At 30.9% G+C, this 144,179-nt stretch overlaps 2 protein-coding genes across 5 annotated transcripts; both read right to left on the bottom strand.

Annotated features, from left to right (window-relative positions):
* Window positions 1-984: 984 nt before the first annotated feature.
* On the bottom strand, window positions 985-81,694 carry LOC107439279 (1-phosphatidylinositol 4,5-bisphosphate phosphodiesterase zeta-1). Of its 4 annotated transcripts, none has more exons than XM_087157892.1 (22): window positions 81,538-81,694; window positions 64,170-64,331; window positions 60,935-60,976; window positions 58,964-59,052; window positions 54,365-54,552; window positions 49,749-49,878; window positions 48,328-48,443; window positions 47,023-47,092; window positions 36,343-36,430; window positions 30,412-30,529; window positions 29,574-29,659; window positions 29,377-29,497; window positions 26,589-26,674; window positions 24,576-24,658; window positions 21,971-22,234; window positions 13,934-14,027; window positions 11,211-11,390; window positions 6,891-7,001; window positions 5,017-5,075; window positions 4,810-4,945; window positions 3,404-3,550; window positions 985-2,185 (listed from the first exon to the last, which is right to left on the bottom strand). In XM_087157892.1, the coding sequence occupies exons 1-22, from the start codon at window positions 81,578-81,580 to the stop codon at window positions 2,082-2,084; spliced, it is 2,517 nt and encodes an 838-aa protein (XP_087014018.1). In that variant the 5' UTR covers window positions 81,581-81,694; the 3' UTR covers window positions 985-2,081. The 4 variants fall into 4 exon arrangements, with proteins under 4 accessions (XP_087014018.1, XP_087014016.1, XP_087014017.1 ...); XM_087157890.1 differs by lacking the exon at window positions 81,538-81,694 and adding an exon at window positions 76,718-76,986; XM_087157891.1 differs by lacking the exon at window positions 81,538-81,694 and adding an exon at window positions 74,047-74,234.
* Window positions 81,695-101,801: 20,107 nt separating this feature from the next.
* On the bottom strand, window positions 101,802-134,608 carry LOC107439283 (uncharacterized). The gene is made up of 17 exons (XM_087157894.1): window positions 134,379-134,608; window positions 129,720-130,001; window positions 127,562-128,334; window positions 123,275-123,394; window positions 121,471-121,656; window positions 120,578-120,655; window positions 119,896-120,009; window positions 118,436-118,513; window positions 116,172-116,228; window positions 115,609-115,710; window positions 113,858-113,914; window positions 112,847-112,999; window positions 110,835-110,880; window positions 109,869-109,975; window positions 108,980-109,055; window positions 107,117-107,195; window positions 101,802-103,886 (listed from the first exon to the last, which is right to left on the bottom strand). Exons 2-17 carry the CDS (start codon window positions 129,997-129,999, stop codon window positions 103,670-103,672), a joined length of 2,523 nt encoding a protein of 840 aa, XP_087014020.1. The 5' UTR covers window positions 130,000-130,001; window positions 134,379-134,608; the 3' UTR covers window positions 101,802-103,669.
* Window positions 134,609-144,179: the final 9,571 nt, after the last annotated feature.

Consider the following 144,179-nt stretch of genomic DNA (forward strand, 5'->3'; position numbering starts at 1 on the left):
CGGTTAGCCTGGTGGCAAGGAGACTCTAACCCATGATCCATCTACCACTGAGGATATTTTTAGTCAGCACTGTGGTTGGTGCAAGCGGGATGTGGAATTCGTATCGACTGGGATTCGAACCCGGTTCGCCACATTGAAGGCGAACGCTCTATCCCCTGATTAATCGCGGCTCACGCTGTCCTCCTTTGATCAGAACATGAATTAAATTGCCGCAGTTTTTTCTGGCCAGTTCTCAAATAATTGGCATTCAGGCTCACTATTCAGTTCGCCAAAGTACAACAACAGAAATTCTTCTCTTGCATTCTTAGTTTTGGCCATGACTCACCCTTACTTGAAATGCACTTATCCTGTTACTATAGCAACCACCATGCGCTCAACGCAGTGATGGTGCGTGTTCCGAGAGACGGACAGTACTGATTTTTCTCACTCTGCCCCTTGCGGAAGTTCTGATTTGTAGTTATCTGTGTGCTTGAAACAGTCTTGTCTCGCATTTAAAAATCAACTTGTTATTTTACTAATTCTGATATTTTACAAATACACGGTTTCATTGCATTTTTAGTAAGTATGCGCTTTCTTAAAGATGCTTTTTGATATTCGTTTTTTTTTTCTCCATCATATCAAATTGTAAAAAAAAAAAAAAATTATTTCTTTACCTCTGTGAAAGATAAAATGGTGTGTTTATGCTATAACGGACACTTGGGTCTATTTCCTATTGGCCTCAGAAATGCCAGAATTGCTACTCTCTTATCGTTACCCAGTGAACACCTATGGCTAAGCCACGGCGGTGGAGTAGCGTCGCCCACGTCAAACAACCACACACACACCACAATCACACAGAAGAACGAAAGAAACATCCATGCCCTGATTGGGATTAGAACCCTCAACCATCGGCTCCGCAGTCAGAAACGCTAACCACTCGGCCACCTGGTCGACCTCATAATGAATATAAATATTTCAATTTAGAAGGTGAATTACAACAAGAAGTATTATTGAAAAGTATTTCTACTTTACTTTTATTTGAAATTGAACTTAAATACACATAGTTTATTAAAAATTTGTTAAATATTAATGTTACAATAAGTTACAATAAATCTTATCTAAATACAAAAATATTTTCTATTATAAATTTTTTAGTTTAATAAATGACACTTTGCATTATTTTCATATAATTTAATAAACTGATAAAACTATACAAAAACTATAATAATTTCACAAAACTCGCATTTACAGGTAGATAAACTTATTCGACCTCTTTCGTCACTGCTTCATTTAAATGTGGTCCCTCAAGGTTCTGATCATCATGCCATAAAGAATTACTTTAGAACAGACAAATAACGTAAATATTTTTGAAAAAAAGATGAAAAGTTTCTCAAGTATGAAGTGGCGTGACTCTAGAAGCATAAACCGGTTGAGGGAGGACATTCTCCCCCCCCCCCGCCTCTTTTCTCACAATAAGTATAGTTTGTCTATGTAAAGAACTCCCCTAGCCATTCGTCTAGAGCAGAGGCGTTGACTATTATGGTTACGAGGTTTAAATATTTCAAGTAAGGGTGTTGCTCCATTATTTAAGACAGGCGCCGGCTCTGGTCGGCATGAGAAGGTCAATCAAGGGAAAAAGAAGCACCATTTCTTGTTTCCATAGCAGCAGACGACTTTAGACTTCGTAGCAAGGGGAGTTCCTTCTATAGACAAACTATATATCAGCAGCGGATATCTTAGTTCAGCATTGTAAATCGCAAAACAGAAAGTAATATTGCACTAAATACAAAAAACATTTAAAAAAAGACTTTTTTTCCCGTTAGAGAATTTTCAAACATTCGATATGAGAACAGTTTAAAGAATGTTTTTTTAAGATTTATTAAATTTTCAGTTGATTATCTTTATTAATTTTTTTTCTTTGCGAAAATGCAAAAGTTTTATAATAAAAAGAAGGTAAGCAGTGATTTTTTTTTTTTTTTTTTACTGGAACAGAAAAATGAACGCTTTCATTTGTAAAATGTTGATAGTTTCCTTTTTGAGCAACTTGGAAATGCATTTTCATTTTTTAGTCACTGAAATCAAGGTTTTCTCAAAATTCCTATTCATGGTTTCGAACGAACTTTTTGCGTCATCTTTATATGAACAAACAAGGTGGATGGTTCCAATCTCTGTCCTCTTGTGTCTTCTAAATGTACGTGTCTGTAACCTGTAATTAAAATTGATTCTATCAACAGGAGCCAGGGCTTAATTTCAAGAGGAAGAAGTGTTCAGCTTGAAAAAATTAATAAATATATTACCCATTAGCAAAATGGGTGTTGTTTTAGGTTTGAAGGCGTGTGCACCTTATTTGGACGTCATCGTACTTTTCAACTGTGTTCAAGAGTAATAGTAAACTGGGCGCATGCGTCGTCATTGCATGCGTTGCTATGGCGACCGCTGCTGTTTGATAATTTTTTTAGAATTCTTTTTTTCACTTTTAATTTTGTTATGCATTAAGTTGGTCAGTTTATTTTTGAGGTATGGGACCAGAGAGATCCCATAAATACTTCTTGAGTTGTGAATAAAAGAGAATTTCATCATTTCAACGATATTTTTGTTTTCATTGTTTTAATTACGAATCTGAAACTCAAACCTTCAGTTCAAACTGGATCGTTTTCGATGCTAATTCAAGTAAATATCACAAATAAAGAGAGTGAAAAAAAAATTTGACAACAACCGTTTTGCCGATGGGTAACCAGTGATCTACTTTCAGCGATTGCAATTTTTAAAAATTGTTTTTTTTTTTTTTCATTTTAAATGTTGCGCATATTCTGAAATTCAGGCATAATCAACATATTTTTTCCTCAATATATAAATTGCTATTTAAGCTAAATAATCACCCTGATGGATTTTATGCAATGAAACACAGTAACAGTTATCCAAATACGCAGCAATGAGATAAATAAACTATAATTAACTCTGAAAAACAGATATAAATTAGGCAAAATAGACTTAACATGTAAAAGTTCGCAGATATTGTTTTTTAAAGTAGATAAAAGTTTGTATATAAAGTCAATATCTTTTAGAACATGTAAAATTTCACTAATAAAAAAGAAGTATTATTATGTGTGAGAATAGCCCTATTTACAGTTTCACGTACAATTTTCAAGTGCAACCGATACTGGTCATACCATGGACTAATTATGGGTCATACGTTAACATCTTCTAGTTGGTGAACCAGATTACCCTTATTGTAATGAACAAACATCTAAGACAGCGTAACAATGACGATAATAACTGGATTTCAATTTAAAATATCTACTCACGGAAAATGGTGCCAAAAACACTAACTGCTGTTTCCTCAAATGTGTCAGAATATTTTGAAAGGTTATGATCTTGAAATTTATGCTGATTTCAAAATTTAAGAGATCTCATATATAGTTACCTTCCACCATGGATGTGCAGGGCAGAGCAAACTGTCCAATGAGGCTGTTGCTTGTCAGGTTTTCATCCTTCACTCGAAAATGGAATATCGCTTCTTCTGGTGCGTTGATGACAAATGTTAAATTTTGATTCCACGTCGGATTGAATCCTAGAAAGAAAAAACTTCCGTTCATCATCTTAATTGAATTCCGATCACTACAGCGATTCTATTTTATTATTAGCGGCTTTCACAGCGAATAGAATGTTTAAATAAGCGTTAATTAGGATAATTCTGTTCGTGATCATTCATCAACTTGATTGAATTCCGATCACAATAGTGACTCCATTATATTATTATCGGCTTTCACAGGGAATAGGATGTTAAAATAAGCGTTAATTAGGGTAATTCTGTAGGTGATCATTCATCAACTTGATTGAATTCCGATCAGTTATAGCGATTCGATTATATTATTAGCGGCTTTCACAGCAAATTAAATGTTGAAATAAGTATTAATTAGGATAATTCTCTTAGTGACCATTCATTGAATATTCGATAATTAAAGTTTCTTTCAATAGTTTCTTTCAAGATAATTAAAGCGGCTTTCACAGCAAATAGAATGTTAAAATAAGCGTTAATTAGGATAATTCTGTTCGTGATCATTCATCATTTTAATTGAATTCCGATCACTATAGCGATTCGATTATATTATTAGCGGCTTTCACAGCGAATTGAATGTTAAAATAAGTATTAATTAGGGTAATTCTCTTAGTGACCATTCATTGAATATCCGATAATTAAAGTTCGTTATCACGATAACTATTCAATTATATTATTATCGGCTTTTACAATGAATAGGATGTTAAAATAAGCTTTAATTAGGGTAATTCCGTTCGTGATAATTCATAATCTCAATTGAATTCCGATCAGTTATACCGATAGCGATTCAATTATATTATTATTGGCTTTCACAGCGAATTGGATGTTAAAATAAGTGTTAATTAGGGTGATTGTGTTTGTGACCATTCATCATCTTAATTGAATTCCGAATAGTTATCACGATAGCTATTCAATTATATTATTATTATCGACTTTTACAGAATAAACGTTAATTAAATAAGCAATAAATAGGGTGCTTCCGTTTGTAGATTCGAACTAAACGAAGTATACTATTTTAAAAAGAAAAAAATTAAAACATTAGAAATGGGCAATTCTTGTGCTTATTAAAAAAAAACTTATTATGTATGGGATTTTGTTTAGGAATATAATTTTTTATCTTACGAAATTATATTTTTTCTGGTTTCCAAAAAGAGCACAAGAATTTTGCAACGATTTAACACGCCCATAAAAAGATTCTAAATTTAATTCTGCAATGAGGATTTCTCTTTGCTTTCTTATTGTTATATACTTGCATGATTCAAGAAACTCACCGTTGTTGCTGATGAACTTAGTTTTGGTCTTTTGCAAATCCAGGGGATGTCCAACAACTTTTATGGAGACATATGGATCCACGACTTCACCGTCAGATGCTTGATTTGGTTTTGGCAAAAATTGTGCACTTATGACCTACGAAGAAAGAAAGATATGTAAGTCTGGCAATGACAGTGGGGTTTGAACTCGTGATTGACGCCTCTTACTTTTATCGTCACGTGTAGCTGTTGCTTTGGATTAGGACTTTTGCTAGGATCGTACTGACCTGTGGAAGAAAAAAATTCTTAATCTATTGAAATATATTTCTTACGATTATGGCAAATATATTTTTTAAATGCAATTTGTGCTGATACTTTTTTTTCTTTAAATCGTAAATTTTAATAGATTTGTACATTTTATAGATTTGTAATTTTAATAGATTTGTAATTTTAATAGATTTGTAACATTTTATATTGCAAGGTTTCCTTTTCTCGATTTTTTAAAAAAAATCTTTTTAAATGGAACAAAAAGAATTTGTTTAAAAATTATTTTTCAATGTTGATTTTAGGTAAAGCTACAAATTTACAAAATTAAAGGGTAATTTAAATGAAACGTGGTCACTTGTGATAATGTGGTCACTTGTAACAGCGCGGTCACTAGCAATACGGTGGATATAGCAGCATTATATAATGCTGATAATAAGAATTGAAAAGGGGGAATGCACATAGTAGCTAAGATCAGAGCTTCAAAACTGTTTCTATGTGAACATTGCCTCTATCATTTTTTATTTATTTTATAACCGTAGAACAGACGACTCAATGTTTTTGGATTTACGACTACTAATGTTCAACTTCGTTGCTTTGCAATTATGAACCCAATCTAGACGGCAAGGAAACTCCTGGACTAAGTATTGGGAGAAAGGTGCCTTCATAAAGGACTTTTTGATGAAACTAACCCGTATTTGCGAGGAGAGGAAAACAACGAGAACCTCCCACTGTTAGCCTGACGAAAAGGGGACTCTAACCCAAGATCCGTCAACCACTGAGGATATCTTATGTCAGCACTGTGGTTGGTGCGAGCCCAGTGCGGAGTTCGTATCGACCAGCCATCGCTGGGATCCGAAACCGGTTCACCTCATTGGAAGGCAAGCACTCTATCCCCTGAGCCACCACGGTTCCGGCTCCATCCGGGGAGGAGCTCCTCAACTGTTTCGGCTCGATGTTTATATTTTCCTCATAAGTTGGGTGAAGCAAGGAAAAAGATTCACCCGATTCTATTACGTAACGAAGTTTGCTTCGTCTATTTATGAGAAAACGGAAATCTCTTCGCTCATTTCAATATCGGTTTTTGTTTACATTCAGAACAAAGAAATAGCTTTTACGAGGAAAATATTTACGTTTTGGCTTTCAGTTTGGTCAACAGTTAACTTATAGTGCGGCTTTGAGGAGAACTCCTCTAGGCTGAAAGTCTAGGGCTGTCTGCTGCTATGGTAGCAAGTGAGAGCACATTTCTAATGGGGGTGAAATGGAGGAAAGAAGGTGTTGATTGGTTTACTCACGACGAACTACGCTAAGATTAAGACAAAACTATTTACTCCACACCCCTGTTCGAAGTGACCTTTCCTCGTAACCATAGTGCCCGCCACGAAATGAGACGAGTGTCTGGAGGAGTTCTCTTGAAAGTCACACTATAGCTACGTCATAAAATGAAAGTTGTCCATTATCGGTTCATCGCTACCCGGTGAATCAGTTAGGCTAACCTTTCTTGTCTTGTTTTAATTCTTCTGTATATGATTTATGTATTTTATATTGTATATTATGTATTATATTCTTTTCCTGGACTTTGGCGAAATCTTTGGGGTACAGACAGAGCAATTTTAGACTTTTATCTTGCTCTGTCGATAGAAAAGGTTTTGCTTTTATGACTTCCGGAGCATGTATTTCTTTCAATTCCTTTCGGATTCACTGCTGCTTAGCGCGTTTTCCCATTGGAAGTATTATTATTCTTAATCGCTTTTAAATTTTTGAATTCTTTACTTAATTAGGCTAACCCTGTCATACAAAAATCGCCGAAGTATACATAAATGCATGTTATAACAAACCATTTTCAATGAGGTATTTTGGTTTTAGGACATATCCGCATCTTCCATTTTGAGCAAATTTCGCTTCGTTTATGTACATTGGCTGATCCCATGTCTGGTAGTTGAGTGCAACTAGAATGAAGAAAGAAAAATGTTCAAATGAAACTATAAGAAAACGTAATGAGCATTAAAAAAATTGTTCCTTTTCGCTATCCAGAATACTTGTAACTTTAAAAATTCTATTTCCTAGGAGTTAAAGATTTTGCCATGAATGGTTGACCATGTAAAGTTAAGCTGCCCTGACTCTAGGTATTAAAATTCGTCGTAAGATGGAACTAACCAGCATTAGCGTTACATGAAGAGGAAAACCATGAAAAAAACCACCCACAGTTATCATGACGGCAAAGAGGCTATAACCCACGATCCGTCTACCACTGAGGATATTTTACGTCAGTACTGTGGTGGTCAGTGTAAGCCGGAAGCGGAATTCATATCACTCAACCATCGCTGGGATTCGAACCCGGTTCAGATCATTGGAAGGTGAATGCTCTATCCCCTGAGTCATCACAGCCCGCTTTTGGATGATTGACCGAGTAAAGCTAAGCGGCGCTGGACCCCCAGCACCGCTTAGCTTTAAAGCTTTAGCTTAGCTTAGCTTAACTTTAGCTTAGAGGTTAAAATTCGTCGTAAGACTTCCGGATTACAACTTCCGACTTATTTTTACGCCTAAGCTTGAAAATATAAACGCACCATCCAATATAATTATACTCGTAGTCTTTACAATATAACACGTTCTTTAAATCTAACTTTCAACAAAACAAACAACTAATGAAATTGGCAGGCTCCGCAAGCTTGCTATGATGCTACCCAAAAAATAACAAACGGTGCTATTTTACACTAATATAGCCAACTAAGAGATAACTTTCAAATCATGGCTAACCTTATACTCTATTTATGCTGTGATATTAATTTTGATATGCTTGTTTTAGGGTCACGACCTGTTAGAATTTATAAATTACAAAAATCCCTTATGAATGATAAAACTACGCTTAAAATTAAACACAAATCACGAAAATAAAACTTCCTAGAATATTAAGCCTGTTCACACATCGTCTCGTACGCGTAACATGAGCGGAGGGATACACCGGTAGTGTTCTGTGGGTTGTCTACGGCAAGAACTCACCTCGCCACAAAGTCGGAGGCCGTCTGCTGCTATGGAAACAAGAATAGCTCATTTCAGGAAGGGTAGCTTCTCTTCAATCTAGGCCTAACACAATAGACCAACAAAAAAAAAGATTCCCATTCTCTCGCCGGCCCGAATCATAACCTGTCCTAAACAATGACCCTACTTGAAATAGTTATACCTTGTTACCATAGCCACAGCCACGCGTCCAGACGAATGGCTAGGGGAGTTCTTACTTTAGACAAACTATAAATTTCTTCCGATTTTAGGAAGCTTGTTATTGTTTACATTCAGTCAACCATCTATTAAGATTATGTTTTTCAATGCTTAAATTATTATTTAAGATTCTTTTAACTGTATAGTTGACAAGGTGCGTAGCCAAATCTTTCAACAAAAAATAAGCACCTTTTAAGTACTTTTCAAGCACTCAAAAATATTTTTAAGCACTATATGCATTAACAAAATACAAAGTAATCTTCAAAGTCTTTACATGATCGTGATAATATAACTAGTCTCTCACAAAGATCTCTTTTCTTAATTATATTAGCCATTATAAAATGATCAAGAGATTTTTTGGTTCAATATCAGAGGGTGGAAAATGAAGCCTGAAATTGAGAATATCTTGCAAAATGTAGCAGAGTTGCACATAAGAGTACACTAATTTCACCAAATCAAGTTCAGTAGATGCACATGCGGACTCTCAAGAATTTCATCAAACATGTAAAATATTTTTATTTTATTTTATAACCGTCGTTGAACAGCCGACCCAATTTCATGGGTTTACGACTACTTACGTTCAACTCCGTAGCCTTGTAATTTTGAACCAATCCAGAAGACAAGGAAACTCCAGGATCAGTACCCCCAGAGGTATTGATTTGTTGTGGGAACATGGAGGACTTTGAGACTCGACAGATTTAACGTGCATCAGTCACCATTTACTACACGGGGAGTCTTCGGTCGGCGAGGATCGAACTCACGATCTCTTGGATATGGGCCCAGCGCCCTACCGACCAGGCTATCCCGGCTAACCTATATGCTAACGATACACCAAAATTGTGGTTGAATGAATTGTGAAAACGTTGAATAGAACAATGTGAAAAGCAGGCTTTTACATAATACATGGCGAAAATCGACATTCCCTTTTCGAAAATCTCATTTTGGAAAAAGGAAAATTAAGCACTTTTTAAAAACACCCAATGAAAAAAGCATCTTTAAGGGCTTTTAAAAAACGATAATCAAAAATAAGCACCTTTAAGCACTTTTTAAAAACGCTGCGCACCATGATTGATTGCAGTAGAGTTGATTTGTTAATCATTGAAATTCCCCCGTTTTAGAAAACTTTTGAAATGACTTATGTGATAACAAGTCCTTGAAGCTTCTGAAACCATTTTATTTCTGTAAGACGTCGAAATGTAGAGGAAAGTGAGGTAAGACCGGTTCTTCCGATCCCTCTACTCTTCTGCTTAGATGTATGGGAATGCATTATGATGCTTCCTCCTTCCAAAATATTTTTGGCAATTAGATGATCTAAACTATATTTTAAAATTTCCAGTATGCTTATTATTAAGCACTATGTTTAGTGCAGTTTTGAATTCCATATAGTTTCCAAGTTTGAAAATTTTTAATCGAGTTGAAAATCAAGACAAAAACGTTCTTCTTAAATCAATAATCCTAAGACACTGAAGCAAAGTAGTAGGATATTATTTGCTAAAAAAAACTTCATTTGCTTCAAAAGTATACAAATTAGAAACAACAGATGACATGTTTATAGAGCTCAAAAAAAAAAGTTCTAAAACCCAGTATTAAGACTTGCCAGAAGTGAATGAGAAAACAATTTCTTCTCCTTGAATAAGAAGAAATTTTTTCTCATTCATGTCTGGCAAGTCCTGAAAATGGGAGCCTGTTTCTGAGCCCTTGAAACATGTCGACAATTCTTTCCAGTTTGAATATTTTTAAAACGAATGAAGTTTTTAATCAACAACGTAATTCTTATTCCTATAATTTTATTTTATTTTATAACCGTCATTGAACAGCCGACTCAATTGTTTTGGGTTTACGACAACTAATGTTCAACTCCGTAGCCTTGTAATTTTGAACCCAATCCAGAAAGTAACGGTGGTTCCAGGATCAAGTATTGGGAGAAAAAAAGGAGGACTTTTTGATGGAACTAACCCGCATTTACGTCACATGGCGAGGGAAACCACGAAAACCTTCTACGGTTAGTCTAATGGCAGAGATACTGTAACCCATGATCCGTCTACCATTGAGGATACTTCACGTCAGCAATGCGGTCGATGTGAGCCGGGTGCGGAATTCGTACCGACCTGCCATCGCCGGGATTCGAACCCGGTTCGCGTCATTGGGAGACGAATGCTCTATAACCTGAGCCCCTACGGCTCTATTCCTATTATTATCTAGATTTATTTATTTATTTTTATAACCGTCGTTGAACAGCCGATCCAATTTTTGGGTTTACGACTACTAATGTTCAAATCCGTAGCCTTGTAATTTTGAACCCAATCCAGAAGACAATGGAACTGCTGGATCAAGTTTCAGGAGAAATTTGCCTTCGTGGAGAACTTTTTGATTTAAACTAAACCCCCTTTGCGTTATATGGAGAGGAAAACAGCGAAAACCACCCATGCTAAGGGGATTGACTCCGGAAGGCTAAGAGACTTTAACCCATGATCCGTCTAAGACTGAGGATATTTCACGTCAGCAATGTGGTCGGTGTGAGCCGGATGCGGAATTCGTACCAACCAGCCATCGCCGGGATTCGAACACGGTTCACCTCATTGGGAGACGAACGCTCTATAGCCACCACGGCTATATAGGAATAATAGGAGGATATTATTAGGATATAGAGCCACCACGGCTATATATAATAATAGGAATAGAGCCACCACGGCTCTATTCCTATTATTATCCTCTCGCTAATAGTAAAAGTGCCTGTTGCCATGGGCAAAATGATAGTTTACTCCTCCTTTAGTTTTTCTGCAACCATTCATAAAAATTCTCATTTAAAATTCTACAACCATAATTTTTTGTGTGGATATTTTACATCATATAAACACAATTTGTTCTTTTTTGGGAATTTATTTGAATATTTTATATGTATATATATAAAAAAATCGAATAAATATTAAAGGTGTGTTTACCTAGCTGACATCCCAAATTCCAGAAAGGAATTGGATCGTAATTTCCCGAATCTGTCCTCGTGCCTTTGGGATAGATTCGTGAAATATTCTTCTTGTTGTAATTCACAAATTGTTGTCCTTCATAATATCCAAGGTTGAGTGCCACGGTTTCTTGGAAGGAAGCCATCTCATTGAACCTCCCTATCAAGTGGAACATTTAATGATGTTAGTTCATGGACAAACTAATATGGAAGAATGGGTTGAGACAATTTATTCTTCACACAATAATTGAGTTTCAAAAAATATATTTTAATTCGTATTATTTATCCTCATGAGCTGAATTAGACAGCATAAAATTTATGCAGCAAAAATTATTCTTTTGTAATTAACATCCTGACGGGATTATATTTATCGACAACTTTCAATAATCAAAAGGTACCTCATGTTCAAGATGGAATCAAGTTAACAAGTCTTATATACTAGTGAATTGGTATTTAATATTTATAGTGGTAGTTACGCCACAATCCTTTATTAAAATTACTTTTTTATAAATGTACAGTGTGCAAAATGGAACACCCTTCACAACTTTTGGCCTAAAGATCGAATTTTCACGTACCAGTAATGAATCTTAAGGCCATAAATATACTAATCAATTAGTGAAAGTGAAACCAGAATCAAAACACGTTTTTTTAAACATATCTTCCGACGGATCTTCAAAATTAGGAGGCCAAAAGTTTGGTCAGAAGCGCCGTCGTAAGTTTGGACACCCAAATTTTAATTTTTCTTTTCGCGTATTTCTCACGAACTTTTTAAGCGAATTGAAAATTCTTTGCATACAATTATGAAATTCGTTTACCAAAAGATAGTTCCATGCAAAAAAAATAATTCTTAATAATTATTTATTATTTTAGCAGTCGAAAAAAATGTTAGATTGTAAGGTGTAAAAATCTTTACATCTTTTTAAAGAATGCAATTTTATCTGGCAATTTAAATGAATTAGGAATTTCTTCAAGATAAAGAAATCGAATTATAAATATAAGACTTGTATAAAATTTTATAAGAAGAGTTTTAATCCCGCTTACTGACCGCAGCCAGTGATGCTTGACTCATTGTGCTATTGGGAACCGTGTGTCTTTTAAGATTGTAGTATATCTACCACTACAAAAATATAATTCCAATTCACTAGTATATAAGTCATGTTAACGCGATTCTATGGTGGGGTACTTTGTCATACATGAAGGTTGACATGGCCTATAGCTTCTCTTTTCACATTGGTGACCTTCGAACGTGATGTGAACACGCCTACCTTGACAGAAACTCCCACTACGATTTGAACACGCCCTCTTCCATGGAATGTCCACATTAAACAGTTGACTTGCTACTTGTGACTGCGACATTATCCTCCTCACGCTGTTGCTTCTCAGTCTCGATCACACCCGACGTGTAATGCAACGTATACTCTCGACTGCTAAACGCAACACAGGAGCGACCATGACCCTGAACTTAATACAGCCCTCACGGTCAGCACTCAAAAAGCACGATGATCCTAATGCAGCTCTCCCGACTTCTCACAAAACAGCAATGAACCAAGTAGTGGTATCCGTACATCGAATTCTATCGCAGATATAATTCTGGTGGGAGAGTGCTGTAGTGTATCTACCACTACAAAAATATAATTCCAATTCACTAGTATATAAGACTTGTTAACTCGGCTCTATGGTGGGGTACTTTGTCATAGATGAAGGTTGACATTGTCGATAACAACTCTCCTCACAAAGATCAATAAATGGAGAGGTTCTTGGATAGAATAGGAGATGCTGGGTATATGTAAAAGATGCGTTTATTGGATGGTATTTTCGGCTAAAGCTCGCTTAACTCCATAGAGTTAACTCTATGCTTAACTCACGCCACAGAACTACACCCCTGCACGGGATTAAAGGGGGTGGGGAATCTTACTCAGTTCTAAAGTGTAAAACGAACAGGGGGACTCATTAACGTACAACATAATACACTACGCTAATGCTCATTACGCAAGTCAAAATTCTTAATGGTCCCGCAAAACATTTTGATGGCTTATGTTGGTTTCAGTGCGATTCCTGATGGTTCCACATCATTTGATGGTTACCATCATCCAACATTTTCGGTTGTGCGTTTATGGTTTTTGATATGCCCACAAACTTCCATTATTTCATGATGGAAAATGGTACTTTAATACTATGATGGTTAGCCATCAAGAGAAGTTTGATTCTCATGGCCCAACCATCCATGATGGTTTAATGGGAATTCTTGTTGGTTCTCAGAAATATACCACCAAAACAATTTTTTTTTATGTTGGATCATCATAAATCAGTCCAAATTCCTACATTGGAGTAATGGTTTTTCATGATGGTTCAAACATTTGATTTCTAAGAAATAATGATGGAGATTTCTGATGGTTCTCCATGAACAAACCATCAAAACAAGTTGATATTCTTATGTTGGACCATCATAAATTATTCCGAATTCCTACATTGGGACGATGGTTACTTATGTTGGTTGCCATCAAAAATATAATGGTTCATGATGGAATTATTGATGGTTACCATCAAGATTATGTTTTTACTTCAATGGAAAACCATCAAAAATTTTGACTTTAAGGTGATTGGACTTGTTTAATTAAAGGAAAAAAACACTTAGCTTTTCTAGTAAGATTCAAATGAAAAGAAACAAAACTAATAGAGGATGGTGTTAAAAAAATTACTTACAGGTTTCGTCACATTCTGCGAAAGAAGTGAACCTCCGAGCGGAGAAATAATTCACCAAATCAGAAAGTTCCGGTGAAATACCTTTTGCATGACTCTAAAAACATTTCAATGGTTATAAAAACAGATTATTATGAGCACAAATTTTTGTACATTGTTTTATTTCGCTCACTCAGAATATGTTCCCAAAGCTTAATGCACAAATGATTGTTAATTAAGCAGCTTATTATTTTTTTTATAGATTTTAAAAGTATCCTTTTATTATTTATTTTTATAACCGTCGTTGAACAGCCGACCCAATTTTGGTTTACGACTACTACTGTTCAAATCAGTAGCCTTGTAATTTTGAACCCAATCCAGAAGACAAGGGAACTCCTGGATCAAGTTTTAGGAGAAATTTGCCTTCGTGGTGGACTTTTTGATTAAATTAACTCGCATTTGCGTTGTATGGAGAGGAAAATAGCGAAAACCACCCACGATAAGGGGATTGACTCCTGGCGGCTAAGAGACTCTAACCTATGATCCGTATAAAACTGAGGATATTTCACTTCAGCACTGTGGTTGGTGCGAGCTGGGTGTGAATTCGAATCGGTCAGTCATCGCTGAGACCAGCAGTCTATCCCCCACTGCTCTATTATTTATTTATTTGTAAAAATTCCGTTTATTTTCTATTGAATTTACACCGTTTTAAAGTATGAATGTCGGTCTATGCTTTTTTGTAGACGCTGTTCGAGCCATGGGCCGGAACTCAATTTCTTTTAAGGAAGAAAAAAGCGTGTTTATTGATTACATTTGAGAACAGAAACAAAAATTATTTATGTTAATAGCTAACAAAGTGTATATTTTGAGTTTAATCTCCAGCTAGGTTAAACATCTTCCCCTCAGTCCCAGAAAAACTCAGAAGATGCGAGAATAAAATACTCTGAAAAATAACACAAGTTAGATGGTTTATTCCGAAACAAGACCATACATCGCGATCTCGACATAGGTTTTTTTATACACTGCTGGACAATTGTTAAGGACGGATCACAAATTGCAATGTAGCATAACATTAAGCGAGACATGAGGCCTAGTAGAATAAAATATAGTTGCCTCACTGTTCAGACATTAGAATAAAGAATATTCATTGTTCTGGAAAGTACAAAAGCTATGAAACATCTGAAAGAAAAAAATTATCATTTGATGCTGCGTACGGAAAAATGGAACAATGCATCTAAATGTCAGCAGGCAACTTGAAGAAAGGTGTCAGTACGGGATATGTCCGCCGTGGAGTGTGATGCAACATTCTACACGTCCTATCATACTTTGCACAACATTATCCAGCAGCTGTTGAGGCAATTTATCCCATTCCTCTGTCAGTGCACGGATGAGGGTGTTCTTGTTTTTCGGAGGATAGTTTCGACCAGCAAGTTGCCTCCCCAAAGCATCCCAAACATTTTCAATGGGGTTTATATCTGGAGAACGTGATGGCCATACGAGGCGTTGAATACTCTCGCTGTCTAGACAATCCTGAGCAGCGAGTGTTCGATGGCATGTTGCGTTGTCGTCCATAAAAACAAATTTATCACCGACAGCACCACGGAAAAGACGAACATGAGGAAGTAGAACTTCATCAATGTATCGTTGGCCCGTCATAGTCCCATTCGCAACCACATGTAGGCGCGTGCGGCCATTGATCATGATACCGGCCCACACTATGACACTGCATGTCGGATATCGGTCCCTTTCCTGGATATTTTCTGGGCGATAATCAGTACCACTCTCGCGCCAGATCAGTTGGCGTCTACAATCCGATGACAGACTGAACCTACTATCATCTTAGAATAGTACGCATGTCCAGTTCTGTTCAGTCCAATTGTGATGCTCACGACGCCATTGCAAACGGGCAGTACGGGGCTGCCTGGTCAATGGGGCACACACAACAGGTCTACGGGCGTATAGTCCTCCCCTCCCCTCAAACGTCTGGCAACAGTTTTTCGGGAGATCTGCTTTCCTGTGGCAGCAAGAAACTGATTTGCCACCTGCTGAGCTGTGGTGCGCCTGTTCCATTTTGCTGATAGGACGATGTATCTGTCTTCTGCAGGCGTCGTACTTCCAACACGACCTCCCCCGTACCGCCTACTACACATTCCAGTAGTTTCAAATGATTTCCACAGCCGTGAAACAACGCTGTGAGCGATGTCGAACTCCCTGGCAACATCTGTTATTTTTCGCCCTTCTTCGATCTCTCCAATAATTCGGCTACGCTTAAAATCATCTAAGTGATATCGGGAAGACATGCCGAAAATTTCAAGGTCGTCAACTAAATCTTTCCTGTAAAACTTTGACTTGAAACAACAACTCTCCATACGCGTCAAAACCTTTAAAGCTCTTATCAGCGCTATCACGTGATGAACAGACGTGGGAAAAAAATTTACATACGCATACCTCTTCTTACTATATCCCGCACTTATTCTAATTTTCAACATTTTGCTTCCTTTCATTTTGTGGTTGCTAGGGATGATAGTGTTATCCGTCCTTAGCAATTGTCCAGCAGTGTATTATCATATTGCGAAGCTAAATTGAAAATTTTCTAAAAGACCATAAATTCTGACACCCCATGATTTAATGAAATTTTTTACTTTTGAAAATTTGCGAGAAGACATAAATTTTAGGCCTATGACAGTTTATTTTTGTAGCGACGCAACTTTATCTTAAAAAGCAAAATATTTAATTTTTTTCCACTCCAATTTTGCATTCCGATTACCAGAAAGAGCCACCTTAAAGATAAAATATCAAAGTAGATGGGAATCTTTCTTGAAATTTTATCTTTAAGGTGGTTCGATACTCTTCACTCCAATTTTGCATTCCGATTACCAGAAAGAGCCACCTTAAAGATAAAATATCAAAGTAGATGGGAATCTTTCTTGAAATTTTATCTTTAAGGTGGTTCGATACTCTTCACTCCAATTTTGCATTCCGATTACCAGAAAGAGCCACCTTAAAGATAAAATATCAAAGTAGATGGGAATCTTTCTTGAAATTTTATCTTTAAGGTGGTTCGATACTCTTCACTCCAATTTTGCATTCCGATTACCAGAAAGAGCCACCTTAAAGATAAAATATCAAAGTAGATGGGAATCTTTCTTGAAATTTTATCTTTAAGGTGGTTCGATACTCTTCACTCCAATTTTGCATTCCGATTACCAGAAAGAGCCACCTTAAAGATAAAATATCAAAGTAGATGGGAATCTTTCTTGAAATTTTATCTTTAAGGTGGTTCGATACTCTTCACTCCAATTTTGCATTCCGATTACCAGAAAGAGCCACCTTAAAGATAAAATATCAAAGTAGATGGGAATCTTTCTTGAAATTTTATCTTTAAGGTGGTTCGATACTCTTCACTCCAATTTTGCATTCCGATTACCAGAAAGAGCCACCTTAAAGATAAAATATCAAAGTAGATGGGAATCTTTCTTGAAATTTTATCTTTAAGGTGGTTCGATACTCTTCACTCCAATTTTGCATTCCGATTACCAGAAAGAGCCACCTTAAAGATAAAATATCAAAGTAGATGGGAATCTTTCTTGAAATTTTATCTTTAAGGTGGTTCGATACTCTTCACTCCAATTTTGCATTCCGATTACCAGAAAGAGCCACCTTAAAGATAAAATATCAAAGTAGATGGGAATCTTTCTTGAAATTTTATCTTTAAGGTGGTTCGATACTCTTCACTCCAATTTTGCATTCCGATTACCAGAAAGAGCCACCTTAAAGATAAAATATCAAAGTAGATGGGAATCTTTCTTGAAATTTTATCTTTAAGGTGGTTCGATACTCTTCACTCCAATTTTGCATTCCGATTACCAGAAAGAGCCACCTTAAAGATAAAATATCAAAGTAGATGGGAATCTTTCTTGAAATTTTATCTTTAAGGTGGTTCGATACTCTTCACTCCAATTTTGCATTCCGATTACCAGAAAGAGCCACCTTAAAGATAAAATATCAAAGTAGATGGGAATCTTTCTTGAAATTTTATCTTTAAGGTGGTTCGATACTCTTCACTCCAATTTTGCATTCCGATTACCAGAAAGAGCCACCTTAAAGATAAAATATCAAAGTAGATGGGAATCTTTCTTGAAATTTTATCTTTAAGGTGGTTCGATACTCTTCACTCCAATTTTGCATTCCGATTACCAGAAAGAGCCACCTTAAAGATAAAATATCAAAGTAGATGGGAATCTTTCTTGAAATTTTATCTTTAAGGTGGTTCGATACTCTTCACTCCAATTTTGCATTCCGATTACCAGAAAGAGCCACCTTAAAGATAAAATATCAAAGTAGATGGGAATCTTTCTTGAAATTTTATCTTTAAGGTGGTTCGATACTCTTCACTCCAATTTTGCATTCCGATTACCAGAAAGAGCCACCTTAAAGATAAAATATCAAAGTAGATGGGAATCTTTCTTGAAATTTTATCTTTAAGGTGGTTCGATACTCTTCACTCCAATTTTGCATTCCGATTACCAGAAAGAGCCACCTTAAAGATAAAATATCAAAGTAGATGGGAATCTTTCTTGAAATTTTATCTTTAAGGTGGTTCGATACTCTTCACTCCAATTTTGCATTCCGATTACCAGAAAGAGCCACCTTAAAGATAAAATATCAAAGTAGATGGGAATCTTTCTTGAAATTTTATCTTTAAGGTGGTTCGATACTCTTCACTCCAATTTTGCATTCCGATTACCAGAAAGAGCCACCTTAAAGATAAAATATCAAAGTAGATGGGAATCTTTCTTGAAATTTTATCTTTAAGGTGGTTCGATACTCTTCACTCCAATTTTGCATTCCGATTACCAGAAAGAGCCACCTTAAAGATAAAATATCAAAGTAGATGGGAATCTTTCTTGAAATTTTATCTTTAAGGTGGTTCGATACTCTTCACTCCAATTTTGCATTCCGATTACCAGAAAGAGCCACCTTAAAGATAAAATATCAAAGTAGATGGGAATCTTTCTTGAAATTTTATCTTTAAGGTGGTTCGATACTCTTCACTCCAATTTTGCATTCCGATTACCAGAAAGAGCCACCTTAAAGATAAAATATCAAAGTAGATGGGAATCTTTCTTGAAATTTTATCTTTAAGGTGGTTCGATACTCTTCACTCCAATTTTGCATTCCGATTACCAGAAAGAGCCACCTTAAAGATAAAATATCAAAGTAGATGGGAATCTTTCTTGAAATTTTATCTTTAAGGTGGTTCGATACTCTTCACTCCAATTTTGCATTCCGATTACCAGAAAGAGCCACCTTAAAGATAAAATATCAAAGTAGATGGGAATCTTTCTTGAAATTTTATCTTTAAGGTGGTTCGATACTCTTCACTCCAATTTTGCATTCCGATTACCAGAAAGAGCCACCTTAAAGATAAAATATCAAAGTAGATGGGAATCTTTCTTGAAATTTTATCTTTAAGGTGGTTCGATACTCTTCACTCCAATTTTGCATTCCGATTACCAGAAAGAGCCACCTTAAAGATAAAATATCAAAGTAGATGGGAATCTTTCTTGAAATTTTATCTTTAAGGTGGTTCGATACTCTTCACTCCAATTTTGCATTCCGATTACCAGAAAGAGCCACCTTAAAGATAAAATATCAAAGTAGATGGGAATCTTTCTTGAAATTTTATCTTTAAGGTGGTTCGATACTCTTCACTCCAATTTTGCATTCCGATTACCAGAAAGAGCCACCTTAAAGATAAAATATCAAAGTAGATGGGAATCTTTCTTGAAATTTTATCTTTAAGGTGGTTCGATACTCTTCACTCCAATTTTGCATTCCGATTACCAGAAAGAGCCACCTTAAAGATAAAATATCAAAGTAGATGGGAATCTTTCTTGAAATTTTATCTTTAAGGTGGTTCGATACTCTTCACTCCAATTTTGCATTCCGATTACCAGAAAGAGCCACCTTAAAGATAAAATATCAAAGTAGATGGGAATCTTTCTTGAAATTTTATCTTTAAGGTGGTTCGATACTCTTCACTCCAATTTTGCATTCCGATTACCAGAAAGAGCCACCTTAAAGATAAAATATCAAAGTAGATGGGAATCTTTCTTGAAATTTTATCTTTAAGGTGGTTCGATACTCTTCACTCCAATTTTGCATTCCGATTACCAGAAAGAGCCACCTTAAAGATAAAATATCAAAGTAGATGGGAATCTTTCTTGAAATTTTATCTTTAAGGTGGTTCGATACTCTTCACTCCAATTTTGCATTCCGATTACCAGAAAGAGCCACCTTAAAGATAAAATATCAAAGTAGATGGGAATCTTTCTTGAAATTTTATCTTTAAGGTGGTTCGATACTCTTCACTCCAATTTTGCATTCCGATTACCAGAAAGAGCCACCTTAAAGATAAAATATCAAAGTAGATGGGAATCTTTCTTGAAATTTTATCTTTAAGGTGGTTCGATACTCTTCACTCCAATTTTGCATTCCGATTACCAGAAAGAGCCACCTTAAAGATAAAATATCAAAGTAGATGGGAATCTTTCTTGAAATTTTATCTTTAAGGTGGTTCGATACTCTTCACTCCAATTTTGCATTCCGATTACCAGAAAGAGCCACCTTAAAGATAAAATATCAAAGTAGATGGGAATCTTTCTTGAAATTTTATCTTTAAGGTGGTTCGATACTCTTCACTCCAATTTTGCATTCCGATTACCAGAAAGAGCCACCTTAAAGATAAAATATCAAAGTAGATGGGAATCTTTCTTGAAATTTTATCTTTAAGGTGGTTCGATACTCTTCACTCCAATTTTGCATTCCGATTACCAGAAAGAGCCACCTTAAAGATAAAATATCAAAGTAGATGGGAAAAGGGCCGTTCACGGCCTCAGCCAACCAGATAAATTTCGATGATGATTTTGTGTTTAAGCAGCATGTCACGAACACAGTGGAAGTCATCTATAATTTCTACAATTGCTTATCTATTTTCAGCATAAAAGCATTTATGGATACGAAATATAATAAGAACGCGAAAGTGACTTTCCGGCTTTTAATCTTAACTGGGGGGGGGGGGGGTGACTGACTGACAGCTTATCGAGGTTGCGACCGAGGTTCGCTACAAGCATAATTTATATGGAATGAATTGTTATACGAAAAAGCTTCCGAGCAACTGGAGAGCTCAAATTTCAACCGGGGCTCTGTACTTGTTGTCCATATTACGAATCAAAATTGTATCCAAAATGTTCAAAGCACAGCTTAGCTCAATTTTGACGTTCATCAACTTTTTAAACACTTTCCAGCATGGAGAAAATAACAGACGCAGAATAATAATACTAATAATAAAACAATATTACAGTTATATTATAATATTATAACCGTCGTTGAACAGCCGACCCAATTTTTGGGGTTCACGACTACTAATGTTCAACTCCGTAGCCATGTAATTTTGAACCCAATCCAGAAGACACGGGAACTCCTGGATCAAGTATTGGGAGAAATTTGCCTTCCTGGAGGACTTTTTTGATGGAACTAACCCGCATTTGCGTTATATGGACAGGAAGACCACGAGAACCTCCCACGGTTAGCCTGACGGCCTGACTCTAACCCATGATCCGTCTACCACTGAGGATATTTCACATCAGCACTGTAGACGGTGCAAGTCGAGTGCGGAATTCATATCGACCAACCATCGTCGGGATCGAACCCCGGTTCACCTCATTGGAAGGCGAACGCTCTATCCCCTGAGCCATCGCGACTCTAATAATAAAACAATGGTAATAATAATAATAAAACAAAAAAATTTAAAAAATAATTTATTTATTTATTTCTGTTACGCCGATATAGAAAAAGGTGACTTAAAAAAGAGTTAACTCAAAAAAAGTAGCATTTAAAATTATTACTTCCTTCGCTAGAGAGTTTTATTTGAAAGGAAATGGCTGCTGATTTATGAAATAGTGAATGTATTTCAGAAAATAAAATCACATTTTCGGTATTTGAGTTTTAATTGTGGCGTATAAGTCGCAAGAATAAATGAATGTAGAATAATTTTACCGGTGCTGCTGCCATGGCAGGAATACCATCCTCAGTATCGAAACCTGGTGCTGCCATGGCTGGAATACCATCCTCAGTATCGAAACCTGGTGCGGCCATGGCAGGAATACCATCCTCAGTATCGAAACCTGGTGCTGCCATGGCAGGAATACCATCCCCAGTATCGAAGCCTGCTGCTGCCAATGCTTCTTCTCTTTCTTCTTCATCTTCAAGCATGTAACCTTCGTCTGAAGAGAACATCAATCCAGCTTCTCTCTTCTTTCCCTGTTTGTGAATAAAGTGTCACTACTATCTCACTATATGACTGTTTGGAAATGTGTATATATATATATATATATATATATATATATATATATATATATATATATATATATATATATATATATATATATATATATATATATATATATATATATATATATATATATATATATATATATATATATATATATATATATATATATATATATATATATATATATATATATATATATATATATATATATATATATATATATATATATATATATATATATATATATATATATATATAGGGGAGAGTCGGGTAGCCCCGCTCTCACTTAAAAAGTAGTGCTTATATTTCTGTATAATATTGAGTAATGATCAATATTTCTGCATGTTTCTATTGTTTTATCATCTAATTAAATAATGCAAAAAGAATAAACCAAAAAAAGAATAGTTTAACTTAAAAAATTAGAAATTTAAAAAATCATGTTTTTCAGCTCTTTTCAAAATGTGTCGGGTAGTCCCGTTCATTTACAAAAATTATGTATTTTGACTGTTTTTTCAGGTGTAAATGAAAATGACCAATGTATTGACAATAGATAAACCGAATCGAAACATTTAATCGAAACATTCAGCCAATTTTTCTTAATTTCATGACTACTGTATTCAACATACTTTCAAAGCTATTGTTTACCATGTTACCAGCTGCATAAATACTTGAAGCTTTGAAAATAATCTTTTTTTGCTTTTTTCGTAACAATTAATGTTCGATGGCCCATTGACTTGAAAAAATATTCTATACATATGAAATTGACAGTGGGCGGGGGTACCCGACACTCCCCTATATATATAGATAAGTATAAATCTTAGCAAAACTTTCATCAGCTCTATTGGAACAAAGATTTACTTACATAATTATTTGGTAGAAATTAAATTTAAAATCAGTTATCAAAAATTTGAAGGATTTTTTTTTTCATTTTTAATACTACCACAAAATAAGCAGAACTGTATGGGACAGTTTTTCAAAAAATTAAAAAAAAATTATTTAAAAAAAACACATTCAAATAGTGAATTAAAAAAAGGTGACGCATGAAAAAAGAATAATGAAATAAAAATAAATATGCTATCGGTATAATAAGCGATTTAAGCGGGTATTCGATCAGGCGGTGGAGGAATCTAGGGTGCGTGGTATCGATACTTGTTAAATACTGATCTACTTTAAAGTGCTTGAATTCGTGAGCAGGTCATTGAGCTATCTGATGCGGGGGAGTCATCACTTCTGCAGAGAATCAAAATTGTCTTCGGATTATCCTCAGAGATGTTTGCCCGACCGTAGCCATTTCACAGCTTTTGTGCAAAACCGTTAATGGAGTACTACCCATGCTTAAATTAAACATATATTTTGTGGAAATTGCTAAAATCAATACGCTTTAAACGTAAATTTTACGTAATATCGACGAAATGATATAACCATTGAGATATTTGGTAAAACAGCCTTGCCATATTTTCCGTAATATTATCCGTAATATTACGTAATATTAACGAAATGGATTTTACCACCTACTCTTTGGTAAGATTAAGTTCGTCTATTTTACGAAAGATTGACGGAAGAATATTTACTATTTAGATTTAGGAAATTGGTAAAATCAATACGTAAATTTAACGTAATATTGACGAAATGATATAACCATTGAGATATTTGGTAAAACAGCTTTGGTATATTTTACTTAATATTAACGGAATGGATTTTACCACCTACTCTTCGATAAGATTGATTTCATATATTTTACAAAAGATTGACGGAAGAATATTTACTATTTAGATTTAGTAAAAATGATTCTGTGTATTGTACGTATTATTGACGAAGTAAATTTACCATTTAAATTTCGGTTCGAATTTATTTACGCAAATTTTCTGTATTTTGGATAACCACTTTTTTTGTGTGCATAATTTGACGTTTCGACTTGCATACATTTTGACGTATTGTCGACGTAAATATGTTAAAAAAGAGACGTGCTCATTCTTACCTCGTAAAATAATCTTGAAAGAAACGAATTTGTTTACATACAATTTTACGTTTTTTGGATAACCATTTTTTGCTATAGTTCGTTGCTTCAGTTTTACGAAAATTTTTACGAATGCTTAGTAAAATTTAACGGTGAAATACGTCTTTTTGACTTAAAATTGTTGGTTCTCTGCTACCTGGGACTACTACCTACATTTTGAATTGGTCACATGATTTCTTTCCCCATTTTAGTCATTTACCTTATGGTCCGATGTTAAACGCCAGTTCGAATCCTTATTGACATCCTCATACGAAGTGATAGAAAATGTAATAATAATTTGATTTCAAAAGTACCTTGATGAATATTTTTCTTGATAATGCTTCCGGGGAAGGCATGTGATCTTCATCTTCCTCAATTGGAGATTTATGCAAATATTCTGAAAATGTCAAGTTTTGGAAATAAATATCTTAAGTCAACAGTTTTTATTCTCTCGCAATAATCTCATTTAATTGAATTGATTTTAATACCATAGTTCATTACACTGTTTGATAATATTCATTTTTTTGAATATTGTTATAAAATGTTACGTATTGAAACGTATTGTTACGTAATGAAATTTCGGAAATGTGTCTATCTGAGTAACTTATTTAATTGATTAAAGTTTAATTGATTAAAGTTAATGCAATGTATGTAGAGAAAAACCATTTCAAATGAGAAATACTGTGGTACATTAATAACCTGTGCAACCACCAAAATTTTGAATGCAACCATGCAAATGGGCATGACTTGTGTCATACAGTGTGTCATTTAGTGGGATGGAGTTCCATACCTGTTGCACACTTGGTCAGTCAATACGAGGATAATTAATGCTGGTTGTGAATGACGCTGAACTTGTCGTCCGATGATGCCTCATACGTGCTCGATTGGTGAAAGATCTGGTGATCCAGCAGATCAAGGCAACATGGCGACATTCAGTATAGCATGTTAGGTTACAACAACAGTATGAGGAAGAGCGTTATCCTTATTGGGAAATATCCCTTGAATATTGCTCATGAATGGCAACTGCTCATGAATTGCAGCTCGAATTTCTGATAAAACAGCAATAGAGTGTGCACAACACGGTGGTCTTCCCACTGAGCAGTGCTGTGTGTCCGCCCAGAACCCGGTCTTCTTAAAACAGTAACTTTTCTCGACCAATGCTGCTAACAATCATGCACAGTGGATACCTTTCTCCCCAGTCTTTCTGAAATATCATGGAAAGACCATCTCGCAGCCCTGTTATACGACCACGTTCAAAGTCAGTGAGCTGTGGTTAATGATCTCTTAGTCTTCTTAAAGGCACTCTAGACTAATAACAACTCCCTTTAACGAAAATTAACGCTTACGAACTGTAAAACAATAATTTAAAGCAACCTTGATTTTCATGTTCAGTATCGCTACTAGCGTCAAACTTACTTATTAAGCGCGAAATTTAAACAGACACATCATCTTTAAGTTGAATAAATAAACCTACCAAATTTAGTATACCAACAATACCTTCTTCGTGTTTTATATATATATATATATATATATATATATATATATATATATATATATATATATATATATATATATATATATATATATATATATATATATATATATATATATATATATATATATATATATATATATATATATATATATATATATATATATATATATATATATATATATATATATATATATATATATATATATATATATATATGTAAATGCCTCGGTTACCATTAATATAGTTCAGCAACGCAATTAAATGATTATGCTTATTCTTTAATAAAAACATGAGTCACACAGACTCTTAAACAATTAAGATCGAACCACACAGGTTCCAGTTTCACACAGAAATATTTAGTTACACAGGTTCGAACCACACACGTTCCAGTTTCACACAGAAACATTTAGTTACACAGGTTCGAACCACACAGGTTCCAAGTTTCACACAGAAACAAACTTCAAATAACTAATAATCTAGTCACTTAGAGTCTTAACCACTAAGGTTATCAGTTTTACTTAGAAACAATATCAACTGATAATTCCAACTGACTCTCTTCATTTACATCGAGAAAGTTCTATACATTTCGTTCAGACGAGCGACATCTGGCGGGATAACATAGAGGCTGTTGTCTCGCTTATTATATATATATATATATATATATATATATATATATATATATATATATATATATATATATATATATATATATATATATATATATATATATATATATATATATATATATATATATATATATATATATATATATATATATATATATTCAAGAAATGAATGATTTTATATATTAAAATGGAATTCTATTAATTACCTCCCAGTATATTTTCGAAATGCTGAGCCATTTTGACTTGATAGGGTAAGCTGCAGTGATTTTCTATGGAAAGGATAACTGGGTACCTACAATTGAATTATTCAAACATCAGAGAAACAATACATGAAAACAACTAACTCTAATTACCCGTTTTCATTGATTCCAAATCAAATCAAAGAAGTTTATTGTGCATAAACATGAAATTATTGTTTCACCAAGTAAATAAAAGTAGTGCCTGTTTCTAAATTTGCACGCCGTATTAGAGCGTATTTAAGCAAAATTCATTTTTAAAAAAAAATTTAAATCTTTAGAAATCTTTCATGTATTCAAATAAAAATTATCACATTTTTTTCAGAAGACTTCGTTTCGATTCAAAATCTTGTTGCTATTCTCTTCGGAAATTTACAATTTGAATTAACTGGTCAATCTTTTAACATAAATGACCCGCCGTTAATGAAGGCTTCAAATGAGCACATGTCAGAACAAGCTGATTTTTTTATAATTTTATTTTATAACCGACGTTGAATAGCTGACACATCTTTGGATTTATGATCAATCTAGTCTTATAATTTTGAACCAGAAGAAAAGGAAACTCCTGAATCATGAGTTGGGGTAAATTAGCCTTCTCGGGGAATTCGAAACTAATCCACATATACTTTATCTGAAGTGGAAAACCACAGAAACTGTCACCCATGAACCACTGCTAGCCTGATTTTAAAGGGGATTCTAATCCATGATCCGTCTAGCTGTCTATCACTAAGGATATTTTACATCAGCATTATGGTCGGTGCGAGCCGGGTGCGGAATTCGTATCGACCAGCCATCACAGGGATTCGAGCCTCATCCGTTTCTCAAGCCATTGCAAATAACTTTATCACTAATTCACACTTCGACCTTCTTCCAACTTCCCAATGATTCGATCTCGCGTAAACTCCTCCAGATGTCGTCTTCTGTGTTGTCTGTTAGCCATATCACTCAGTGACAACAAATTCACTTCGTTTAAATTGGTATACCGAGCAATACCATTCACATAGATATTGTGCGGCTTTGAGGAGAACTACTCCAGATCAAAAGTCTGGGGCTGTCTACTACTATGGTAACAAGCGAGAGCCCATTTCTAATGGGGGTGCAATGGAGGAATAACGGTCTCGAGTGGTTAACTCGCGCTGACCTTTGCCAAGATCAAGACAAAACTATTCACCGCACACCCCTATTTGAAGTGACTATTCCTCGTAACCTTAGTACCCGCCACGACGCGAGACTCATGTCTGAAGGAGTTCTCCTGAAAGCCGCACAATATCTGTGTGAATGGTATTGCACGGTATACCAGTTTAAACGAAGTGAATTTGTTGTCACTGCGTGATATGGCTAACAGACAACACAGAAGACGACATCTGGATGAGTTTAGGCAAGATCGAATCATTAGGAAGTTGGAAGAAAGTCGAAGCGTGAATTACTGATGATGATATTTGTAATGGAAAAAGCTTGAGAAACGGATGCGTGAAGAAAGGTTCGAATCCCAGTGATGGCTGATCGATACGAATTCTGCACCCGGCTCGCACCGACTACAATTCTGATGGAAAATATATTTAGTGATAGACAGATCATGGATTAGAATCCCCTTTAAATTCCGCCTAGCAGTGGTTCAGTGGTAACCGTTTCTGTGGTTTTCCACTTTGCCATAACGTGATAGGTCTTCTTAATGACCTCCGTTGTAACGGAATGTTTTGTTGTTATGCTAGTACGAATAGTTAATATTCTAGAATTGAGGACGAAATGGAAAACATTTTGTCCTTAATTTTTGCATGCCAGAATATATTCCGGAAGATATGGTATAGTCTGGAGAGTAGCAGAAAATTTGAACAATTTCACGTTCTTTTTCGCATTTCGTTGAATACTGGATTATAAAATTCATCAACTAAAGATAATTCTATTAAAAACACATTGTTTATAATTGCATGTTATTCATTTTTAAATAATTTCACAATGAGCGAATTTTTTTTTTAAATGTAAGGTACACAAATTTTTACATTGATTTAAATTTTGTAATTTTAAATGGGAAAGTCTGAATTTTAATCGAAATCAGCCGAATAATTTAGAATCAATAAAGCTTTTTTTTTATAAAAAAAATTTGATTTCTGTCAAAATGTAATTTTTGTCATTTCAAATTACGAAGTTTAAAATGATGTGAAGATTTTTACTCCCATTTTTCCATTATGTCATAGTAAAATAATGATTTCTTTCTGAAAAATATTTTTAGTAAGGAATTAGTTATGAATAAACGAGTTTCATAACTGACTGCGAATTGTATCGATTTAATTAATTTCAGAGACAGGTTAAATAACCACAAGGAACTTAGTAAATAGTAAATTATTGAAGTCATACATTGTCCAGAGTTTAAGTATCAAATTAAGTATCAAAAATATTGTGTTTATTCTGAGTTTTTGTGTTTGATTTAATAACTCAAAATACATACATCGCCTACACTCCTTAATTCTCTCTCGAACCATTAAGATTGTGAGTTAAAAGCTGAAAGGTTATTTTGCAAACTGTAAACTAATTGTTAGTTAAGTTTTAAAAGTCATTATTCCATACTTTTGAATGGACCACACCGAATAAAAAATGTAACATTTACTTAACTGCAAAAATTTCGATCCTCCCTTTAGCGAAAATTTCTTTATGGAACTCATTTATCGACGTTTTTATTCTAAAAGCACACCCACACGGTCACAAAATAGGGAAGAAAGTTACAGTTAATGCCTCAAGTTGCATAAAAAATGGTTCTTACTGCGAAGTTTTGAAGGCATATTTCTTTATAGCTTCCAGAACATCCCTTAAAAATATTCTACTTGTGATTGTATAGCCGTGGAATATAATAGGTTCTTCGTCGGGTCCGTCCCACGTGTCCACTAAGAAAAGAAAAAAAAAGCATGAAACAAAAACTAAATAAACAAAAAAAAACAGATAAGGGGAGATGTTACTTACATTCTAAACATCTACAACCTCTGGTCAAGGCTTGTATGTAACCTTCTATACTGCTGTCCCCAATAAGCTGACCTCCAATCAGATATCTATAGAGAAACAAAATGAATATTCCAAGTTCTATAATAAGTTTTTTATTTCCAATGAGCTGCACAATCGGTCTTGCCGATGAGCAGACCTAGTGCGTTCTCCAGAGGTGGTATCCACTCTTTCAGGACCACCACAATGGGTGAGATACATGTTTATTTGGACGTCTAGTTTCTGCCACACTAGATGGCAGCACCGAGACTCTATTTGGATGCTGCACTAGGAATTTAATTTTGCCGGAAATGCCAAGAGCCAATAAGGCACTCCAGGGATCTTTTACATGCCGCATAATCATACGACATGGCCGCTGAGGATTTTCTACATCCCGAAAACCGGTGTCTGGGCCGGGGATCGAACCCGCAGACTTGGGCTCAGAAGGCCGACGACAAACCAACTGCGCCACACAGCCACAGTTCTATAATAAGTGAACGGCATAAAAAAAGTATTCTTTAAGAAAGAAAAAAGTTTTTCATATTTTGTAAACCGATGTTTGTATAGTTTGTCTACTGTAAGAACTCCCCCAAACACGAAGTCTGAGGTCGTCTGCTGCTCTGGAAACAAGAATAGCGCATTCAGGGAGGGTAGCTTCTCTTCACTAACACAATAGAAGAAAAATATTCCATTTCTCTCGCCGATCTGAGCCAACACTTGTCCTAAACAGTGACCTCCAGACGAATGGCTAGGGGAGTTATTACGCTAGACAAACTATACTGCCAATTGATTTTTCTTTTTCAAGAAGAAGAAGGTGACTTACGTGTTGTGAGAGGATGAAATGTAGTAATGCGTTAAGGGATGAGTCATATCTTGATAAATGACTCGATGTTGTTGATTAAAAACATCTTGAGCATCTGATAACATTAGTCTCTGGAAGCCTGAAACAAATTTTTATATTGTTATTCTATCTTAATATGCGGACAGTTGTTTTACCATTTCGCAAACGATTAAAACAGGGTTCCCTCTCAATTTCAGAAATTTAAAAATAAATTCCTCGATTTTTTCAGGTATGTCAGGTAAATTTTAGTGAAAATCCATACCATATTTTATCTATACCATGCAATTTTGCATCAGAAAACTTTTAATTTATTTGTAATATCAAATATTAGATTTTGTGAAGAAAGTAAGTTTCCCTAATTTATGAAAAAAAAAGAACTCACACTTTCAGGAACATGTTTATTAGCAAGTACAGCAATGTTTCAGCTACTTTTCAACATAGCCACCACCAGAATTGAGACACTTGTCGTATCGTGGAATCAAATTTTGTATCCCTCTGTCGTAGAACTCTGCCGCCTGTGAATGGAACCAACGTGTGACAGACATCTTCAGCTCTTCGTCGTTGCCAAAACGCTCACCGGAGGACAGGAATTTCTTGAGGTACAGGAAAACGGGAAAATCACTGAGAGCAATATCAGGGCTGTAGGGTGGATGATCAAACAACTCCCAGCCAAATTCTGTCAAAACAGCTGCTGTGCGTCATCCCGTATGTGGACAAGTATTGTCATGGAGGAGCACAACACCTGCAGTAAACATTCCACGACTCTTGTTTTGAATGGGAAGTCACAATTTCTGCAGTGTTTCACAGTAACGGTAGACGTCTGTCACACGCTGGTTCCATTCACAGGCTGCAGAGTTCTATGACAGAGGGATACAAAAGTTGATCCCACGATACGACAAGTGACTCAAATCCAGTGGTAGTTATGTTGAAAAACAGCTTAAGCATTGCTGTACTTGTTGCCAGTAAATATAATCCTTAAAGTGTGAGTTCTTTTTTTAAAAAAAATTCGGGAAACTTACTTTCTGGATGAGCCTCGTAGAATGAGAATGGAAACATGGAAAAGTTTCACTAAATAGTGGAATTTTATGAAATAATTTGTAATAGACGTTAAAATTATTTAAATTTGATCTCAATAACAGATTGCTGTTATTGACAATTCTAAGACTGGTTATTTTCTAGGTATGATATAGGAATTTTCCAGGTTTTTTTTGTAAAAAATTGCAACTTTCCCTGACTATTCCCTGCTTTTTATAGTTACAATAAAATTCTCTGACAATTCCAGGTTTTCCCTGTTCTCTCTGACCCGTTAAAAGAACCCAAAGAACATTTTTTTAGATAATTATGTTGATACCATATTTACTACAGAACCTAGATATCACTTAATTTTAGTGTTACGAGCTACATATCAATAATTTACACCGTTATAAGCCTGCAAAAGTCGCTGAATTTATCCCAGTATATTTTTTGGTTCCCCAAACTTACTTTCATATCACTTGACTAAACTTTGCAAGAACAGTCAGGAATGAATTAATGACGTGTTAAAATAAAATATATATCGTTTCTATAGTTATAAATAGACTAAAACACACATCGGAAGTTTGCATTGATAGTATCCTTCTGAATAATAAATGTATTTCTTCAGCGTTAACAATCAAGTTGAAACTGCTCATTTTTTATTCAATAGTTAAAGCCGTCCTACTTTATGGGTGAGAAACTTGGAAACCTACTAAATTTCAAGAGAAGACAAAAGGCCGGGATAGCCTGGTTGGCAGGGCACTGGGCCCATGTCCAAGAGTTCTTATGTTCGATCCCCGCCGGCCGAAGATTCCCCGTGTAGTAAATGGTGAATGAGGCACGTTAAATCTGTGGAGTCGCAAAGTCCTCCATGTTCCCATAACAAATCAATACCTCTGCGGGTACTGATCCAGGAGTTCCTTGTCTTCTGGATTGGGTTCAAAATTACAAGGCTACGGAGTTGAGCATTAGTAGTCGTAAACCCAAAATTGGGTCGGCTGTTCAACGACGGATATAAAATCTCAAGAAAGAGCCGTAACAGCTCAAAGGCATAGAGCGTTCGCCTTCCTATGAGGCGGTTTCAAATCCCAGCGTAAGCTGGTCGACACGAGTTCCGCATCCGGCTTGCACCGACCACAGTGCAGACGTAAAATATCCTCAGTGGTAGACGGATCACAAACTAGAGTCCCCTTGAAGTCAGTTTTACCATGGGCGGTTTTCGAAGTTTTCCTCACCATGTAATGGAATGTGGGTTAGTTTCATCAAAAAGTCCTCTACAACGTCAAATTTCTCCCAATACTTGATCCAGGAGTTCCCTTATCTTCTGGATTGGGTTCAAAATTACAAGGCTACGGAATTGAACAATGGTAGTAGTAAACCCAAAATTGGGTTGACTGTTCAATGACGGTTATAATATAAATTTCAAGAAAACTTCTTTCAAACTAAAGCTCCACCCAGGATTTTCAAAATCTTTTAAACTTACGTGATTTCAAATGAGCAACTGTAGAGTTTGTCTACTATCAGAACTCCCCCATCCACAGAGGCCGTCTGTTGTTATGGAAACAAGAATAGCGCATTTCAGAGAGGGTAGCTTCTCCTCACTCTAGAGCTAACGTATAAATTTTATTCCTTTTCTCTCTCTGACCTGAGCCAAAACCTGTCCTAAACAACGACCTAACACCCCTATAGTTCGTCTAAAGAAAGAACTCCCCTAGCCATTCGTCTGGACTCGTGGCAGTGACTATGGTAACGAGGTACAACTTTTTCAAGTAGAGGTGTGGGATCAATGTTTAGGTCAGGTTTCGGGTTGGTGAGAAAAAGTAAATCTTTTTCTTCAGTCTATTGTGTTAGCTCTAGAGTGAAGAGAAGCTACCCTCCCTGAAATACGCTATTCTTGTTCCCATAGCAGCAGACGGCCTCAGACTTAGTGGCGGGGGGAGTTCTTACCGTAGGCAAACTATACCTGAAATACCTCGATACCATATTCACCGCCTTGTGTCTAGACGAATGGCTAGGGGAGTCCTTACTCTAGACAAACTGTACCGAGGGGCCAAAACGAGACTGAGGAAATAGAAGATGGGGCGTGGATGGGACATATTCCACTTCCTCGTGTCACATGAGGGATGAAGGAAACTAATTAGGCGAAGTGGGTGAAAAATTGCCCTCAGCTAGAGAGTCTGCAAGCGATGGAGGACGCCATACTACGGGATAATCTTTTCATTGCAAAATTCTCTTGCATCTCCGCAAGTAATTTGAAATTCAAAGTATAGAAAAAGAGAGTGCAAGCAAACCTAAAGTAAGTCATAATGTTTCAAATACTGAAAAGAAAGTTTCAAAATATCAAAATGAAAATAAATTATGAGAAAATCTAGGATTACGCATTCTAGGATTAGGATTACTACATTCTACAATTAGATAACAGAGATAACATAGGATTACGCCAGTGTTTCCCAAACTTATGACTTTTGTGTACCCTTTCTAAATTTTTAGTAACGCTGTGCAGACTAATAAAAAAATGAATGTATTTTTTACTATAAAAAAAAATTGCACAAAATTAAAAATCACAACTGGCTGTTGACACCACTAATTATTAACTGTTAACTCTGTAAAAAGTAGCCAAAAGAAAAATACGTAATCGTAAATTTTTATGGCTAGATTTGTTTTTAAATAAAAAAATTTTGAAATTTTCGTTTGTTGCAAGATATTTCGCATAAGAACGCGCACCACACTTTGGGAAACACTGGATTACGTAATGGAGAAGTTCTTTTCCAATAATTTGTTTACATTTTGATATTATGAAGAAGAAAAAAAATCTGCAAATTACACTACATGGCTTACTGTAGATTTGTCTGAACTCACATTTTCTATATTTTAAATTAGATATGGAGTGAAAGAGCATTTGCGATGAAAATTTCTCCCGTGGTATGGAGTCCTCTTAAATGCACCAGACTGGCGTAAAAAGAATCTTAATGACTATAAATGATCAACAACGTTGATCTTTTGTTTCGTTAGTGTTTAGTATCGTTACTTTCTGACCTTCCAGTAACACATCTGTATCGACATACTTTCCTTATTAATAGTTTTCTTATGACAAGTATCGATACTATTATGCCTAGTTTCTAAGAATGTTTCGCAGGAATTTATATGTGAAGTGGTAGCATTTCATTCTTAGATTTATAAGTTTAATTTCAAATGATTTTGACGCCGCAAATAAATTTTATGTATTGATAGTCATACAATTAAGCCCTGGCAAAATGAAAATTTTATGCCTACATTCAATTTACCTGAGTAAATAAGCCTGAAAAAAAAACATGCTGGTATATAAGTAGCCTGAAGTTGCAATAAAAATGAGTAAAAATACTTAGTTGCTTAAAAACAATTAGTAAAAATACTTAGTTGCTTAAAAAAATGAGTAAAAATACTTAGGTGTAGAATAACAGTTACGGAAACTGTGTGTTCATTATTATAAATACTTTAAAGTCCAACTTTAATAAATATTTTTTTTTTAAATTGAAGTTTTCTATCACCAAAAATAAAACAAAATATTCATTAAAATAATTTTTACAGTAATCGTTACTTTTAAAACTCTTTTTCTCTACATGTATTTATTTTATGAGATACCGTAAACCGGGGCGAGTCTACCCATTTTTTCAGTTTGTCAACTTTCAAGTGGTCAAACTTTTGTAAATATTAAAGAAAAAAGGCTTTTAATAGGTGTTTCGAAATCGCTATTTATCCCTCTTTAAAGCTGTGAAATCGATTTTAGAAAATATTAACAGTTACGCTGTTACTGTATATTTTTATAAAACTGCTGACGTATGGGGCGAGTCTACCCATTCTACTAAAATTAATGTTAACATTGTAAATAATCAATTTTTACTATTAAATTGTTATTTTAGTTATTATATAGGATATTTATGAAGTAAAATTCATAACTTTATTATATATTCCATATTTTTATTCATAAAATAACACAAATTGCGTATTTGATCGATTATCACATTTTGATCACAGTTTTGTTTTTATAATCATTAACATTATAAAATAAAAAAAATTTCTGATTATTGTTGATAAAAATAAATTTAAATCAATATAAATTTACAATTAAATAATTAATAAATAATAATAATTAAAGATTATTAACAAAATCGAAATTCAAACATTGGGAATCATGAAAAATCCTTTTTCCATTCTTTTGGGAGGTAATAATAATTTATAAATAATAATTTATTTAACTTGCATTAAATAAAAAAAGTTAATTTTGTTGTATAAAAATTGAAAAAATAGGTAAAATAAACATATTTTATATTTACATTTATATTTAACCTATAAATTTTCTTATTAATGATAAATTTATCAATTCAAAATTAAAATAATATACTCAAATTCATTTAAAATGACTTAATTTTAATATAAACAAAGTTCTAAATTATATTATTATGCTTTACTAAAACTAAATACGAATGGGTAGACTCGCCCCGCGAATTCTGGTTTTTTGTTTACAACAGCAAAACTTACATTCTTTTTGTTTTTTTCCATATAAAATTAATGTAATCTTAGTCTTAGATAAGTTTATCACTTAACCAAAGTGAAAATAGTGATAATAATAATATACTTACGGAGCACCAACTAAAAGTTTGCTGATTTTCAATACAAATCTCTCAAAAGACGTTTGAACAGGTCGGTTAAAAAGGCACCAAATAAATAAAAACGGATCAAACTACTACAGCGCCATCTTCCTTAGAGTCTGAACTAAGTCCTCCGTCGGTAAATTTTTTTTTATTTGCAATTTAAAATAGTGAAAATTAAATAAAACTAAAATGGGTAGACTCGCCCCTGGATGGGTAGACTCGCCCCGGTTTACGGTACTTAAATATAAATTTAATTTTTGAAACGTACCTTCCAAAGAAAGGTATCCAGGGATTTTATTTTCATCCGGTTCATATTCAGATATTAGATCCTCGCATTCTTCAACATTTAAACGCATCTATACAAAAAAAGAAATTTTTTAACTTGTGTATTTACAAGAATAACATAGTTCTACAGATATAAATACTTATATCAGTATCTATTCATAGAAAACAGAGAGTGTCCACTACAGATGGACACGTTCATTATAAGAACTCCGCCCTTTTTTGCTTGCTAATGGGTTCACAAACTAAACAAATATTCAACAGCCCCTTTATTTCAGTTATTATGTACAAAAGTGTAAAAATTGTTACGTATAGATAAAATAAGAAACATTAAAATCTAGGAGATGATCTAAAAACAAAACATCTCCAGTATATTTCCAAATTAAAATTTTAAAAAAATGGAAAGTTATCTGTAGATGGATGACGGAAGAAATTTAGAAAACTTCCGGTGTATCCCTCCGCTCATGTTACGATGTGTGAGCAGGCTTAACATTCTAGGAAGTTTTATTTTTGTGGATTTGTGCTTAATTTTACGCGTAGTTTTACCATTCATAAGAGATTTTTGTAATTTATAAATTCTAACGCGTCGTGAACCTAAAACAAATTTAACAATTTTAATATCACAGCCATAAATAAAGTGAAAGGTTTGCCATGTTTTGAATGCTATCCCTTATTCGGCGCTATATTTGTGTTAAATAGCACCGTTTGTTATATTTTGGGTATCATCATGGCAAGCTTGGGGAGTCTTCCGAATTCATTTGTTGTTTGTTTTGTTGACAGTTGGATTGAAAGAATGCGTTATATTGAAAACATTACAGTTATAATAATACAGAATGGCGCGTTTTTTTCCCTCCAAATTTGGGCATAAAAGTTTGTCGAAAGTATTAAACCGGAAGTCTTACGGCTAATTTTGCACCCCAGTGCCATCTACGCTTAGCTTTACTGAGGCAAGCATCTATAGGTAGTATTTACTATATATGTGGTTCTCATAGCGATTATTCTCGGTGCCTATATCATGAGTCTTTCCAGGAGTCTGGCACCTCCACTTACCAATTAGGCAACTGTTTTTTATCTAATAAACCTCACTGAGAGGTTCACTTCAATATAGTTTGTCTACGGTAAAAACTCCCTCAGCCGCAAAGTCTGAGGCTGTCAGCTGCTATGGAAACAAGAATAGCGCATTTCAGGGAGGGTATAGTTTGTCTAAATTAAGAACTCCTCCAGACATTCGTCTGGACTTGTGGCGGTGACTATGGTAACGAGGTATGACTATTTCGAAAAGGGGTGCGGGGTTTTGGAGTGGTTTTGGGTCGGGTCGGCGAGAGAAAGGGAATCTCTTCGGTCTATTGTGTTAGATCTAGAGTGGAGCTACCCTCCTTAAAATGCGCCTTTCTTGTTTCCATAGCACCACACGGCCTCAGACTTTGTGGGGGGAGGAGTTCTTAGCTTAGACAAACTATAGCTTCTCTTCACTCTAGGTTTAACACAATAGACCAAAGAAAAAGATTTTTCTCGATGACCAGATCCAAAACCTGTCCTAAACAGTGACTCCACACCCCTACTTGAAATAGTTATACCTCGTTACCATAGTCACCGACACGGGTCCAGACGAATGGCTAGGGGAATTCTTACTTTAAACAAACTTTGCAGCACTCGCATAAATTGTAAACAAATCTTCGCGCTCATGGATATTTTTAAAAGTTGCTTCTTACCTGAGTTAGGCAAAGATTTTATCTGCGTTTGAGAAGGGAAAAATTCAAATAACGAGAAAATAATACTTCGTTCTCCACTCGGGAAAGAAAATGTAGAGAAATATGTCGAAATGTATAACGAAATGACTCATGCAATTATTTCAGTTAATTATACAAATATTTCGGTTTAAAAAAATTAACTATTCCTGAAAATTAAATAAAAAGTTGGAGTAATGAGATATTTATATCTTCTTAGAATAATAAATTTCTTTCGAATACCTTAATTAATAAGCTGAGTTGAAAATTTACCTCCTACAACATTTTCAACAATTATTTCAGTTAATTACACAAATATTTCAGTTAAAAAATGAACTATTCCAGTAAATTAAATAAAAACGTGGAGTAATGAGATATTTATATCTTCTCAGAATTGTCAATTTCTTTCGAATACCTTAATTAATAAGCTGAGTTGAAAATTTACCTCCTACAACATTTTCAACAATTATTTCAGTTAATTACACAAATATTTCAGTTAAAAAATGAACTATTCCAGTAAATTAAATAAAAACGTGGAGTAATGAGATATTTATATCTTCTCAGAATTGTCAATTTCTTTCGAATACCTTAATTAATAAGCTGAGTTGAAAATTTACCTCCTACAACATTTTCAACAATTATTTCAGTTAATTACACAAATATTTCAGTTAAAAAATGAACTATTCCAGTAAATTAAATAAAAACGTGGAGTAATGAGATATTTATATCTTCTCAGAATTGTCAATTTCTTTCGAATACCTTAATTAATAAGCTGAGTTGAAAATTTACCTCCTACAACATTTTCAACAATTATTTCAGTTAATTACACAAATATTTCAGTTAAAAAATGAACTATTCCAGTAAATTAAATAAAAACGTGGAGTAATGAGATATTTATATCTTCTCGGAATTGTCAATTTCTTTCGAATACCTTAATTAATAAGCTGAGTTGAAAATTTACCTCCTACAACATTTTCAACAATTATTTCAGTTAATTACACAAATATTTCAGTTAAAAAATGAACTATTCCAGTAAATTAAATAAAAACGTGGAGTAATGAGATATTTATATCTTCTCAGAATTGTCAATTTCTTTCGAATACCTTAATTAATAAGCTGAGTTGAAAATTTACCTCCTACAACATTTTCAACAATTATTTCAGTTAATTACACAAATATTTCAGTTAAAAAATGAACTATTCCAGTAAATTAAATAAAAACGTGGAGTAATGAGATATTTATATCTTCTCAGAATTGTCAATTTCTTTCGAATACCTTAATTAATAAGCTGAGTTGAAAATTTACCTCCTACAACATTTTCAACAATTATTTCAGTTAATTACACAAATATTTCAGTTAAAAAATGAACTATTCCAGTAAATTAAATAAAAACGTGGAGTAATGAGATATTTATATCTTCTCAGAATTGTCAATTTCTTTCGAATACCTTAATTAATAAGCTGAGTTGAAAATTTACCTCCTACAACATTTTCAACAATTATTTCAGTTAATTACACAAATATTTCAGTTAAAAAATGAACTATTCCAGTAAATTAAATAAAAACGTGGAGTAATGAGATATTTATATCTTCTCAGAATTGTCAATTTCTTTCGAATACCTTAATTAATAAGCTGAGTTGAAAATTTACCTCCTACAACATTTTCAACAATTATTTCAGTTAATTACACAAATATTTCAGTTAAAAAATGAACTATTCCAGTAAATTAAATAAAAACGTGGAGTAATGAGATATTTATATCTTCTCAGAATTGTCAATTTCTTTCGAATACCTTAATTAATAAGCTGAGTTGAAAATTTACCTCCTACAACATTTTCAACAATTATTTCAGTTAATTACACAAATATTTCAGTTAAAAAATGAACTATTCCAGTAAATTAAATAAAAACGTGGAGTAATGAGATATTTATATCTTCTCAGAATTGTCAATTTCTTTCGAATACCTTAATTAATAAGCTGAGTTGAAAATTTACCTCCTACAACATTTTCAACAATTATTTCAGTTAATTACACAAATATTTCAGTTAAAAAATGAACTATTCCAGTAAATTAAATAAAAACGTGGAGTAATGAGATATTTATATCTTCTCAGAATTGTCAATTTCTTTCGAATACCTTAATTAATAAGCTGAGTTGAAAATTTACCTCCTACAACATTTTCAACAATTATTTCAGTTAATTACACAAATATTTCAGTTAAAAAATGAACTATTCCAGTAAATTAAATAAAAACGTGGAGTAATGAGATATTTATATCTTCTCAGAATTGTCAATTTCTTTCGAATACCTTAATTAATAAGCTGAGTTGAAAATTTACCTCCTACAACATTTTCAACAATTATTTCAGTTAATTACACAAATATTTCAGTTAAAAAATGAACTATTCCAGTAAATTAAATAAAAACGTGGAGTAATGAGATATTTATATCTTCTCAGAATTGTCAATTTCTTTCGAATACCTTAATTAATAAGCTGAGTTGAAAATTTACCTCCTACAACATTTTCAACAATTATTTCAGTTAATTACACAAATATTTCAGTTAAAAAATGAACTATTCCAGTAAATTAAATAAAAACGTGGAGTAATGAGATATTTATATCTTCTCAGAATTGTCAATTTCTTTCGAATACCTTAATTAATAAGCTGAGTTGAAAATTTACCTCCTACAACATTTTCAACAATTATTTCAGTTAATTACACAAATATTTCAGTTAAAAAATGAACTATTCCAGTAAATTAAATAAAAACGTGGAGTAATGAGATATTTATATCTTCTCAGAATTGTCAATTTCTTTCGAATACCTTAATTAATAAGCTGAGTTGAAAATTTACCTCCTACAACATTTTCAACAATTATTTCAGTTAATTACACAAATATTTCAGTTAAAAAATGAACTATTCCAGTAAATTAAATAAAAACGTGGAGTAATGAGATATTTATATCTTCTCAGAATTGTCAATTTCTTTCGAATACCTTAATTAATAAGCTGAGTTGAAAATTTACCTCCTACAACATTTTCAACAATTATTTCAGTTAATTACACAAATATTTCAGTTAAAAAATGAACTATTCCAGTAAATTAAATAAAAACGTGGAGTAATGAGATATTTATATCTTCTCAGAATTGTCAATTTCTTTCGAATACCTTAATTAATAAGCTGAGTTGAAAATTTACCTCCTACAACATTTTCAACAATTATTTCAGTTAATTACACAAATATTTCAGTTAAAAAATGAACTATTCCAGTAAATTAAATAAAAACGTGGAGTAATGAGATATTTATATCTTCTCAGAATTGTCAATTTCTTTCGAATACCTTAATTAATAAGCTGAGTTGAAAATTTACCTCCTACAACATTTTCAACAATTATTTCAGTTAATTACACAAATATTTCAGTTAAAAAATGAACTATTCCAGTAAATTAAATAAAAACGTGGAGTAATGAGATATTTATATCTTCTCAGAATTGTCAATTTCTTTCGAATACCTTAATTAATAAGCTGAGTTGAAAATTTACCTCCTACAACATTTTCAACAATTATTTCAGTTAATTACACAAATATTTCAGTTAAAAAATGAACTATTCCAGTAAATTAAATAAAAACGTGGAGTAATGAGATATTTATATCTTCTCAGAATTGTCAATTTCTTTCGAATACCTTAATTAATAAGCTGAGTTGAAAATTTACCTCCTACAACATTTTCAACAATTATTTCAGTTAATTACACAAATATTTCAGTTAAAAAATGAACTATTCCAGTAAATTAAATAAAAACGTGGAGTAATGAGATATTTATATCTTCTCAGAATTGTCAATTTCTTTCGAATACCTTAATTAATAAGCTGAGTTGAAAATTTACCTCCTACAACATTTTCAACAATTATTTCAGTTAATTACACAAATATTTCAGTTAAAAAATGAACTATTCCAGTAAATTAAATAAAAACGTGGAGTAATGAGATATTTATATCTTCTCAGAATTGTCAATTTCTTTCGAATACCTTAATTAATAAGCTGAGTTGAAAATTTACCTCCTACAACATTTTCAACAATTATTTCAGTTAATTACACAAATATTTCAGTTAAAAAATGAACTATTCCAGTAAATTAAATAAAAACGTGGAGTAATGAGATATTTATATCTTCTCAGAATTGTCAATTTCTTTCGAATACCTTAATTAATAAGCTGAGTTGAAAATTTACCTCCTACAACATTTTCAACAATTATTTCAGTTAATTACACAAATATTTCAGTTAAAAAATGAACTATTCCAGTAAATTAAATAAAAACGTGGAGTAATGAGATATTTATATCTTCTCAGAATTGTCAATTTCTTTCGAATACCTTAATTAATAAGCTGAGTTGAAAATTTACCTCCTACAACATTTTCAACAATTATTTCAGTTAATTACACAAATATTTCAGTTAAAAAATGAACTATTCCAGTAAATTAAATAAAAACGTGGAGTAATGAGATATTTATATCTTCTCAGAATTGTCAATTTCTTTCGAATACCTTAATTAATAAGCTGAGTTGAAAATACCTCCTACAACATTTTCAACAATTATTTCAGTTAATTACACAAATATTTCGGTTAAAAAAATTAACTATTCCAGTAAATTAAATAAAAACGTGGAGTAATGAGATATTTATATCTTCTCAGAATAATAAATTTCTTTCGAATACCTTAATTAATAAGCTGAGTTGAAAATTTACCTCCTGCAACATTTTCAACAATTATTTCAGTTAATTACACAAATATTTCAGTTAAAAAATGAACTATTCCAGTAAATTAAATAAAAACGTGGAGTAATGAGATATTTATATCTTCTCAGAATTGTCAATTTCTTTCGAATACCTTAATTAATAAGCTGAGTTGAAAATTTACCTCCTACAACATTTTCAACAATTATTTCAGTTAATTACACAAATATTTCGGTTAAAAAAATTAACTATTCCAGTAAATTAAATAAAAACGTGGAGTAATGAGATATTTATATCTTCTCAGAATTGTCAATTTCTTTCGAATACCTTAATTAATAACCTGAGTTAAAAATTTACCTCCTACAACATTTTCAAGTTTTCATATTTTTAGCTTCCCTTTTTTTCTTTTTTTTTAAAGCATAACTTATTTTTTTTAATTAGTTAAAAATAATTCTTTTCATTCCCCCCATTTTTAACAGGTTTTTTGAATTACTTTTACTTTAGAAAAATAAGTATCTCCTTTCAAAATGCTTAACAATATTAACTTATTACATACATTTTATACTGACCAACGTTTGATTAAAAATATTTTCTTCATAAGAAGTCTTTAGAGACATGAGTAAAATTTTCTGTCAAATTGTTCAAATATTTTTCGGAAAAGGTGCGTACTATAATGAAAATAAGGGGTAAAAAGATTTTTAAATAAAGCCATGACATAAAGAAACAAATCTATGACATATTCATTTCCTTTTAGTTAATTTCTTATGAAGATTTTTTTATAACATAAATCATATTTATTAAAACTTAAAACTGTGGGTGATATAAATATTTATTTTAATGTTTCCTAAATTTGTCTTGGAAAATTCCGATATTTTCCTATGCTCTTGCTGCTATTACTGTTATTTTATTATATTATAACAGTCGTTGAACAGCCGGCCCAGTTTAGAGTTTACGGCTCACAATGTTCAACTCCATAGCTTTTTAATTTTGAACCCAATCCAGAAGACAAGGGAACTCCTGGATCAGTACCCCCAGAGGTATGATTTTTTATGGGAACATGGAGGACTTCGTGACTCGACAGATTTAACATGCACCAGTTAACATTGAACATTTCTTCAGCGGCCTGGATTTGAACTCCCGTTCTTACGAACACGAGTTCAACGCACTACCTATCCCGCCCCATTACTGTTATTTTTGTATATCCGAAATTATTAATCTGCTCTTTTTTTGTTTCGTTATTAATTTTGTCGTTTATTTTTCTATTTACTTATTCTTTCATGCTATACTTCATTAGTTTCATAGCTTATAATATATGTTTATTCACAATTTTATAACAACTTTAGCTATTTCTATTCTCGTCTTCAACAATTATTTTTTTATTTATTTTACCATTAACTTTTTTTTAAATTCAATTTATTTACACTACTAAGAAAATGGTGGAAAAGATAATATGAAAATTATTAAATTTATTGTGACTCTAAAATCATGAGGATTTTTTTTTTCTTAGTACAAAAACACATTTAGTAACTTAAGGCAACTTAATTTTACACGATTAATCTATTTTGATAAGAACGGTCCAGAGAAAAACAGGATAAGCAAAAAGGAGGTGTGTGTATTGATTTATGTTCTGCTTCAAAAATGAGACATAAAAAACTTTTCGAAATTTTTTTCTTCAAGTATTCATTAGTTTTTAAGATTTCAAAAGAATTTTTAAGTTGCTGGAATTATATAATAGTCTCATTTGTTACAACTTTTTGTTGTTGTTGTTGTTGTTTGTAATTTGTTTTAAAAGTTCAAACATTTATTATTAGATTGTTATACATTTCGTTTGTCCGAAAGCTGTTTGACCTATTTTTTATTTATTTGTATTACTTTCTGAATTATAATAATAATTTCTTATTTCGTAATAAAAATCTTACTTTTGCTGTGAGAACTGATCGTAACAGTTTTATTACATATATATAAAAGCAAATTTTCTTATACATTATCACTAATAAACAAAAACCTTAAATGCTAATTACTAAAAAGAGCAATCTTTGAGCAATATTACAATAATGGAAAGATTACACTTGCTGATAAATATTTAAAATTAAGGCATTATAATTAAAACACATACGTATTTTGAATAATGACATTAAAAATGCATTAGGAAATTGGAAGAACTTTTAAGCATTAATGACTTTTATTTTTGAAGTTCAAGATTTTATTTCCTTTGACCTTGTACATTTTTTTTTCTTCTTTTCAGTTTCAAGTTACCAGACGATATCGATTTCAACGGCTAATAAAAGTTCTTAAACGTCTAAACGGGAAACATAAAGCCTAATGCTTCCTTATTCACGGCATGATAAATTCTTCTAGTATATTTTACAATTCATTTGATGTCACTTTCATATTTTCTGAAGTAAAACATGGAAAATGACGTTTTTTTTTTTTTTTTTTTTTTTTTTTTTTTTTTTTGTATTTTATAATAATTCTTCCCAGTCACTATCACGAAAGCTGATATTCGACTGTTAAATTTTTGGAATCAGATGAGAAGAAAATTGCCTCAAAATAAAAAAATTCTGATAAACAATGAATGTTTTGAAATAAATTTCAAAAAAGTTACACGCGAAACAATTTATTTTTAAAGCGAGAAATTGATGCTGCTCCGCCGTGACGTCACAGACTGAAATCAGAAGCTCGGAGCGGCACGAGTCTCTCCTTCAAGGGAGTGACCTAGCCCTTCTATTCACTCTTTAGCCCTGCTTCAAATACTGAAAAGAACTTTTCAAAATATCAAAATGAAAATAAATTGTGAAAAGGTTACTTCGGATTACGCAACGAGAAAGTTCTTTTTTTCCAATAATTCGTTTGTATCTCGATGTTTTCAAAAAAAATTTCAGCAATTAAAACTTTATGGCTTACTCTAGGTTTACTTGCACTCATTTTTACTAAATTTTTTAATTAGTTATGGAGGTGAAATAGAATTTGCATTTAAATGTTTCTCCCACGGTATGGCTCCTCTTAAAGCTTACACACACACAAAAAAAAAAAAAAAAAAAGTTATTGCCCATCCCAGCTTTTAAAAATCAAAAATTTCTTAAAACAAAAAGAAAGGAAAAAGGGGAAAAAAGCCACTTGGTTTTACAAAGGTTATTATGAAAATGTCGAAAAAGTATTGCATTTCAATAGAAGGTCACGTCTTATTCTAAATCGTGACATTCACTAAACCTTATTTTAAAACCTTTTGAAATTTTCATGAGGCTTTGAGATTCCGTGAAAGTACGTTCAATAAACACACTATTTATGCGTTAATAAGATTCTCTTCATGAAATTTCGATTAATTTTGAAATTAATTTAAATAGTGATTAAGTCATTAATTCTGCTGGAGATATATTTTATGTTTTAAATCACCAAAATTACTTAAATCACTAAAATTATCACCAAAATCTTTTAAAAATTGTAAGCAAAAAAGCCTCTGAATAATATGATTCACTGAATAAAGTGGTTCACTTCATACATGTTTAAATTAATTAATAACATGGACTTATTGATTCAGACATAAAAACGAAATTTCGATGCTTAAGTTAATTAACAACGTGGACTCATTGATTCAGACATAAAAACGAAATTTCGATGTTTAAGTTAATTAACAGCGTGGACTCATTGATTCAGATGTGAAAATGAAATTTTGATGCTTAAGTTAATTAACAGCGTGGACTCATTGATTCAGATGTGAAAACGAAATTTCGATGTTTAAGTTAATTAACAACGTGGACTCATTGATTCAGACATAAAAACGAAATTTCGATGTTTAAGTTAATTAACAGCGTGGACTCATTGATTCAGATGTGAAAACGAAATTTCGATGTTTAAGTTACTTAACAGCGTGGACTCATTGATTCAGATGTGAAAACGAAATTTCGATGTTTAAGTTAATTAACAGCGTGGACTCATTGATTCAGATGTGAAAACGAAATTTTGATGCTTAAGTTAATTAACAGCGTGGACTCATTGATTCAGACATGAAAACGAAATTTCGATGCTTAACTTAATTAACAGCGTGGACTCATTGATTCAGACATAAAAACGAAATCTGGCTACATTCCGTCTTAGCAATTCTAATAATTTCATTTGATTAAAATGCAACATTTGGCCAACTATAAATGTGCATTGAATGTGTAATATTCACCTTTTAAAAAATAACTACCATTTTGTGAGTTCTTACATTTTGTTCCATCAGCAAGAAAACAAGTAATTCTTCTGGTCCCCATAGAGTCGAATTATTTAATGAATATCTGCAAATAAAGTTTAATTCTTTCTATAATGCATCGATTCAAAATACACAAATTTATTTATCATTTAACTAATTTAATAATAAAGGTTAATAACATTAGATTAATTCCTCACGCTGAATTATTGATCAGTGAAATTTTGGAATTATGTATTGTATTTATTTTTATTTATTTATTTTTTCTTATTTATTTCCTTTAACAAAAGAGGAGATATTAAGCAAGTTAAGTAAAACTTTTTTGAGGCGATGTGTTATTTATTTTGAACCTGCTCCTCGAGTTAATATATATATATATATATATATATATATATATATATATATATATATATATATATATATATATTAACTCGAGGAGCTTTTTTTTCTTAACTCTTTATTTATTATTCAAAATTAAACGCTTTCTCACACTTCATTATTTACATCCTGTCTTTTTATTCTATGTTTGGAATGCAAGAATTAACATTTTAAGTCTTTCCCTTTAATAAGTGTGAGAACTATATTATTCCCTCGACCGATTTAATAGGCCAATTGTATATTGATGGTTGGAGCCTATTGCTATGCCGAGCTTGGCTGTATGATTACAAAAACAGGAGCTGATTATGCATATATCATGGAATCGTTTGGCCCATTTGTCGCCTTTTTACGTTTATGGGTCGAATGCATGATTGTCCGCAATAGAGAGTCATGCTCTCAAGCAATAGTTGCATTGAACTTTTCCTTTTATGTTTTGCGACCCATTTATCCGGATTGTGAACCATCTGATACAGCTAAGTTTTCCCTTTTTTCCATAGGACGTAGCGTATCATAGGAACAAACTTGTGCCATTTTCCCTTAGAAAAAATCTCAAGCACACTGTTTTCGGGCTGCGATTTGAAGTTCTGCCAATTCTCAAAAATGTCTTAATGAAGATTGTTATGATCCATAATTTTTTTTCTTGCTTGCCACTTTGCCAAGCAGGCAGTATTCCTGCGATAATTCTAAAATGTGGGGGGGGTGGGGGGGAGTAAAAAAGCATGATAGCATCCAAATACGATTGATTCTAGATAGTATGCGATTTCACCCCCAGCCAGAAAGTAAAAATGAAGAAGACGAAAGTATAGAACTTAATTTTAAATAAACATTGCTACTATAATAACTTTAAAAATGCTAAAACATTAATTTATATCTAAGTTAGTGTAAAATCATGCTTTATAGGCCCTGATTATTATTTATAATTAAAAATAATAATGAATAACATACTCTCTCATGATTTCTTCTAATTCTGGTCTGTGTACGAGACTTCGATAGAAATGAACGAATTCATCGGGTTCGAGGGCATCTTCACCGTCTATTTTAACCTTGTTGAAATTAGCTGCCTGAAAAAATAAAAATACATTGCTACTAGATGCACATTGTCACTACGCTAGAGTGCGCCATTTTTAATATAATGATCGGATTTTCATCCAATCTTAATGGTTCGAGGAACTCATATACGCTAACTAATTAGTGCACACTATGATTTAAATTACGAGAGTCGCGATGGCTCAGTGCAGTGAACCAGGTGAACCCTCCAATGCAGTGAACCGGGTTCGAATCCCAGCCATGGCTGGTCGATACGAATTCCGCATCCGGCTTGCACCGACCACAGTGCTGACGTGAAATATCCTCAGTGGTAGACGGATCATGGGTTTGAGTCCCCTTGCCGTGAGGCTAACCGTGTGAGGTTCTCGTGGTCTTCCTCGCCATGTAACGCAAATGCGGGTTAGTTCCATCAATAAGCCCTCCACGATGACAAAACTCTCCCAATACTTGATCCAGGAGTTTCCTTGTCTTCCGGATTGGGTTCAAAATTACAAGGATTCGAAGTTGAACATTGGTAGCCGTAAACTGAAAATTCAGTCAGCTGTTCAACAACTGTTATAAAATAAAATAAATTACGAAATCACACACAAAAACGTCCTTTCTCTGAATAAGCATGCCTTTTTTTTACGATGCCTCGGATTTTTTTTACGACGCCTCGGGCTCATATCTTTTTATCAGGAGAGCGGTTGAAAATTTGAACCTCTTAATTGTTCATTAAGAGGTCATTTTATTTTATTTTATAACAGTCGTTGAACAGCAGACCGAATTTTTTGGGTTTACGACTACTAATGTTCAACTCTGTAGCCTTGTAATTTTGAACCCAATCCAGAAGACAAGGGAGCTCCTGGATCAAGTATTGGAAGAAATTTTGCCTTCGGGGAGAGCTTTTTGATGGAACTAACCCGCATTTGCGTTTCATGGAGAAGAAAACCACAAAAATCTCCCACGGTTAGCCTGACGTTAAGGGGACTCTAATCCATGATCCGTCTACCACTGGGGATATTTTTACGTCAGTACTGTGGTCGGTGCAAGCGTGTGGGATTCATATTGACCAGCCATCACTGGGATTCGATTCCAGTTAATCTAACAGTCGGTTAACCTAACGGCAAAGGAACTCTTACCCATAATCCTTCTACCACTGTGGATATTTCCCGTCGGCACTGTGGTCGGTGCAAGCCTGATGCGGAATTCGTATCGACCAGCCAATGCTGGGATTCGAACCCGTTTCACCTCGCCGGAAGGCGTTTCACGTTATTATATTCACGTTATTACAAGTATATTAACGCTTATTAAATGAATTGAATACAGCAGAGACTCACGTTGAATAATTCTCGTACTTCTCGTCTCCTCATAGAGATGTTGAGTTGCTGAAGTAAAGTCAGACACTCCTCGAATGTTAAGCTGCCATTGCCGTTAACATCTGCTTTTCTCACATGTTCTTTTATCCACCTAAACAATTAACATTTTATGCATCTAATCATAAAAAAAAACACATTGTTATACATATACAGAATATATGCTAAAATGGGAACTTGGGATGGTTGTTATTGGATGCCTGCAAGTGACGTAGTGTCGGTATCTCGATCTTTATTAGCTTGTTGAAACGTTGCATTTCTGTGACTAGTGATTTGATGATTTTAACAATCGTAAACCCACAGTAGCAGCGTTGTTATCAGTATCGGATCGGACTACTTTTAAAAGTTCCCGCTACAGAAAATCAAATTTGGGTTACCCGCTATTTTTGGGCTACAAATATATATATATATATATATATATATATATATATATATATATATATATATCCTCCTCAAAAGCTCACACGATTATATCCGCAAAACAGAGTGCTTTCTAATATTGTATCAATATAGCTAAAGCAAAATATATCAATACAATAGTGTGAGAAGCACTCAAAAAATTTTTACAAAAAAATTACACCAAATAAAATAGAACACAATAAGTAAAAATATCACGTAACAACTGAAAATAAAATATAAAGAAAAAACAGAATAAAACATGGATTGAAATCTATAAAGCGAGCAGCGAATTCAAATGAACTTATATATATATATATATATATATATATATATATATATATATATATATATATATATATATATATATATATATATATATATATATATATATATATATATATATATATATATATATATATATATATATATATATATATATATATATATATATATATATTTATATATATATATATATATATATATATATATATATATATATATATATATATATATATATATATACTAGCTGACCCGGCAAACGTTGTTTTGCCATATGAATTATTTCTTATTTCTAGAGTATGAAAATATATCTTATTTATTGTAAGTGTGTGCGTATGTGGTATATGAGTGGAAGAGGCATGGAGCGCTGTGAACGATGACAGAATGTGAAAATAACAATACACCAAATAATAGTTTTTTTTAATTTATTGTAACTTTTTTTTATGAATTATATATACAACGAATTCCGAAAATATTAGTCAACAATATTAATCTTTTAGTGCAATTTAGTGTATAATATTTTTTGTCATTCCATCTTTAGCTAACACAAATAAACCTGATGGTTTGCCCACTCGAGAGCATGCCACGTATGTTCGTGTGAAAAACATGGTGGGCTCAAACCTAAGACAGAAACGGACATTGTTTGGCCTTGTCATTGCAAGGGCCAATGTAATGGGGAACTGAATGCGTTTAAATTGAATTGGCACATCTGTGGGTATAATAGGGATTCGTGGAAGTAATATACTTTCACCCCGGAATTTGTCACTTAAAATAATAACTTCGATAGCGTTGTTCATTAATTTTTTAATGACTAATTGCGCGTCGTTGCACAGCCATGGTGGGTTCAAATTACGAAGCTAAATAACCGGAGATTCAACTTTGAGTACTAAATTATGCGGTGGTATGCCTGGTAAATCCAATTAGTTTAAAACTGTTGAAAAATTTGCAGCTTCAATGTGATCGCGAACTGCATCAACGGATATATATATATGCCACCAAGTTACCTGGCAATAACTGTTGTAGATTCATTTCGTTGACGTTCACGTTTTTTGCTGATGAAATCGCCCTTTCTGCCAGCCACTCATGATGAATGTATTGTGTGTGTACATCGAGAAATATTAGGTTATAATGAGAGCATCTTGTGAATCAATGATTGTGCAGAAATCGTCCGGTAATTTTATGCATCCAGTCTCATCCTTAGCAACTTTTCCACCACAGATATCTAACAATTGTTTTGAGAATGTTTGAGCAGATAGATTTTGAAGCATTTGGACGCGCATATTTACTTTTAGTTGAACTTTTTCAACATTACGTCACAGTGGAGATGATTTCAGACCAGCATTGATCTCATCAGCGTACGTTGAACGCGGAATGACGGGAAGTGTTTGTCTGAAATCACCTGAAGGGAGTAACAGAGAGAGCCGCCAAATAATTTTTCATTCTTTTTTATATCTTTCAATGTCCTGTTCAACGCCTCAAGCGAATGTTTGTGTGCCATAGTGATAGATCCCAGATGATAATTTTACAGTGTTTCAACACTGTGGCCATAGACAATTGCTTTTTTAAGTTGCACACTGCATCTGAATTGTTTTAAATATTTAGTGGCAGCTAAAATACTGAATGAGCTGTTCTGCCTACATCCAATAAAGTTGCCACAATTCCAGATGATGAAATGGCCAACTCGATGCCATTATTTGATCGTATTTCAGCGAGAATTAGCGATATAATAAGTGTTTTGCCAGTTCCACCTGGTGCATCCAAAAAAAAAATCCTCCTTGTCCTGCCGAAACAGCGAGCATAATGCGGTCATAAATGTTCCTTTGTTCCTCATTCATTAGTGAAATATTGCGAGTAACAATCGTTGTCATTTCTATCGTATTGTATTGAAGTTCTCATGTCATTGTTTAATAAATCAGATGCACTTCAATTTGGTGAAGGCATACCGAAATGACTGAGTGGCACGTTGGCAATAATAATGCAAAGATCCTCAATAGCAATCAGTGCTTCATTGTACATAGCATCGCTGAATGCTATCGTTAGATCGTTGCAACGTGTGCGATGTTGATACCGTATATCATCAGTCATCGAATCTTTGTGATTATCCCATAACGTTTCTATACGGACAGGAGGATATGTAGTTAATACTATAGCAAATAGTAGACGAATTTGTTTTGCGGTACAGTCTCAGCAAGCATACATTCCCACTGGTTGTCGTCTTCCAGCAAGCCGAGTGCAAGGCATGCATCTTTATACGATGGATGCTGATGTCCATCGACTTTACGTATATCTTGAATTGACAATTAGCCGGTGACATTGACCAACAACAGTCGACAATAAAAGCACTCAATCTGCCTTGGGTTGACTGTACTCTCCCCAAGGCTTTGATTTGAATAAACCGGGACATGCATCAACCGGTGTGCCTTGATTGCGGGGTGTCCATTTTTTTTGTTTGAGCCCATGTGAAATAGTATGGTACTTCTGAGTAGAGTAATGTCCATGCAAAGGCACCAAAAGCATCCGCACGATTACACAATTCAAAAAAATTCGGCTAGTGCAGTTTTTGGTGGATTTATAGCTCGGTCAATCGCTGTCTCGTTCGTGAAATATACGCTCTGACCGTTTTCAAGATGGACGGCTAAATGACTAACGGTTGGATCATGAATTGGGAATCCAAAGTTACGCCAAACAGCTTCATTGGAGCTGATGGACCGGCCAATTTGGTACAGCGTTATTTCGTCGTTGTTATTCACTGGAAGAGCAGTCACATTAGTATTTTCAACTCGAAATACTGCCATATTATATACTGCCTTTATTCACATGCTTGCAAATATATTTAATGCTCTTCTTTTAAGGGCGAGCATAAGTATTACAGTTTAATATGACTTGTTGCAACGTGCGTGAATGTTACTTTTGATTAATTATGTTTCTATGTCTAGTTTGGAATCGTTTAAATAAAGATATATTTAAAATATACGTTAAATATGTCCAAAAAATGAAAAAAAAAATAGTTATAAACCTATTCTCAGACTTACTGAATATACATATAAAATTTCATCAAAATCGGTCGAGCCGTTTAGGAGGAGTTTAACCACTAAAACTGTGACAAGAGATTTTTATATATATATATATATATATATATATATATATATATATATATATATATATATATATATATATATATATATATATATATATATATATATATATATATATATATATATATATATATATATATATATATATATATATATATATATATATATATATATATATATATATATATATATATATATATTATATATATATATATATATATATATCTTCTTTTTTCCCTGTTAATTTATATGTTCATCGCTCTATTTCTTTTTTTTTTTCTTTTACATTATGCAGAATAAATAGTTAGTCTAACTTCAAAATATTAAATTTAGATAATACTTATAGTTTAACTCAATTATATTACTTGCATTGTTCAACGAAAAAGGACCATCAACACAGAATATAAATATGATTCACTAAAAAAAAAGAAATAAACGTATTTATGTCCTATAAAACTATTGAAATTCTGCGGCAAAAGAAGAAAAAGAGAAGAGAAGAAAAACTATTCGTTATAAATTCAATTTGTAACAACGAGTAATCTTAAAAAGAAAAGATTACTTCGAGTAAAAGAAAAGATTACTTCGTTATCCAATCGTTAGTCATACTTTTTTTTAAATTCGTTTTCGTTTTTTTTTTTTTTTTTTTTTTTTTTTTTTTTTGCTGAAAAAATTGTGATTGGCGGAGTAAAAAAAATGTCACCTTTCTTTCCCTTTTTTTGTTGAAAAAATTGCGATTGGCGGAGTGAAAAAAATGTCACTTTTTTTTGTTGAAAAAATTGTAAATGGCGGAATGAAAAAAAATGTCACCTTTCTTCTTCGTGCTGTGATTCCAGATGTTTACAACAAGCAATGAGTTGCCGCAGGCCTCTAACCCATGCATCTCGAGCATGGGTGTTTGGGGCAATTAAGTCTAAAACCATATGAGATGGACCAATTATTAAGGAAAAACAATTCTCTTCCTTCAGTATTGATAAAAGCTGAGGGTGTAGCCTTGCCTAGAATTAAAAAGAAATCATTTCAGAATAGTAAATACAGTGCCAAAATCGACATCCAAAAAACATTTCTTTTTTTTTATGTATTTCCAATGCCCACCTCTGTTAACATTTCGACAATTCAGACAATTGCAATTGGACAGGGCAGATTTGTTGGCCACTCTTTCAGAGGCACCGTATTGGATGTTCTAACTTTGCTCCCACAGTAAAGACAGATAGTGCAGAGAATGAAAGAACATCCATGTCTTGCCCTGGATTCGAATCCAGAACCTTTCCAATCTTAGGCCAGTTCCTTGACCACTACGTAGTCCGGTCGGCCCAGAAGAAAATTCGAAGTGACAATTTGTTGTGAGCTCAAATTTTTGTAGTTTAGAGGAAATGCATGTTAGTCCAGTAATTATAACAAAAAAAGGTTTCTATTAAAAAAAATTATCATAAAAAATATTTCATTGGCAGAAAACTTAGATATGTCCCCTACTGCAAATTTCTCTGTAATTTTATTTTGAAGGTGAGTTGAGGGGAGAATTGAATTTCATCGAAACAGGAGATATTGTTTTCGACTAATTTGGTCCCACAATGGACTGCTCGTGAAGACGGGGTTCCCAGTAGAACACGGAAGTAAAGCATCACTAGCTATGGTCAGTAAGCTCGTGGGTGACCACTTTGATCAGTCTGCGTAGGGATCGAGGGTCCTTGTTAAACTGTTCGACCGTAAAGTGCTCGACTTAGCGCGGAAGTCTTCGGGATGCCAAAGCAGGGAAGCCATCCCCTCTTCAGATGATCAAAATTGTGATGGCATGCCTCCGGATCATCCTCAGGGATGTTTCCCAGATCGTCGCCAATAGCCCATTGTCAGCTCTAGTGCGACTTAAATAAAGTACCTACTTTCCTATTACTCATTTGTTTTTACCATGAAACCAATTACGAGATGAGCAGACTATAGCTTAGAAGTAATACAGGTTTTATATATAAAAAGTATAAATATGTATTAGTACCTATTTAGGCATCTGACATTGTCATTTAATCAGTGGTGAATTGTTTCCTATGTAGTTTTTTTTAACGATAAATCGAATGAAACTATCCAAGTGTCAATAGAAGTAGTCAAAAATTGTTTGGCTTATAAAAAGTACTTTTATTCTACTTGTATTCACTTTTTGCATTGCTATCTAAAGAGTAACTAAACATGTAAGGTATATTTTTCGATGTAATTTTTCTTGTTGAATTGAATGAAATAAGATTGAAGTAGATAGGATAGGATTTGAAATTATAAGAAATTTTTTCATAAGTACAATTAAAAAATACTAATTTTATAAAAGAAATATTTAAAAAAAAGCTTTACAACTTTTGAAATTTTATTGATTTGATTTGTCAGCAATGAATCTATTAGTTAGTAACTATTTTTATTCCAAAGCAAAACCATTATTTGAATTCTCACTGACTAATTTCAGTGATGGTCATTTGTTTTGTTACAATATCCAGAAGTTCTTGGGTACTGACCGACATTTACTTTTTTTTCCTTGCAAAAATGTATGCCTACTACATACACTTTTGAAAAAAGCCAAAAACTAAACAGACAGCCATAAAATGAATTGCATTCTTAACATTTGACAATGACTATATTTGTGAGCATAATAAATCAATTCACAGCGATATTTTCTTATTCTCTGAAAACCGCTTCTAAAGTTAGTAAATGATGTGGAAAAAAAGACAGATTTTATACTTTGGAAGAAAATAATTAGGAATTATTTCTTTTGTAAGCTTGAAATACGTGTGACACGAACTCAAAAAGAAGGATTTTCAGAATAAAAACGTATTTCTAGGGGAATTTCTGATAGCGACGTCGAACATAGATCAAAGCCACAAACCTAAATGTGAGTCTGCCGTTCAACGACGTAAAATAAAATATGTGTAGGTGCATGAAAAATGTCGACTATTGATTGGACTGTTTAATCGTTAATCATAAGAGACATCTCTATAGGAAAAGTCATTTCCATCTTTTTTTTTTCTTCTATTGTTTATTATTTTTGACACTAACTCAAGCGCGAGAATATAAAATAATGATCTCAAGAGAAAAAGATAATTTTCGATTCAACAGTAGAAAAATAGACATTACTAAAAAGCAAAGAAAAAATTGGGAAAGAAAAAAAAACATTTAATATTGCAATAATTTTTGAACCAAATATATTGAAATATCGAGAAAAAAAAACCTTGCATTAAGCTTACAAATGAAACTGGTCCTTTCAATGCGCCTACAAATGCGAGCAGCCCTCACGGGATCTTTTTTTAACTACAAATTTAGCAGTTAATAATTCCCAAACAAATGATCGAAAGGTAGATGCATTTTTTTTATTCCATCATACCACTTCCGACTGATTTTTACGATTAAGTTTGAAAAATGCACCTTCCAATATTATTATGCTTGTAATGTTTCCAATATAACTCGTTTTCTTTATCTAACTTTCAAAGAAACAGGCAACAAATGAAATCGGTAAACTTCGTAAGCTTGCTATGATGCTATCCGAAAATTAACAAACCGCGCTATTTTACACAAATATAGCCAAATCAAGGATAGCACTCAAAAGATGACTAACCTTACACTTCATTTATGCAGTGATATAAAATTTTGGTAAATTTGTATTGGGTTCACGATCTGCTAGAATTCATAAATTACAAAAAACTCTGATGAATGGTAAAATTTTTACGCGTAAATTTAAACACAAACCACAGTAATGAAGCTTCCTAGAATATTAAACCTGTTCACGCATCACCTCGTAAGCGTAACATAAGCGGAGGGATACACCGGAAGCTTTCTAAATCTCTTCCGGTTTTAGGAAGGTTGTTATTGTTTACATTCAGTCAACCATCCATAGTTCAATAAAAATAAATTTGTATGAAAAAATAATGAAGCAGTCGCAAGCTTTGTAAACTTGTGTAACTTTTTACTCCAACATGTATATAACGGTTATATGTTTGTGGTACACAATGAATTAAGAATGGAAAATTCAAGATGAAATCGAACAAAATGAAAAGAAAAAAATATATAAGGTAGAATAACAAAAAAAAATTATTATGCACATCCCCAAGTAGCAGACTAACAGACGTTTCATCTAAATTCCATCTTTTTAAAGCTAAAATAACATGGAGAATGTAGTGAGAATTCCCCCCTTTCTCTTAAAAATAAGATTAAAGAAAAAATAAATAAATAGTGCTCAATTATAAAATTTAATAACTGAATTCGTGATTTAACTATATGAAGCAGAACAAAAAAATGAGTTGAAATTTTTGAAAAAGAATTTTTGTTAAAGAATATAGGCTGCATTAATTAAGAAGAATGGGTATTTAATGGGCTTGGCTTACTCGAAATAGAATGGAAAGAACTGTTGCTAACGTAAACAAATGTCCCGTTTTGACAACCAATCAGGATCGAGATACCCAAATTATGTCACTAGCAGGTATCCCATTATCCTCTAAGGCACCTCCCCCTAAGTGACAGAGTTAAGACGGATTTAGCCAATTCAGATCTCTTTTCTCTGTACCGCGTCTTCTTAAGAGGACACCATACCGCGAGAGAAACTTTTCCTCGCAAATTCTATTTCACCACCATAACTAATTTAAAATTTAAAGTATAGAAAAAGTGAGTTCATGCAAAACTAGTGAAAACTATGAAATTTCAAATCCTGAAAATAAAATTAGAATGCAAACAAGTGTAGACGTATACTCTCGATAACTCGAAATTCCATGTCTCGAAAATCTGGATATGTCAAAAAAATATTTTTCCCCTTGGCATTACATAACCACATAATGTTTTGAGTTTCTTCTCAAAACCTTGTTATATCGAATATTTTTTCGAAATAGAAAATGAATTTTTTTCGGAAAAATCACATTGTAAGTTTATTGTAAGCCAATTTTTTTCTATTTAATGCATATTTGTTTTTGTCTTACTTTTAACAATTATCACTGCTTGTATTTAGACTTACAGTCAACTATCATTAAATACATTATTAGTAGTAATTATTCTTATGTTTCATGACTCGAACATTTAGAGTACGATTTTAGAACATATTTTTCTACTTTTAGAACATATTTAGCTCTGAACTTGTTATCTCGAAAAGTCGCTATTTTGGATTTTTTAGCATATTCGAGATAGCGAGAGATTACTGTATTTGGAAGAGAACTTCCCTATTGCGTAATCTTGAGTTCATACTTTGCTTGAGTTCAAACTTTTCATACTTTGATTTCGATAGTTTGAAAATTTATTTTCGGTATTTGAAACGCCTCTAGGTCTGTCCGTACTCGGTACTATGAAATTTAAACTATTTATAGAAATGAAAGAGCGATAAAAAGCTTCTTGGAAGTCCTCTAAGAAGGCTATCCCCGAAGTCACCCCTTTTTTTAATGGTTAGAGAAATATTACCTGAAGTTTTCTTCTAAATTTTGCTTCTAGGACATTGAATACATCGGAATGCCAACCTTTTCGAACTTCTTCTAAATTGAATATATCCACTAGAAAATAACAGGATTTTACAATGTACTATAATTTCATATCAAATATCAATTACAATTTTTGATAAGGGAATATTTTAATTGCGAAGCCCTTTTTTTTTTTTTAAATGAAATTCTTTTTCGTTTTCATATGAATTTAAATATGAAATCTTTTTATTGCTACTTTGAAATTTAATGCCAAACGATTTGATTTAAACGATTTGAAAAAGAATTTTCCTTTTTTTTTCTTTTTGGCGTTACTCATTTTTTGGTTCGTAAAATAAATTTCGCAATCTTGCTTGTTCCATTTCTTTGAGAATTAATGTAAATAAAACTGTAAATAAACTGAAGAAAACTTTAGAAGAAAACTGAAGTTTTCTTCTAAATTTTGCTTCTAGGACATTGAATACATCGGAATGCCAACCTTTTCGAACTTCTTCTGAATTGAATATATCCACTAGAAAATAACAGGATTTAACAATGTACTGTAATTTCATATCAAATGTCAATAGCAATTTTTGATCAGAGAATATTTTAATTGAGCCTCTTCTTTTAATAATTTTTGTTTTTTTCTTTCATATAAATTTTAATATGAAATGATTTTATGGCTACTTTGAAACTTAATGCCAAACGATTTGATTTAAATATGCCAACAGTGTGTATGATAAATTTTTGTCTAACATAATCGCGTAAAGGAAGGACTGAGAAAGGAAAAAATAAAAAAATTTTTTAGCCCATTGGCAAAATGGGTGTTATTTTGGGTTTGGTAGCGTGCTCACCTTATTTGGGCGTCATCACACTTTTCAACTGTGTTCAAGAGCAATAGTAAACAGTGCGCATGCGTCGTCATTGCTATGGCGACCGCTGCTGTTTGATAATGTTTTCAGAATTATTTTTTTTTCACTTTTAATTTTGTTATGCATTAAGTTGGTGAGTTTATTTTTGAGATATCCCATAAATACTTCTTGAGTTGTGAATAAAAGAGAATTTCATCATTTCAACGATATTTTTGATTTCATTGTTTTAATTACGAATCAGAAATTCTAACCTACAGCTTTTTTCGCTCTTGGTAAGACGTTCATAAAATTAATTTTGCTCTTATAATCTACTTGAAAATCGTTGTTTTCTTTATTTTCTTAGTTTTAGTTTCGTAGTTTAGACGTTCATAAAATTAATTTCTCTCTAATAATCTAATTTAAAATCGTAGTTTTCTTTATTTTCTTCATTTTAATTTCATAACTTAGTTTCTTAGTTTAGACGTTCATAAAATTTATTTCTCTCGTATAATCTACTTGAAAATCGTAGTTTTCGTTATTTTCTTAGTTTTAGTTTCATAAGTTAGTTTCTTAATTTAGACGTTCATTAAATTAATTTCTCTCGTATAATCTACTTGAAAATCGTAATTTTCTCTATTTACGCAGTTTTAGTTTCATAAGTCAGTTTTTTAGTTTAGACGTTTATAAAGAAATAATGTTCAACTCCGTAGCCTTGTAATTTTGTACCCGATTCAGAAGACAAGGGAACTCCTGGATCTAGTTTTGGGAGAAATTTGCTTTCGTGGCGGACTTTTTTGATGAAACTAACCTGCATTTGCGTTACATGGGGAGGAAGATCACAAGAACTTCCCACGGTTAGCCAGATGATAGAGAGACTCTAACCCATGAACCGTCTACCACTGGGGATATTTCACGTCAACACTGACGTTGGTGCAAGTCGGATGCGGATTCATGACGACCAGCCATGGCTGGGATTCGAATCCGGGTCACCTCATTGGAGGGCGAGAGCTCTATCCCCTGAGCCATTTGCGGCTCTGTAATTCCCCTTTATCGCTAGATAAACAGCCATAATGGTCTGTTTTTAAGAACAAACAAGTAGGTATGATCGATATAATGATAAAACTCACCCGCACTCGTGCTCAGCTGTGAGAAAGATCCGCACTTGCATACTGTATTTGTAAAAAGAAAATTATAGTTAGTTTATGAACTTATCTTAATCACATTATTCTATTTACAAATATCAGGAATTCCTTTTTGAGATTCTATTGAATCCAATGCAATTCATAGGAAGTTCACTAACAGCCTAAAAGTTATAAAATATTTGTATATAAAAAATATGAACTTTTTTTGCACTTACCTGCTTAAAATCTTTCATATATTTTAAGGTTCAATATTTGACTCGAATATTTTTTTTTTCTCTGTGCGTTGGATATATAATGCATAAATAATATGTTACTGCCTAAAATTCATTTACGTGGTCAAGGCTGTCAAAAGCAGTTATTTATAAATGAGGTCATACTTTTTCTTCTATATTTTTGATCCCTTAATTCCCTCTTTGTCAAAAAGTGTTAAACTCGAGGTTATCCCCTTCGTCACCCCCCCCCCCATGTCACTCCACATTGTGTAAACATATATTAACAGTTCCTGAAAACACACGTTACAAATCATTTTTCAAGTTTTATTTTCTAAACTTTTAACTATTTATGTTTTATAACTAATGTGCTATAAAACACATATGGTTAAACTAATATGCGTAACTATATGTGTTTCTGATATAATATAACTAATGTGCGTAACTATATGTATTTGTGAGCCTAACAACAATGATAGATGAAAAGTTTGAAAAGATATTAAAACTAATTACGTACATTGTTTAATCTATAGAATTCAATTTTAATCCAAAGTGAAGTCACACTTCTCACAAAGAATACATTGTCACCTCCCAAACGCGACATCTTAGCGACATTTCATACAATTTTACAGTTTTTTTTTGTGACTCATTCATAAAACTGTAACATAGAATTAGTAAATTATAGTTAATTATTGGGCCCTTTAGTGACCTTTTAAACACAATAAGAGAAGAAGAAAAACCACAAACTACTCTCTTTTCGAAAATTTTCTTTGACGGATGGTTGACCTAGATTGTGTGATTTACAACATACGTGAAAAAAAGGGGATATCACTTTTGAAATATTTCCTCAACTGAATGCAATCGAGGCTTCGGGGGAAATCTTTGCAACACTTCTATTTGGAAACAATGTTTTCCATTCTCAAATGACAAAAATATTACTGATATATATATATAAAGTTTAAATATTGAGAAAATATGGAAAATAATAAAGATTTATGACAAACGAAGGAGAAAAATAATTGAAATAAAATTATCTTTAAAAATATTTTTAAAAGAAATTTATTTATCTTAAAAGAAAAACTTATTGAAAATCCGGAAAACACGATTAAGAAGATAATCTCCTCATCAGCTCACACGATTATATCCGCAAAAAGGAGTGCTTCCTAATATTGTATCAATATAGCTAAAGTAAAATATACCTATACAATAGTGTGAGGAGCACTCAGAAAAATTTTAACGAAAATAGAACACATTAAGTAATAAAACTTATTAATTTTCTTCATTTTTCTCTCTTTTCTTTTTGTCTTTCTATTGTCTATCGTGCTATATATATAATACACACACACACACACACACATATATATATATATATATATTATATATCAATACACTTGATATATATATATATATATCACTTTTTGTCTTTCTATTGTCTATCGTGCTATATATATAATACACACATATATATATATATATATATTATATATCAATACACTTGATATATATATATATATATCAAAGTGTAATTTTTTGTGCATTTTTGTTCTCACTTCAAACATTTTAAAAGTAAATAGATTTTAGTGTCTTTATAAGCATTACTGACTTGTCAGTAAGAATAAGAAATTTCCTTTAGGTTTTAGACATAATGTTTCAGAGTCCCCAGTTGAAATAATTGTTGTTCTTTACATGGTTTGTTTATTTTATTCAAATAAAAAAGACACTCAGGCGTGAAAAAAGCTGGTGATAAGTTTTGATATACTTTCATTCTACTTTCGATGTAAACAAATTTGCAAGAGTCCATCTAATTAGATATAAAAAAAAGTCTAAGGAATTAAGAAACCCTTAAATAAGTTTTTATTGCAGCTTGTCCTGCAACTGTGTGACGAGGTCAGATGAGATCCATTAAACCGTCAGGAAATCAAAAACCAGAAAGGGAAAAGCGTATAAAACACGAGACCCTGAACGCCATGTGTGACTGATGACTATCAGTACTCCTCTTCAACTGTCAACTCCTTCTAAGACGGCAATGCTCTGTTACATTTGAGAACAAACGAAGAGCACAGGGAGGGGACTTCTTTGAAACTCTTAAATAAGTAGTCACGATAAAATATTTTATTGAGTCTCTCTCTTCGTATTCAAATGTTGGCCTTTATTTGTCATTTTTAAATCTCGAACGGACCTCAAAATAAGCGACTCGTCTCTAATTTATTCAGATTCTTTCCAGAATATTGTTAACATATAATCTCACTTAAACTTTTAACTTTCACATATAATCTCACTTAAACTTTTAACTTAAACATATAATCTCACTTTTTTTTTATTTATATAAATGGCCTTTATTTATTATTGTTGGCTTTTGTCATTTTTAAATCTCAAACGGATCTCGACGGCCTTTTATTGTTATTATTGGCCTTTATTTATTATCGTTGGTCTCTATTTGTCACCTCGAACCGACCTTAAAATAAGTGACTTGTCTCTAATTTATGCAGATTCCTTCCAGAATATTTTTAACATATAATCTCACTTTAACTTTTAACTTAAACATATAATCTCACTTAAATTTTTAACTTAAACACATAATCTCACTTAAACTTTTTTTTTTAAATGGCCTTTATTTGGTCTTTATTATTGTTGGCTTTTGTCATTTTTAAATCTCAAACGGATCTCGACGGCCTCTTATTGTTATTATTGGCCTTTATTTATTATCGTTGGTCTTTATTAGTCATCTCGAACCAACCTTAAAATAAGCGACTCGTCTCTAATTTATTCAGATTCTTTCCAGAATATCGTTAACATATAATCTCACTTAGACGGCAAATTTCTTCGGAAAAAAATCACTTTTGGCTCGGATTATTCATTGTGAAATTGGTCTGAATAGCTGCAGGTTTATACTTAATCATTACAAAAATGGGTCCTGTTACATATAAAACTGAATTTCACAATCTGTGTCATTTTTAGCTTTCGTAAAGCAGATTTTTCAAAACAATAATTTTAATAAAATACACACTCACTCGCACTTCTTCTCCAGAATGGCTTCTTGGAAGGAGTGTAGGAGAGTCGCATATTCTGCATGTCCACCCTGTACTTCCTTCTGTACCATTTGTCTGCAGATCGTACTTTGTACATGATGGTCCCTTGAGACATCCCCTTCAGGATCTTGCTCAGGGGCATCACTGAAAGAATATGGATTGTTTGATTCGGAGAAATACCTTCTTTTAAGAAGCTTTCTTCTACTGACGTGGTACACTATCCGGCCAAAAGTATCCGGTTGTTACGATAGTGGAAGCATAGTGTGGAGCAGTGGTTGTTGACTTAACCGGTGAATGTTGACAATCGCATAGCTGCTTCGGTAAATGTCCGAAATATATACTACGTCTAGTTAAGTGCCATTGTCCGGTATGGCCTAAATTAATGTTTTTTTAAGGTTCGTGCCATTGCTTGGTATACGTCTGAATGTATTTGTTACTATAAAAAAATTTCACAGAAGTTAAAAATCCCAACTGGCTGTTGACACCACTAATAATTAACTGTTAATCCTGCAAAAAATAGCCGTAATCGTAAATTTTCTTGCTGTTCGTAAATTTCCGTAACGTAAATTTTCGTTGTTTTTAAATAAAATTTTTTGAAATTTTCGTCTGTTGCGAGATATTTCGCATAGGAAAGCGTATCCCCGCTAAACTGTTCCCGTACTCCTGGGGGTACGCGTACCACACTTTGGTAAACACTGCCCTATATCAATGTTTTTTTAAGGTCAAATGCCACTGCCCAGTATGCATTTAACCGGTACTGATGTTTCTCCTAATCTATCCTCAGAAGATGTTAAAATATGGAATAAATATAATAATATCAACGAATAAATTAATATCAAATCGGATATAACAAATATTTCGGACATTCATCAAAAGCGACTATGTGGTTGTTGACATTCATCGGTGAAAGTCGACATTCTCTTGATTTCGGTCATTCACGGTAGCAAACATATGTAGCATACATATGTTACATATGTTTCGCAACCGATCGAATCACAAATGAATCACAACCATTTTCCATTTTTTTAAATTTATTTTTATATTTTAAAGAGCATTAAAAATGTCAGAAAAGTTAAAACTATTATCATGCAGTCATGAGTCTGCTTGGTAATATGATCCTCATAGTAATCCTCTGATAAAAAATTTAAAAAAAATACTCATCAATGAAAATGAAATCTACGCAATATACACTCTATAACAAAAAAATCGACGCACCAAAAAGAAGTTGTCCGATTGAAACGAAAATTGGTGGATAGGAAGACAATGTACAGAATAGTAAATGATTAAAATTTCAGAACAATTGAATAATTTATTGCAGAGTTACAGTAACAAGTTCAATAAGGTGTTGACCCGCCTCTAGCCTGGATACAAGCTGCCACACGGCGTGGCATGGACCGATAAAGTTCCCGGATGGTCTCTTGCGGTATTTCCTGCCAAATTCGATCCAATTGTCGAACGAGGTCATCAACATTCCGTGCCAGATGCAATCGCCTTCTCATCATATCCCAGACATGCTCGATGGGAGAGAGATCTGGTGATCTGGCAGGCCAAGGAAGAGTTTGACAAGCTTGCAGACAGTTCATAGCAACACGTGCCGTATGTGGTCTGGCATTGTCCTGCTGAAAAACCAGCCCAGGGCGCTACAAAAGGAACGGTAACAAAACAGGTCCTAGGATGACGTCGACGTACCGCTGTGAAGTAAGTGTACCTCTAATGACGACCAAAGGGGTCCGGCTGTCAAAGGAAATGGCACCCCAGACCATAATGCCTTGTTGAGGGCCGGTGTGGCGTGCAATAGTGAAGGCAGGATCCCCCCTCTGCCCTGTGCGTCTCCAAACACGTCTTTGATGATCGTCAGGACACAGTTGGAAGCGGGATTCGTCGCTAAAAACTATACGTCCCCAGTCGGCATCATTCCAGCCTGATCTGTTCAAAACATTCATGCATACGAAATTTCAAAGCAATCGGATGATTGCTTCTTGGTGCGTCGATTTTTTTGTTATAGAGTGTATTATGATATTGATTGAAACATTATTTAGGAAATTTCTTTTTTTTAAACTATCTTTTCCAACAAAATGAATGAACATTTTTATTCATTTACGAAAAATTAGATGCCAGAGCGTTATGAATATGTTACAATGAATGAATTAAATAAAGAGAATGTCGACTTTCACCGGTGAATGTTAACAATCACTTAGTGTCTTTGGTGAATGTTCGAAATATTTGTTATATCTGATTTGATAATAATTTATTCGTTGTACTTATTATATTTATTCGATATTTTAATATAAATAGGATAGATTAGGAGAAACATCAGTGTTCGGAGTACAGGTTAAATGTATACCGAGCATTGGCACTTAACTAGACATAGTATGTATTTCGAACATTTACCAAAGCGACTATGTGATTGTCAGCATTCACTGGTGTATGTCAACAACCACCAATTTCGATCATTCACAGTAAAATATACATAGCTTAGAGTAACAATATGAAATGTTATTTCATATTTTAGATAATTCGTACAAGACAAGCTATCAGAAACTTGCAAAAGATATTCTTAATTTTAAAAAAAATCAATATATACTTACGTATTGAAAATTAACAACATGAAAACGATTAAAAGAAGTTGTATAATCTGCGCATGAAGCTACAAAGAACCCTTAATATGATAAAACTACAAATAGAACCCAAGCAAAGCACTCGGAAAATTAATAAAAAATTAATAGACTTGTTTTTTTTTTTAAAAAAAAAGATATGTTTGAATAAATTAAATAAAGAATTAATTAGCCACGAAAGGATATAAATTTATGGAAAACTCACATTACGTCGAATTATTAGATAAGAAGCATATTATCACTACACATCATAAAACTCATTGATAATTTAAAAAAAAAAAGTGAAATAATTTTTACCGTCATCCGACCCATCCTCTGACATGATATCTCGCAAAATCAATTCCTGAAAAATACGGGTTAAACGGCGAGTAATAAACGTCCTTTTAAAAATATGATTCAATCATAACAGATGTTTGACACTCACGTACTGATGCCAAGTTTCATAAATGAAGGGAATAGAGGACAAAGGGAAAAAGGAAGAAGAAAAAATTGAGATAGTAATGTGAGACAAGTAATTTAAATCATCTTTAACCACAGTTCTGAATGAAAATGTGTTCTTCTGAGCTTTTCCAAGACTTATTAGAAGGGCTGCTAGCTTTAAAAGAACGTTTTCGAAAACAATAAGCAAATAAAATTTGAGAATGCTTTATGGTAAGTTTAAAGAAACACTATTTGAAATCATGAAAATGTTTAAAAGGATATATGTTTGTTCGTAAAGGTCGTAATAAAAATGTTTAAAAGGATATATTTTTGTTCGTATAGGTCGTGATAAAAATGTTTAAAAGGATAAATGTTTGGTCGTATAGGTCGTATTAAAAATGCTTAAAAGGATATATGTTTGTTCGTATGGATCATAATAAAAATGTTTAAAAGGATATATGTTTGTCCGTATGGATCATAATAAAAATTATTAAAAGGATATTTGTTTGTTCGTATAGGTCGTACTAAAAATGTATAAAAGGATATATGTTTGTTCGTATGGATCATAATAAAAATGATTAAAAGGATATATGTTTGTCTGTATGGATCATAATAAAAATGATTAAAACGATATTTGTTTGTTCGTATAGGTCGTATTAAAAATGTTTAAAAAGATGCATGTTTGCTTGTATAGGTCGTAATAAAATTTATTTTAGAATATGAAATATTTGTAAAATCTTTCCTTTCTATGCTTGATTTTTTTTCGACCTTGAGAAATAAGTCACGAACACAACATTTTCCCGAAGAATCACGCGCAATTGCATTATACCAAGATGAGAGTTGATTAAGGAGAAATTCGGATTCATTCAAAATTAATTAGTGCAGACGACATTTTATAATACGAAATCAGATACAAAAACGTCCTTTCTCTGAACAAACATACCTCTTTTTCAATGGATTCGAGTTTCTGACCCACAATATATAGGGGGTAGCCACCGTTTGGGAAATATGGTTCCCATAGTTTGGTCAGAATAGAAGAAACAGTAGAATAGAATTTTAAGGAAGTCGCATATTTAAAATTCGATTTCTCGGGAACTATTTAGCCGATTTCGCACAAGTTTCATATTTTGCCATGATAAATGATATACTTTAAAATGATGTAAAAAATTTTATACCTTACAATTTAAAATGTTTTCGACTGTTATTAAATAAAATAATAAATATATACTGAAATTTATTTTTTTGCATAGCTACCTCTGGATAAACGAATTTCATACGTGTGTGCAATTTTTTTTTTTTAATTCGCTAGAAAAATTCTCTAGATACGGCGAAGTACGCAAAAAATAAAATTAACATTAAGGGGTCCAAACTTTGAATTAAACCTGATCAAACTATGGGGACTATATTTCCCAGAGTGCGACAACCCCCTATATTTCGGAGATCAGAAATTTGGATCCTTCGAAAAAAAGTCGTGTTTATTCAGAGAAAGAACGTTTTTGTGTCTGATTTCGTAACTCAAAATATCGTTTGCGTTAATTAATTAGCATATTTGAGGTCACTCTTACGAACCATTAAAAATGCGTCTTAGAACGTGAAGATCTAATCATTAGATCAAAAGTAATTTAGATAGGTCCTTTTTTTTTGGCCCACTGTACGTAGTTACATGCTTAAATATTCGTCATAATGTTCTACAAGCTTTTGTGCCTTCCGACGGCGAGTAAATTGTTTCTTTTATCTGGCTCAAAAGAGAAACGCTTTGAATGCAGGTGTTTGTTCTTTCGCAATGTTTACCATTACAGGCAATAATAAAACCTCTCTACTAAGCAAACTCGTAGAATCTTTATTATTGTACTCTTGTTTCTCTTTTCTAGCATTTATCATTTAATGATGTCGCGAAATAAGTTTTATATTATTATTATTTTGTGAGTAAGTCTCAGGAAAAGAAAACGAATAGGTGCCATTACAGCCTCGGTATTATTTTTAACGATTATTTTTCGCCTAACAAGGTGTTATTTTAAAGGATACTTTTACTGATACATTAACATAAAAAATATTACGTTATTATTTATTCTGTTCGTTGCCTTAATTTGATTAAGAATACTTTACTATGTCTAGTACTTCAAAAGTAATACTGGAACTTAATCCAGTATTTTTTGGACCTATTTTGGCGGAGCTTTCACATCTTTATTATATCGGAAAAAGAGAAGTGGGCGAGTTCAATTTTAGTAGAGAATTCTTTGGTATCAGTTTACTAGGAATTGAACAGAAGACAAAGCAAAACGAAGAGACCCTTGGATTTTAAAAAAGTTTTATAGAACAAATTCACGTATAGAATCGATTTTCTTGTTATCAATAATTAATGCAAATTATTCTGCCAAAGAGATACTAAAAGTAAAATTGAAGTCAATAAAAATAGTCATGCTTGAGAACTGGTATTCTCAGGTAAACGGAAAAAAAAGTACTGGAAAAACAGCCCGGAAAAATAAATGAATTAATTAAATGTTGTTTCAAAATTAATTAATATTCAAGGATTAGTTTGAAGTTTACGGAAAGGAAATTTCAATGTTTTATACTTTTTAATACGTTTATTTCTTTTTTTCATACGAGGTTTAAATAATTTCTAATACTAATATTTGCTCTTATCGTATTATGATATGATAACCAAATAAAAATAATTTTTTTTAAGCAAGTGATTTTTTTGAAGAAAAAAAAATTTTTTTTATGGAAATTTTCACAATTTTTGTGAGAATTTCATCCATATAGATATATTAAGATGATAAATTAAATATTTTTAACTTATCATAAGATAAACAAACTGAGAGAATATTGATAATTAACACCTAATATATGATATTATACTATTATAGAAGATATATAATTAAAAATATGTATAAAATTTTTAAATTTTCCTTCCTTACACTTCGAATTAATCCTTGTTTATATATTTTTTTTTAAATTATATATTTACATGTGAATAAATGCTTAATGCAAGAAATAAATTTACATAAATTTCTAAGAGAACAACCTATGACCACCATTTTGTGTATAAATTTTACATTGCGATCTGAAAAAGACTTTTTTTCCAGTGATTTTTTTCTTCCAGGATTCATTTTAAAAGTAATATTTTTGTGTTCTGAAAATCATGTTTTACGAAATGAGAATCTAATTGAGATAGATCAAATATAGCTAAAAAATTGCTGTTTAAATAAAATTTTTACATGTATTTTTGTTGTTTGCGGAAATAGGAGAGAGAGATTTTTTAAATTTGGGATGTTTCCATACAGGGACCGTGGAACCGGGGGCAAAGGGGGCCTCCCGTTTTATAAAAGAAGGATACCGACCCTTTTAAGATCAACATTTTTCACTTAATATTTGTGTTATTAAATTTACAATAAAAAAAAAGAGAATTTTTTGCGTCTTAAGAAATTCTTTAAAAAAAATTTGAAGAAGAGACTTTCGAAAAAAATGCATGAATTTCAAACGAATTTTAACATTTCCTTGGTGAAAATTATTACCAGATCATCCCTTATACTCATCCACCCGCAAAAAAGAAAAATGTATGTCCCTTTTGCTGACCGATAAGGAAAGTCTTGGTTTCAAATGTCCCAGCGAACATAATTTTTTAAAAGAAGTGAAACAATATTAAAAATTTTTTTTTTAAAGAACGGTAAATGAGAGATAAATAAATTACAGGTAAACACTTTCTTTCATTAATTTTATTTTAATTTGAAAACAATTCGAACCATGAAGTTAAAATTGAAAGTTCGAATTTTTAATTATGTGTGCTTCAGACACTCGGACTGTTACTAAATAATAATTCGGTCAATTCTCTCACTCTCTCTATACAATATATATATATATATATATATATATATATATATATATATATATATATATATATATATATATATATATACCCCGACTCTTGAGATACTTCTGCTGTCACTGTCCCAATAAACCCTGAAAAGTTAGTTATGAAAAATTACAAAATGTAGTACTCTCAGATAGCGCGATGTGCTCTCAGATGTCCTTGGATTGGTGACATAAAATAAAGAACACATAAAAAAAAATTCTCCCAGATGAATAATAAAAGAGAAACAACATTGAAATGTCATAATGCGTCTTTCTGTTCTGAAAACGCACGTTTTCATCTTTCTAAAACAAATGGGGGGAAAAAAAGAGAAAAACATTGTTTCGTTTCATACAAGTATATTATGTACACAAGGAGGTTAATGTTTAGAACTAAAATATTGCACCTGTTAAGAGTTGGAGACATAAAAATTGCCATTAAAACGTTCAGGTATGAGAACAGTTCTGTGAAACAAGTCTCGTAATTTTAACTGAAATTTGATTAATGAATGAATTTCAGCATTTATATAATTTCTCGTCTAAGTTCAGACATCTTCTTAAGCATCCTAAAAAATGTTTTATACGAATAATGAATGCAACTTGCATGTAGAACACGATTAAATGCACTCATAAGTTTCAGGGCCGTAAACCGACGAGTCTAACAGTGCGAGGATTTAATTCTTATTTCATAAATGATGATTTTCCATTATTGATTTTCCACATTAAATGTTGGTTTATACATTCACTATTCCAATCTCACGATTAACTTTTAGCATCTTATTCTAGCATATAGTATTATAAAATAATCAGAACTCTCGTGGTGTAGCCGAAACCGAACTTCGTTATATCGCGAATGCACTTATATGACATAAATATTAACTCATAGCGACACTTTTTAACAAAACAACGCTTTTTTATAACAATTTTCAAACAAGAGGAGTATAAATTTAAAGTATCCTATAAAAATGAAACTTAAACAGATTATGAAAAACTAGGGCCGCCTTAATAGCATGCAGGGCGCATACTGTTTAAAATCGAACTAAAAAATTACATATACATAAAATAAGGCATTTTTAAAATATGCAATAATTTTAAGAAATTTAAGACGTATTTTGATTACCCCAAAAATTCAATGTATATAAAATAAAGCATTTTTAGACTATGCATAATTTTTTTTTTAAAAAAATGACATGGTAACCAGTTGCAATCCTCGAATAATTAAACTTTGAAAACCATGGAAGGTAATTAAAATAATGAATAATGAATTAAAATAATGAAAAAGAAAATCAAAAGATATTGATTATTTCGTCGAACTGAGCAGTTATTTAAACTTCTTTCAATGCACATCAAGCATAAACAGTTTAAAAGTTGTTGTCCCATAGTGCTATGTAATTGTATAAATTCTTTCGATTATTATTTTATTTAACTAATTCTATAGATTCTAAACAGAGTTGGTGGAGGTCATGCATTTTTAGAGACATTATGACTTAACATAAAACTTGCTCACATTAATTTTATTTAACATAAATATTTTTTCAGGTACGCAATGATATATCAACAGGAAGTGAGATTCGAGTACCCAAAAACGCCATCGCAATATACAGTCCCTGGCCAATATTATTAGACACAATATAAGATTCTATGTAAATTATAATTAGCAAGCTGTCTATACAGCTGTATTGTTTTTACCCGGATGAAACCGGTTTCTCATTTGTTTACGGTCCTGAATCAATTGGTCAACACTGCAATGCAATACTTTAAAAATAAATGCAAACAGGAAGTATATAAGTATGTAAAAATCTTCTGAATAAAAACCCCTTTACATGTATGTTTAAATATAAAAGTATTGCATATAAACTCGTGCAAAATATGTAATTATAAAAAAAACTACAGTGCGTCAAATAATTTGATCTAATAATTATAATATACTGATATAATGCTTGATATAATAAATATTCTATATTTAAATAATATATCGTCAAATTTCTCCTCTCGTCAAATTTATATATATGGTCTAATTTAACCGATTGATGCACTAACGTAAACAAGTGTAAACCGGTTTCAGTCACTTAAAAACAATAAAGCTGTATAGTATCACCAGATAATTAAGATTTTATATAGAATCTTAGAGTGCGTCTAATAAATAGAAAAATAGATTTCGAGGGCCTTTTTAAGTTTCCCTGGTGATAAATCATTCTAATTATAGGTCTGTGTTATGATAATTAATCACCATTTGTAGAAATAAAAACAAAATACACGCTTTATACAATAGAAAAAACATTTTTTTTTAATAAAATATATAAAGCAATGTTGTCTATCCTCAGTTTTTTTTTTTTTAAATACAATTTATAAAAAGTAAGATTCTCGAGGGCCCCCTGAGTGCCAGGGGCCCCTGCCCGGGTGTGCCCTTACGTAAAGACGGTGCTACGAAGGACCATAACTTTCGGACCAAATGGATGAGAATTTAAGAGGATATGTTCTTCATTCAAAGGAAGGGTTCAAAGTGTTTTACACTTATTATGTGATGATATCGAAGGAAATGATGGTTTAAATAATTTCTTTGAAGTTTTTCCTGAATTAAATGACTAAATTTCGGTCCCTATATAGGAAGGAACAGCTCAGTCAGACGTTCTATTGAACATAATGATAACATTGTGTCTATGGATTAGCACACGGGACATTATGAATCGGTCGTTCTAATGGAAGGGTACATAAGTGCGTAGACCGTATAATAGTTTTAACATTTAATTCAAGAAATTAAGTCGAGAATTGATTGTTCCTTTTTTTTTTTATCAAGTTATCTTTTAAGTATGAAACATCGGAGTCTCAGAATCGAAGTATTTTTCTGTGTTGCATAACTTATTAAATGCTTAATACTATAAGGTAATTTTAAAAAAAAGAAAAAGTTCTATTGAGCTGTAAAATACACATGAAAATAACAGTGAGTAAATGTGTTGTTTTATTTGAGAACTTACCTTTCTGACATGCTTCTTCTTCGTCTTTAAACTCATCGCGCTGGGAAAAACAAAAACATCTCATATTGTCAAAAGAGGGAAGAAAAAAAAAATACTAGCGATAAAGATGCGCCAATGTTTACAACATAATTATTCTCTTTCATCTAAATGTAACTTTCCGCCGCTCATTTCTTCCCACTATTGTTGCGGCAACAAGTTTTGCCAAGTGAAACGTCATCAAAAATATGACGTAGCCGGCGCTTCAGGTAGTAATAGTGTGGTCATACACCTTCGTTTCCGAAATACCTTTGTCGTCGTTGATTCAACAGTTTGGAACAGACGTAATAGGATATATTAATGATTTATTTTCAATCATTTCTTAAAAAATTGTTCTTCAAATGGATGTAAATAGAAAAAAAAATATTATTGTAGTTGATTCAACATTTTTAGAATAGACATAAAAATAAATCTTATTGATTTATTTTCAACCATCTTTTTAAAAATCGTTCTTCAAATGAATGTAAATAGAGAAAAATATTATTGTAGTTGATTCAATAGTTTAGAACAGACGTAATAAGAAATCTTATTGATTTATTTTCAATCAACTCTTTAAAAATCGTTCTTCCAATGAATGTGAATAGAAAAAAAATATTATTGTAGTTGATTCAACATTTTAGAATAGACATAATAAAAAATCTTATTGATTTATTTTTAATCATCTCTTAAAAAATCGTTCTTCAAATGAATGTAAATAGAAAAAAATATCATGGTAGTTGATTCAACATTTTCAGAATAGACATAAAAAAAAATCTTATTGATTTATTTTCATTCAACAATTGAAAACTCGTTCTTCAAATGAATGTAAATAGAAAAGAAAAATATCGTAGTAGTTGACTCAGCATTTTTAGAACAGACTTAAAAAGAAATCTTATTGATTTATTTTCAATCATCTCTTAAAAAATCGTTCTTCAAATGAATGTAAATAGAAAAGAAAAATATCATAGCAGTTGATTCAACAGTTTAAAATAGACATAATAAGAAAAAATAATTTATTTTCAATCAACTCTTTAAAAATTATTCTTCAAATGAATGTAAATAGAAAAGAAAAATATCATTGTAGTTTATTCAGCATTTTTAGAATAGACTTAAAAAGAAATCTTATTGATTTATTTTCATTCAACATTTGAAAAATCGTTCTTCAAATGAATGTAAATAGAAAAGAAAATATCATAGTAGTTGATTCAATAGTTTAGAATTGACGTAATAAGAAATCTTAATGATATATTTTCATTCAACACTTGAAAAATCGTTCTTCAAATGAATGTAAATAGGAAAGAAAAATATCATAGTAGTTGATTCAATAGTTTAGAATAGACGTAATAAGAAATCTTAATGATATATTTTCATTCAACACTTGAAAAATCATTCTTCAAATGAATGTGAATAGAAAAAAAAATATTATTGTAGTTGATTCAACATTTTAGAATAGACATAATAAAAAATCTTAATGATTTATTTTCAATCGTCTCTTAAAAAATCGTTCTTCAAATGAATGCAAACAGAAAAGAAAAATATCATAGTAGTTGATTCAACAGTTTAAAATAGACATGATAAGAAATAATGATTTATTTTCAATCAATTCTTTAAAAGTCGTTCTTCAAATAAATGTAAATGGGAAAAAAAACATCAATAATTTAATTTCTTGTTTTTTGGTAGTATTTGAGTTTAAAAATATGTATGACTGAGAAACGAGAGCAAAGGTATTAAATATGTCGTTTTATTGTCGCGTCTTTATCGTTTGTCATTTTATCATGGTTTGCTATTTTAAACTATTCATTAAAAAATGTAGATAAAGCAATTATAAAAATTACATACTTTTTTTCTTTATTATTTCTTTTTTTCTAAATTTAGAATTTTTAGATCACTGTACATATCATAAAAAATATTACACTTTTGGAGAAATAAAATGGTACTAGTTTTAAAATGTCATATGAAACTTCGCATTTACGGTTCTGAAGAGCATTTCAATTTTATTTCTATCAATCTATTTATTTTATTTACTATTATTTATTTTATTATTATTTATTTTATTATTATTTATTTTATTATTATTTATTTTATTATTATTTATTTTATTATTATTTATTTTATTAGTATTTATTTCATTATTATTTATTTTATTATTATTTATTTTATTATTATTTATTTTATTATTATTTATTTCATTTATCAATATATTTTATTTATTTCAATTTTATTTAGAACATTCATTTCAAATATTGAATACCACATCAACATTTGGAGTAGAAAATTACATTATTCACACATTATTTAATAATTTATTGAATTTTTAACGAACGTTTTCATAATTTTATGCACATTTCCCCTTTCTTTGTTGTTTAGAAATTTTTTTTTAAATATTTTGAAAACTTAAATTTTCAAAAAAATTGCAGCAAAAGTCTTGAAAAGAACGATTAAAGTAAAAGATTCAGAAGCATTTAACGGATAGAAACATAATTAATATGTTATTTAGTGAGCTTAATAAATAAATGCATAAGCTAGTCAATTATTTAACGCTTTCCGAATTTTATTGGAATACATTTTTTTTGTAATATACAATAATATTTCATCGAAGATTTTATTTTCATAATTATCAAATTTTAATAATTACGTATGAATAATTAATGCTTACGCTGTCTTTTAATAACGGGAGAACGACGCACCAATCTTCGAGTTATTTTTTGCTTCTTCTGTGCCATGATGATTAAATTAGAAGTATATTAATTGACATTTAACTTAAATGATAAGGATCTTAATCTGGCTATTTAAGATCAAAAAAAATTTTTTTTTTGCATTTTTATCTATTTAAATTTTAAAAAAAAAGAATAAAAAAGAGTTGGAGGAAGTTATCTTGAAGAACACATGACATTCGAAAATAATCTATCTGAAGAAAATTCACCTGCATATGTTTAGAGATCAATTCCTTTTGACATGTTGTTTTGCAGTTGTCATAGTAACATATGCACGCTAAGAGCAAAATGCTATGATAACTATGACTGAACAAAACAATTGGAGTAAAAGAAATATTTATGAATGTAATATTTTACAAGAACAGTAAATGTCAAAATGGAAATAATTCTTTCATTTGCAAATAATTAAAAAATAATGCATTGTGCTGCAAAAAAAAAAAAAAAAAAAAAAATCGCCACCAAACTAAAAAATGGAGCATTTGTGTATCAAAATAAAATTAAGAAATGAAACCGCTATAGATTTTTTTTTCTTGGATATACATATATTTTTTGATATTGCGCTCAGTAAAAATATATTTATAAAAACTAAAAAATAATAATAAAATTTCCCCATTATTGCAGTTATGGAGGCAAGAAGAGCCTGGTTGGTAGGGCGCCATGCCCCGCCAAGGTCGTGAGTTCGATCCCCGTCGACCGAAAACTCCAAGTGTTCAATATGGTGACTGGTGCACGCTAAATCTGTCGGGGTCACAAAGTCTTCCAAGTTCCCATAACAAATCAATACCGCTGGGGCACTGGATAGGAGATTAATCGTGCTTTGGTTCAGGTCAAAATTACGATCTGAGGATGAATGGTGCGCAAATGTGTCATTCCTGTATAACGGGCTGTGACGTATTTGTGTGATGGAAGTCAAATTCTTGGCCATGGATGGCGCCACTGAAAAACAAGAAGAAACGCACACCTCTGCCTTTAAAACAGGCTTGTCAGTACTGACAAGTGGCATAAGATAACAACATCGCAGTTGCTTTCATTTCACGGGATTGGTTTAATCCAGCTCATATGTTGGCGTGAAGCATCGAAGATATGACAAAATTAACGATTTGGCAGCAGTTACAGTTCAAATAAATATGACAAAGGGCGATTGAAAAACTGCTTACCAGTCGCCACCCGATCACAGCTTCTTTTTCTTTTTGCATCTCCTGTTTATTTTATAATTTTTTTCCTCATAAATGTAATGATATTACGAATTTTTTAATTAATCTGAAAATTACTTTATTTCACACTCGTTTCTACATCCTTTTTTTCATTTAAGAAATAAATGTTTAAATGGTTCTCTAAGGAGAAATATTTCGTCGGTTATTCACCAAGCGTTTTTTGGTCTCCATTTTTAATTTGCGAGATGCAATACGCTGTTTCTGAGCATGCGCAGTATCGCTCAAGAGTGGAAAATGAGCCGTGGTGGCTCAGAGTATAGAGCGGTTGCCTAAAGGCGAACCGGGCTCGAATCCCAGCGATGACTGGTCGATACGAATTCCGCATCCGGCTTGCACCGACCATAGTGCTGACTCAAAATATCCTCAGTGGTAGACGAATCATGGGTTAGAGTCCCCTTGCCGTCAAGCTAACCGTGAGAGTTCCTCGTGGTCTTCCTCTCCATGTGACGCAAATGCGAGTCAGTTCCGTCGAAAAGTTCTCCACGAAAGCAAATTTCTCCCAATACTTGATTCAGGAGTTTCCTTGTCTTCTGGAACCCTACCATGAGCTCCATGGAATGAAATTCCATCTGGGAATGACGTCACGTTCCAACGGGAATTATTTTTCCCCACCACGAACACCTTGGAAAGAGTTTCTTGGCTGGAATTGGAATCGGTTACATTCCAACCAGTCTCCGGCACCTGGAATCGTCGTTCCAAGGAGGGAATGATGAATTTTTAAGGACTAAATACGATATTTCGTCGATGAATGTCTTAATTTTTTTCTATTTCATGAGAGAAGATAACAAAATTTCTAAAAGATAAACGTGCCCGAGCCATTTTCAAGACGATAATTAAAAGAGAAATGTTTTGTTTCATTAGTATGTGTGAACGAAAATATACTTTCAGAGTTAACTAAGAAATTACGGCAATCTAAAAATAATTATGCTCTCATTATATAATAATTGTTACTATTTCTATTTTATTATTACGGGATGTATTACTTGGCCAATACCCTTTTTTGAAGTTCCAATCATTTCTTTTTTTAATTTTCTTTCGATGAACTTTTAATTCAACAATATTTAACTTCCTTTCGAACGATAGTTCTTTATACTATACACCAATGGCAGCACATTTAAAAGAATTTTTTACTGGCATGATGTATTATAAAGTAAACAATTTATTTATAATAAGAAATACAAAAAAGTTTCAAAAAATAGTTATGAAATTTGTATTTATTTCTTCTCTTACTCATTTTAAAAATTTTTATTCTCATTCTTCCATTAAAATATATACTATAAAAGCTGCGGAAGTAGTTCCCTGAACTATAATTTTTAAGTATTTCATACGTAAAATGATTTTACAAATCACGGAAAAAATTTTACGCAGATCTAGAAATTAATTTCCTGTGAACATATTTATTTAACTATCAGTAAAAACAGTCACTTTTATAATGTAACAAATAAACCAAAGTAATAAGCAAAGTAGTAAATTTTTAGTCATTCATATTGTTACAATTTTAATTGAAAACTAATGAACTTTTCTGAAATTAAATTAATTTCAAAGAGATCAAGTTAAGCGTTGAGTGTTTTGTCTGATAAAATTTGAATTCTTTCTGGGAATTAGTTTAGATTTAAAAACTAGTATAATTAGTAATCTATCTACTTGCAGTTCTCAGGCACGAAATTTTGAATCTTAATTCATTAAAATATTATCATTATTTTAAGAGTTGTACTTTTTAAAAAATATTTAAAATAAATAATGAAACGTATTAAGGGATATATCAGAAATATTTATTATGAAAAAAGGATTTTATTTTATGAATTATACATGATAAATATGACAGTTTTTAATTAATAAAATTATATGTATAATAAATTGAAGAATATTTCAAAGTATTCGCAGTTCATGTTTTTTTAGTCTAATGAAAACAAAAAACATTATAAAAATAAAACAATAATTAGTCAAAAATATTATCTAAATAGCAGAAGCTCGTTTCGTTTTACTCATGCTAATGCTGCCAAACTCAAAAAGAAAATCTAAAGTAAATTGTGTGATTGGTTAAATTTTAGCCACGCCCTGAGAGCGAGTTATCGTGGAATGTCCGATTCCAAGGGAGTGTTCATGGTACGGTATTGAGCATTCATGGAACCAAACTTTCCCAGTTTCACTTTCCAGCCGGGAATCTTCATTCCATTCCCGGTAGTTCATGGTAGGGCCCCTGGATGGGATCCAAAATTACAAGACTACGGAGTTGAACATTAGTAGTTGTATACCCAAAAAGTTAGGTCGGCTGTTCAACGATGGTTGTAAAAAAGAGTGGAAAATAGGGTTAGCGCTACCGTTATTAACGTAACTCAGAAGCTCTATAATCTCACAGGATTATTTGATATTAAAGATTCATCGCTTTTATTACAAGTCTTGAATTTGAAATAAGTATCAAAAACATAATAGTATAAAGAGAACATTAGGAAAGGATGATGAATAAATATTACAAGTAAATACCTTTAAATTTAGAATAATTTTACAAGTAAACATCTGTTCAATTTTAATTATTTTCTATGACAACTAAATAACGTGGATTATCATCAGAGAAAAACTGGATCGCATCATGTGCTATTCCATGCGAATATATGGACGAGTCACCATTTTCATCTGACGGTATTTTTACGCTACATATATGCAACAATTTATAAAAATATTAATTGACAAAGATGAACGATGTATCAAATATATAAACGTATCTAAACCAAAGAGTTAAAAAATATCTAATGAAAACCCTATGTATACAATGAATGGGTTGCCTATCCAACGCGTGTTGAAATGGTCAAACCTTAGCAGGACTCACAGCGAGTTCTTGCCAATGTTATTCAACAAATTTAGAGATATTCTTAAAATGATATGAGATGGTCTATTTATAGATAGGATATCATTTTAACAATATCTCTAAATATGTAGGTTTGTAAATTGTATAGGCCTAACAATTCATTTTTCTCAAAATGCTTAATGAAAGGATATTCTATAGGCCTAACAATTTATTTTTCTCAGAATGCTTAATGAAAGGATATTCTATAGGCCTAACAATTTATTTTTCTCAAAATGCTTAATGAAAAGATATTTGAAAGAATATTGTATAGGCCTAACAATTCATTTCTCTCAAAATGCTTAATGAAAGGATATTCTATAGGCCTAACAATTTATTTTTCTCAAAATACTTAATGGAAGGATATGTGAAAGGATATTGTATAGGCCTAACAATTCATTTTTCTCAGAATGCTTAATGAAAGGATATTGTATAGGCTTAACGATACATTTTTTCTCAAAATGCTTAATGAAAAGAAATTGTATAGGCCTAACAATTCATTTTCCTTTGAAATGCTTAATGAAAGGATATGTCAATGAAATTTGCTGATTACAAAAACCAAATTCATTGCAATAAATTATTTACTTCCATTTCGCGATACTGATGATGGTAAAATAAAAAATAAAAAATTTATTTCAATTTCGCACTATACAGTTACAGTTATTTGAAAAACTATCTATAAATGGTATGTGAAAAAAAAACATACTTTCCGCAATGGACGAATCTTTTTCATCCATATTTGATTCCATTTCGCTACTTCAGCAGATTTTACAAACACATTCCCGAGTAAATTTTCTCTCGAACAAAAGGTATTCAAACTGATAGAATTGTGAGACTTATCAAAATGCTTTAGAAGATAAGATAAATTAGAAAGCCCGTTTTATAGGATTTTTTTATCATTGATGCCAAATATGGAACAGAAATTTTCGCAGAAATGAACGTGAAATTATTTTAAATAAATGCGTATGGAGTATTACTCAAAGAATCGTAACTAAAAAAAAATTTGATATCGCAAATGTGTCAGTGCTTGGTAAAATTAAATTTCCCTTGTAATCAAGTCGATATTTTTAATAAACGTCATTCATATACATGTTTTACGGGGGAAATGAAAAGAAAGAATTGTGATTTCGAAGAATCTGAAACTGTTTGATGACATTATTTCCGAAGAATGCGGGGCGATATTTAAAACAAGAACCACTGTAACAAACAAATATGTGTTGATCAAAAGCATCTTCTAAAACTTTTATTTTATTTTATTTTATAAACGTCGTTGAACAGCCGACCCAATTTTTTGGGTTTACGACTACTAATGTTCAACTCCGTAGCCTTGTCATTTTTGAACCCAATCCAGAAGTCAATAGTACTCCTGGATCAAGTATTGGGTGAAATTTACCTTCCTGGAGGTATTTTTGAAGGAACTAACCCTCATTTGCGTTACATGGAGAGTAAAACCACGAGAACCTCCCACGGTGAACCAGACGGCAAGAGATTCTAACCCAGTGTTTCCCAACCTTTTTTGTGCAATGCCCCTCCTAAGCCGTTCTAAAATTCTTATGACCCCCCCCCCTCTATGTAGCAGATACATAATTTTTAATATTAAAAAATTGAATTGTTCACTTAAGAAACTTAAATGATAGGTTTTAGGAAGAAATCACTAGGAAATTGTTAACGAAACACAGTAAATAAATTTTCAAAACATGTAATGAAAACTAAAATTCAAATAGTTTTAATAAAGATTTTTCTACAATAATTTAATATTTTAATTTAGTGAGATCCTTGCTACACAGAGATTTTATGTTAGGTTACAATTTGGTTAGCTTCAGTTTCAAGTCTCCCCGTTGTGTTATATCCAGACGATTTCCTTTTTTAGCAATAAATCATTTACACTAAATCCAAATTCAGTTAAATATGAAGATGGAAACGGTAGCAATAGTTTTCTTGCACATTTGGTTAAATTTGAGTATTTGATTTTCTCACAAAGCCCTGCCATCACTCCCTTTATATTAAATAAAGTTTTAACTGACTCATCACTTTGCATTTTTGCGAGTTCCTCTTGATACTGCATATTTGATATATCAGACAAATCCACTAACTTCGTCTGCATCATCCATGTTGGTAAATCAATTTGTTTTAAATCAGAGAATCTTTCTTTTAAATCAGCCGATAGAATTTTCAGATCATCGACAATAACAAGTAGAGCGGTATTATTTACTTCACACTTTTGGTGCCAATGTTGTTAATATATATCAGACATAATTCAATAAGGGTAATGAAACCAAATATCTTCGCTTTTGCATCAACAAGAGTTTTATTTGTTCCTTGAAGTTGCTTATTTAATATATTTAGTTTTTCAAAGATATCGGCTGAAAAACTCACAAATGCTTTATCATCGACTGTTAACTGATACTTCATTTTAGGTTTGGCGCTTAAAAAATCACTAAGAATAACAGTTCCATAAATTTTTTAAAGCAGTTCCCTTTAGAGAGCCATCCTACTTCAGTGTGAAGTAAAAGTCTAACATGGTCTGCATTTTGTTCTTCACAAAATAGCTTGAAGAGAAGCTCACATTTAGCATTAGCTTTAATATCATTGATGCACTTGATTACTGAATGTAGTACATCATTCAGAACAGGCAAGATGTTTCTAGCTACCAAGTTTTCCCTATGATTAACACAATGCACGAGAATCATTTCTGGACTCTCATCTTTCATCAATTTTAAGAGGCCATTTTTCTCAGGAGCACCATCTGCAGCACAAGATGTTATGAATTTATTGGTACATTACTGACATCTATATACTTTTCTAGCTTATTATATATATATCGTTGGAGGTCATGTTGGTTTCTAATCTTTTACAGAACAACATTTCTGCTGCAAAATGTCCTTTATCAATATATCTTACGTAAGTTATCAATACTGCCACACTGTCTATCAAAATTGATTCATCGATTTGCACTGAGAATTTTCTTGTTTTCGTCATGTTGTTTTCAATATCTTCACTCATTTCGTCTATTCTTCTGCTAACAGTATTGTTACTGAGTGACATAGCTTTTGCATCTTCGTCATCTTTTTCAAGAATCGTTTTAATAGATGCTGATATTGACGGCTTTATTAAATTCTCTCCTGTAGTATGATTTTTTCCAGATTTAGCGATGAATAAAAAAATTTGATAACTAGCCTCAAGAATACGATTATGAGTTGAAGTGTGAGCAGTAAATAGAGACTTCACTGCTGTCCTCTTTTCAAAATTTTTCTTTTAAGTTTAAAAGTCTCTGCTGCAGGGAAGTTAACTTGACGATGCCAAAAACCCAGTTGATATTCTGGTCTAGTCAAAAGAATTTATAATATTTATTGGCTGCAATTATTTAAGAATTTGATTTTTTCTTTCAATTTTGGCACCGAAATCTTGCATTGCATTTAAATGACCCGGAACAAAACGGTTAAACTCGTGTTGAGTCCATTTTCGAATTGTCCCCATCAATAATCAAATTGCCCCCCAGTGGGGCGTGGGCCCCACGTTGGGAAACACTGCTCTAACCCATGATCCGTCTACCACTGAAGATATTTCACGTCATTACTGTGGTCTGTGCAAGAAGGATGCGGAATTCGTATCAACCAGCCAACCTCATATTGGAAGGCGAACGCTCTATCCCCTGAACCAATCACGGTTCCTTCTAAAAGAATTTTAGGAATGGAAAACTTTCACTGTTATCAGTCAAATATTTTTTTCCTATCAAAATGTCGTTTCTGTAAATATGATTTTAAAAAAAAAGTAGCCTGACTTTGTTGCGGATTTAAATAAATTTTGAAAAGCGGGTTTTAAGAAAACGCACATTAATTTAGTGTGAAAAAAAAAAACTTGTAGTCAGGGCGAGGAAAACAACATCTTAAAGCATGCTTTCGCCGAGCATGCATTTCAGATTAATAATTTCACATTTATTTCACATTCAGATTAATAATTTCACAATTATGAGATTTTTCAGATTCTTAAAGAAATGAATCTGAAACCAATGAACATTCCGATATAAAAATGTTATTAGTGCAGTTATTTTGTCGAAGATTTTTTTTTCTTGTTCATTATGAATCAGTTAAATGGAAACTATTAGTAAATATAGCTTTTCTTCTTTTTTTTTTGCGTCTGTAAATGGGTAACTCATCTCACTTTGTTTAGATTTCGGACGAACTAAAGGTTTTTCAAATTTTTAGAAAAACTAATCGTAATAATAAATAATTTTTTTGCCGTTTTATATTCTTATGACTGAAGAAGAAAAAAAAACTGGTCTCTTTTTAAAAATTTCGAATTATTTTTCGAAGCAATTAAATTTTAAACATTTTGGTGATTTTTATACAATTCAAAAAGGTTAACAGAAAATGGGAATTTCTTTTATACTGTTAGAACACAGCGAGTGACAAATATTCTATTTTCACTAATAAATAAGAAAAAGAGGGCATTATTTTCTTAAGGGGGCAGAATATATACTACTATGGTTATAGCAAATCTATTTCTTTACCTGTTAGTTAACTCTATTTTATTATAGATTTGTTGTATGCTTAATTGTTGATATTATATATGACAAATCATACTTATAGGTTCGAATCACCGGACATCGCCAATATTTAAAAATTATGTTTAATAAAAAAAAAATTTAAATTTATTTTGCAATACTGTAACATAAATAGAATAGGTGATCGCCACGCTCGAATACGCCATCTGGGGAGAGACCGGTTTCATGGCCTTTGGCTCCTCTCCCTTCCCTCTCCTCCTCTTTTCAGTTGTATAGGAATGTACTACGATATTTCCCCCTTCTTCATATTTTTCGTTTTTATTTAATAAAATTTTTTTTAAAAATTTCTATGATACTTTCCTTTAGAACTATGTTTAATGTAGTTTTCAGTTCCATACAGTTTTAAAAATTAAAAGATTTTAATCTACATGAAAATCAAGACAGAAACTAACGTACTTCCTTCCTCCATGATTCTCCACACGCTAATGGTGAAAGCATGCGAAGTGTTGCCACATAGAGAGTTCTGCTCTGCGCTATCCGTAGCCCATTTCTGTCGTCAATACTAACATAAAAGGAAATAATTTTATAAACAAATTAGGGGGCCGACAATGTGGCACAATATTAAACTATGTACGCAGAGCCGGATTATACCTTTCGTAGGCCCTAGGCATAGCCAATTTTCGTAGGCCCTAGGCAATTAAAGATAAACTTCTGAATACTTTTCCTAACGTTCACATTGCATTAAGAATATATTTGTCGATTCTTGGATCAAATGCAGAAGGGGGGAGATCTTTCTTCAGATTAAAATTGATAAAAAAATTATTTGCGTTCAACAATGAGTCAAGATCGTTTGGCATCGCTCGCATTAATGTCTATTGAATACGACATTTTGCGTAGTTTGGAATTCGACAGCATAATACAAGATTTCGTTGAATCCAAAAATTGCAAAAAAGTAATATATTAAATCATAAGATTCTGCAAAATAATTTATTACCGAAAAATATTATATTTTTATTTGTATCTTCATAATTTTGAGCAAAATACACTTGTTGTTTTTAAAACTAAATTATTTTTGTCAACAATTTTTTTTTCTCCCAAGTTTTTCGTAGGCCCCTGAATTTCGTAGACCCTAGGCACGTGCCTAGTGTGCCTATAGGTTAATCCGGCCCTGTATGTACGTATATATTTCTAAGTGCGTAAAATGTCGTTATAAGTAAGAAATAGTTGCGTATATATCTATGTATATATATCGACCCATATTTCCCCTTAATAGTAACCTATAATATTCAATCATCCCGCTCGAACGGTTTATCGTGGAATGTTCTAATGTCGACAGTGACCTTCCTCATACTTTGAACAATTTGTATGCCAAATTTCATAGCTTTCGGTCGGATGGTTTACGATTCTTTAAAAAAACACACACATAGAGACATTCATTTTTATATATATAGATAACATAATATACCACCATACCAAAGGAAATAATTATAGCCAAATAACGGGCCCAAAATGTTTTTCAATATGTAAATATGTATATATTTTTAAGCGCGCATAATAGCATTAAAATTGAGAAATTGTTGCTCATTTTGATGTATACATGGCCTCAGATCACGCCTTAATATTAACCTATAATTTTATAACTCTGCCAAGCGTTATAACAAACTAAACTTCCATACCAAAGGAAACAACTATTAGGACAAATTAGGGGCTCACAATGCGGCACAATATGTAAGTTTATATGTATATATTTTTAAGTGCGTATAATAGCATTAAATGGAGAAATTGTGGCTCATTAAATGTCTAGATATAAAATAATTATTTCCTTTGGTATGGTAGTATAGTATGTTATAATCTAATACCTGACCGAGTTTAAAAGTTAAAGGCTAATATTAAGAGGAGCTATGGTGCCATATACATTTTATAAGTAACGATTTCTTACTTTTAATGCTACACTTAGAAATCTGTACACAAGTACTTTAATATTGTGCCACATTGTGGGCCCCCTAATTTGTCTATAATTATTTCCTTTGGTATTGTAGTATATTATGTTATAATACCTAACCGAGTTTGAAAAACGAAATAGAAGTTTCTGGTTGGTTAAGCGTTGGCCTTTGTTTTAAATTTAGCGATTCAATTTTTTCACATGTTTTAAAGATATATAACATCAGTGATAATTGCTAGCTTATGGCTTCATTTGATCAAATAATGGTTTATTGCACGTATTTAAATATTTAATTTTTTATATTCGCTGTGTCACATAAATTCAGTGAACATTACGTGGTAGCATGCGTGGTCTATTTCGCCAAATTTATTCTTTGTCTCATACAGTAGCCCTTAATTCTCACATTGGATCTGAATGAGACTGGATCATTCCATTTATTTCAAAGGTGGGGAAAGTAGAATTTACTGCGCATCATTTCGGCGCAGGAACTATACAGTGAATCCGATTGCAATATTTTCTTTGAAGACACATAAGCTCCTATTCTTTCTACAAGCAGATTTTTAAAATTAAAACTATGGCGCCATTTACCAATTTGGATTTATAAATACATTAACTTATACATTTCTAATAAGTTTTAAATTAATCGGATGTTTTTAAAGATAATATTTTTTACACTCTCATTACATTTTTTTAATCGTAACTGATAGTGTCAGAAATATTTTTTTATATCTCTTTATGTATTTTTATGAAGTTGAGGTAAGAAAATCTAAGTAAAATCTAGAAAGATTAATCATAGTATAGAATTGCCCTGCCCGGTATACCCTACACCAGTGTGTTCCAAACTGTGGGGCGCGCCCCCCTAGGGGGGCGCGAGACTGCTGCAGGGGGGGCACGCAGCTGATTCCAAAATATCATTTTCGAATACAAACCAAAAAAGTCGAATAGGTGTCAAAAAAATAATATTGTCACGTTTTGGTTACGAGTAAAGGACGAGTTTCCTACTTTAACAAATAAAGCTTTAGAAATTTTATTGCCCTTTGTAACATCTTACTTATGTGAAACTGGGTTTTCTGCAGTAGCTGTCTTAAAGACAAAGTATCGATCTTGCTTAAAGATTGAAAAGGAACTGAGAACCGCGATATCTTCAATGATACCACGGTTTGACAAAATTTGTGCTGAAAAACAAGCTCACCCTTCACATTAAATTTTTATAATGTTGTATTAATGTTGAATTCTATTTTTTGTACTTTTGTAAGATTTGTTTTTATTACATTATATCAGTGTGTTCCAAACTGTGGGGCGCGCCCCCCTAGGGGGCGCGAGACTGCTGCAGGGGGGGCACGCAGCTGATTCCAAAATATCATTTTCGAATACAAACCAAAAAAGTCGAATAGGTGTCAAAAAAATAATATTGTCACGTTTTGGTTACGAGTAAAGGACGAGTTTCCTACTTTAACAAATAAAGCTTTAGAAATTTTATTGCCCTTTGTAACATCTTACTTATGTGAAACTGGGTTTTCTGCAGTAGCTGTCTTAAAGACAAAGTATCGATCTTGCTTAAAGATTGAAAAGGAACTGAGAACCGCGATATCTTCAATGATACCACGGTTTGACAAAATTTGTGCTGAAAAACAAGCTCACCCTTCACATTAAATTTTTATAATGTTGTATTAATGTTGAATTCTATTTTTTGTACTTTTGTAAGATTTGTTTTTATTACATTATATTATTATTTCTTAAAATAGATAATAATTTTTCATGTATTTTTATACATAATATTGTATATTATTTTGTAGCCCATTAAATAAATTACAATATCAGATGAGTGTTTATGAAATTGGATTGTTAGAAAAATTAAGGGGGGCACAAAAAATTTTTTTTTCCAAAGAGGGGGGCGCAGGAACAAAAAGTTTGGAAAGCACTGCCCTACACTGATGTTTTTTTAAGGTCAAGGGCCACTACCCGGTATACCCTACACTCATGTTTTTTTTAAGGTCAAGGGCCACTGCCCGGTATACCCTACACTGATGTTTCTTCTAATCTATCGTCAGTAAGTATTAAAATATCGAATAAATGTAATTAAATCCACGAATAAATTAATATCAAATCGGATGTAATAAATATTTTGGACATTCACCAAAGCGACTATGTGATTGTCAACAACCACCGATTTCGGTCATTCACAGTAACATGCACATCATTCACATAATAACCTCATCAGGACGTTTATTTCATACTTTGCCTAAATAACATCTGACATTATATATAATGCCTAGGCAATGTGTGAAATATTAATCATTTCATACTTTGCCGGCTAGTTTTAGGCATTATATATAATGCCGGATATCATACTTTGTCGGTAACATATATGAAAATTGATTTAAAAAACAAAAGCATAAGTACAACACTTTAAAAAAAATACTACGAAAAATACCACACCCCTATTTTAAGTCAAACAATACTTGCCATTCATATTATTGAAAATACTACGTATGAAAGTAAATTCTACTTTCCCCACCTTTGAAATAAATGGAATGATCCAGTCTCATTCAGTTCCAATGTGGGAATCAAGGGCTAGTGTCTCATACCACTCGCTTTTATATATTTTTTAATATTAATTCTTTTAAACGTGTTTCTAAAAAATTACTTATTTAAAGCCAACGGTAATGAAATAGAAATTTTTTTTATGAATTCAAAAGCATAAGTAATGGGAAAGTGGTACTAATTCGTTTGGGTATAAAATCGATGCCAATGATGCTTAATTGGGGTAATATATGCATATTAAAATAAAAGAAATAAGCTATGTACTAGAAAGCAAAAGAAATGGAGTTAAGGTATTTATTTGTCTAGAACTCTAAGAAATTGTCATACTATCATTGACGACATATATATATATATATATATATATATATATATATATATATATATATATATATATATATATATATATATATATATATATATATATATATATATATATATATATATATATATATATATATATATATATATATATATATATATATATATATATATATATATATATATATATATATATATATATATATATATATATATATATATATATATATATATATATATATATATATATATATATATATATATATATATATATATATAATGCTATAATGCTTAGTTAATTGAAGAAAAAAACTTCTGAACTAAAAAGCAAAAATAAGTAGAAAAAATACTTAATTCGCCTTTTGGGTAACCGTACAAAATCTGCATATCATTATTGACAACAATGCTTAATTAATATTGATAATGTGCATTAATTGAAATAAAATAAACTATGTACTAAAAAGTAAAAGCTCATAGAGGAAAGATTAATGGGTCATTCACAGATGACGTTTAATTCATGTATCACTGACGGTAATATGTACAGTCCGCAAAAAAAAAAAAACGAATCACCCTGAATAACTTTCGTTCTAATGATCGGATTTTCACGAACTAAGTGTCAATCTTAATGGTTCCTGGGGGTGACCTCAAATATGCTAATTAATTAGTGCTAACTATTAATTAAGTTACGAAATCAGACACAAAAACGTACTTTCTCTGAATAAACATGCATTTTTTTTTACATATTTGGAATCTAGACACTTGAATTAGGGGGGGGGGTAGACAAAATTTTAAAAAAATTGGGTGGTAAATTGGGTAGCAATAAAGGTTTATATATTTGGCGATAGTCCAGCCAAAAAAAGTCGTCTGCTCAAATGAATATTTTAAGATAACCCATTGACTGATTCAAAAGAGGAATGCGTAATTTTACTAGGTTGCTAGGCAACCACGCTCTGACTGTAGAAAAAAATTGAAATAATGTTTGTGATTGCTGGGAGAGGTTTAATTAATTGTTAATAGTAAATATCTCGAAGTTTCTAGGCAATAGACAATTTTTAAGCTGATTTCTGTCCAAAAATCAAAAAAAAATATTTTAATCCCCTTTGAAAAGAAAATTTTTATCGATTTATAAATTATTTATGATTTTCTAAGTTTTTAGAATTTAAATACGTGAACTTTTTACCGATATTATATAGATTATGCTGTTTTTGCTATATTTATTCGAGGATTTCATACTAAAATTAAATTAACATAACTTATTATAGCTAAATACAAAATTTTAGGGATAATCATTTTTACAGCTTTAATCGAGTCTTCTAGGCAAGAAAGTTTGAGGGAAAAAAAAGTGCTTGAAAAATAAAATGTAGATTGCATAGTAATTCTAATGCACATTTACAAGATTTTCTATAATTTACGATATTTCTTTTTTCTATAACTCAAGGAATTGCTGAATGTTTAGTGGCATTTTAAAGACATTGAAATATGTTTTGTTTAAGAATAAGATATTGAAATAATATGCTGCATATTGTATGATTCGTTGTTTATAAAATCGATTCATTCTGCTAGATATTTAGGTTACATGGTTTTCTTTGGATAAAGATGATTAGCAAATAGCATCCTCGTGTTTTGATGCATTCTGAAACTTACGTTCGCAAATTCACCATACAATGTCGCACAGCATATTCTTCAATTACGATAAGCTACATTTACCACCAAATACTGCTACTATGATTATTTATGTTTTCTTATATATATCTGATACTCTGCTTTTAAACAGAGCTAGTAAGATCTTTAAGTTACTGAAATGGGGCCCAAAAACTTAAAAGATAAAATATTTTATTTCATTAACTCAAAATATCCGGTGTCAAAATTTTAATTTTTTAGTTAAATATAACTTTTACAATATTGATGCTCTTACGTTTTTAAAGACCACATGAATCCTGTTAAAATGCATATGTTTACTTTAACGAGTGTAAAATCCTTATCAAAATAATGATCAAGACCCAAATGTAAAACAGTATAATTGACGATAAAAGCTCAACTGGCTTCAAAACATATGAAGAGGGAAGTAAAAGTCGACATGTTTCGAGCGTTCAAATATAATCGTCCATTCTCAAGACTTGTCAGGCTTGAATAACTTGTGACTTTCATTATTGGACTCTCAAAACATGTTTACTTTTATTATCATCTATTATTTTTTTAAAGCAATGAAGTTTTGATATTTTCGATTTAGTTTCTTGGGATTATCCATCTAGTTACACAACATATTAAATTATTTCACTCGATATTAAAATAAGTTTTGAAAAGGTATTTTTTATGTATCGATGCCAAAGTTTATTCTATATATATTTTAGGGTATGCTTTCGGAGTATTTTGATCGAGTTTATTTTTACACCCTTATTTGCTTAAAATTATTAAATAATTTGCTTAAAATAAATTATTCAAGCTATATGATTTAATGCATTTATAGTATAATAGTAAACGGGGCTTCCATCGCATATTCTTAACCTTAATACCTGTATTATTAAATAAATGGAATAAGCTTAGATAAATAATAAAAGCTAATTTTTTCCTCGTTTTAATTTTCAAGGAATAATATGTTTCGATCAAACAGATTTTATTCTGGAAATAGCGAAATTATTGAGTAGATCCCTTGGAGCAATATCATTCTTATCCTCTTTTGACGAAATATAGGAAAAATTAGTTTTCACAGTTTCTGTAAAAAGTATGTTAGCCTTCTTGCCACGGCTTCTTTTATTTATTTTTTTATTAAAATAAGTTCGGAAATTGCGTATTTTTTATAGCATTTTTTTAAAATCAGATGACTCTAAAATTGGCACGGCTTCGGAACCTTCTTACAAATTTCAATTTTTAGTATTTCAACAAAATAAGGCTTTCTTAACAAAATAAGGCATTTTCCTGATAACAAATTATACTACAATAATATATTGGGAATCGTGCTAAAGTAAAAAAATAAACAAAATAGTTTAGTATATTATCGGGAAGAAAATCTACTTGGTATCATAAAGAAAGAGTAAAAGATATAATGAAATAATTAGTGAATCACACGTGATCAGATAATTAAAAATTTAATTTCACAACTAGGATGTTAGGACGACATTTAAGATACTGAGATATTTTAAGACGCTTAAAAATTTGGCTGCGTATTCGACAGCTTTTTATGTTCTGTATCTTTAAACTCTTTGTAGTGACTTATAAAACATCAAAACTATTTTAGATAATCTATGTTGAAGTCAAAAGAAACAAAAAAAAAAGACAATTAATAATTTATACTCTTTCTTCAAAAAAATAGTATGCTTAGTAAATAATCAGCTGTTTTGCATTAAATAATTTTAAACAGCGGAATGTTTTTAATTTCTTAACAAGGTTTTATTCTTAGCTAGCAGACAATAATTCTTTTTAAGAAAACTTTACTATAATTTAGAAAGGAACTTTACTTTAAAGAAAACCTAAATTAAAGAACTAAAAAAATTGATTAGTATATTAATAAAGAAATAATAAACGTAAAAGGGTAAAGAATAAGATTCTTAAAAATGTCAAAATTTACTTAAATAACTGGTAAAATAGTTCTGCGAAACATTTGTGAAACACTTCCAGAAATTTCTATTAAGATTAAGGCGATATTAAGGTAAGCCAACCAGTGATGGAACACACCCCAGTGAAGGAACATTTCATAGATATTTTTTTAAAATAAGATTTTAAACGTTTTAATTTAGATTGATTGGTAACAGTAGCTTACTACCTAACAATAGGAAGTTATCTAACAATGCATTGAGTTACCTGGTCTTAGAGTCTTCTCTGGAAAAAGTTTTGAATTTGTTAGTATCTGCTCAACGCCTTGTTTCTTTGACACAATTATAAGGTCAGTGGTGCTAGTTATCCGTTTAAAGTAAAATTAATTGCATATAATAATGCTTTTTTTCTCATTGTGAAAAAGTTGTTCAAAATATGGTTATTGAAGTTACGTTTTATTTATTTCAAGCATCATAACATAAGCAGGTACTGAGATTAGGGGGTGCTTATTAACTGGATTACCAAACGATGAAAAACCAATGAATAAACAAGTGTTCCTTTATTGGGATTTTTTCAAGTTAATGAAAATAAAAGAAAAATTTTAATTTTCTTGTACCTTTTGTCATATTATAAATCAAAATTATGTTAGAAATTAAAAAAACAAATTCTAACCAGTGAAGGAACAGGCATGTTCCTTCACTGAGAATAGATTTCCCAGTGAATGAATAGTAGGAGTGAAATATGATTTTACATGGATAATTAGTAGTTCAGCGACATAGAGGACTCCTAAAATTCAGTTAAATGTTGTATGAATAGTTCCTATAACAATTTCATTTAAATATGCAAATTTAGTTGCTAAATTTATTTAAAGAATTATAATAATAATTAATTTATTATTTATCTTTATAAATGTAGTGATTAGTTATTACATCATACCTTAGACACCTTAATAAACTATGTTTATTTACTAAATATAACAACTAAATATAATAATAAAAGCTTGAATGCAAAATTTCTTTGCAGGATTTTGTGCCAATAATTAGCTAAATTATTATCTTATTGCCGTCATTAATGTCCTAACGGGAACTGGTAGGAAAAATCCATTTAAAGACAATTATCTAGGTGAAAAATGGGTGAAGTTTTTTTAAGGCGACATCCACCGATAACTCAGTGCAATGCGACGATAATTTCAAAAGGCAAAACTTCCCTTAGAGAATAATATTTGAAATACTGGTTTTAAGAACTTCAGAAGAATCTTTAGGAGGGAAGTAGCCCTGGCATCCTTTTATAAAGTGATTGCATTTACAATGCGAATGAAACAAGAGTTGAATACTACCCTTAAACGGGAAAACTCTTCGACCTTAAAAATTATAAGGATTTATATTCTAAAGTACCTAGGAAAGAAAAAGTTCCTCCATTGGTAGTTTTTCCTTACAGAAGAAGTCGTTGAGATATTACAGAATCAGTCCCTGCTACATATTTCATTGGAAAAAGCTGTTCATGAAATGAAACGATGACTGCAGCAACATTTTACAAATATATTGCAAATGTTTCTACTCATGGCTGATTAAAAATGCTATCAAATTCCCTATTTTGCTTGTTTTGAATAGGTATAAATCTCATATCAATTTGAAACTGAGCAGGTTTTGTTCCTCAAAACAAATTTTCTGGTTTAGTTTTCTACCTAATTCATGGAAATCTCTCGTTAGATCTTGAAAACGAAAGAATTGTAAAACAATATGTCTAGAAAATTTTGCATCCATTTTTAAATAAGATTTGAGGCATCAACTGATGAAATTAAAATGCTTTTATGAAATGCGATATTTTTCCATTCGATGTAGAAAACGTTGACTGTAACAAATGCATGCAAAACACACACCAAGAATTAATGAGCAAGACAACTTATCAACAAAACACATGCTTCGAGAGTAACGATGCGCTATTTCTTCAGAAGCTTGAGATGGAAATCTCACAAGTTATGTTGCAAATTTTTAAAGGAGCATTGACAGAAAAGTTTAATCTCCCAAATATCCAATAGCCTGTGCTTTTCTCAATATTGAAGAATTTATTTCAAAAAGAACAATTGTATAATCAAATTTTGGCTCTGAAGCTGAGACAACTAACATTAATAATGAAAGTATCTTGAAAACTGATTTTGAGATAAGTCCTCTTGAGGCATTATTAGCTGCAAAAACAATTGGTTTCATAAGTAACTACTAGATATAAGTCAATGAGAGATGGGTTTTACTTAAACTTCGAAACTCCTTATTCTCATTTATTATCCAGTGAGGAATTCTGGAAATGGAACTAGAAAATCAAAAGAAATTTCGAAGATACATTTACATTGGCCAAAAATTTGGAAAAAAGAGGAAGGATAAATCAAAAGAAATAAATTACTCATGACGAAGAGAAAAAAAAATACTTAAAAAGATTTTAAAAAAAAAGCTTCAAAAATATGGGGAAAAGAGTAAACAAAAAAATGATCGAATTATAATAATAATAAAAACATCATCGGATTACACAATGATAAACATTCATAATTTAGAACGGACTATTAAACTGTGAGAAAAAAATGAAAAACATTTTTTTTAAAATTATGTATTCAAACATATTTTACTTTCCATTCCATGACTGATAAAAAAGTAATATTTTCCACATTAACTATGGTTATATGTCGTAATTCCAAGAAAAATCTTGTTTTTAGACATTTGTGTGGCCTATGGACTCCTAACGAGCATCAAACATTCTCAAAATTAAGTGTTCATTCACTGGAAAATTTAATGTTTATTCACTGGTCAGAACTGTTCCTTCACTTGGTCATCTTACTACTTATTATTTAAACCACCAAAAGCTTAAAACAATATTATGTCAGCTATCTAACTTTTTTTTACATAATTTGCATTTAATAACAAATATGTCGACGCCATCATTTAGCTAAAATTACAAATTTTGAAATTTTTCTGAATTTTTTTTAAAGGCAAGCTAAGCTTAAGTGTTCCTTCATTGTTTAGTTTACCCTATAAGACGTTGAGAAATTTGCGATGTTGTGAGAGATGTTTAAAAATGTTGACTACGTATTTTTATTAATATTTATAAAATATGTATTCAAGAAATTGATAAATATAGTATTCCAAATCTATGCATACGTATGTATATTATTGAAATTGTATCAGTTATTGAAAAACAAAATAAAAAAAATAAAAAATAATCAAATTAAATAAGCACAATCTGGTGTGTTCTATCAGAAGCACGCTTTTTTAAAACTAGACATTTGTTGAATAAAGTGTTTTTTATTCAAAATTCTTTTCTAAATTGCAAATAAATTATTAAATGACTGAAAAAGAAACATCGTATTTTATAGTGTGAAAGAAATGAAAATAAAAAGATTAGCAAACGATTATTAGCGAAAAAAATATGAATGAAATTTTACGCTACGCGCGCGAAGTCAAGTTCCTCCCAAGTTTATCACATTTTAATTTTAATCGCCCCAATTAGTTATTTCTTTATTGTCGCCAAATTATTTTTTTAAAAATAATTAATTTTAATTTTTCTCAGCTTCTAATAAATAAAAACAGTTGAAACTTAAGATTTTTCTATTGAAAAATATGTAGATTAATATGGTATAAAAAAATTCATACCTTATAATTCAATATTTTTTCATCCTCACTTTAATTAAATAATAAAAAATAATAAATAATTATTAAAAATTATTTTTTGCATGAAATTATCTTTGGGTAAATGAGTTTTATGAGTGGGTGTAAATTTTTTTTGAATTGCTTCATTAGTTTTGAAAATATAACTGAAAACGCAAAAAACGAAATTAACATTAAGGGGTACGAACTTTGAATCGCTCTCCTGACCAAACTATGGGGACCACATTTCCCAGATTGCGGCTACCCCCTATATTTTGAAGATAAGAAATCCAAATATGTAAAAAAAAATGCATGTTTATTCAGAGAAAGTACGTTTTTGTGTCTGATTTCGTAACTTAATTAATAGTTAGCACTAATTAATTAGCATATTTGAGGTCACCCCCAGGAACCATTAAGATTGACACTTAGTTCGTGAAAATCCGATCATTAGAACGAAAGTTATTCAGGGTGATTCGTTTTTTTTTTTTTTTTTTTGCGGACTGTACTACTGGTATTATTGTAATTGGCGAATTGGTTTTGATAAGAATTCTACAACGGGTTTTTCGTAGTTTCAGAAAATATTTTTTCCAGTGGTAGCTAAGATAGTGTATTAATATTTTAATGAATTAGAATTGAAGGATTTTTTCCTACACTATTTATAAATATTTTAACAGTAAATTAAAGGTCAGATAGAGAAATGGTCTTGCTCCAAAATCCTTATGAAGTTCTAATATTTTTTAGAAAAAAAAATTTGACGTCCACTGACAAATATGCATAAACTCAAATGTTGAAGGCTTATGTAATAAGTACTAAATATACTAATATAGGTATAAAATATTATTTTTATATATTAGGTGATTATTAAAACTTCACCAGTCAGTTTTAATATCGATACTTTGAAATTAATTGTTTTACGGTCCCTCGAAAATCACGTAATAGTGGTAAGATTTAACTATCATGAATTGGCCGCGAGCAATAGCGTCATGCCAAGAGATGCTATATGCATTTTATCTTTATTCCAATGGTATGAATTACAAACAACCAACTTTGCTTACTTCAATAACGCAAAGCCACCGAAGATTGCAACATATAACATTAAATAAATTTTTTAAAAATTATTTTAGCTACATTATTTGAAAAACTTAGTGGAAGAACCAAGTAAGTGACATTTTCAGAACGAAAAAAGAACACATGTATCTGAATTATTTTATTACTAATTCATTAGAATTAGAAATCAAAAATTCTTTGCTTTATTTTATTTACCACTGCCTCATTTGAAATAAAAATCATGCAAGCATACTAAAAACTAATGTCGATTAGTTATGTTAAGATAAAAGTGAAAGCAAAAACAGTTCTGTTAAATTAATCATACCCATATTGACGCAACCACTTTTGATTATTTTCTCTAATTCACCTGGTTCCTCCATCAAGCTCTTTAATTTTGTTGGTATAAGCCTTTCAGTTTTTAGCATAATTGTGATGTGTTTCTCAGTACTGATTTATTGATTTTTTTTTTATTCATCCTATGCGAAAAACGGGTATTCAGCTAGTAGTGTGATAAAGTTTAAAAACTATATACTAATATTAAGGTTTAGATATGGAATCATATATATACATACAGTATATGAGCAACAATTTAATACTACAATACAAATTTTGAAATATATATACATACATGCTTACATATACCACATTGTGGGCCTCTCAATTTGTTTATAATTATCTCCTATGGTATGGTAGTATAGGATAGGACTCTTTCACTCTCTCAACATTGGGGGACAATTTTTATCAACATTTCTGCAAAAACAAAATGGACAGAACAGAAAAATGCCTAGGTGCGTATGTATCATAGACAATGCACTTTTGCCTTGGCCATTACAATCCCCAGATCTCACCCCATGCATTTTTTTTTCCTGCGGGGTTTCTTAAAAGATAGCGCCACGTGAATGTGCCTCCATGGTCGATTTGAAAGACAGTATTGCAAATGATATTGTCAGCAGTTAGGGTTGGCAAAAATCAAGATTTTTTTTAAATATTAAAAGAATTATTATATTTAAACCGGATATTTTTTAATTAAATGAGATATTTCTTCACATTTACCTATCAAAACATATGATAAGATGTATTAATAGTACTTAATATTTTTTTAAAGCACTATAATAGCTAAAGTAGTTCATTTTTCTACTAAAATAACATTTCTTACATTTATTAAAACATTTTAATAGTTAAAATTATTAAAAACTAACCTTTGAATAAATAAAATCATAGTCACGTTTTTTTAGGCTCAAATTGCTAATAAATGTTAAACATTGAGAGATTATTGGTCAATTATATATCCAATGAAAAGTGAATTAGTTTAGATCAGAAAACACAACTGAAAAGAAATCAATTTAAGTTACATTACATGAACTACATATGTAATAAGTTTTTAAAACACTCCATTTAAATATGGTTTTATAATTTTTTGCGAGCAAATTATTTAACATACATTTAATGGAAAATTATAATTTAAAAGTTGCACGACGCTCTTATCCACATTTCGTCACCTTTCTTTATTATTAGACTATTTTGAAATATAATAATTCACTTACAAATCTCTTTTATTATTTCTTAGTAAGAAATATTCAATATGAAAAAAAATCATGCCCTAAATAACACATTTTTTAAAAACTAAGTTGTACAAAAAATATTTTACAATCAAATTAATAATTTTAAAAAATCAGTTTAATTAAATATTTGATGTTAAAAAAATCAGTACATTTAAATCAATGATTTTTTTAATGAAATAATTAAAAAGATATGCATGCAAATTTAATAATTTACATATATTTCCCTTTTATTTCTTACTAGCCGCCTAAGGCGGCCAGCTGTCCGTCACGCTATGTTTCTTGGGCCCTAGCACTGCTAGTAGACACAATCCTCTTCCAATCTTCTTTGACGTTTCTCGGACCCTAGCACTGCTAGTTGAGACACGAACCTCTTCTGATTTTCTTTGACGTTCCTCAGGTGCTTCTCGGGCTCTAACACTGCTAGTTGAGACACGATCCTCTTCCAATCCTCTTTGACGTTCCTCATGTGTTTCTCGGGCCCTAGCACTGCTAGTTGGGACACGATCCTCTTCTAATCTTCTTTGACGTTTCTCTGATACTTCTTGAGCTCTAGGATTGCTTGTCGAAATTCGGTCATGTTCCATCCTTCTTTGACGTTTCACAGACGTTTCTTGGGCCCTTCTTCTTTGAGAATCTCTTAATATCTTTTTCTTTGACAAAATACAAAGTTTTTTGGAAAGCGGTTCCGCCATGTCAGTAATCGTGTTTTTAAGAAGTCAACGAATACTTTAGAACAACAATTACTATGAAAGCAAATCATGAAACTTCAATATTAAAATCTAAGTGCTTACCGGCAAACTGAAACTTTCTGAAAATAACTAATTACATTTAATAAAAACTGTAAAAATAAAGAATAGAAAAACCAAAGAGATCCAATATAAGTGTGATCGTTCCTTCAGAAACAATTAAATTCCTATTTTACATATTATATAGCTACAACGCTTAAGAAAAAAAAACTAAAATGCTAATTACATGAAAAGAACACGAAAACGAATTAATTTTTTATGGTATCAATTTCTATTTCTATATCGCTATAAAAATTATCGTCTTCATTTAAGAAAAAAAATAGAGCATGGAAAGAAGAAAAACTTATTATAACAATTATGAACAGCGACAAATATATCAAAGCGAAGCGTTTTATTTACGTATCGAATATGTTGCCACATTTTTAATACATAAGTTCAACTTTTCTCCACTTTGATAAATGTAAACTAATGCGAACCTTACAAGTAAATTATTAATTTCTTCGTGTATTATTGGTTTAAGTTGTCGAAAATTAATATTTCAATTGTAAGGTTTGCATTAGCATACATTTATAAGAGTGGAGAAAAGTATATGCATTTTTTAATAGTTTTTGAATATGGCTCTTTGAAGATGAAAAAGCATAGATTTTCTTACAGAATGACTGATAACTAAAAAACTAATCCAAATTTTTGAAAAAGAAAAAAAATACTTCTTCATTATGTCAAAACACAATTATGTGCCGAGTTTTGTGCCTGGCCGAGGCTTCTGGGGCGATATATTGTGATTACAGAAACACACACAGCCTCGTTTATTATTATGTATAGATTAATCATATTCTATAAAATATATTTTATACTTAATTTTTTTAAAAAAATAAGCTAGTTTAAATTAATATCTTTTTAAAAAGATCACAGTTGATTTCAATCAATGATTTTTTCAAAATTCAGATTAGTTAAATCATGCCTTTCTGTGCTGATTAAATATCAATAGTATTCTTTTTAATGTTGTTTTTAAGAAGGTTATCCATTTTTTTTCTTCTTTTTTTTTTACATTAGAGATGCTTGATTGAATGATAAAATAGTTCATGATAAAGATAAATATATTATTACACAATTAGAAGTTTAAAAATAATAAAGAAATCCAAACATTATCTCAATAGAGCTTTATTTATGAATTGTACATATCAAGTTCAAGTCTATAAAATTAAAATGTATAAGCACAGTGTTGTTCTTCAAGCCAAGACTAACTATTTCTAATAAGTACATTTTGATATTATTCAAATTTTTATACAGTATAAAAACTAAATTTAAAGCTGAAATAAGAAGTGTGTTTCTAAAATGTCTGAATTATCATTATTTATTTAATTTTTGGGATTAAAAAAACAAACAATGTAGATCTTTTTAAAAACTTGCCTACAGAAATTTATGATGCATATATAAATATCTAAAAAAATATTGAAGCATATTTCATAACATTACATTAGATAGAGTAAATATGCAGACCTGCCAACTTCAGAAATTCAAAAAGGCGGAGACTTTAGTTACCGCAATATAGTGCAATAACTGAAACAAAATCTAATAAAAAAATTTATTCAAACCTTCTTTAAACTAAATTTATTTATCTCATTCTCTTGAAAAAGAAATCATCACTCTTTCACTCCTAAAAAATACTGAATGACTGATTTTTTTTTTTAAAGTTTCATATTATTAAAACTTTAAAAATGTAGCAGATACAGGATATCTGCTACATTTTAGATTGTCAAATCCGCTACATTTTGTATCTATAAATCCATGGTTTTTCATGACCTGCCATGAATAATTCCAAGAATTTTTCCCGACTTACCGAATTTACTATTTTCTTCGACAAAAACACAACAATAAATTTAAAATAGCATTATAATAACATTAATTGAAAAGATAGGTATAACCAAAACTGTTATACTCTGCATCTTCATATTTATTGGTTTTATACTTAAAAAACAGAGTAAAGAAAGAGATGAAGCGATAAAATAGCTAAAAAAAAATACAAAAGCAAATAACTTAATGTCAGATATATGAAGTTATTTAAAGCTGTTTTACTTCTTCTTTAAAGTAAGTGCAATATCAAAAGCCTAAACTAAAATTTTAAATTGATAAAACAAAAAAATTCTGAATTCACAGAAGTTTAAAAGATAATTCGCTCTAAAAATGATGTTCTTTCTCTCATTTTTTGAAAGAACACCATAATTTTTAAAGAACAGGATAAATACATTTTATATTTTAATAGAATATGACTAGGAGTGGGGATATTGCTACAAATTTAGATATTTGGAACATCGGAACAATGTGTAATTGGCAGGAGGGAGATATTTTAAAAATTAGATTTTTCGGCAACCTAAACCCATGATTTTTTTTTTAAAAAAAAGTTAAAATCATGACATTTCATAAAAAAGTTTTCAATACCGAAATCCAAGACTTTCCAGGTGCGCAGATACCCTGCATATTTAAATTTTTTTTAAAAAAACCTTCTAAACAGGATATAAGTAAACACACTTGAACTACAAAACCCCTTATCTGGGAAAAGGGTTATATTATATTTTTTGATATATGCAAAGTGTGCCTAGGTTTGCCAATTCAAACAGTTATTTTAAAAAAAAGAAAGAAAAAAAAGAGAAGATACTTTGCTTTGTTGGCCTGAGAGTTGGCAGATCTGAATATGAATGGAAAATATCCTTAAGAACAATCATTTCAAGTTAGTAATGCAACCTCACCCCAATATTTAATTAAAAATGACCTTGCAATATTACTATAAAGAGCATAAATCAAAACTTATACAAGTATAAAAATATTCATAAAAGAAAAGCAATAATTGGTCCACTAATAAACTAAACAAAATGCTGATTAAATGAGAAATTCTTAAATTACAAATATAACTCAAATAATCAATAACCACTCATAAAGAATTGAATTAAAAAAGAGTATTTTCTCAGATATATAAAATACACATTCAATACTATATATTGTACACAAATGACATCATTCTGATTGGAAATGGTCATTAACGTGGAACAGAAGGTATTTTGAAGGGAAAGCTTTATCGAACAATTGTCCACAAAGGGGGCAAATGTCCATATTGTGTTCTTTTTCGATATGTTCTATCATCGGTATGTTAGAGTGTGCCGTGATCAGAAAAGATTTTCCACAGATTACGCATGGAATGTGAGTATCTTCTTCAACGGGTGACAGTTGCAAGCTGTAAAAAGAAATACAATTTATGAAACTATGCTAGGAGAAATGATTTCATAAACTGTTATTATAGTTACAATGTGTATGTGTGGGAAGGAATTAAGAATATTGAGATCAATAAGATAATAAGCTTAATTGTTAACCCCCTCCCCCCAATTTAAAGAGCCAAAGAAACCAGACTATGAAACATAGAGGTCTGGGTGGAGGAAAAGTTGGAGATTTGGTGCATCATAGACAATCAACTAATGGCAGGGATGAGATTAGCCAAAAGGCAAAAAAGCTGAATTTCCACGATAGTAAATTTTACGCAAGAGTAACCCTTTAATAATAAATTCCAGACAGTTCAAGGTAATAAATAATGTGTTGACATACAATTGTGTACTAATCTATTATTATATAAATGATTACATTGATACTTAACATTTAGTGAAAATAAAAATTACCAATTGAAAAAATAAAGCTGGAAATTATATTTTTCCTCAGTTCATATTAGAGACAATCATTACTTGAAAAACTACCTGGTTTAGCAAATTAAAACTACTGAGAATATACATTAATATTTCATTTCTTTTAATAAATACTGTTATGTGATTTATAGCAAATATATCAGTAATATTACTTTTTAAATTATATTGAAAAAAAACAAACTTTAACAATGGACCGAATCATTATGTTCATATTATAGTCTTATCTAACTAGAGCCCTTTGAAACATATCAATAACAGTGAAGTAGAAATATATAGTAACGCCTTAACATGTGAAAATTGCTATTTTAGTTTTAAAAATTACATGACAATCAGCAACTGTTTAGATAATTGTTTTTTATTTGATAAGAATTTTGCATTATATAGCATAAATAACAGCAATTATAAATAAAATTTTGATGATGAGTTAATCAACTCTTTTTCCAAAAAAAAGAAAATTAATTAAATCCCTTTTTAAGTGATTGCTTTTGTTTGCTATATTTAGTCGTTAGTCTATCTTCAAACATCTTGTGACAAATCCTATTTTTTCTTCTTTACAAGCACAGAATGTAAGTTTTAAATATATTCCCTTCCAGTTTCTCTGATGTTGTAACACTTAGTATACTTATAATCGTCGTTAGAAAAACAGTCACCTTTATAGTAACTAATTAAAAAAAATAATTTACTTCTTACAAAAATCGCGATAGTTGATCTTAAAATTGCGTGAATATGAATAACAATTATGGATTTTGAAATCACATGAATATGAAACTAGATATACGATTTTGAAAATGAGGAAATACAAACTGGGATATAGAATTTTTAAAACGTGTAAATACATATCACGATTCATAATTTTTCGATAGCGTAAATACGAATCATGATGCGTAATTTTTAGATTGCATAAATAAGAATTATGATGCATAATTTTTAGAATGCGTGAATGCGAATCCTAATGCCTTATTTTAAAATCACATATAAATACGAAAATCAATGTTTGATATTACAAACTGCATGAGCAAATCAAGACATTGAATTTTAAACTTGTGTGAATACGTATCGCTACATAGGTTTTTAAAAATACGCATCACAATATCGGATTTTTAAATCTCGTAAATAAGAATCGCAACATACAATATTCAAATCGCGTTAATAAGAATCGCAACACGCAAATATGAATAGCTTTGTTTGATATTAAAATCGCGTGAATAAGAATCGAGATATTAGCAGATTCCAGGCTTGGGACCTCTAAAAGGCTTGTCAGAAGCAGCGTCGTTTGAAATACGGAAATCGGATCTATCTGGAGGGCAGGAAAAAAATTTGGTAAATCTTATCTGCTGCGTGTAAAAAGGGAGAAAATAGCTAAAATAAGTAAAAATGAGAAAGGATTGGTAGCTATATAGTTTGAATTTTCTGTTTCTCTTTGAAAATCGGTGAATTTTCTGAAAAAGCGGAATACTTATTAAAAAAAGTGAAATTTTTAGAAAATCTGAATTTTTTATAAAAAAAAGCTGAAATTCAAGAGATAAATTTGAAAAAAGCTGAAATCCTCTAAAAAGCGGAAAAATCTCATCCCTGAATGGACAAAGAGATGCATCATAATACAGGGTGCATAGCCAAATTTTTCAACAAAAAATAAGCACCTTTTAAGTGCTTTTCAAGCACTCAAAATATATTTTTAAGCACTATATACATTAACAAAATAAAGACTTTACATGATCATGATATAATAACTAGTTTCTGACAAAGAACTCTTTTCTTCATTACGTTAGCCGTTATAAAATGATCGAAAGATTTTTCGGTTCGATATCAGAGGGTGGAAAATGAAGTCTGAAATTGAAAATATCTTGCAAAAGGCAGCAGAGTTGCACATGAGAAGGCAATAATCTCACCGAATCCAGCTCAGTAGACGCACACAAGGACTCGCAAGTATTTCATCAAACATGTAAAATGATAGGCGCTTTCATGCGCTACGGACCGACAGTGCGCCAAAATGAATTGTGAAAACGGTGAATAGAACAATGTGAAAAGCACGCTTTTGCATAATATGTGGCGAAAATCGATGTGGTAATGAAAAAAAATCTCATTTTTGAAAAGGGAAAATTAAGCACTTTTTAAAAAACACCCAATGAAAAAAGCACCTTTAAGGGCTTTTAATTAATGAAAATCAAAAATAAGCACCTTTAAGTACTTTTTAAAAACGATACGCACCATTTAATATCTTAGCACGTCACACAATACCCTCTGGAGCAAAGAGTATTGGGTGGGTATGCATTTTTCAACATAATGATCCCATACACACATCGAAATTGTGTGCTAATTAATTAAAAGAAATGCAAGGATTCTACAAGAAATGTCATGGAATCCACAATCACCCGATTGAGAAACTGTGGGACAGACAGGTTCGCACAATGGCTTCAACAAATGTTCAAAGCTTGCGGCAATGTTTGGAGAATGCCTGAAAAAACATCAGACACGAAACATTGCAAAATTTAGTGTTTCAAATGCCAAGGTTGTTTAAAGCTGCAAAACGTGTAAGATAAGGGATCACATTGACTAGAGCAAAATATAAGTTAATTTACATTGTTTATGCTAAATAATGCTATTGTATGTTCATATCATGTTAAAATGTTATCAAATAATAATATAACTAAAGTTTATTTTATTATTTCTGCTATATTTGTTTTAATTAATAACAATTTTTAACTTTGGGCAAACACTTTTGCATGCTAATGTACATAAATTGATAAATTACAATGATTCTTGAACTGACCATAGAGACTCTGTTTTGGGTGGAGGTTTGTATTCTTGATCCTCTTTGACAGCGGCACAAAGATTATTTATTGCAATATCTAGAAAAAGAGAAATGTGTTAAAATGTTGGTTAAGAGAACAAAGTGTTTCAATAACATTCAGTTTTATAGAGAAAAAACAAAATAAATACATCCTTTTAAATGTTTTGCTCTTATTTATTTAATCATTGTTTTTAATATTATCAAATTGAGTGAGATTTAAGATTGAAACGTCAATATCAAAATGTCAGCTAGCAGGAAGAAAAAAAAAACAATAATAGTCATCCATAAGATATTTAAAATAAAAAACTGGTAATAAAAAACTATTAAAAACCTAAAGATGTAAAATTAAAAAAAAAGAAGTAAAAAAAAAATTCCCCTAAGAAATAAGAAATATAGAAATACAAGAAATATAGCATATCAGAAATGTTTTTAAAAATGCCATACTATCATAAAAACTATATAGTATATATAAATACACACAATGTAAAATCCCAAATCTGGACATCCGTTAACCGAGTCTTTTTTCTGGACCATTTTCAACAATCAACTATCTTTTTAACAGAAATCTTTTTCCCTAATCAAAAAAATAAATAAATAAAAAATAATAATAATACTTTTAATATATGTATATAAATTTGCCACTTGTTGGAAAAAAGTATCCGGGGATGAAAATCCTCTATTTTTCCGCTAATTTCCACTTCGTTTTGATTTTTACCTGACTTACGACTTATGCTCGATTTTAACCTGATTTCAGATACAATATAAAAAGAATTAAATGTTATGGAAACAAAATTCGGCATTTCACTGGAGCGTGAAAAAAAACGCCTATTTTTTTTCACGTTTCGCACAAAAGGATTATTAACGTTAAGAATCAAGGACTTAATTGCAAAGTGTGCAAAAACTTCACATTTTGAAAAAAATTGTGGTTTTGAGATTAAATTTTTACGACTTAAGCAGGTCAGTAATTGATTGTTCAAAAGCGTTATTCAGAATTTGCGGATCATAATAATATTCTATTAGAAATGAAATTGACATTTTATAAAAACTATGTGGATATCTCAAACCGTTGAAATAGCGATCGATAAAACCATGTGGACAATAAAATCGTCACAAATCGAGTCATCAAAAAGTAATTCTACGAATGTGATTCGAAATTCCCCCTGCATGGCATTAAGAAACTATGAAAACTGGTAACAATAACTGACAAAAATATGATCGTAAATCGTCAATAATATACACACAAAATATTTCAAGTACAAAAATTGTTACAAATTATTAACACATTTTATTTGTTATGTCATGAATAATTTAACTCTTTATTTGTTTTTTATATTGTTTTCTTCATTTGTTATTTAGTCGTGTTAAAGTGTAAAAACAAGTAGTGTTGAATATTACAATATTTATTAGAAAATTCAGTATTTTTGGAAGAAATTTTGCCAAATATTATTGGCAAAATTTGTATTGAAATACTGGCGACGAAAGGGTTAAAACTAGTTATAAAACTCAATAAAATGCTTGCAGAAAGTTTTTTTTAAATTAAAATATGCCTTCCCAAAAAGTTTTTCACCTTATCCAAGTATGCTTACATGATGACATTAACTTATTATGCGTCAAATTTCAATCTTCAAAATATAATAGAAGTGGGAAATATTTGTTCTTTACAAATAACACTGGCTGATAAAATGAATGCGGCTAAACAACAACTTTTTATTGTGTGCTTTTATTTTTCATGCATCAGTCCACAATTTCTGACAAAACTGTACATTACAAAAGTATTTATTTAATTCTAAAGCAAAATAATTGACTGAATCACAAACAAAAACTATTATGAAATAAATTTACCTAAGGAATTAATATCAGTATGAGACATCACTTCTGTTTTATCACTCATCATGGCTTGTGGCAAAGGGATTTCATCCTAATACATATAAATTTGCACATATAGAAATAGAAGACAAAATTAGAATAGAAAATTAGTTATCTTTATGAACGATTCTGCCACGGGTTTAAAAAATATTTTTTTAAAAATTAAAAAGCTACAAAACAAAATAAAGAAAAGATATAATTTTGTTATCTGCTTTTGCAAAAAAGAAGTAATATATATATATATATTGCATATATATATATGTTTATTCAGAAAAAGTATGTTTCTGTGTCTGATTTCATAAATTAATTAAAAGTTAGCACCAATAATTAGCATATTTGTAGATCACTCTCAGAACCACAAAAATTGACATTCAGTACGAGAAAATCCAGTCAAAAGCTATTCAGGATATCTTTTATTTTTAGTATATAATGCCATAATTATTTGATTCATTACATATAATTCCTGAGATCTTGCAAAAATATGAACATCATTTAGGTTCAAACTTACTTAATCTAACTCACTATTAACTAAATGATTGCAGCAACCCCAAATATATTTCGAGGGAGAAAAATTCAATCAAAATAAGGCATGCTTTTTTCAATGTAACACATTTACTGTGAAAAATGGTTTCTTTAAATATAATTTGAAAAAAAATATTAATTTATGAGCAAAGCTAATATGAAATGATTCGGCACAAATTGTAACTGCAAGATACATTTTTAAACAAAATTATCCTATTTAAATACTAGTCTTTTTAATCCACTTTTTTGATTCAAGGTATGATAATTAGTAAACATGTCTCGATAACTAGCTTGGTCATTGATTCAATAAAAAAAATATGAAGCGGTAATACAAAAATTATACCTCCTTTAAGCTTGAACACGATGCTCGGACGTGTTCTCCGGTATCAGAGTCGCTATTATTAGAGCTGGTCTCGCTGCAGGCCTTTTCAATATTAAGAGCTAAGAAACCTGAAAAATGAAATTTTATGGTAGAAGTACGTAGTTAATAAGTATACAAGCAAGTACACTGTTATAGGTAATTTCAAATAAGAAACCAATATTAATGTGACAGCTTATTCACATCAACTTTTTTTCCGTGTTTATTTTTTATTCACAAAGGATTATTTTAGTAAAACAGATTGGCCCTTTCATAGCAGTTTTGTCCAAATTCTTCACTGTATAGTAGATGTAGTTTCTTTGTAGAACTTAAGCATATTTTTGGCTGTGTGGGGTACATCTTAATTTTTTATGAAGAGAAGGGATATTTATCCCAAAAAATAAACACTTGAATTTGAGGTGAAAAAAATCCCTTAAAGGGATCAAGTAAAGTTGTTTGTTTACAAAAAACATGCCACTCTTAGTTTCTGTACTGTGTTTTGTTTCCTTCTTTTTGGTAAAGGGTATTTTTTAAAAACATGTGTATAATACATGTGTTATTAAAAACATGGTGTATGTGTGTTATTAAAAACTTATTATTTATTTGCGTTATTAAAAACATGTGTATTTGGTAAAGGGTAAAAATATGTGTTGTTGTTTTATTCTTTTAATTTTAAAATGAGACTTCCCCCCTCATAATTCTATATTTTGGCAACTAAACAGTAACACATTATTATTTTAATCAATAAGCTTTTGCCTCTAGTTAAAAGTTTTAAATGTCTTTCTGTATTTCATCATTACCTTAAAAGAGGCCTAAATTGTATTTTACTGTATTCGAAACTGGAATTTAAAAATTATAATTTGAAAGATTAGATTAGAAACACAAATTTAATTGAAAACATAAAAAAGGTTTGAGTTATAATTCTAAAATATGTATAAGTTGTTCACTTACTTGGTTTCAAATTATCTTGGGTACTTGAAATAGAAGTTCTTTTGGACTAAAAATAGAAATACCAATTAAAAATCTAATAGACTTAATAAAGAATTAAACAACATTAACCAAATACTATTTTAGAATTGACAGAAAAAATAAAATATCCAGAGAAATGCTGAAACAACCCTTGCATTTTCAAAGAAACTGTTTTGACCACTCCATCTCATTCTGCAGTAATGGAAATGACACTTATGAGAATCGTTTTTATATTTTAAAGGTCTTTATTCCTATTTTTTGGAAGAAAAAAAAACGCAGATTGCTCTCTTTGGATAAACAGAGGTATGACTAAATTAGTTTTACTCTAATTCAATATTCGCTCTTTCATTCTCAAAATAAAGATGTTCTGGATGTCTTCTGATGGACTGATTCTTATGAATTTTTTTGGCTGATTCTTGTGAATTCTTTAAGTTCTATCTATTAGAAGAATTGAGTTTAAGAGCAGGGGTGATTGGGACACAAAGTGAAAAACCCTAAAAATTGTATACGCAAAAAATCAATATCACTATATTAGTTTATGTACCATAAGATGTTTCGTTTTTAACATAATTTTTTGAAATGAGATTTATAATTAAATAGCAATGAAGAATATCACACCTTTACAGTAATTAACTTAAGAAAAATCTTAGTTCTTATAAGAATTGCAATGTTGGATTTTTAAAATCGTGTGAATATGAATCACAACATTGAATTTTAAAATCGAGTGAATATGAATCGCGACATTGGATTTTTTAAACCACATGAATAGTAATCGCAACGAGTAACTTTTAAATTAGGCAAATATGACAATCGATGTTTGATATTCAAGCGGTGTGAATAAGAATCTTGATATTAGCGGATTCCGGAGCAGGTCCAAATATTCAAAATGGCGAAAATCTGTCAAACCAAAAGAATCAATTGGAGGAAAAATGTAGGTATGAAAACGTAAGTAATGTCTCGGTAGCGGGAATTAGCTAAAGTTTCAAAATTTGAATTTTAGTTTGAAGAATTCAGCGGAAAAATTCGTCAGATTATAAGTTTTTGATTAGCAAAAGTTCAAGAATCAATGGTATTGAGAAATGCAGAATTCTGCGATATTCCCAGAAAAATCATATGCCCTGCTCCTACTTTTTCGACCCAGAAGAATAATACCAAAAACACCGGAATTCTGGAGTACCCCCGGAATATAATCACCCCTGTGAAAAACTAACATAATTCTGTCATTATTTTCTTTTACTATTCTTGTTTTCATATAGATTAGGTTAATTTTTTTTTTTTCCTGCTAAGTATCAGATTTTGAAAGAAAAAAAATCTTTGTTAAATACGTCACATGCATAATACTCGATACTTTACTTTTCTTGCATTCTTAATAGAGGGGGCTTTAAATTCAGAAAATTATCTCAAACATTTAAATATGTCACATGCATAAAACTCGACACTTTACTTTCGTTGCATTCTCAATAGAGGGGTTTTAAATTCAGAAAATTATCTCAAACATTTAAAACATAAAATTAATTCCTTTTATAGTGATATTTTTAAAAAAATGTATCTTTAAGAATTTTTGAGTATTAAACAATTAATCCTTTACAATTAATAACAGGAATAAACAATTAATTCAATAATTTTAATATCCATGCTTCTCTTAATTGATGCTCATCATAATATCTGAACTTGAATTGCAAAAAAGGGTTCCTTAAATTGATACATAATTATATTTGGGAAATTTTATTATTTATTCAGAAAAAAAATTATATTAAGAATTTTTATTAAATAAGAAAAAAATCTACAACTAAATAATGCTTTTTATAAAATGACAATTAAGCATGATAACTGAATGAACTTATTTTAATTGAGTTTTTGATTCAGGAAATATGTTAAATAACTTGAATCAAAAGCAAAATTTTCACAACCAACAGATCACACATTAAATCTTCCCAAAGAATCAAGTAAAAAGATAAAACTGCTAAGATAATTTTGAAAACTAATATACGAACTCGTGATTTCATGAGTGTCAGTTTCCTCAGTTGCTTTGCCAGCTTTTCTTTTTCTTTATAAAGATCTTTGTAGAGCTCAGCTGCCTGCACAATACGAGCAGTTTTATCTTCTGCATTCATGATGGCATCCACAGTTGTGCGTTGCTGGGTATTCTAGCAAAATAAATTAAATAAGCAAGCATCTCTATTAAAATAAATATAAATTACATTTTGGAATGTTAAGATATATATATATATATATATCTTGAATTTAGAATGATGATGTGAGTTAATCAGTTGACCAATAAAGGCTACTTTTTTCGCAAAAGATTAAGGAAAATACAGAGTAATTCAAAACAAATATAGCGATTACAAACAGCTATAACTATTTAATGAAAAAAATTTTGAAGGAACTTCAAAATTTTGTACACGTGCGTCACATATTTTCTATGAGACTTCCCTTGGACAAATGGACAACATCTAGGCCGCAGTCCATTTCTCGCCATAGATTATTTATTAAATAGAAAATACTTCTGTATTTGCTATTCAACGAATAAATATTTCAATTACATCCATTTAAGTTAATGGATTCAATTATATTAATTTAATTCTCATTTAAATATAAGTTCTGTTAAAGTATAAGAATTATAAATATTTAAAAGAAACTTTTATTATCGAAAGTTATTGAGTTTACCCCCTTCAAGGATTAAGATTCAGTCATAGAACGTGAAGATTAGATCGAAAGTTACTCAGGGTGGTCCATTTTTTTTCGCACCTACATCACATGCAAATACCATTAGAAGAATGGTTAGTCATTGCACACTTTTTCTGACTTCTATTTTAACAACATTAAATCTAAAGATTACACATCCTAACCCAGTTTTATACTTGATCATTTGTTTAAATTTATACAGGGGGTCAACTTAACAAGCTTCACTGCATTGTATCGTATTAATTCGTAGGGAATACAATGTCAAAATAGCAAATGAAACCGCTCAAAATTAAAATTTGATTTAGTAATAAATAACTCACTAGCTTTTCATTCAATGACTCTATTTCCTCATCCTTCCTTTTGCATTCTTCTTTAAGCTGCATAGACAAAATAAATCGTAAATGAAAAATATATAATGGAGTAAAATAGATATATAGAACATATTATTTATTTTGATTTCAAATTCATTTCAATTTTCAAGGTCATCCATAATAAAATGTTACATTAGTTCAGGGTTAGGAAAAAAAAGTTTTTTTTTGTTGGTTTAAACTGGTTTTTTGTTTTTGTTTCTTTAAAACAATAATCAAATAATATTTAATGCCCTTAAACTAAACCATTACAAAGTATTTTGTAATTTTATATAACTTTTTAATTAATATTTTCAACAACAATTCAAAAATATCGACTTTTATTCATCAAATCTGCTAGCATAATTACAAAAATAAGAAGAAAAAGAAGCACTGAATATTTTAAATGTATTTTTACATTACCTAAAAATTCCACTTAACATGCAAATAAACTTTTGACATTTAAATTTTCATTTAGTAATAACTAAATTGATTTAATTAGTATTAAGTTTTATGAAGTGTGCATTTCTTGTTCTTTAATTCATTGAATCAATATACATTTCAATATATTTAATGCAATATATGGTATAGTTTGTTCACCAGGAGCACTTTGCTCCACCTCCTCGGACGCACAGTTCATTTCAGTGCGGGAGTAAGAAGAGAAAACGTCTCCAAGCTAGAAAATGAGACAGCCGTTAATGTATGCCAAATGCACACAGTGAATTATTTTTCAGTTTTTACTTCGCTTTATCATCTGCCAAGTCTCAAAAAGGACAAACTATTCACTCAAAAAAGAGAAACATCATCTTATAAAGTATTTAATGTTAAAAAAAATGCACACAAAGATTGCGAAATAAATATTTTTGTCATACGATCGCCAAATAGCAACCTTGTTCAGGATTGTTTACATCCTTCTAATATGCAGAGTGTAAATGCTGAAAGACACACGTCGATAAGAATACACACAAGTCCAGGAGAGTCATTTGTTTAAATTAAGCTCATAAAAAAAAAATTCAAATCAAAAGTGACAATTAAAACATGAAATAAGCATGTTCCTGTATAACATATCTTTTATTGTTTAAAACTATGAATCTTCTGAAGTGGCAAATAAAATATAAAGATTAAAAGAAGTTACTTTTCCACCATAATTGCTACTTAATTTGCTACTTAACAGTCAAGTTATGAAGTGCCTATGAAAATTTGCCAAAATTTACAAACAGATTTCATAGCTGCCAACTCTACTGGATTTTGCCAGTTTCTCCTGGTCTACTGGTTTAATTAAAATTCTCCTGGTTTTTTTACATGTTAGAAAATTCCCTAAAATTGAGTCAGTTTCCTAAAAAAAATCCCTATTGAAATAGAATTTTTTGAACAGATTATTGCTTGAATATTAAAATAAGTATTACTAATACATAATGACGCAAACCTCATTTATAGAAATCAGCTCAAAACTTTTTTTTCTGTTTAATGTCAATCATAACTGGAAAATATTGCAGTTTTTCTAATTTGATAATTATAAAAATCCCTATGTGTAAAATATTTATTACATTATGCAACATTTATCATGAAATTTATATTATTTTGTAAAATCTACTGGATTTTTTCCTATCCATGTTGGCAGCTATGAGATTTTGAATGACAAATATCAGAATCTTTATCGAAAAAGAAAAGTAAATTCTGATAAACAGGAGGTTCAAGATCAGGTAAGATATGAATAAATATACTTTTTTAATCTCTTCATGTTGTACATTTATGACTGATTCTTTAAGTTTCTCCTCTATAATATCCAGGTCTGCAGTGGGATCTTTCAACATCAATAACAAATTCTGGAAAAATAAGAATAAATATAATAATATTTAACAAGACATAATCACTTTTCTTAGGTAATTTCAAAACCGGGGTTCACATTTAAAGATAGGAACTAAATTCCTATAGTTTTCACCAATTACTCAAAGCAATAATTCAAAAAGATAAAACAGTAGGCAATTTCTAAAAACTTCTGCTAATAACCCAAAAAAATTGCCTTCATTTAAATTCTAAAGAATAAGTTTTGAAAAAGAAACATTATACATTACATAAATATACTTTCAATATAGAAAACTGAATGAAAAAAATAACATTTTTTAAGTAAACGAAAAGGGGAAAATGAAATTGCAATTTTTAAATACAGCACAAAAATTATATTAACTTATTAATACTCTATTCTGTTTTATCTTACTACTACTTTACAATATTGATAGACAGTAAACCAACATTAAAAAAATTATGATTATGCAACAATACTCACCTTGAGGACATTATTAATTGGAATCTCTTGTTCGTGATCACCTGTACTTCCACCAGTCTGGAGAGGAAAAATATATTAAGTTTTAAAAACTCATGGCAGGCAAAATTCAGTGAGGTAATGAAACAAATAAATGAATAAAAACTAGTGAACATTGAAGGACATTATTTTTGCAAAACCCTCATCCTAAGTTATTCTTTAAACCTCATTTCAATTGTTTCATAGGTAAGAAATATAGACATAAATATTTTTTTTTCTCAAACTAATCTTGCACATTTGAGGAAATTGGACATTAAAAGTAAATTTAAGGTAACAACAAAGTTTAAAATATGTATTGTTATAGTGTTTTCCATAAAGAATTTTTACATACTAATTAAAATAAGTGCAGTTTTTTTTTCTGAAATCAGAACAGTAATGTCAGGCTCTATGTTTAAAAAATTTAGTCTGAGGTCACTATTTAATTACTAAAATAAATAAATTTTAATATAACAATAAGTAATAAATTGAAAATAAATAAAGTTTAAAATAGAGTTTAAAATAACTAAATTTTAAATTCAGTGAAAATTCACTAAAATGAAAATTTATTTCTGTAATTTCATTAATTAGAAGTATTACTTTAATTCTTCAGCAAGTGATAAGGTTATTTAAAAAAAAACCTATTTTAATGCACATAAATGTTGCAATTTTAGAAAATTTTCTAAAATAAAGAAAAATTATTAAATATTTTTTAAATCAAGTGAAATGGGAAACTAGCAAAATCTAGTAAAATAGGTAGTTTCTAAAATGCAATATACAAAAAGTATTAGTAAGATTAAAAAATATTTGCAATTATTTCTGCTATTGAATCCTTTAACTGTTAACAGATTACACTTAAATATGCTTTTCTACACAACCATACTAAGATACAAACACAAAAAATAAGACATGGAAAGAAAAACATTGTTTGCTCGCAATATCATTGCAAAGTTCTTTCATGCAGCAAGTTTAAAATAAATGGTCACAACAACACAACTTAGAAGCCAGGATAGCCTGGTTCGCATGACGCTGGTCTCACGCTCATGAGAACGAGAGTTTAATCCCAGCCAGCCAAAGACTCCCCAGGTAGCAAATGGTGACTGGTGCATGTTAAGTCTCTCAAGTCAAAGTCCTCCATGTTGTTCCCATAACAAATTATATCTCTGTGGGTACTGAATTGGGGATTGATTGTTTCCCATTCAGGTCAAAATTATGATCTGAGGATAAATGAATAGATATATAAGTGTGTCTGCCCTATAAACAGTTGTGACGCATGGGTGTGGCAGAAGTCGAATTCTCGGCCATAGGTGGCACCTCTTGACTTAATGGCCTACAACAACACAATTAAGGTAACTATGCGTGGCAAGAAATGTTAGGCCAGTAGTGAACCTGATGCATATGCAGAGAAAACTCGTTTGCAATTGTGCTCCCAGTTACGATGGGAGATTTTACCAAGTTGCAACTTGTTTCAAATGTAAACTTGTTTTAATTGATCAGCCGGCCAGATGGTCACTCACCTGCAGACTGACCGCAGTCAGTGATGCTTGACTTCGGTGATCTGCTTAACGATCAGTCCACTGTGGGACGGGCCCTCTGGAGATATGTACTATTTTGAAATGGGCAGTTGAAATGTGTGCCACAAAAAAGGGTAAAAAATTACTTAAAAAATTATAAATATTTCAATCTTACTTATTATATGATTTTTTAATTTTTTTTTCAGAACTAGTTTTGTTGTTTCTCAAACCAACATCTGAATCGATCAGCATCTTTAGGATAGTTGAAGAGAAATAATTTTGATTTGTCTCCTGTTTTTTTGTCATATGAGCCAAATTGCTAGTGTTATATATATATATATATATATATATATATATATATATATATATATATATATATATATATATAAAGCGAGTGAGAACACCGGTTGATAGACTAATCATTACAGCTGAAAATATGCATATTTTCAGTCGTATATCTTGCCCTTTTAACGCTACACCTATTAATGTTTATGTAAATAATGTTTTTCTTTTCATGATCACTTTCTTAAAAAATGCATGTTATAGTAAATTGCATTAAGATTTTTACATGGCCATAGAATACCCTGCCATATATTTAGACAAGAGAAAAGGCTACTCGGGTACAATAAAATATGTTTTTATGCAACATTTTAAAAAAATAAAGTGAATTTTCAATTCAGTTTAAAAACTAAAACTTAGAATAAACTTTAAAAAAAATTCGAAAGAAAAAATATATACCTCACAGCTTTCCTTCTCTTCTAAGAAAATTTTCAAAGCCATATTCTCACATCTTAATAGGCTTAATTCTGCTTTTCCCTGTTGATAAAAAGCATTGTTTGATAAATAAAATATAATTGGGCCAAAAATATAGTGTACAGCTCAAACTTAAGTAAGAGAGAACAAAAAAAAAAAAAACAAAAAAAAAAAAACAAAAAAAAATTTTCAGCCCAACAACTGAGTAGTTGAAAATGAAAGTAATATCAGGGCAATGCTGGAAATTGTTTTAAGGGCTTAGACTTTCAAAGAAAAAAAAATCAAAAGGAATATCTGGAGTATTTTCTTTCTCCCTGATTGACTTGAAGGGGAGGGGTTAAAATAGTAGAAACACAGCAATTTAGGAAAGTGATAGCTCACTTTTCTGTTTATACCTAATATAATAATACAATCAAATCCACCTAATATTAATTTGAATTCCTATGTCGAGGAGTTTCTTGTCAAAACCTTGTTATTTCTAATAATTTTCGAAGTAAAAAAAGAATTTTCTTTTCAGAAAAGTCACCGCGTACAACCACTCAACAGTATTGTGGCCTAAGAAATAATGCTGCCCACATATTAAAACATTTCATGAAATTCTCGGAGAACATGGAAAACAATGACTTGGCAGCTATTTTTCGAATAGAAAAGTTGATCGATGAGCAGTTTTGAAAACAATGTCTCGACAGGCCTCGATGGTTGATTTTTTTTTTTAAATAAACTCTATTTGCGTAAGTTTTTTATAAACAAATTCTTTTATATTTAATGCATAATTATTTTTGTGTTGTTTTTAAAACTAAAATTATTACTGCTGCATTTTTAGACTTAATGTCAACTATTATACAGACATATATATTACTACTTATTCTGATGTTCCAAGACTCTACATTTTAGAATACTATTTAAGAATTTATCTTTTTTACTTTTTAGTGCATATTTGGTTCAGAACTTGTTATCTCAAAAACTCACTACCCCAAAATTGTTTTTCCAGATATTTAACACTGATCGGAAAAGTAGTTCGAGAGAATAATACACGTTCGGCATGCAGCAATTTAAATAATCTATTCACACAATTCTATACCTTTAAATGTTTTAAAGAAAATACTCAGAATTTCTAAAAATTATCACAAGATATTTTCTCTAATCTAATTGGATATCTACAAGCGACGAAGTCGTAGGTAAATTGCAGCATTTGTTGATTCAGAAGTCAATCTGGTTTAACACACACACATGTGACATTGCTTACAATCCAATTATCTCACTTATCATATTAAATCTGGTTTAAATCACATGGTTAGGATATAGTTGGAAGTGCCTAATTAGGTAAAACTTTGATTTTGTACCAATTTTGCTGTCAAATGGAAGCTCAGCCATCAAATGTTTGTGAAAGTAAAGAAAATTGAGGGAACAAAAATAAAAAAATTAACATAGTGATGCATTCTTACTTTGTTAATCTCTTCAATTTGCTGTCGCTCATGTGCAATTAAATCCATAACTTTGGTTTCAAAATTATCCATATCTACTGAAGGATCAGTTTCTTTTAATTTAGACAATAAATTCTAGAAAAATAATGATAGAAAAATAATTAATGCTTATAAATGAATTTTCAAATAACTATTAAAACATAGAACCAGAATATGTAAGAAAAATAAGGATAATCTAGTAAAAGACATAACTTTCAGAAACAACTCTTTTGTAATTATTATTATTATTATTTTAATTATAATCAACAGAATTTCAAGGTGTTGTTACTACTTAATTTGACATTAATAAATTTCAATAATATAATGCAAGATTTACAATTAAATAAAAAAGTAAAATTTAAGAATTACTCTTTTTAAAAAAAAAATTCACCACTACTAACAACAAAATTACATAACAAAAATTGTAATTTTTATTACTCAGCAATAATATTGAATGCAAAATTGTAATAGTTACAGATAAATCAAAATAGTTGACATCTATGGATACCTCTCACATTTAGTTACACTTTTGTAATAATTGCTTCGAGATTTTTTTATTCTTTTACGATCAAAAAACACTTTTTTAAACAAATTTCATCATTACAATAGACTAAAATATCAAAACTGTTAAATGAAAATAACAATACTAATAAAAAATACTTACAACAGAGCTTGATTTCTCTTCTAAGAAAATTTTCAAAGCCATATTTTCACATCTCATTTGGCTTAATTCCTCTTTAGTCTGAAAAATAAATAAATGATTAAATTTAAACTGTATTTTTGCAAATAAGTCTATAATTGAGTCTGGCATCAATTTGGAATCAAAGTCATATAGCTTTTATTTTTTAAAAGAAAGGCATAGAAGAAAAAACTAAACAATCTTATAATTTAGAAAAAACAATTTGCGTTATAAGTTCATTAATAGTAAGTTATGCTTATTGCATAAAGTATGTTGCATTAAAATACATCAGAAGTTTACAAATTTGTATGATTAATGAAAGAAACTGCAAAGTTATTACTATAACAGAATAGCAATGTATTTTATCAAATTACATAATAAAAATTTTTTCAAAAAACATAGTAAAACAATCTATAGTTTGTCTACTGTAAGAACTCCCCCCCGCCGGTTAAAGTAATTCTCTATCAGGGATCTTATAATACAAAAGTACCTAAAATTCCTTTCACTTTTTAGTTATTAATTACATAAATTCAATAGATAGTGAAATGTAAATAATTTTTTTTATATGAAATGTAAGAAAACTTGAAATATTAATTCCGTGTATAATTTTACTAAAAATAAATTACATTCACTTTTAGTGAAATAAATTATAATACATTTGATTTAAAAATAAATTTTGAAAACTATCCAAAATATGATTTATCCTATTCAATTCATCAAACTTGGATAGGAAAAGATGTCACAAATATTAGCAGTAAGAAACTATTAGGTTGTTATGTATATTAATTACATACTAATTTTTTTCTTAACAGTATTTTAAAGCTGGCATAAATATAGTACAGTATCTTATACGAGGGAAAGAATTTTGAAACATTAACCTTTTTTAACTTTTCAGACAACTCGTGCATTTCTTTCATTGCAAGTTGCTTACTATCTTCAAGAGCTTTAATCATAAATTTTGCATCGTTAAGTTGCTCCATTAAATATTCATCAGTTACCTTCTCACCTGCTGGCATCATATGATTAAACGTTAGAGTGGGTTGTCTCATGTATTCTTCAGGATTCTATAAATAGAAATACATCAATTTAAAAAAGAGCAATAAGTATCTTAAGAGTCGTGATGGCTCAGGGGATAGATCATTCGCCTTCCAATGAGGTGAACAGAGTTCGAATCTCATCGATGGATGGTCGAAACGAATTCCGCATCCGACTGAAGTAAAATATCTTCAGTGATTGACGGAACATGGGTTAGAGTTTCCTTGCCGTCAGGCTAACCATGGGAGGTTCCCCTGGTCTTCCTCTCCATGTAATGCAACTGAGGGTTAGTTCCATCAAAAAGTCCTAAACTAAGGCAAATTTCTCCTAATACTTGATCTAGGAGTCACCTAGTCTTTTGGATTGGGTTCAAAATTAAAAGGATACGGAGTAGAACGTTAGTAGTCGTAAACCCAAAAATTGGGTCAGCTGTTCAACGACGGTTATAAAATAAGTATCTTAATTTTACGTTCATTGTCTGTACTTAAAATACATAACTAAATCAGAATAGAGGTACTTAAATATTCGAGGGCTAAAAAATTGTCAAACCAATTTATTCTAAGAGGAATTTGTGGGATGTAGGTGCTGCAATAATCGGTACATTGAGCAAATTTTATTTTAAAAATAGAGAAGAAAAAAAGATAATTGAATGATCGGATTTTCACATACTAAGTGTCAATCTAAATGGTTTCTGAGGGTGACTTCAAATGTACTAAATAATTAGTGCTTACTATTAATTAAGTTATGAAATTAGACACAAAAACGCACTTTTATTAAATAAACATATATTTTTTACATATTTGAACACCTGACCCACAAAATAGAGGGGCGATAGACAAAATTTCAGAAAAATTGGATAAAAAATTAGGATGATAGAAAGTTTTATATATATCTGGCATCATCCCAAAAAGAGGCCAAGAAATATCGCCATAGAAGGAGGAGAAATTTAATATAGATATTTAACTACTCTAACTGTGTAATCGACAAGGGACAAATACTCCGTTGCTAAGCATCCAAACTGAGAGAATTAAAAAAAAATGAAATAAAAACTGCAATTTTTAGGCAACAGATTTGTTTTTAGTTGATTTCTGCCCAAAAAGCAAAGATTGCTTTTCCTTTTGTTTTCACCTTCTTTAAAAATAAAATTTGAATCGATTTATAAATTATTTATTATTTTCCAAGATTTTAGTATTTGAACAAGAACTTTTTATGAAGCATTATTTATATTTTTAAGTTGTTTTTAATTTCTTTAAATATGTATCCCTTTTTCAAATAATAATGCTCACTTAAACAGCAAAAAAATGCATTTTGTTGAAAAAATTTGCAACAAATATGAAAGGCTAGTAACTTTAAACTTTGTGTAAACATATAATTTTTATAACTGAACATTTGACATTAAAACTTGAAATAAAAAGGGAATTCTCATAAAAGGCTGTAATTGTTACAGCAAGCTTTTATTGTGCTTACTTTTTAGGAGGCCTGATTGTTTATCTAACCAAAATTGTAATCTTGTAAATATAACTTGGTATATAAACATATTTTTATTATTATTTTTTTTTTTTATGTGTTATTGCACTTTCTTTGCCTGGCCTTTCTCTGTTTAGTTTATCAATAAATTCTAGTGTTAAATATGAAATGATACTTTACTTTTAAATATTTCCTTAATTGTGTTGCCTCTTTTTCTAAAGCATGCTTTTGAGAGAGAGCATTCTGTAAATCAATTTCCATTAAGTTGTATTTCTCTTCTTTATCTCTGCTCCACTGGTCCTAAATTAAAACAGGATTGTAAAAAAAATATGTTTTAATATCTCTCAAAAAGGAAAAAAAAAACATAAACCAGATTTTTCTTGGTTTGAATAGCTGTTTTTTTTTTTTTTTTTTGGTTCATTTACAACAGGGGTGTCAAACTCGCGGCCCGAGATGAACATTTTTGTGGCCCAGTCAATGTATCCAAAGCAAAGTAAAAATAAAATAGAAATGTGAATTAGAAACAAAACCAGCATATAAAATTATAATAAACTTTATTTATAAACTATATTAAATTGTACGAGCGGAAATATAAAATTCTAATTGGCTGAAAGGGAGTCCATTTCACACTAAGTTATCAATTAGATAGTACATATTCAGGTTTATCCTACTATAGCGAGATACGTTGGTTATCTTGCTCCAAGGTTCTCAAACAATTCTGGGATTTGAAAGAAGAAATATGTAAGTTTTTACAAACTAAAAATCAAGATGCAAGCTTGTTCTCCGATCAAATATGGTTGCAAGATTTATCTTTTATGACTGATCTAACCAAACACTTATCCGATTTAAATTTATTGTTACAAGGCAAGGATCAGATCATTAAGAACATGTTTGACATAATTAAAGCATTCAAATGTAAACTATTTCTTTGGGAAAGGTAACTGAAAAATGAAAGTTTAACGCACTTCCCAACGTGCAACAAGAACAAATCTAGTTTAGATAATACTGCATGGCATCAAAAATTTCAAATCTTGGAACAGAATTTCAAACAAGGTTTAAAGATTTTAATTCCTTGGAAGACAAATTTTATTTGCTTTCTTCAATTTTCTCATAAAATATAGACTCAGTACCCAGTTACATGCAAATGGAAGTGATTGAGATTAAGTGCGACTCAAATTTGAAGGCAAAAGTTATTGAAGTGGGTGTGCCTGAATTTTACGAATATTTACCGGCAAGGTTTGAAAATACTCAAAAATTCACATATGAAATTATTTCCATGTTTGAAAGTACTTATCAGTGAGAGCAACTATTTTCTGTTATGAATGGAAATAAAAATCCTATCTGAAACCGTATTAATTACGCTCATGTTGGAAGTAGTTTCGGCCAATAAAATTTCTCCTGAAATAGAAAAGATAGTAGCAGAGAAGAGATGTCAAGTATCAGGACGTAAACAATAATTTAACTTTAAACATGTTTATTATAATTCAAAATAAAAATATTTGTTTTCTATGAACATTGATTTTTTTTGCGGCCCACCTAAAGTTAAGCATTGTTTATTTGGCCCAAGTTAGCTTTTGAGTTTGACACCCCTGATTTACAACAAATGGTTAAATGGCATACTACGCCCCAAATTAAAAGTAATTAAACCATTGAAAAGCATTTTAAGAAAATTTTATTTTTAATTTAATACCACAAGCATTTACAGGGTATCTGATACACTTTAGATTTTCAAATTCATGACTATCTATGACTAATTCCAAGAATTTTTTATGACTTAACGAAATTACTATTTTCTCTGACAAAAACCACAACAATAAGTTTACAAAAGCATTATAATAACATTTATTGATATGATGGGTATAACCAAAAACTGTTATACTCTGCATCTTCATACTTACAGATTTTAAATTTAAGAAACAGAGTAAAGAAAGAGTTGAAGCAATAAAATAACTGGAAAAAAAATGCAAAAGCAAATAATTTTCTTTTCTTTTTTTCTGCAGAATTACATTCTAAAGATACTTTTCTTGTTCATTGGAAAGAAAAGAAATACTTCTTATTTTTCTGATCTCATTTCGGAATAAAAAAATTTGTCAATGACTGGCTTGCTTCAGTTAGAATTTTAAATTGATAAAATAAAAAAATAAAAATAATAACAAAAATTCTAAAATCACAGAAGTGTTAAAGATAATTGGCTCTAGAAATTATGTTTTTTCTTCCATTTTTTGAAAGAACACCATAATTTTTAAAGAACATGATAAAAACATTTTATATTTTAATCAAATATGACTGTGAGTGGGGATTTTGTTACAAATTCAGATATTCGGAACAGCATGAAATTGGGGGGGGGGTAAATTCCATTTTAGAAATTAGATTTTTTGGCGACCTAAATCCATGACTTTTCATGACATTTTTTAAAAAATAGTTAAAATCATGACATTTTATGACAAATTTTGTTCAATACCGAAATCCATGACTTTCCATGATTTTTCATGACTTTCCAGGGGCGCGGATACCCTGCATTTAATACCACAAGCAAGAAATCTATTAATTTATATTTTGATAAAGAACATAGAAATATTCACTTTTGCTCAGAAATAAATGAACATGATAAAAATAATATAAAAACAAAAGATCATGAATATTTATAGCAACTTATAAACTACACATAACAAACATTTAATATCTATTTTTTTTCTTTTTCTTTTTTAGTAGTGCATAGATGTAAAAGTTAGTTTATCTCCTAGATTGTTAGCATATAAAGAAATGCCATTATACAGAATTATTTTCATTAATGTTCTTATTTAACAGTAAACAATTTGTAGTATTAATATCAATTAATTGTTCTCAGATATACCTTTGCTTTCAATTTATTGAATCAATACAAATTATAATATAAATGAGAGTGAAATATTCAAGGCAATAATTTTTTTATTAAAAACATTTAAAATTCTTTGAATGATGAAAAGAAATGAAAAAGAAAAGTGGACTGCATAAATAAAAATATACACAATAGTAATTATATGTTTTAGCACCAAATTTATGAAAAATAAAGAATAAATTACATTATTATTGTTTATTTTAGCATGACGGAGCTTTCAAGTTTACAACATACTAATTGACATATTGCAGCATTAAGTAATTAAGAAAAAAATAGTTTAAATTTTTTTTTAGAGAATTCAAAATTTTTCTTTCACAGTTGTTTTTAATGTATTACGAAAAATTTAATTTGAAAATTACAATAAAGAATATAAACATATTGCATATATACTATATAAATTTATTTACACTGACAGAAAATAATTCTAAAATTTAACTGGAAAAATAAAATTATGAAAGTACCTCACTTCTATTTATACTTTTGATTACAGCAAACATAATGTATTTAACAAGTATTAAAATATAAACTTTGAGAAACTTGAACTCTTTCAATAATTAAAGTAATTTTAAAAACTACAGAAAATGGGACGTTTATTTTATTTTAAGTATTTTTAAGGGACATTGACTCAATCTTAGACCACCTCACAAGAAGTAGGTTTTTTCCAGCTGAACTCTTTCTCAAAAAGAAATATCAAATATTTAAACATTTTACAATTGCAATCTAGTTTAAATATTTATTAGTATTAATTTTATGTGCCATGTTTTTGTATCAGTTTTTTTAAATAAGTAAAAACTAAAAAACAGAAAAAATGACTGAAACATTTCTTAAAAAAATGAAAATGACTAGTTTTTTTTTATCATTTTATGTTAAAGACTAATAGATAATTTTATAATTATATAAAGAACTATTAAAATCACATAATCAAATTTCATTAATACCACTGAATTATTATGTCACATACTAAACATAGATACTACTAAAAACACATTCTCAATTACAAAGAGCATACTAATTTCCATATTCAAATAATGTTAAGTATGAATACTTAAATAGTATGATATATAAGATTTTAAAATTCTCCATAAAACTAAAAAATAATTTTCTTTTCTTTTCTAAAAAAATTACATGATGAACTTTAAAACTATATTATATTTAAACTATATTAAGTTTAATTTTTGAAATTTGAGTTATTATCATAGTCATTGTTAAACAATTGCATCGGTCATTTTTAGTTTCTCCCATTTTGTTAAATTTTTTCGGCTTTCTTCCACCGTCCTGGAAAAAATAGGCTTTTTACACCATTTAATATAGATATTTTTGTGGAAAGCCAGTTCCACGCAAATATTTGAAAATTGCAGATTTATATTTAGTTGAAATAATACCGACTCCCATTAGCAAATAAAGGCAAAATTGTAAGCCGAGCTAGGAGTTTCTGCCATCCAAGATATTATATTTTTTTGCTGAAAGGAAAAAGTTTGCAACAGGCAATAATTATCACTAAAGCTGAGATGAATGATTAGACATCTTATATTTTAACCTTAACTACAAATTTTTAGCTAAATAAAAAAACAATTAAAACGACATCCTACCTTTAGCAATTTTTCTTTTGACGCTCGTTCTAATGTCAACTTTTCTACTTGAAGAGTGAGCTGATCGACTCTTTTCTTATATTCCTCGAGAGTCACATCCCGAGCTTTAGTCAAGTCAAAACTTTCTTGTATGATCTTCTCAATAAATATTTGCTTGAATTTGACCTCTTCACTTAATTCTTCAATTATTTTATTTGATTCAGCAATTAAAACTTCCTTTTCCTTCACCTTCTCTTCGAATTCCAAAGAAATGGCCTTATTCTCAGCCACAGCATTTTCATACATGGACTCTACATCTCTCTTAAGCTGCAACAGTACCTCTGCCTTCTTCACCTCTCGATCAAAGTCCTTTTCAGTAGCATCAAGAATACTTAAAATCTTTGCTTCCTTATCTCTCGTAAATTCCAGTTCTTTGGCCAAAGCCAAATGTTCGTCTTTCAACTGTTCTAATTCCTGCGTTGCAGAATTCAGGAGTGGTTCGGTTTCTTCCAGCTTTTGAGTTAAAGCACCCTTTTCACCCCTCAGTTCCCTTATTTTGGCCACTAGTACTACATTTTCTGCCTCATATGTCTTTAACAGAGTATTTAGCTTTTGATTTTTTTGCTCCAACCCGTAACGCACTATCAGAAAGTCATTCTCGATCCGTTCGGTGACGACCTCATCGTCCTCTTTCTTCTGCTTCACTTCAAAAGGCATGCTGGCACCACACACTTCCTTCTCGTGGGTGACGTATAAAAATTGATAAAAACCATTCAATTCAGGCAGTTCTTCAGCTAAAAAAGAAGAAAAAATATTTACACTTAAAAAGAGAAAGAATTTCTACCCATTAACAGAGGAAGTGTCTTAAAAGTGAGGGAGGCTCCCTCTCTCGCTTTCCGTGCATACATGCATACATAAATATACAGTGTTCTCCCTAAGCAGTTTTTGAAGGGCAGCCTGACCTGCTTGCCTTTTGATACTAATAAATGCGCCCTCTTTGCCCTTACTGTAAAAGTAAGCTGCCATCCCTTAAATAGTGCCTTTTTATCCAGATTACATTTTGGAAAAAAATTATTCATTATTTTCAAATAATAATTAAACACGGGTAAAATTATCTGCGTTCATAGGTTTAATTCTAATTACGATTTCAAATATTTACTTTGTTAGAATTGTTCTCAAATAGTTAAATTTTTATAAGCATCTTTTTTTCAGGAGGGGGGAGGGATATTAATATAGATAATTAAATAGGAAATAAAAAAGTAAAGCATTCCCGCAACAGTCCATTGTAGGCCAAAAGGATCATACAGGATAAGGGTCCAGAATTTCGTGTCCAACAGCATGATTGTGGCATTGCGCACAGACTTCCCAGACAAGCTACCCATCGATCTGAAGTTTGGTGGGCTTCAAGCTGGCTCTAGGGATTGAGTCCCAGTTCAATGATGACCCAGTGCCTTAACCACTGAGACATTGTGACTCTTTAAATAAGAAATACCTCACTATAAAATAGTTATAACTTATTTTTTTTAAATCAAATACAACCTAAAACATAAGTTTCTACAATACTTCTTTATGCTCTATTCAAATAAAAAAAAAATTAACATAAGTTGGAATTTTTAGCATACGCCCCAGACACTATAACAATGAGTAACATATCACACAAGCAAAGCAGTCTGAGACCTATATTCTTCTTTATCAGCGCAACAGCCCCTTTCCGGCTTTAGCTGCCTCAACAGCTGACAAATGCCAGTACCTCCTATGCATGGCAACTCCCTTCCAATTTCTAATCTTTAGGATTTTCAAGTCATTTTCGATGTCCTTGAGCCATTTAGTATGGGCTCCGCCTCTGGCACGTAACCCCTCGGAGTTCCTAAAGGTGACGATTCTTATGCAGCTATTTTCAGGGCTTCTCCATGGATGGCAAAGCCATCTCAGCCTATTACTGCAGATTATTTGCGTAATTTGGGACTTCTTATTGAATTGCTGTGACATATCCATGTCACAATAAAATTTCAATAATGCATACATAAAAATTATATTCATTAACAGGCATCATTCTTAAAATCAGGAAGAATTTTGTCTCCCATAACTTATAATGTTCATAATCAGCTTTCAGTCGAAAAAAAGAAAAAGAAATTATGAAAACAAATTTCATGCAATCAAAACCAGAATCATGACTTACCTTTAAAGCCACAATGTATTGGTTTTGTGTCATAAGCAAATTCACTCAACTTCTTCATGGCAAGGCACTGGGATAAGTTATCGTAACCCACTTTATAGATGCCGATATAATCGGATGGATTTTTGCTCACAGTCTGGGTCAGGGAGAAGAGGCAGCCGACATCTCCCGACAAGGAATTCCAGTAGAGATTGGAGAATATAACTTTGGCATAGTCTGATTTGCTGAGGTCCATCCACTCTTCTTCACCGTCAGATTTTGATGATGATGCATCATCCATCATTTCTGAAAGAAAAAGAAATCACATTCAGCACGATTCCCATCTGCAAATTTATCACTTTTGAAAGTAAATTAGTAAACATTACAGCAAAAATAGAGTTCATGATATTTTTTTAAAAAAAAGATTCCATTCAGCAAAATTTCTCTCTACAAATTTATAACTTTTGAAAGTAAATCAGTAAACATAAATAGAATTCAGGATTTTTTTTTAAAGAAAGAGATCTCATTCAGAACAATTGCTATCTACTAATTTATCATTTTTGAAAGTAAATCAGTAAACATGGCAAAATAGCAAAAATAGAGTTCATGATTTTTTTTTAAAAAAATCATTAAATTTCTATATATTTCACTGTTCTCCATAAGCATTATTAGAAGAACAAAAACTTTGTGGTTCAGTATAAAGTAATCTAGTTCCAAGTTTTGTTTTCCATTTGTCTTCCAGAAGGTAAAATTGCAAGCCGTGCGAGAGCACATGAAATTTTAGAACTTATCAAATATGTGTAAATACTATCTCTAATTATCTAGAGTTAAAAATACGATTATAAATTTTTTTCACTAAATCTATAAAAATAAACTTGGCTGAAAAATACTTTTTCAAAAAATTATTTGCGGAATATCTGGCTCAACATTCATCCAACCGAATACTGAATATTTCTTACATCATTAATTTTAATAAAATGTTGAGCAACGTGAAAAAAATTCGAAAAGTGGAGGGAAACTGCTCACTGTTTGAAATTTTGTTTTTAATTTTTTGTTGCTTAAGTGATTTTTTTTTTTTGGAAAAAAAATGTTGACTATTTAACATTCATAAAAACTAATGCTTTATTATCAAAGAAATAATGAATATAGTTTTGCACAGTAATGGCTTTATTTTAATTTTTTGTTAAACCTCATAAATTTTCTACAATTAAAAGTTTTAAATTATATTACTCATCCCTGTGGCAGAATTTTTTCGGGTTTTCTGCGATTAACTTTCCTAGCATTAATATTTTGCTTCAAGATACTTCTAATTATAACAATTATTAATTTAAAGCAACAGAAACATTGTGTTTACAGAAGAAAGTATAGAATAAAAATGCATAAAAAATTTTAATTGTAAAAGTAATATATTTTTAATTTTAATGCTATATGGATATTCTCGCATTTTGTCGGCAGAAAAATGCACTAATTATTTCCTCTTTCGAATTATGTATATCATTACACAAATTGAAATTCATAAACAAAGTAAATGATAGTAAATTAAAGTTATCAAAGAAATTAAAATTCGTAAACCCTTGCAGTTACTCCCAAAATAAAGATCATGAATTATGCGAATAGGACTCCTTTAAAAAAAAGATACTCAAATAAGTGTATGTACAATATGGAGTTCTTTAAAGGAAAAGAAATGAACGAAAAAATATCATTTTTTAAAGAGAACTATCTTTTAAACTTTCGCGATTTCTGAATTTTTTATTTCAGATTATTTTGAAATTCTAGCTAAGGCCAGTCATTACAGTTTCAAAAAATCTCAAATGAGAATAGAAAAATCATGATTATTTCTTTTCTCTCTCATACGCAAAAAAGACATCTTAGGAAAAAAAAATTCTACAGGAAAAAATTTTTTTTTGCAGAAATTATGGAGAAAGGAAAGCCAAAATATTTCCCTTTCCAAATGAAAAATCTTACTGCAAAAACTCTAACAGTCTGCAACAATGTCACCGGAATTCTACCATGGGGTTGCTCATTAAAATATGTATTTATTTTTTTATACTTTAATTCTGTGAAATTGCATTGCAGCTTTTTTTGTTGCAGAATTTATTTTAAAATGAACATTTATATTATCTATGATAAAAAGAATCAATTTCTGTTCCCCAATTCTTATATATGAGTGGGTGTGTCTATATATATATACATACATTAGACATAATATAAAAAAGAAAGAAAAAAATCAGTTTTTCATTTTTGAAAGAATTTTAATAATTAAAAGCATTTAATTTTCTGAAAAGATACTACGAAGTTTATTGATAAAAAAAATTTTGCGAATAATTTTTAATTTTCATACACTAATATTCAATATAAATTGTTTTACCATATTTGCCATGCACAAGTCTAAATACACATGCAGCCCAATAAATAAAAAAGAATAACCTTTATTAGAACTCATTCAAAAATAACCTTTTTTTCTTGATTTTTTCTGTTATAGAGCAATATTATGAATCTTCTATAATATTCAATAAAGTAAGTATAGTACAGAAATCGTTATCCGGAAATCAGAAAACCAAAAAACTGGAACAAAATTCGATAAATTTTCCAGCCATTTTTAAAAAAAAAAATTTTTTTCCTTATAAGATTTTCGGATTTTTTCTTCTTTTTTGAAAGATGTTTACCTTGACATCATTTTTGAAATAATCATTAGTGCATTACTTCATCGTTCTTCTGTTCAAGATTATTTCCAAATATTTTTTTTTTTTTTTAGTTAGGTTTAAGAATTAAAAAAAAAGGCTTTTTGTAGCAATTCAGAAAACCGGAAAAATCAGTTATCCGGAATAACGATGGTCCCGATCGTTCCGGATAATCGGTTCCCTACTATACGACATATTATAAGATCCCATTTAAAATGCTAATACTACAAAATTCACAAAAATTAATGTTTGTAACTAGTAGTTTAAAATTACTACCCTTCCGCTATTGCAACAATTGTTTTTCATGTTTAAGTGAGTAATATTACCAGGGGTGTATCCTGACATTTTGTGAAAGGTTCATTTTTGTAAAATTGTGAAAAAATTACTCGTAATTTGTGAATATAAAATAAATATTAAGTCACATTCTTTCAACCACGGTCCTGCTTTTATCAATTTGTGAAAATAGGTCCTGTTATTGCAAAAAACTTTTTCAAGGAGTTTTTAAATTGTAAAGAGATACAAGATTATGCTCAACACTGAAAAATTAAAATTAAAAAAAAAATAAATAATAAAAGATAAACAGCATTTGCTGCTACTAAATTAGAGATGCAACAGACAAATATTTGGTATTTAGCCTATACTGTTGAATGCAGAATATTCATTTTGGACAAATAAAGGAAGAAGCGTCTGCTGAAGACAAAACTTAGTTCGTTTACTTAGTTTGTCGTCTTTCCCCCCCTCCCCTTTTGGGAAGGGTTTATTCGATTAACAATACAATAATGAAGTTAAACAAATTTGTGAAGGGTCCGATTAAAAGGTAAATTATTTTGTGAAGGGTCCGTTTCTAAGTTAAAATATTTTGTGAAGGGTCCATTAACGGAACCAAATTTCTTCTAAACAGACCCCTGTATCATTCAATATAAATAAAATAAAATACCTTTTTTTTTTAAATTTCTGCTATCAATATATAAAAGTGAAAAACACACACCATTTCACTTTGTTTTCTTCTTACAATCTCAATTCAAAATGTTTATGTCGCAAATATTTGTGGTGGCCACTAGCTAAGTAGTCAAAATCCATAAAAGCATCACAGGTAGGGACCAACTTGAAAAATATTACTCGCAGCCACCCCCGGGTAAACATCTACATGCTCTTCTGTTTTAAATTTGAGTAACTAAAAAAAGCATTACAGAAAGGGATCAACTCAAGCAATATAACTCATAGCCATCTCCAGGCAAACATCCATATGCTTTTTTTCTTTTTTAAAATTTACAAGAGTTTGAAATCTATATGGCACCCTGGTAGTTGGCGTGACAGATCACAATACGGAAATATCCCCGATAGCTTACAGCATATCACTTGTCCAATGGTTTGTTACTTGCTGATATACATTTATATAAATATGTATTATCTAATTAATTATTATTAACTTATTACTAATATTAGCTATAATACAAAAATAATATATATATTGCAATCAGTTATAAATAACAAACCACTATATGTCAAAATAAACATGGGCTAATAGTATTTACCAGGTTTTTCCCATGGCTTTTACCGTAAAAAAACTAGTTTTTACCATGTCTATATTTTCAGTAGTCTATATTGTCATGTCTGAAAGTCCTGGTAAAAACTGTTTTTTCCCTGGTAAAAACCCAAACCTGGTGCCCTGCATGTCATCGAAACAGCCCTAAATTCAAACAATGGATATGTGCAACAATAACTTCATTTACGAGGCAAAAATGAATGATGAAATGTTGAAATTCATTGCAAATGTAAACGTACACAAAGCGAAACTTACACAAAGTTACTGACAACAGAAATAAAAGTTTAAGAAAAAAAAGACTAATAAAGTTTATGCCCGTGTATATCTATCATTATCATTAAAAATTTAAAAAAAAAAAAAAACAACCAGGAAAGTAAGTTTTTTGTTTAAATTGTTTCAGTTTCTTGTTTCAATGAACTGCGTAAGCATAGGACAAAACGAACAAAATTTAATTACTTTGCAAAAGAATGAATCCAAATATAAGAAACTATCGATTCGATATGCTTGTGGTGATTTAATGATATAATAAAAAACAAATTGCTTCGCAAATTTAGTAGAAGACGACAACCTAAATAGGAAAACAATGATCAAGAAAAAATAAACATTACAGAATGAAACTGAATTTGTCAGTTGCCAGATTTGAATTGCTTTAATCTACGTCTACATATGGATGGTTGATCATGTACAAATAAGCACAGATGGCGCTAAAAGTTAAAATTCATCGTAAGACTTCCGGGCTACTACTTCCGATTAATTTTTACGCCTTAGCTTGGAAAAGCGCGCCATTCACTATTATTATACGAATGCAGTATTCACAATGTTATGCGTTCTTTCAATTTAATTTTTAGCAAAACAAATAACAAATGAATTCGGAAGACCTCGCAATCATGCTATGACTATGACACTACCCAAAAAATGTCAACTTGCGATCGTTATTAAATACAATTATAGCCAAATATGGAATTACACTAAAAACGTGGCAAACCTTGCAATTTATTTATGCTGTGATAATAATTCTGTTAAATTTTTTTTCGGTTCACAACCTGTCAGAATTTATAAATTTCAAGAAACTTTTATAAATGGCGAAATTTCGAGTAACTTTAAAAAAATCACAATAATAAAACTTCTTAAAATATTAAGCCTGTTCACATATCGCCTAGTGAGCATTACAGTGATACACCGGAAGTTTTCTAAATTTTTTTCGGATTTAAGAAATTTATTGTTGTTTACATTCAGTCAACCACCCTTATAAAGGAGGCTTGTTCAAATCACTTCTTACCTTTAGTAAGAGTCGCGTCTATCAAATAGTGCACCTCCTGTTGTATTCTGCGATAATTATATTTCAGAGCTGCCAAATTGAACTACTTTTTTGGTTCGAGTACACAGTGGCACAGTCAGGATAGGGTTTTCAGAATTTGAACCCCCTAAGAACTGAAAGCAAGGTTGTCGTCTTTTTTTTGAGTCATTAATTCGATTTTCTTAAATTCATCTACACAAAAAAATTATCTTAAAACTAAATTTTAATTTAGAAGGAAGGTAACGTATTCTTTATATTAAAAAAGGAGTCTCCTGTCATAACAAAACATATTATCAGAACAGTTCTACAAGCTTTTTCATTTCTTTGACCCTTTTCGTTTCTCAGTAAGAGATTCCGCTGTCTAGGAGGGAAACAAACTTTTTTGAAAACCTAACAAATGCAAAGAAAGAAGAAACTTCTTTGGTATGTTGAATAAGATTGATACAGCTACCCACTTTCCACACTTATTATTCATTAGCTTCTATCATTATTAAGTGAAATGTAATTTGCATGTACGTGCGTGCCTCAAGTGGTAAAGAAAGTATTAGCTTAGAGCATTTCTTATTTTAACTTCCCAGCGTTATTAGAGAATTATAATTAGAGTACATTTCTCTGCAATATAAGTAGAATAAAAAATTTAATCACTTTATTTTGTCGAACTGCTTTGATAACAATGTCTGATTCTAAAGTTAGGAAGAAAAAAAAAGAAGAAAGGAATAATACTAATATTGCATCGCTTTTTACAAGGAAAAAAATAACGTTCGAAATGAGTTTAAAAATGCTGATAGTAGGGGCCCATTCGAGAAAAATCAAAATTGGTGCACCGTTAAAAATACTTTTGCTATGCCCATTTATAAGACCCATTTTTAAGAATGTTTTTCTTAAAAATCTTGTATATGCTTGTATTGTATAGTTTTCCTAATTTTATTAGGTTTTCAAATCATTAATAAGTTGAAGAAATAAATTTGGTATTCAAATGCACACTGGCAGACAATAAGAAATAATATCCTGCAGATTTCAAGCGAACAGTTTTCTTCTTCTTCTTTTTTTTTTTTTTTTTTTTTTTTTTTTTTTTTTTTTTTTTTTTAATGAATTTTTAAGTGACTCCAATTTCGTAGAAGTTACTGCAACAATTTCAGTCATTCAGAAAGGTAGAAAATAATTTTGAAATAATATCCTTGAAAAGATTTTATAATTCAGATGATAATAATACGGTTGATTTCATTTTGTGGCTCCAATTTTTGTCATCTTGCGACAAAAAATATTTAAAAAAAGTTAGTACTATCGACGCTCTTTATTCTGTAATAAGTCGATATTCGCGTAAATATTCACCTTCCTTAGTTTTAAATAAAGGTTTCACAATCCTATCTCATGATGATTATTCATCATCAGTACCGTCTTTACGCATGGGCACACCGGGGCAGTGCCCAGGGGCCCCAGGCACTCAGGGGGCCCTCGAGAATCTTACTTTTTATAAATTGTATTAAAAAAACAGCAACTAAGAATTAACAACTTTGCATTATATAATTTTTAAAATAAATCCCAGATAGCAAAATATGGTTTATTTTCACTCTGCAAAAACCTTATAATGTAAACCTAAAAAGATTGGTTATGCGGCTTACGTGTAAATCTTCTAACCTTAAAAGGAGATCTGTGACAATCTGCTCTATTCTACGCACATTACCCTAGTCCAAAACCTTGAAAAACAACCTTCTATATAAAAACCTTAAATCGAGGTTGACTTAGAGTTTTCAAGCGTGAAACAAATCCTTTAATAAAGCTAGTCTCAAGGTGAAAATACTCTTAAACCTAGGTAATTAGTATAAGGTTTCTTTTCACTAAGTCTTGCATGCTCAGCTATAATCCACCTTGTCATGAAATTTTAATGAGCAATGCAGTTTGATCCTATCGTTAGTGTGTGACGTCAGCTGAAACGTCATTATGGACCTAAGTGACCATTTTACTTAAGAGACAGCATTTATTTTAAAAAAAAGGTCTTAAAAAATAATTTGTCATCCTTTTAGGGTGAAAGGTTTAAAAACTGCAATATTTTTGCCTTATTAAAAAAAGGTTTTTAGTACAAACACTTTCGTTTGACAATAAGAAGAAAATTCTGACAGAAGGTAGCCGTAAGGTTGCATGCTTTCTGAGATATATACTAGTGTAAAAAGTGCGCATTTTTTTTTCTAAGAATAGTGATTGATTACCATGCAAACACCAATAGTTTGAATAGTTTATCACTAGGAAAAATAAAAAGTCAGCCGAAATCTATTTTTATTCGTTAAAATGAAGTTTTTAGGTGCTCAACTCCCTAAGTGATAATGTCCCTGAATATGCTTGAGATCACCGAAGTCAAGCATCACTGGCTACGGTCAGTGTGAGGGTGGGTAATCACTTGGATCAGTCTGCGTAGGGACCGAGGATGTGCGATATGGGTCCTCGCTAAACTGTTCTACCGTAAAGTGCTCGACTTCGCGTGCAGGTTATTGGGCTACCGAAGTGGGGGTGCCATCCCCTCATCAGAAGATCAAAATTGTGATGGCATGTCTTCGGATCATTCTCAGGGATGTTTCCCAGACCGTCGCCAATAGCCCGTTGTGCAGCTCCAGTGTGGCGTAAATGAACTACAACAACAATTAAATATGCTTCGCAACCAACTCTGTTTAGTATTTATAGTTAATTAAAGTAATAATTGAAAGTGTTTCGAATCATACGACAGCAACTTTTAAACTGGTTATGTCTGATGTGCATTGCTTAAATATTAATATTATAATAACTGATTTTTTAATAGTTTGACGAAACAATTCATACCTTTTGAATTTTTTTAATTACTATACCCTAGCCGCGATGGCTCAGGGGATAGAGCGTTCGCCTTCCAATGAGGTGAATCGGGTACGAATTCAATGATGGCTGGTCGATACGAATCTGCATCGGCTTGCACAGACCACAGTGCTGACGTGAAATATCCTCACTGGCAGACGGATCATGGGTTAGAGTTCCTTTGTCGTCAGACTAACCGTGGGAGGCTCTCGTGGTCTTCATCTCCTTGTAATGTAAATGTGGGTTAGTTCCACTGAAAAAGTACTCCACGAATGCAAAATTTCTCCCGATACTTGATACAAGAGCTCCTTTGTTTTCTATATTGAGTTCAAAAGGAAAAGGCTACAGAGTTGAACATTAGAAGTCGTAAACCCAAAAATTGGGTCGGCTGTTCAATGACGGTTATAATAAAAAATGAAGAAATTGTTTAACCCTTGGCCGGGATAGCCTGGTTGGTAAGGCACTGGGCCAGAGTTCGTGGGTTCGATCTCCGCCGACAGAAAATTCCCCGTGTAGTAAATGGTGACTGATACACGCTAAGTCTGTCGAGTCACAAAGTCCTCCATGTTCCCCTAACAAGTCATACCTCAGGGGGTACTGATCCAGGAGTTTCCTTATCTTCTGGATTGATTCAAAATTGCAAGGCTGCCTAATTGAACATTAGTAGTCGTAAACCCAAAAGTTGGATCGGCTGTTCAGCGACGGTTACAAAATAAATGCTTTTTAATTTACTTATTTTAATTAGAGCTTCTTCGTTTTGAAAATTACTTACTATTTGAGGATTGCAATTTGTTTGCATCTCATTTATTGAAGAAAAATTATGCCTAGTTTAAAAATGCTTTATTTTATGTGCATTGAGTTTTTGGGGCTATAAAAATGTGTTTAACTTTGTTAAAATTATTGCATATCTAAAAAATGCTTAATTTTATGCATGTAAAGTTTTTTAGTTCTATTTTAAACAGTATGAAATGTAATAGGGGCCCAAAGCATTTCTGTGCCCGGGGGCCCTGCTTGCTATTAAGACGGCCCTGTTCATCATCTCTGATGGATTTCCGCAACGGTTATAAGAATCTTAATCATAGCCATAGCTGGTAAATTGTACCTAACTACAACACAAATAAGTGCTCTTAACGACAATTTACTTAACGCAGCGAACAGGGGGTTCTAAATTTTAACATCAATATGTTAATCCTTGAGTTTCTATTGAATGGGACTCACGAGAAGAAAGGAATAAGGGTGCGACGAAATTCGTTTTTCCATTTGATCCCAGAAGACTTGAGTTCATTCTGTAATTTCAAAGAAGTTGCTTAAAACCTATCTTTGATAAGCTGTATAATTTTCTGAGCTTAAAAGTAAATTTATAAGAAAAGTGATGTAACTTAGTCCTTTTAGTCTTTCAGTTTTATAAAGAGATAAAAATAAATAAAATTTAAAAAAACGTCATTTCTGTTGTGAAAATACAACACCATAACAACTTCGACTAATAAGTTGAAGTGACAGTTAGTTTAACTCTAATTTTTATAAAAATTGGATCATTTCGAAGGATTATAAAAAATAACAAAATGAAAGAATTCTATATTATTTTATATTTTAAGCTATGGAATTTTGAAGTTACCCACTGTAATAGTATAAAGATTTATCAAAACAATTGGTATTAAAAAAAATAGGACATTGACATTTTCGAAAGAAAAAGCATTTATTGGTTTCCATTAAAATTAAAACCATAACAACAGATAGAGACAAGTTTCATTCACAGAACTTCATCAGATACAAAAATACAAATTAATATAAAAATAGATAATATATACGTACAGATAGGTAGAATATTAATGAATGAACTCATGTAGTATATAAGTTATTGGTAATCGATTAACGTAGTTATACAAAGTAGTAATAATCTGCAAATTAGTTGTGTCAATATCAATAATTACATAAAAGTGAAATTAAAACAAAAAAATTCCGTTTATTTATCATATATGCGATAATGAATGGTGGTCCAAGTAATTTCTTTTCGATAGAAATAATTGAAAATGAAACGATTGCCGGTAATAAGATTTACATTTTAAGGTCATTTTCTATTAACCTAACGAAACTCCCAGCTTGCAAATAATATTGCTATTTATGATTCTTGACTTATTATTTATTTCTCATCCCCCACCAGAGAATCTCAAATATTCTTTTATTAAAATGCACGTGTTATTCCATCAGAAATAGTTTTTCTATTTATCAGGAAAAGGCGCAATTTTTTTTAACCCCTTTCTTTTCGCTCCCGTGAAAATGACGGGGTGAGGTTTCGCCCTCTATATCTCGCTCCCGTGATATTTCCGGGCTGGAGTGTTCAGTAGTAACGCGCCAATAAGAATAAAACTAATTCATTTCTTTTGTTTTATTTTATTCCTTAGTTTACACACCAGATGGCAGTAACAGGACATTTTTAAGGTAATTGTAGATAGTTAGTTTATTTTTAACTAGATGTCAGCACTAATCAAATACGTTTATTTAGGATAGGGATAAAAAAATAGGCATTTTTATGACCGTTTTCTTGAAAATTAACCGATCGTTAAGGGGTTCATATAATAAAAAATTATAATTACCAAAATGGACAAACTGCTCTCGTCAGAAAAATTCATCTTCCTGTCGAGAAAATGTTTAGAAAACCGACAAAAATAAGAATTTATTCTTTTACGGCCGAATTTAATTTATTTATTTGTTTGTTATTTGTATTATTACAGACACGGCTTTCACCAAAACTGTGAGAAGGAGGAATGGCAAAACCGCACGGCGACTCCTTTAATTGACATATAGCGCGTTTACATTATAACGAAATCTACGAGTATAATGCTACATTTTAATTCTTCCATTGTTTCTTCATAACTTAAATAATGAATAGTCTAGAGCCGATATGGCTTACATAATAAGTAATTTAGCTTTCACTTCCCATTGTTCAGACTTGGGTTCGAATCCCCATGTTAATTCGGCTTGCAACTTGCAATGACAACAGTTCCGAATGCAATATATCCAGTGGTAGAGAGATCATGTCATGGGTTATCTGGGTCATGGGTATGAGAATTTTCTTGCCCTCGAGCTAACCATGGAGTATTTTCATGTTTTTTTTTCTACTAATGTAAAGCAAATGTGAGGTTGTTTCAATTCTTATGTCCTTCATAAAAGTGAATTTGTCGTAAAATTCTACCAATGAGGAATTTCATGTGCTGTTCAAAACATCAAAACTACGGATTTTAGCATTAAAAGCCAAAAATCATCTGCATGAATTAATACCATAACTAAAATAAAGTAAATAAATTAAGTCTTGCAATAAATTTAATCTTATTCAATTTTTTACAATTATTTATTTATTTATTTTTTGCAAAATGTAAATTTTATTTATTTATTTGGCAAGAATTTTGTATGAAATGAAAAGTAAAAATATTCTCATATAATTATTTGGAAATAATTTATTTTTGTTTTGTATATGTACATTGCGAAAATAAGAAAACGGACCACCCTAAATAACTTTTGATCTAACGATTGGATCTTCACGTTCTAAGACTCAATCTTAATGGTTCGAGGGGGTGACCTCAAATATGCTAATTAATAAGTGCAGACGATATTTTAAATTATGAAATCAGACACAAAAACGTACTTTATCTGAATAAACATACCTTTTTCTTCCACGGATTCGGATATCTGACACCCAAAATATAGAGGGCAGTCACAATCTAGGATATATAGAGGTCCCAATAGTCTAGTCAAAAGAGGAGTCCAAAGTTTAGACTTTTTAATGTTAATTTGATTTTTTTTGAGTACTTCTTCTTATCACAAGAGCTTTTTCAGCAAAATGAAAAATTTTTGCACACAATTATAAAATTCATCGTCCAAAGATAATTCCATGCAAAAAATAAATTTCAGTAAATATTTATTATTTTTTATTTATTAACAATCGAAAATTTTTTTAATTGTAACCTGTACAATTTTTTACATAACTTTGAAGTACGTAATTTTAAATAGAGAAATTGGTCGAATAATTCCTGATAAATAGAATTATAAACAAGTCGTATATTAAAAATTCAATAAAAACCGATTTTGATCAAATTTTGTATTTCGCCATTTAAAATTAAGCACTTAAAAATTGTGTAAAAAATTTGTACACCTTACAATTCAAAAAAATTTCGATTTTTATTGAATAAATTTTTATTACTTACTATTAATTGTTATAGACTTCAAATGAATGTATAGTACCCCCCCCCCCCCCAAAAAAAAAATGTCTCACTGGAATAACTTTTGATCTAAAGACCTGATCTTCATGTTCTTGGACTCATTCTTAATTGTTCAAGAGGGTGTCGTCAAATATATTAATTAATTAGTGCAATCGATATTTTAAGTTAGGAAATTAAACACAAAAACGTTTTTTCTCTAATTAAACATACCTCTTTTCAATGGATTTTGACCCCAGAATATAGCAGCCGCACCCGCGATCTGGAAATATTGTTTTAATAGTTTGGTCAGGAGTGCGGTATAAAGTTTGGACTCTTTAATGTTAATTTTACTTTTTGCATTTTTCAGTATATCCCCAATTTTTTTTTTTTTTTTTTTTTTTTTTTTTTGCCACAATTTTCACCATTTCTCAGCATTATATAATGATATAATATTTCTCAGTTTTTATTTTTCTTTCTTTTATTATATATTGTACCACTAGATTTGTGTTATGTTTTTACATTTCTTAAATTTTTCATACCGTTCATCACTATGCATGTTTTCTAAAAAATGTTTCATTTTTTTTCTCTTCACAGCACAAACGGAGTTAATTGGACATATTTTATTTAATTATTTGCAAATTTAATTTTCACAACTGTGCAGCATCAAGTATTGTCACGTCAGAATGTTTGTCAACAACTTATAATTCATATTTTCATTTTCACACTCGCAAATGTTCGTCGCTTTTTAGCATCGTATGATGATATATTTCTCAGGTTTTTATTTTATTTCAAGTAGATTTAAATACTAATGATTAAATGAAATACTCACATTTCTTAAATTTTCATAACTGCTCATTATAACGCGTATTTACAAAAATACGTTTAATTTTTTTCTTCACAGTTCTAACAAAATATATACAGTGCGCAAAACAAAGGACCACCTTGAATAACTTTTAATTTAACCATTGGATCTTCACGTTCCAGAACTCCTTCCTAATGGTTCATGGGGGTGACTTCGAATCTGCCAATTAATTAGTGCAGACGATATTTTAAGTTACGAAATCAGACACAAAACGTACTTTCTCTGAATAAACATACTTTTTTCTTCTTTTTTTTAACAGCTTCGGATTTTTGATATCCAAAATATAGGGGATAGCCGCAATCTGGAAAGTATGGTCCCAATAGTTTGGTCAGGAGAGCGATCTAAAGTTTGGACCCCTTAATGTTAATTTTGCGTATTTCGCCATATTCCGAGAATTTTTTTTAGTTGATTAAAAAATTTTTACACTCAATTATAAAGTTCGTTTATCCAACGAAAATTCCGTGCAAAAAAATAACTTTTATAGGGTTCCCGCGGTCCTTGAAAAATTTTAGTAGTTGACTTAAATTCAGGTTAATGCTAGGTTTAAGATATTTCTTATCTTAATGTACTAATTTGTTGTTAAGTGGTTTAGAAACTGGAATTTTCATGTATATCAGGGCTCGAAAAACCGCCCGTCCGCCCGTCCTCGGCGGTCAAAAATTCCCCTCGGACAACGAATTTCTCAAATCCGACGTCCGCGCGGACGACCATTTTCCCATTAATGTTGGTGATACATATTCAATTTTTGTTATCTTACAAGAGTCTAGCTCCTCACTTCTAAAATGACCCTCTAATCTAGAAATACAGCAACATACTGCGCATGGTGGAATTGGTGTTTTCTCTGTCTCCCGTACTGCAGCGGTTGAAAGGGACTTTTCAGTAATGAATTTACAATTAAAAAAAAAAAACTTTACGTACTGGTCTTAAACAAGAAGCGTTAAACGCAATTATGAACAGCTACCTAAATGGATAACCCCTTTCAGATTTTTGTGCAGAAACCTCTGTAAATCATTAGCTTGATTGTGGAACTGGCAAACGTCATATTTGATTCATTTAAAAAAACGCAGTACCCTCGGATAAAT

The sequence above is a fragment of the Parasteatoda tepidariorum genome, chromosome 2 (genome assembly GCF_982258835.1).
Source record: "Parasteatoda tepidariorum strain Cologne lab strain chromosome 2, Ptep-v5.0, whole genome shotgun sequence".
Taxonomy (NCBI): Eukaryota; Metazoa; Arthropoda; class Arachnida; order Araneae; family Theridiidae; genus Parasteatoda; species Parasteatoda tepidariorum.

Excerpts from the sequence above, each read along its gene's own strand:
- LOC107439279 (XM_087157890.1), bottom strand. The coding sequence starts at position 76,784 with ATGGCACAGAAGAAGCAAAAAATAACTCGAAGATTGGTGCGTCGTTCT. Across the intron at positions 26,675-29,376 it reads TATGCCTTCAAAACTTCGCA|GTACCCAGTTATCCTTTCCA; the intron begins GTAAGAACCATT and ends ATTCAATTGTAG. Across the intron at positions 2,186-3,403 it reads CTGCACATCCATGGTGGAAG|GTTACAGACACGTACATTTA; the intron begins GTAACTATATAT and ends TTTTAATTACAG.
- LOC107439283 (XM_087157894.1), bottom strand. The coding sequence starts at position 129,999 with ATGATGGATGATGCATCATCATCAAAATCTGACGGTGAAGAAGAGTGG. Across the intron at positions 121,657-123,274 it reads AATTAAGGAAATATTTAAAA|AATCCTGAAGAATACATGAG; the intron begins GTAAAGTATCAT and ends TTCTATTTATAG. Across the intron at positions 113,000-113,857 it reads AGTCATTGAATGAAAAGCTA|AATACCCAGCAACGCACAAC; the intron begins GTGAGTTATTTA and ends TTATTTTGCTAG.